This window comes from Vipera berus, assembly GCF_964194415.1.
Source record: "Vipera berus genome assembly, chromosome: 1".
NCBI lineage: Eukaryota > Metazoa > Chordata > Lepidosauria > Squamata > Viperidae > Vipera > Vipera berus.
Window position 1 is genome coordinate 304,669,898 of NC_138202.1, and position 144,179 is coordinate 304,814,076.

The window sequence follows — 144,179 nt, forward strand, 5'->3', positions numbered from 1 at the left end:
TTAAGACAAATGTGTACTTCATAAAACACAATTTAGGTGTTACATGGTCTGGTAGACAAGTCTTCTAGAAGACCATTACACTGTTACTGAACACGTGTTCAATGCTCTTCAAAAGATTGGATGGTTTGTGTAGTGTATGCAACTAAAGCATACACAGGCTGTCAGCACAGCAGGAGGCACGGGGCTGGACAGCTCCAGGCTATAACCGCATTTGGCGGGAAAGCCTGGTTTAAACGAGTTTGACAGCCCCGGGTTATAGCCAGCTCTGACGGGAAGCCAGGGTTTAAATCTATTGGCCACCTGCACTGGCGGGAAGCCCAGGTTTGAATTTATTGGTTGGTATTCACCTGGGCAGGTATAAAAGTACGCCAGGTAACCCCCTTTCTCTAGCTCTGTTCCTGACCTCAATAAAGAAGTCTTCTCACCCAGCTGAGTGTCCGTCTCTGTGTGAGACCGCACTACGTTACAGCTTGGTTCTACTGTTTTTATTACTTTGGGAAGGAAGTGGTGCTAATGTCTGTTCTAACATTATTAGGTATGCTCTTGGGTTTGTTACAGGTGCCTCCATTTGCTGCCAGCATTGCCATTCCCTTAACATACTTGAAAGGTAAGGAAATACTGATAAGAGCTCCGCCAGTTTCTCCTCCTAGTCCATGTTGCAAGAAGACTCACAATTTTATCTACCAGTTTTCTGAAAATCTGGCAGATCTCTATCTTTAAAAAAGGGTTTAGGATGGACTGCTTTTGACTGTTTTCCTCTTTTGTCCCAGGAATTGTTAGCTGGGTTAGTTTTAGACTCAAGTCTACTTTTCTTCCAGAAGACCAATAGACATGTGTTCAGAAATAGTCCAAGTAACAGGTTACCAGCTGACAATGTGTCATCTGGGCAACCTGAATGGGGACTAAATTTCTTGCCCAAGGCTCTTGACATAGTTTATCAGGAGAGTGATTAGTGACTTTCCTTCACAGGCTGATGACACAGGGTAGGCAGGGAAACCAAGCCTGGGGATTTACCAATTAATAAAGCCTCGAGGACATGACCTTGTTACTGAGACACATTAGAGCTGAGTCATCTGGACAATGCAAATTATGTCAGCATATTTTTCCTTGGACTCAAGACTACAGAAATGAATATTAATGAGGATAAGTCCTACAGGCTGGAAATATATTTTCTGCCTGTGTTATTTTTCACTTGCTCACCTTGTTCACACTTGAAATGCAAGTGAAAATCACAATCATTGCACCACATTGCAGAAATTCATATTTGCTTGGACCAGTGTTTTTTTTTCCAGCAGTTGTTTGCCTTTCAGCAGTTGTCCAGTAATAGTGTGGGAAGATTAGGTGGAATGACTCCCATTCCTAGCAAGGGAAAAAGTCTACAAGTAGAGAAGCAAATAAAAATGAATCCTGACCATTCCACTAGATCCAACACAAGAGGTCCTATCAGTAAAGCATCTAGTGAGACTTAGGAGGGATGCCTTCCCTGTCATGGCACTTGCCTTGTGGAACAGGCTCCTCCTGAAATTTGCATGGCTCCAACCCTGTGGTATTCTATAGGTGTTTGAAGAGTTGAATTTCTCCTCTGTCATTGATGTTGGGATGCTAATAGTAGGTCCATGTGTTGGTAAAGTGTTTCTAGAGTGGCTTTGACTTGTTTCTTTTAAGTTATAGTAATTTATATGTGTTTTTTTTTTGTTTGCAGCCCATTAGTAAATAAACAGTTACATAAATTTATCAAATAGGTAAATAAAGAAACAATTCTGTTTCTCCCAGTATTGTCAATAATATTTGTGCAAATACATGTTTTTCTCAGAAAAAAAATGGATTCAATGATTTCAGAGGACTGGATCCAAACCATTCTGTTCAACTTCCATTTCCAGCTAGGGCTCAAATTATATTACCAATAAAACATATGAAAATATATTTAGAACATACCTCCAAAAGTTTAAATGAGTCATGCATTTAAATGATAGTGTTGACATTTCAACAGTCATAAAATTGGATAGAGTGCAAAGTGAAATCCAAACCTGAAACTACATTTCAAAGAGTTGTTTCTTGAAAAGCAAATGGCAGAGGGGTATCTCCATTATTCTGGTCTAGCAAAAACAATAGAACAAAATACATGAAATTCCTCCCCCCACCCCATTGTGTCTCCTTAAAACTATTACAGTACACACTTTCATGTACTATTATAGTTCATGAAACACATACCACAGTAAACTTCTCAGCTTTAAGATGCTACAATACACTTCTTTACATTCAAAGGCTTAGAAAAAGTGAACAGTTGTTTATACCATGTGTATGTTGGAAACATTTTTCATACTTCATAAAACTGTTCATTTCTTTAAGCTAAATTTGTTTTTTTACCATCTTAAAGTCAACGCCATTCAATATTCATACCTTTGATTTGCTTATCTAATATTTATTATATATTTATCATTGCATATTTACCATTACATACCTATTTATGCTTTCAAGAGGTTTGTATGGTTCTATTTCTTTCTTTTCCTCTTTTTATATTTAGGGCCTAAATCATTTCATGAATTACATGAATGAATACAGATTTGACACCTCTGTATCCTAATCCAAGAGTAAACAGTTTGAATACAGAGGTGTCAAATCTGTATTCATTCATGTATGAATTCTAATTGTTGAGTTACACCTGGAAAATGGATAAGGGGGTTATAAGACATCAAGTTACTTATATCTGTAATCTGTATTTATTCATGTACTTCTGAGGTTTGCCACTTGATCTGCATCTTAGAGAAGGCGCAGTGATTTTAGAAAAAGTAAATAAAAATTCACACTGGAAATTCCTCATCCTAGGAAAAGTGGCATCAGCTCAACTTACTTTAAAGCAAATTATAGACAAGATTTTACTATGCCATTTTTTAATATATCCGAGTATTTCAAATATCCAAATTATGGTTAACAATCTAGCTGCCAACAGTAAGAAAAGTATAATAGGCTTCATAACATTTCATTTCATAGTCTTTCAATCAAATATATCCAATAGCCCTAATTTTAGTGAACATATTATTTCTTTAGTCAAAATATTCAATTGATCGAAACCTTTTTTTAAAACAAGAACTGCTACATTTTCACAATTCAACCAAAGGTGGAAGAATGTTTCCTCCTATTAACCAGTTCCATGGAGAAAGGTTTTTCCATGGACCAGAGAGTGCATGGTTTTGTGTGCTGCTTGCATCCCACTGATAGGGCTTTGCTTGTTTGTGCAGACTGGTTGCTGGCATGCCATGGCCTGGTACTGGTCCACGGACTGGGAGATGAGGGACCGCTGGTCTAAGATATATAGAGAATTTTTCTATTGATTTTTGAACATCCTTGTTTATCATTTTAAAAAATGGACACTAGGGGGAACTAAAGGGAATTAAAGATTACAAACTTGACTTTCAAATACAAAATAAAGCAAAATATTTTATCAATAGACATATTGAAGGACATTTTAAAAATAGAGTCAACATTTATTTTAATAGTGTTGACAGAGACATATCAATGTATGGAGAGAGTATGTCCAAAAATGTTATGGAAGAGGAACAACTTCTACCTGACAAGATCAAGATTGAGCTAAAAGTGGAGTTATAAAAGACTGATTATAACAATGACATAGAAAAAGATGTTACACTGGAACTGCAAAAGAAACTAATTAATGTCTTAATAATTAAAAAGGATGTACAAACAATAGAAAGACCTGGATGATTTTTTTCTGTTGGATTTACAGAAGAGATTTCTTGAAGTTTTGAAGAATTTTGTGAGGAGAAACAAATGAAAAAAGATGAAAATGAATCAAGTTCCAGTGCAGTATTTGAATAAACTAAGATTGTTAGAAGTAAAAGGAAGAAATATAAGGCTGGTATATTTGATCAGATTTAAAATAGACATATTGTATCTTTGGTAAGCTTTAATGGACCTTTGCTGACACAGGACTTAAATGATGATACTTTATAGATTGTTTATAGATAAGAGGTGGAATATGGGAAGAAGAGAGCATTTGTTTCATTTTAAGAGGAGGTAATAAGTTACTAAATAGTTCATAGTTGTAATGAAGGTGGGAAGTTACTTCTTTACATATTTCTTTTCATTTTCTTTACTATATTTTTATTTTTTCTTTGTTTTCTGTTTCTTGTTTTCTCATTTTTACCTTTTACCTTTTTTCTGTTTCCTGTAATTTCTGTTCTTAATTTTTTTATTTTTCTTCAGTTTATACTATTTTTTTACTGTTGTAGTTATAATTTTTAATAAAATTACTACAAAAAACACAAAATGCAGTTATTTATTATTTACTGAATTATTCATTATGACATAATAATAATACTTAATTGATATCAATAAATAAAATAAATGAACAGAATAAATATTAATAAATTAGTAAAAATAAAAATGTTATTGTGTGAAAAGAAGAATGTGTGAATAATTGTTGTGCAATGCTAGAGAATAATAGAATAGAAGACAAAGAATTGGAGAAAGTCACAAAGAATCAAGAGATAGTTTTGAAGTTTTGATAGTTTTGAAAATCAGAACTGAAAGATTATGGCATAATCTGGCCAAGATGGTCCCAACGGTTATCAGCATACTGGGTCCCTTACTAAAAAATCTGGGATGGCAAGATTTGCACATTGACAACATTTCCATCTATCAATTACAAAAGATCACATTGCTTGGATCTGCACATATACTATGACAATACATTACGACATCCTCAATCTTGTGAAGAACTCAAGGCATATGAATGCCAACACCAGCTAAAGAACTGGCAGCTGTGATTTCACATTTTTGTATATATAATAATAATGTGAAAAACTTTTTACTGGTTCCAGAGACCACAGGGGAATCCATTGCTTGAATAAAAAAAAATACTGGGTGAACACAGCATATTTGAAGGTATTTCTCTCTGCTAGATTTTTTTTAAAGTTCTGTGAAACAAAATATTATTTATTATTTATTTATTCAATTTGTATACCGCCCTTCTCCCGATATGATGGTTATGATGATAAATTAAAATGTCAAAAGTGATTGAATTTAAAAACTGCACTTTTGTCATGGGAAATTTCAAGGGCATTTTGTTTTAGAAAAAGCAGATATTATAGAAGGTGGCTAGGAAAATCAAATAAAAATACAGTCAAGTAGAATGAATAAAAATGATTTTAAATTTGAGAAACTATTGGATATACTGGATTATATAACATAAAAATAATAACTTATTTTTATAACATTATAATCATGAGGCTCTTGACATTTTTTGGTTCTATTATATATCAGTCCATCACCAAATTACTTGTATTCTAGATAGCAAATCAGGAGATAGCATGAGAAACTGTTATGAAACTGATTGAAAAATTAAATAAAACAATAAAAAGTGAAAGTATATGCTGTCATTCATATACCTTCTATTTTATTTTATATATAACATAAAAACTATCAAACATTCAGAGAGATATTAATAATTTCAGCAGAAAACAAAAGTTGAGTAAACGTGTGAAAATCATGGTAAATAAAATAAGAATTCCCAGTCTAAGAAATACTGTATATTTTTGCTAAGATGTAAACACCACAATACCAAAGCAGAAATCATTTATAGCACATAAGAGAATTCCACTTAGAACAAGAAACAGTTACACCTTTATTAAAATTATTTGAACGTGTGTAGCATGAACCTATAAAAACTGTCTTGGAAAGTCATATTGTGATTAATAGTGTACAGTTCTTAAGGATTGCAACCTGAATCTAAGGCTAATTTTAAATTAGTTTTGTATTTGTATTGATTTCTCAAACATATGCTTTGCATTTTGGTTTATGATAAGATCACTTAAGATTATGCAGTTTTGATAAACAATTAAGTGTCAGGAAACAAAGTGCTAAAACACAATAGAACCAGTATAAGATTAGGTATGTAAATGTATTGGTTACACTGTGGTTGATGGGAGCTTAGTTGAACAAACCTGAATGACTACATCATGGAAGATTATTCTATATAACAGAATAACAGAATAAGAGAGTTGGAAAGGATCTTGGAGGTCTTCTAGTCCAACCTGGGACACAATTCCACCAGATTTTAATTTTAAACTAAGTTTCTACTGCATTGAACATTTTTATTAACCTTGGTGTGGATTATTTTTGAAAGTCGTCCCAAGACATTCATATGGTAGTAAACATTTTTCTCTGCACATTTCTACCATTATCTTCTGTGGGTACCATTCTTTGCATGGTTTTTTATTCTTTCGATTATGTCTAGATTGCTTGAAGCTTTTGACTGGTTCTATTTCATCTCCAATTAAACAGGCCTTCACACTCAACAAGTTTCTTTTGAAAGTCTAAGAAGTCAGCAGCCTAAAAAGGGAAATAAGAATTAAACCCAAACTTTTTTTTAACTTTCAGTATTTTATTAAATGCATCAATGATCAAAAGCAGTACTTTTTTTGTAAAAGAAAAAGGTGCCGGAACTCACATATGTCATACAACCCACCTTGCCTACCCTACAAGGTTCCATCCCAAAAAGGTGCTGGAACTCCGTTCTGAGTGTTCTATGACAAAAAAGCCCTGATCAAAAGTATACATAGTATTTAAGGATAAAACTCCAGTTTTATCCTACATGCATCAGTCTTTCCTTGCTATGTTTTTAAACAAAGAATTAACAAAGGTTACAATTTCCATACAAGAACCATGCATGTTTTTAGGAATATTTGGGCCAAGTCTTACCTGTATTTAGAAATACATGATCAGCAATACATGATCATGGTCATCCACTAAAACAAAAAAAGGATAAGAAGAAAAAAAAAAGCAGCACTAGTTAACATTTTAAATAAAAACTTGTAAAGTTGGCAATAAAACAGCCAGAACATGCAGTCCTATTTTCTTTTTTGCAGCTGAGATTTATTTCATGGAATGTTGGTTGAAATGACTTCCTTCAGATCTGTTAACTGTGAAAAGTCTCACATTTTTTTTTCTGTGTTGGTGCTTTTATATTCCCCTAAAGCACGAAGGTCAAACTCCATTGCGTCACGTGATGGTATCGTGACATATCGTGACTTTTTTGCATTTGTGGAGCTGGGGTGGGCGTGGCCTGCGCTTGGCACATCCGGCCTGCAGGCTGCCAGTTTGAAACCCCTGCCCTAATGGCTATCCTCTTTCTTCACATACTGTATATGTACCTTCTGTTGTATATGACTGCAATCCCAAATGCTTGAGTCATGTTTTTCAAATACGTCATAGAAATATTAAATGTAAAACAATCATCAAGGATTATCACGGGAATTTGGGGGGGCTGGTTGAGACATGGCCACAAGGAAAGGACGCTACATAAAAGGCTGATTCATTGCACACAGCCAGCTCCTATTTGTACTGAAGGCCGAATTGCTCTCTTAAAGGTATACAGCCTGTTTTAATTGGAAGGCAAAAGTGATGTTTGAGCCACCAGCCTTAAACTTAAATGTCAGGAACTGAATCTAGGACTTTCTATGTCAAGAACAAGGGAACAATGCTGTGGAAAAACATTGCTGAATCAACATTTAAAAACGATAACAAAACAGAGACTGAAAAGGAAGCCATGTGCTGAAATCTCTTTCTAGAACACCTTGAGTAGTCTGCAAAATGCTGACAAAAAAATAGGTTATTTATCCCATATGTTGAATTGGCTGGATCTGGGCATTTTTCTGGTTTTCTTTGGTGATTATTATTATTATTATTATTATTATTATTATTATTATTATTATTATTATTATTATTATTATTATTATTTCATTTCATTATGAATTATCTGTTTCTGTTAGTAACATAATCAATATTTTTTGCTAGAGCATCAAGGACTTGAAATAATTTAGGATATTCCAGTCTAGGTTCTAAATATTAATTATATCAAGGAAACTTCCACAACCTAGGATCTCTGTTTTGCGGACTTCAATTTCCAGAATTTTCAGCAAAAGCCAACTCACTAGAGTGATTGGGAATCAGACAGCATACAGTAGTGGCCAAAATTGTGGAAACCTTTCGGGAAAAGTGTATTTTTGAGGTTTGATGGCTAATAACACCATTTTCTTTGGAGTAGTACCATAAAATTATATATAAATGGAAAGATAATTTAATCAAGAATGTAATGCAACAAAGTTTATTCAATTATCTGTACTGTATTCTATGAAAAGTTATAGCCAAATAACCAGAAAAAGGAAGCATAACTTGGTTAGGTTGATATCAGGTAGCTTTCCTTCATCTGATTGTAGCCAATGAGCATGTTTAGAGAGCCAATCAGGTGTCCTCTTGTTTTGGCAATGTGCCAGTCAGATCACAGTAGGGTTCAGTTATTCATGTCATGTACTGAAGCTGAGAGGAGGACATTTGTCAGTGTGTTATGTGACCGTTATCAAGTTGGTTGGGGTTTTTGTGTTCTTTCATTTAGTGAGCTTGTAAAATGTAATAAAATTAAAGTAATGGTGCAAAGAGTTGACTGGTTGCCCAGAAAGCAATGTAAAATAGTATTATTAAGTGAACAAGGCTACAAAGAAATTAGAAGAAAAATTGGTGGAAACTTAACTAAAGGTGGCATTTCTAATGTATACTTTTCCCAAAAGGTTTCCACAATTTTGGTTACTACTGTATAAATTTCATAAATTTTGTAAATAAATAAGTAAGAGTCCTGTGGGTTGATGTTATTATATCTAGTGGAAGTTTGGATATCTAGTTCACATCTAGAATTACTTTATTGATCACATAAGCCTTAATACTAAAATAATAAGAACTGAAGAATGGAAATATTTTCTGACTCCCTCATAAGCCCAGCAATTTCATGGTGGCAATAGTGGAACTTTTCTTCTAAATTCCACCGGTTTATTACAAACATGGTGAGAGACGGATGGATTAACTGCCTCACCAGTTTTGAATCTTCTCTGCAGTTCTTTCAAAGTAAGTTAAAAGTTTAGAAGATGGTGTAAACTTGTCTGCATCCAGGACACCCATGGAAATATTAGAAACAAGGACATTTTAACATTAGAACTTTTTCCCTGTCAACACAAAAATATACTATTTCCTACAGCTGTTCTCAACAGGTAAAATGTCTGTTATAGGATTAGACTCTTATAGATATGAATATTTCATTTTCCAAATTTACAAAATACCAAAATCCTATATCACACACACATTTTACTCTGAATATTAAATTCTGTTGAGCTTTTCCAATTTTTGCTCTTTAGAAAATAGTTTCATTTGAGGAAATAAAGCCATTTATTCTCAAAGATAGAATCGAGACACAAAGGGGGGGGGAGTTCTACTCACCTCATCTTCAGTAAAGCAGATACTTCCCTTATTTTCTGATAAATTGAGGAATGTCTCTGTTGAATAGAAAACAAAATTATTTTGAGGATGGTAAAGAAGACAATACACTTTTTATTTACTGTAAATTCAGGCAACATTTGGGAAAAAATACAAGAAGTAAAGATTAAACAATAAGTATGCAAGTATAAAACTTCAAAACTATTTTTAATAAAAATAATTTGGAAACTGCATAGAGTAATCCCATACAGGTGTGATCCAGCCCTGGAACATGTTTATTCCAAGCCATGACATGGTCTTCCACTAAAGCCTGTGCTATCTTTGATTTTTAAAAAAACTCCAAACTTCCTCTGAAATTGCATTGGGTCTATTAGTTGCCTAGAATGGGCTGATCAAATAGTCCCCATCTCTCTGCAGTAAGGGGTGGCTAAGGAGAACTCTAGGGCCAAGGAGAACAATCTGTCCATCACTGAGAAATAATAATAATAATAATTTAATTTCTATACCGCCCTTCTCCCGAAGGACTCAGGGCGGTGTACAGGGCAATACAATAAAATACAACATACAAAAATTAAAAAAATATATTAAATATTACAGCCCAATTCAATACATTAATACAATAACATTAAAATACCCCTAAACCCATCAGACCAGGCCGGCTTGTTCAAATAAATATGTTTTTAGGTCACGTCGGAAGGAGCGAAGGTCGGGAGCCATCCGGAGCTCCACCAGTAAAAGGTTCCACAGGTCTGGCGCGCCCACAGAGAACCCCCTCCCCCTGGGGGCCGCCAGTCGACACTCTTTGACCGATGGCACCCTAAAGAGGCCCTCTCTGTGGTAGCGAAATGGACGAAGGGAAGTTGATGCCGGCTGCAGGTGCTCCCGTAAGTAACCCAGACCCATGCCATTTAGGGCTTTATAGGTCGTAACCAGCACCTTGAATCTTACCCGGAGGACAACCGGAAGCCAATGCAGCTCACGGAGTAGAGGTGTTACATGGGAGTATCGGGACACCCCCACCACAACTCGCGCGGCCGCATTCTGCACCAGTTGGAGCCTCCGAGTAGTCTTCAAGGGCAGCCCCATGTAGAGAGCGTTGCGGTAGTCCAAACGGGAGGTCACAAGTGCATAAGTGACTGTGCACAAGGCATCCCAGTCCAGATAGGGCCGCAACTGGCGCACCAGGCGAACCTGGGCGAAGGCCCCCCTAGTCACAGCTCCTATATGATCTTCCAAAGAGAGCTGTGAGTCTAGGAGGACACCCAAGTTGCGAGCCCTATCTACGGGGGGGGGGTAATATCTTCAACTCTAAACAAAAGAAAAATTAACTATAATTTTAAAGAACTTTAAAAAGTTGAAATAAACTGCAAAAGCTAAATAATTTTTTGATCTAAGAAAGTTATAAATGGATTAATGGTCCAATAAATTTGGAATATTGACTTTTATTATAAGATTTTGGAATTAATTGTAAACAAAATAAACAGCTTCTCTTGGAAAACAGGTTTAATTTAGCTATCCTGGCTATCATAAGTCATAACAAAGATAAGTGATGTCTTGAGAAACAGGACACTAGAGGTAACCAAAAATTCTGTTAAATTTTAAAAAAAGTCTGTTCTTAATGTCAGTTAATACTGGGACTTACAAAATGGCACAAAATATTGTAATACCTGAAATGTTAAAGCAGATTTTTGAAGAATGGAATCAGGAATTAGTAACTATGATATTATTAACACTGTCAGTAATGGTGTTTGCTTTTATGGATAAACTATGTCTAAAAGATGTTAATGAAAATGTGGTACAAGTATTACCTGACAAAACAGAGAAAGTACGAAAAATAGAATTACAAATGACAGGCCAAGAGAATGATTTGGAAAAGGACACTTTACTGGATATACAAAAGAAACTGGCTGCAATTTTATAAGTTCAAAGAGAGATTAACCAAGAGAATAACCTGGAAAATTGCTAAAACCTTGAAGAAATCTGTGCCTTAGAATAAAACAGAATTGAAGAGAAATAAAATTTTATGATAAAGGACTGACCAAATTAAAGATTAAGACTCTTAAAAGGAAAAGGAAGGAATGTAAACTTGGTCTACTTGATGAAGGCTAAAACGAGCCTTTTTTCAAAGTTGGAAGGCTGGAAGTCAATACTTTATATATATTTTCTTCATTATATTATTTTCCTTTTCTTCTTTCCTGCACTTTTTATTTTTTCATTCTTTTTTCTTTAAGTATAGTTTGTGTTCATTTTTACTATTGTAATTAAAATTACAATAATTAAAATTCTTAATAAAAATTTTCTTAAACAAAAATCAAATGATGGCAATAAATAATGAGTTTAGTTAAGTTACAATCTGGTATGGAGAACAAGATACTTATACTAAGTATGTTTCGGATGTTGTCCTTTTCTCTGATGTGGGTAACATCAGAACCAATATACTGTATATATATATGCAAAACCAACACATAACTCACATCAAAGTAAATTGCTGAAGTAATGCCATATTCAAGGGAAGAGGGAAATTACATGCATAAATGGCTGGCTTGGTTGTTTACAGCTTTCAGCATTAATCTGAACACACACTGAACTTTGAAAGGTACATTATATCTTTCAATCATATTATAAATATATTTTTTTTTGTTCTAATTAAACTGCTCTAAACTGACTTCAGTTAAGCTGCAGGCTTAGAAAGCTTAGCCCAGAATTCTCAGAACAAAATAGCTAGTGTTAATGGTGCTTGAATGTGCTTTTTCTCTTCCACCATTTACTACAAATGATAAAAGAGGAAATTATTTTGATTTAGGTATCATTAGCATGATTATCCAAGGAAGAAAAGCCTATTTATTTATTTAACTATTTGTTCTCAATTTAGGTTACCGGTATACTGCCTTTCCCCCCCCAATTAGCTCAATGATCTTTTCCTGAGAAAGCCTCACAGGCAATGCACTTTAAACTTTCAGTAAAATAAAAACTGAAAAGAATTAGTAAATGTTAGGTGCTTAGCTTGGAAGTGTGAATATTTTTTCAGTAGCTTTTGAAAGATTTCCCCCTACACACACAGAGAGAGAGAGAGAGACAGGCAATCAAAGGCACTTTCATTTAAATACATACCCTTTCAAGGGAAAGTGTTTTAGCATCTGTGAGATAGAGAAATTAAGGAGATGTCCTATAATGTACTTTGTAGTCTATGGTTTAAAAAAAGGAGGCTTTTTTCCGAAATGTTTACTTTAGCAGTTGTACCTGTCTAAGGAAAAGATCAAAGAGGATAATGAAATAGCACAGATGCAACATCAGCTCTCCTTTTGCCCTGATTTTCCAGTTCATCAGAACATAAGCAAAACTTTTGATAATCAGGACAAAAGCTTATCCGGCTCATCATTCTGTGACACAGTGGCCAACCAGATGGAAGCTTACAAATGAGATATGTGAGTGATCTCTTGTGCTTCAACTGCTGATATTTAAGGCTTGCTGCTCATGATTATATAGGCATCAAAACTTAATTCAAGAGTTACAACCAGACAATAGGAAATACATATGAAAATCACTTAATGTGTGTATGAGAGCTAATGTGGTATAGTTGATGAGGACTGGGGAGACTCAAGGTGAAGTCCACCTTCAACATAGATGCTCACAAGTTGATCTTGGGCTGGTCATTTTCACTCAGCCCAGCCCACCTCCTGAAACTGGAGGAGAGAGCCTTATGTTTACCACCTTGATCTCTTGGAAGACAAATCTAGCAAACAAACACTGCTAGCCAGTTTCATTTCACATGGCTAAATACGGATCAAGAATCTACACATTATTGTAGAGTACAGATCAAAACTCCAAGAGAATACTTTAATATCTGTTGGGACCATATAAGTACAAATTTGAAAGCAAGCAAACAATTAGGAGGTAGTTTTAGACAAAACTAAAGGCTTGTTACTTTTACTACACAATCTGCTCTAAAGGAAATCAAAACGTTTCAAGGATTTATTTCATTACTCTTTATTTGAAAAGAACAATATAATTACTGTTCCAAAAATATTATGCATTTTATTACTGTTAATCATTTAAACTGAAAGGGGAAAAAGTTACTTTCTTCTTTCCCTCCCATAAGGAAAAAGATAACTTTGGTAAAATTCGTATGAGAGGAGTGAGGTGTTCTTGCATTTATTTCGTGGCAAGGTAAACTGTGTGTGTGTGTGTGTGTCCATCTGCATGCACCTGTGCGTGCTCGGTTTACATTTGTCTCATATATATATTAATCATACTTCAGCAGTAAACCATTCAGTCAGTGTATTGCTTAAAATGGACTGACTGCATGCTTTTATTTCACAAACAGTGACTATCTGTGGAGTAGTTGTCTCAAAGGTGTTTTTTTAAAGGCAGCTGGACTTTCTTCTTCTTCCTCAAGGGGAAAAAAAACCCAGTCCAGTTGCCTATTTTGAACTCAAAGGTGCTTTTTTGAACAGTAGCAACACATTTTTTATTTATTATATTTAGAAAACACCCATCTCCCTCACATGGAGAGCCTGGATGATGTACAAATAAAATGTTAAAAACAAAAAAACTGGATATAAAAATTTAAAATAAGGCAAGAATGATTAAAAATGACATTAACCATTTATATTGATCTTTCACCTAAATAAACATCATGATAATAATGTTCAAGTTCAGTTTGGTAAAGTAAAGGTAAAGGTAAAGTTTCCCCCACACATGCGTGCTAGTTGTTTCCAAATCTAGGGGCTGGTGCTCATCTCCGTTTCAAAGCCGAAGAGCCAGTGCTTGTCCGAGGACGTCTCCATGGTCATGTGGCCGGCATGACTAGACGCCAAAGGCACACGGAACGCTGTTACCTTCCCACCGTAGTGGTCCCTATTTTTCTACTTGCATTTTTACATGCTAGGTTGGCAGAAGCTGGGACAAGTAACAGGCACTCACTCTGTTACGCGGCACTCAGGATCCAACCTGCCAAACTGCCAACCATCTGATCGACAAGCTCAGCATCCTAACCCACTGAGCCACCACGTCTCTTTTTCAGTTTTGTAAGGTAGGCCAATTTACAAAGATATATTTTCTCACAATTGTAACTTTCCACCAACTGCTGTGGAAAACACATATATTAGGTTCTAGCACATAAGCATTGCCATCTTTTGGCAACTTATATAATTGGAGATATTGCATTTCATTCTTCCCTCTTATTTGCATTCTGTTTTCAGGTTTCTTCAAGTGAATCCAGGAAAAAGGCACTTTCTGACCCTGAAGATCTTTGGTGAATTTGATATTACAAGTAGTCCTCACTTAACAGCACTAATTGGGACTAGATTTTTCATATTGAAGCAAAGTGGGCATTGGGAAAAACATCATGTGACCGCACCCCTTAGCGACAACTCTTCCAGTAGTCCTGTTTGTGGTTGTTAGGCAAGGATTCACACATCTCCTGATGGGATAGAATGTGTAGATGACCTTGGGGAACAAAGGGAAGAGATGCTGTCTAGAAAACAATAGGGTAAAAGAGTTCCCAGTGGCTTAATAGTCAGAAAAAGAAGCTCAGGAATGACCTGCTCTAATGGATCAAACAATTAAAAGTGGAGACGGAAAATCTGTACTTTCCTACCTGATTCTTTTAATGTAGCCTTAGAATAAAATAAATTTATTCATTTAATCATTTCTCCTGTCTGGTTTATCTGGGATGACTGATGCCTGCCCTGCATGAACTGCTGGCTCCATCTTGCTGCCTCCCCCTAAGCTGGGTCTAGAAGCTCCCTTTGGCAGATGAAGTTCCACCACTCTTCTGTACTCACTTTCACTTCAACACCCCACCCCCGCCAATCTAAAGACTCATCTCTGCCTTTCATACAGGGCATCTCTGCCCTTTGAATTGCAACTGCCATTATTTCTAGGTAGAGAGTGAATAGTCAGAAGATAAATTCCCTCTCAAGATGAAATCTTTTACACATGCACTGTTGCAAGGACCACTTTATTTTGCTGCTACTGAGTGCATGAGATACCACTTACTTGCCATTGTCTCAAGACGAAACATACAGCATACAAAATCAGGAAAGTTTATTTTCTGGGCTGAGTCTCCATATCGTAAAACCAGGAGCTGGAGGAGTTTGTCACTGACATACAGGCCTACAAGCAACCATAGAAGAAAAACATATGTTCTCAAATTGACACAGCATAACAATGCTCAGCAGCTGTAAGGATCTGCTACTATCATTTCATGCAGAGCAACTTATTACCTCAACATTGTTTGAAACAGCTCACAAATTGGAAATAAATCTGTATGTGTGATTGGGAATTACACCAAATTACAACATAAACTACTGATGCTGGATGATTTTAATGAAGTTACTCCTACAGCTATGGGTATTTAAAATCCCAAGTTAAAATTCATTAATGAAAGCAATTTTGATTTTTCTACAAACTAGGAATCTCGAAATCTTTGTGTGTGCTTGCTCACATGCATGCACATATCAGGCTATGTCAGCTTAGATCACGATAGCACTTTAAAAAAAAAACATGCTACTTCCAAGAAGCTCCAGAAAAACAAAGAATGAAATAAAGCTATCAGCACTCTAGATCCTTAAAGCAAGCAAGGGTTTTAAAAAATTAAAGGAAACTGAAAAAGAATCTTCTTTAAAAATACATTTTTAAATATATTTTTAAAAAGTAAATACACACAATTCCACTTTTTGTGAATTGTGGTATGCTGTTGTTCACGCAGTCTAAATTCCTCTGAGGAGAAAAACCAAAATCTGACCCAAGAGGACAGTATGGTGGATTTATTTACATCCCAAGGATAATTGTTATGTTTGAATTGTCAGAATAATACAGAGATGGGTTGATTTTTACCTTACCCTGTGGATAACTAAACATATTACTAATTCCAAAAAATAAAACCCTAGGATCACTGTACAGTTTTTAGAAGTTGAGAAGCAGGGATGGGAGATGCTTCAGTGAATAGATTTCACTTGCAGCTACTCAGGCTTCATGACAAAAACCTTTGGCTTTGTAGATAACACTCCATGTATATTTTTCCAATCTTTATTTGTTTCTTTACAAGACCCATCTTATATATCATAACGCTAAGCAACAACAATAAACTATCAAACAATAAAAATCACTAATAAAACTGCCAATGTCCAAAACCAAAAACTTCTTCAAATATCTCAACTTCTATTTTTTTCTGGGCTCCAGCATCACCCTTCCCAATGTCAGAGTTTCCATAACAGGAAGACCTGACCTCAGAATCCAGTAGGGAAATCAGATATTGGCTTCCCTTTGTAGCAAATCTGATGGAATTTGGAACTATAATTCTGCTTATTTCTAAAAGAAAGCAGTAGGGGTGGGAGGGTGTTTGACATGTAATCCATAATCAGTGCCAAACAAGTACTTTTTTTAAAAAAATCATTTTACTCAGATAGCCTTGAGGTACAGTATTAACCAGATTGATGGTTTCTCTTCTAAGAAGCCTAGAATATTTGCTAAATGAAGAACAGGAAAAGAATCTTATTTGGGGTTATACTTTCCACTGTTTCAGCAAAAGAAGCAGACTTTGCTATATTTGCCTTAGTACCGTATTATTTTATGCAAATAGAAACTTTTCTTCAGTTCACTGACTATAGTGTTTGCCGCTTGCCTTTAAGGACTGCACAGCATGAAGTTTAACATTCAGGACTATACTGTATTGCTTTGATTATCACAATACCCTTCTTTCATCTCTATTGATGCAGTACATTAATGATAAAAATCATAGTACTCTTTGAGGACTAACAATTTCCTCTTGCCTTCTTCCTTGTCATCATTCTCCTCCTCCTTCTCTCTGGCATTTGATTACTTTTCCTTTTTACTTCCTCACACAGGAAATCAATACTGTAACTTGCACTGCCATCTAGACTTGTAAATGTTCCTCTTAAAAGTACATTAGTGGATAGTAGCATCTTCTGTACAGTATGACAGATTGCATATATAAATGTATCCACCAAACAATTCAGTTGCAACTCAGAAACTTAGGAAGTGAACATGAAACTGCAAAGAAAAGATTTTCTTTGAAATTACTTTATTGTTCAGTAGATGGCAGTGTTAAGACAAAGAATTTCTAAGTTGTATTCCATGGAAATGAGTGAAAATTAGAGGAAAATTGAAATCAATGACTTTCCATTTTAAAAAACTGAAACAGAGGAAAAAGCTACCCTGTTGATTTCTATTTATTTTTTCCTTAAAATGTATCAGACTTCAAAAATAAACCTACATTCTTCAAAATATATTCAAAGTTATTAAACTACCTGTTTTTTGCACAACTCTTTGCAAATTTGAAACAGTTAGGAATCCAGAATTATTTTCATCCTCTCTTCCAAATATATCCTGAAAAATATTTATATTTAAGATAATATATTAAAACAGGAAAAATAATCTATTTGTAATTACTATGGAACATCACACTTTTCTAATGACACAAAGACTGGGGACTGAAATATACTTAGTTTAATAATATAATATTATTAACAGTTTAACAAATAATAGGATAAAAAGATAGTCATGGCAACAATTAAGAAACTAAGTGAATAAATTGCATACATACCTCATATTTCTTGAAAGCTCTCCACAGTCTTTTAAATTCTTGGAGTGAAAGTTTTCCATTAGCATTTATCTGAATTTGTGGTCAAGTTTTAAATCAGGTTTGATATAAATGAAGCCATAGATATAACTGAGGAATAGATATAAACTGAAGAAACACTGATGATCACCTTGGAGAAGTATCAGAATCTGTATTTTTGCCTTATTAACTACCTATGATGTGACACAATTCTTTCTAAACTGAGAATAACTGAGAATAACTATGGGTTTTAATGCCTCTCTAACCAAAACAAAGTACTAACTAAAGCCTCTCCATGTACAGGGCAAAAACTTGAGGAGAATCTACCAGAGATATTTGCTTTCCATCCAACAGGTAACACCTCTCTCTGTGTGTTTTTAAATAGGAGATGGATCAGACTACTTAAGACACAAATATTATATGCCTCAAACAGCAGACCTGGATATGTGATAGCTCATATATCTGATCTGCTGAGCTCCTTACCAGAATGTCTCTGGCTTTCCTCACTGGCCAGAGACTACTGCCCATCTATCTGTCTGTTGTTTAATTCAGCAGGATTTGTAACAGCAGGAAGAAACCTACACAACTCCCTAATCCACAGTACAGAGTAAGGGATTCAGTGCAGTGTCTTCCAAGGCTCCTATTTTTCCCCCTGTTCTAGCAGCAAATATTCTTTGAAGTATTTTCAAATTTGATTTTGCAGTAAAGAGAGGGAGAGACAGAGACAGAGACAGACAGAGTCAGAGGCAATTCAGAAAGAAATTTAAAAAAAGAGAAGCAAGTAGAAAAGACCATTACTCAACCATGAGGACAACACATTAGGTAATAATGAAGCATGCCATCAAATTCTGGAGCTAATGTTTGAGCATCTCTTTACTTTCCAGTAAGTGACTGAGGCAATTAATGGTGGTCTGGTCACAGAAGCCCTTTAAATTTGCCTTCCGCTCTAGACTTCTACATAATTGTTTAAAGGTTTAGACTAAAGGTTACTACTCATTGTCAGAGCTCTAGATAAACATTTCAAGGCTAGGACTGCCTGACTGTCAGGATGAGGCAGTTTTGACTGCATCCATTCTATCCTTTTTAACCTTGAGTTTGAAGGTACTGGTTTTTTTTTATTCCAAGTTTAGAAAATGCAGCAGAATATTAAACATTATCAGATCAGTCTGATTAAAGAAATACAGTAAAAGGAAGGTGCAATAAATTGTTAAAATAGCTACCCAGAGTCACTGGGAGTTGGGTGCCAGACACATTTAATAAATTATTAATATTATGGTTGTTTTCATAGTCAGCCAGATATTTGGACTTAGACTGAACCAGTCCCAAGGATCTGGGATAGGCAGATGTTGTTAAAGATATCATTTCATCACTGTTCCAAGTAAAGGTTCTTTTGCTATTGAGTGATAGTGATTTCATCAAAGCTAATGATATTCAAGTCGTGCTCCAGAAGATTTGGGATTGCACTTAAGGTGCCTGGTATTATTAATACTATCTTTGCTTTCTTTTGTCACAGCTTTTCTACTTATATTTGCAGATATTTTGTTATTTTCTCCAACTCTTTCCCCTATGTTCTGCTGTGTCCAGGTATTACAACTTCACTATCCAAACATTTTTTTACTTTTCTTACTGACAATTGTTAAGTCTGCAATGTTATACGGCAGGTACTTGTCTGTTTGAATTTTAAAATCCCAGAGGACTTTAGGTCTCCCTTTTCTATTATTTAACTTTGTGGTCCCAGCATTTCTTTCTTGCAGGCAAATGGTACTTCTTGCAGGTATCCCAATACACTATTGTTGCTATTTTATCATGCCATTGTGTGTAGTTATCCCCTGTGTGTCTCTTTCTTCAACTTTCCTGCTCTTAGCCATTTTCAGGTCTTGTGTTATCTCCTTTGCTTGCTAATTTTTTATGTACTGATCGTATAATGCTTTGCTTTGCCATGTCTCTTTTCTATTTTTATTTGGTCTTTCTTGTCAGCTAGTTTGGTCTCTTCAGTATTCAGTAAGGATGTATTAGCTTCAGGCATCTTCTTCATTATCCTTCGTATGCTTTTCCAATGCCCTTTTTCTTCTTCAACTATCTGATGTGCTTGCAACTTTCCACACCCTACTTGGTAAGTAGAGTCTGTCAATATCACTGCATGGATGAAAGGAATGATTACCATTATTATTTTCCTGGAAATCATGGCATTGATAAAATTCCAGATCAACAAAAGAAGGGAACTGATGCTCAGAAAAGAGAGAAAGACGGACTCAGGGAACTAGTAATAATACTAATAAAATTCTTTTTAAGATTCTTAATAATGAGATTTCTTTATAAGTATCTTGAAAACAGTCTAGTTTGGATTTGTGAGAAACAATCTTGCCACACTAAGCTTATCTATTTAAAAAAAACATCTGGCACTTTCATTGTAGGAGTACTATAAATCTATCATCTCTTTACTTCAGAGTACTGAAGTACTCTGACAAAGTACTTCAAGTCATTCTGATTAGCAAGCCAGTTATGTCTGGCTTGATGGTAATTGGGTAGATGCAAAATTAGTTTAAATAGGAAGCGCTCATCAATGGTTCCTTATCAAACTAGAATGAAGTATCACGTGAAATACCACAAGGGTCAATATAGGTTTCTGTATTCCCCAACATTATTTTGATTAAGAACTGAAGGGAACGCTTCTCACTTTTGTAGACATTTTTGGATGAGATAGCTAATACATTAGAAAATGGATACCTATTTCAAACCTGACTTTCTAAATTAGCAGAACAGGCTGAAAATAATAGAATGAAAGTTAATAGAAATGTGTTCTTCACTTGGGAAAAATAAATTAAACATACAGGTATAGAATGGAGGATATCTGGTTTACTGATAGTACTTGTGAAAAAAGTGACAGAAAATGTAGTTGGCTACAAACCATATATCAGGCACTGGAATAGGGTAGCTCCAAAAGCGATTAAATGGAGGTTTAAGATACAGCCACAGAAATATAGGTTTTTTTCTGTGATTTTCTGCATTCTTCTATTGGTATTCTCTTTTGTACATTGAATCCTAACTAGCTCACTAGTTTAGTGAGCTAGATGTATCCAACTAGCTCACTAAACATTAAGAAGCATTCAGATAAATTGGAACAATTATCACAAAATTACAGCGTCCTATGAAGAGAAGAATGAAGACATTTGATTGAGGCAGGATTGAAATTTGCTGAACAGACAGACAGACCTGGAAACTGGATAACGCAGAAGACTCCCAAAGCCTATTTTATACCATCCCAGGACAAAACAAAAATATGTGGCAGAGGAAATCAGTTTCAAGTTGAAAATTAGGAATATCTCAAATAAAAATATATTTTTTTAATGGTGAGAGAACCTTCCCTTGACCGCATGTTCAAGCAGAGACCATCTGTTACAGAAACTTTAAGTTGGATTCTTTTGTGGAGCAGGAAGTTGGACTGGGTGGCCTATATGGCCTTTCTAAGATACAGAATCACAGAAATGTTGTAAGGACAATTGGATTGATTAAATGTCAAAGTATTATTAATTGGGATCCCCATTTAGTCTGATGTTTTTATTAATATGCAACCAATTCCATCTGTGGTTAGTCCTTAATGAAAGCTTTTTTATAGGATGGAAGATTAAATACTAAGATTTTCCCCCAATAATGTACAGTATTAGTACAAATGCAACCATTTTTTGTTAGTTTGTTTTGGTTTGGGAGGATTGGAGCTTTCTGAAGCTGAAAAATCTGACGTTCAGGGAGGATTATTATGATTATTGTGAACTTCTTCTGCTTCCACGTAAAAATCTGTGGCAGAGAGAAAAGCCCAAAGATGAAGATTATGGCAATTCATAACATTTCTTCATAAATACTTGGCAGTAAGTAGTTATTCTCAAGGCTTGTGCAATGGGAAACTCAGCACAGCTATAACTCAAAGCAAGGAAAGGGGAGCATGAGGAAAGTTTATTGTATTTGTTGAAAAGATACATCCATCAGAGCCAAAAGGCTTTTGCATGAATCAAAGCTGAATCCACCTCCAGATCCCAGGCTAGCCATTAGATCTATAAGCAGAAAAATAAAAAAAGCAACACACATCAAGAATGAGGGGTTAGAAGTCACACCACACTGAAATGGCTTACCTTGAAATCAGGAAAATTGGAATCTAGCGTGATTATTGCTCACAATATTTTGTGGAATACATGAGCATCTGGGAAAAAGCTGGATCATGCTTTGTGTATCACAGAAAGATTGACAAAGAGTATGATTGAAAAATATAACAAATACATGTCAGTTCGCATGACCCTGGAAATGCTGTAATGGTCATAATGTCCTCCTGGATTCATGGCTTAATTTGGAAGAACATTTAACTGCTATGACCAGGGGGGGCCTTTGCACAGGTTTGCCTGGTGCGCCAGTTGCACCCCTTTTTGGACTGAGATGCCCTATGCACGGTCACCCATGCCCTCATCACTTCTCGCCTGGATTACTGTAACACTCTCTACATGGGGCTGCCCTTGAAGTACACCCGGAGGCTTCAGATGGTGCAAAATGCAGCCGCGCGGTTACTTATCTCCTGTGTGAGCTTCATTGGCTTCCGGTTGTCCTCCGGGTGCGATTCAAGGTGCTAGTAATTACCTTTAAAGCCCTACATGGCTTACGCCTGGGGTATTTGCGAGACCACCTGCTGCCATTGTCAACCTCCTATTGCCCGGTTCACTCCCACAGGGTCAGCCTACTCAGAGTTCCGTCAGTTAAGCAATGCCAGCTGGCGACCCCTAGGGGGAGATCCTTCTCTGTGGGCATGCCGACCCTCTGGAATGAGCTGCCTCCGGAGCTGCGGATGGCCCCCGACCTTCGGTCCTTTCGCCGTGACCTGAAGACATGGATGTTTCAACAATCGGGCCTGGACTGACTATGGTTTTAAATTTGGTTTTATGGGGTTAACTTACTATGTATTGAACATATCTACTGTTTAATTCTTTTTTAAATTTTGTATTTTCATGTTCTTTTTTAGTTTTTATTGTTGTGAGCCACCCTGAGTCCTTAGGGAGAAGGGCGGCATATAAATATAATAAATCAAATCAATCAATCAATATTGAATACATTTCTAGCCCATTTTTCAAGGTTAAAAGATTATGACTCAATAATATAAAATTCACAAGCAAATCTAAAGTCAATATTTACTGTGTAAATCTTAATTAGTGAGCTAGAAGAAATTGGAAAGTAGCATCTGGTAACCCCTTGAGTTAAAATGCAGAATACTAAATTATTCCTATTGTTATTTTCTTATTCTATTCTTTCTACAGGATCTCCAAGCTATGCACAGAAAAAAGAATAATACACATTTCAGTAAAACATAAAACAAGCAAGACAATAAAAAGGATTAAAAGTAAACATATAAATGTATAAGTGTTATAGCAAAATTTCTTTGCAAGGGACTCTGGATCTGGAATAATTGTTAACCAGCAAAATCCAGGATGAACCAGTGCATTATGATTGCTAGACAATATTGGGGCCAATTAAAATTAGATCACAGCAAATAAATCTTTCAGATCATCCAGAAGTCCAGGGACTTCCAAAGTTTAAGTCATTGCAGAAATATCTTCATATCCAATTAGGGCAGTACAGATCTTTCAAGAGGCATTGTCTTGCGGTGAAGGTTCAAGTGGAGGACTTCTTCAAAGGGCCCCAGTTCGTACTTGCAGAACAGTTGCTGAAACTTGATTCACTTTTTAAAAGTGCTTTCTGAACATGAACAGAAGCCACTTTCACAGTGGTGGGATTCAAATATGTGAACAACCAGTTCTCTGTGTGGATGCCGCTTCTGGAAGTCCATTCTGGGCCTGGGCAACAAAACGTTAGCTACCGGTTCGCCTGAACTGGTGCGAACTGGCTGAATCCCACCACTGCACTTTCATCAAAATCAAGCAACAGATCAGCTCTGCTTTGATGCCTTATTGGTAAAGCAGTTCATTCAGGTGAATCAGTTACAAACGATATATATATATATATATATATATATATATATATATATATATACTGTAATATATATATATAGCCAAACGAAGGGATATTATAGTTAGGCCTCCAAAGGAGGTTTTTTTTCACCTGTATCATATACTGGAAGTACGGGAAGCTAGAAAGGATTGATGGGAGGAATATGGGAAGCTTGAAAGTTTTAGTGCTAATAAATAAAGCCTTAATATGATGACATTTGGAATATTGCATCCAGATTTGATGACCATATTATGTAGAGAGTAGAGATGTAGAGAGTCTGGAAAGATTGAAGAAAAGAGCAACAAGGATGATTAGGGGGCTGGAGGCTAAAGTATAGGAAGAAAGGTTGCAGGAATTGAATTTGTCTAGTCTAGTGAAAAGAAGGAGGAGTAGTGACACTATAGCAGTTTTTCAAGAAAAGACTGGACAGCCACTTGTCTGAAATGCTATAGGTTCTTTTGAGGGGTTGGACTAGAAGACCTCCAAGATCCCTTCCAACTCTGTTATTCTGACTTTTGATTATTTTGACTTTTAATGATGAGTAATTCCTTCTGCTAAGTAAACTGGGGCCCCAATCCCACTGAGACACAGGAAGTGTTTAACAGGAGCTCAGCTATTGTCACTTAGCTGACAGCTTGAGGTTTTTGTCCCCACAGTAGTGAGTAAACAGAGTTAATATTGCCCAATGTACCAATTATGCCTCTTATTGAAGAAACAGCAACTGAATAGGATCAAAGGCAGAAGAAAAGTAAGGGGACAGAAGTGGGTGTAAATAACAGCTAAAACTGGACATAAAGTATGAACGATACCTTTTAGGAGAATGTCATTCAGAATCCTTTGTAGCTGCGAGGCATCTAAGTAGGAGTTCTAATGTAGAACAAACATACACAGACAAAAAATGCTTATAAATGCTATGGTTCCTTGGAAACTTGTCTTGTTACTATATCCAGTTAATTGAAGGAATAGGGGGAAAGCCACTGTCCATTCCAGGCAGAACACCCCACATTCAATCTTAGTGCCTGAAGCATAGGAATCCTTTTTTCTTATTTCACACAGTAGTTCTTAATTTTACATCTATGGAAATAATTTTTATTTATTTGGGATAATTTTAAAGCCTTGCCCACTAGCTCATTTTCTTTTGCCCCTCTTTCTATCCCATCCCTTTTCCTAGGCTTCATTTGTAGTTTGGTTGTTTATTTTTGCACTGTTCCAGATAGCACATTTTAAAAATGCAAGCAAGGATTGCACTTGACAGATGTCAAAGGAAGATACACCATTTAGATTTTATCATTTTGTTAATGGGCTAATTTGAAGATATTGTTTCTTCTCCAAATTCCCTTGATTCATTTATTATTGGGAAATGCAAATATACATACAGAGAGACAGAGATGTTTTCTTTATCATATTCTGTAGGAAATAATTTTAGTAACAGATATTCAAAAAGTAGATTGTTCATAATATTCTGTTGCCTTAAAAATTACCAAACAGAGGAAAAGCAGCAACTTATATGCTGACTGCTTGAATGAGCTTCCTATTTCCACATAAAGAACGTAATAAAACAAATAAAACTGAAACAGGCAGAGAAAAACAGATGAGTGTTCCTAATCACTATGGACAGGCACTCCTCAGTGACGTAGATGGTGACCACCATCTTTACAATTAAGCCAAAATCAAGGTAAAACTACCAGTGGCTTGGGGGATTCAAAGAATCGAGAGATGTTTACAAATAATAATTACAAACAACAACAAAAGATTATGTTCAATTTACAAGCTCAGCAGGAATGGAAAGCAAAATAGAAAACTAAAGCAGAGGAAAGGAAACCTCCAGCCAGCCTGAATAGCCTAGCCTAGCCTAGTCTCTTTTTCTTCCTTAAGGAAGAATAGAATGTGAAATTTCAAAAGCCAATTTCAAAAGCCAAGGGAGAGGCTAAGTGGGTGAGGACAAGAGTAGATCTCTCCCTTATCCTGCAGGTTTCCCTGAGGAATGGGGGGGGGGAGAGTTGAAGTGATGGCTACTGTGTTTTTACATTATCTGTACCCAAAGTCATTTCTAGTCTTCTATTTTTTCCACTTAGGTCTTAACTATAGCTCCTGAGAGATTATTAGAAAAAAGAAAAGGAGGACTGAATTATCTTGAGAGACGACAGCGAGACAGCAGGCGGGTTCAAACCAACAGCGTTTATTATTGGGCAGAGGTCCCGGGCGAAACAATGCCGGGAATCTCTCTTATTTATAGTAAACTGGGATAGCAACAATAACTCTCAAAACCAATAAACAGGCAGGAATCTCCCGCCAGAATAGGACGCCCAATAAGCAGGGGGCCGGCTGCGGCTGAGGCGGCTTGTTGCCGGGGCCAGCTGGCAGTTTTGACAGCTCCGGTCGTACTGCGCATGCGCGGCTCTGTAGAGTTTGACAGCTGTCAGTGTACTGCGCATGCGCGGTAGTTTGACAGCTGTCAGAGTCGGCCGGTTTGACAGCTGTCATTGTACTGCGCATGCGCGGCAGTTTGACAGCTGTCAGAATCGGCCGCTCGCCGCGTGTGTGGGGGGGAATGCCGCGGCAGCCATTTGACGGCTGTCAAACGGCTGCCGGGGATTCCTTATGACTGTGAGGGGATGTTTGTGTCTGAATATATAACACCCCTTCCCCCCTTGCCCCTGGAAGTTTATGTGGGGTCAGTTCCTTTAGTCCTGTTGCCGGCCCATTCATAGTCCGCCAAGTACAAGGGAGCCTTCCATGTTCTGGTGGAGCGACGGAGGTTTGGGCTGGGCTGACTTGTGCTGGGCTGGTCTTCCCTTTCCCCGGCGGGGGGAATTTCGGAGTCAGTAGGCTGGGGGTCGTCGGCGGCGTCAGGGACGAGCGGCAATGGGCTGGGTGGCGTTGGTGGTGCTGGTGGAAAAAGTGAAGTGCCCGGTTGGGCTCGGGAACCGTGGTTCTGCGGTGTGCGGTTCCTCAGTTGGTCAGTGTGTCTCCGGATGAGCCTTCCGTCTCCTAGGTCGACGAGGTAGGAGACTGGGCCAGTTTGGTCGGAGATCACGCCTTGCAGCCACTTGTCGCCGGCCCCGAAGTTCTTTGCCCAGATGGGCTGGCCGGGAGGGAAGACCTTTGTGGACGGTGCAATGGTTTGTTCGGCGGCTGCCCTGTCGGGATGCAATCGGTCCAATTTTGTGACTAGGCGGCGGCCCCAACGGAGTTCTGCCGGAGACTTGCCGGTGGTGGTACATGGTGTGGAGTGCTGGGCCAGGAGGTATTTTGCCAGTCTGCAGTGCCAATCGCCGGAGATGATTTTTCTTAAGGCATCTTTGGTCGCCTTTACCATGGCCTCTGCGAGGCCGTTCGAGGAGGGGTGAAAAGGCGCGGAGGTGGCGTGCCTAATCAAGTTGGCCTTGATGAAAACCTGGAAGTCAGTGGAAGTGAATTGGGGGCCGTTGTCAGATACGATGACATCAGGCAACCCGTGGGTGGCAAATACCCTCCTCAAACCCCTAATTGTGGCTGCTGAGGTCGTGCTGGTGACCGGAATGACCTCGAGCCACTTTGAAAAGCTATCTACAATTATTAAGAAATTTTGTCCCTGGAAGGGGCCGGCGTAATCTACATGTATTCGGGACCAGGGGTTTTTTGTCACCTCCCACTTGTGGACAGGGGCGTGAGGGAGCGGTGGCCTGGTCTGTTGGCACATGTTGCAGGTTGCGACAAAGTGTTCGATGTCTGCATCGAGTCCTGGCCACCACAGGTAGCTGCGGCCGAGGGATTTCATCTTGACCACCCCTGGGTGACCTTCGTGAAGGGAGGCTAGGACTTGTTGCCTGTGTGGGGCGGGTACAATGACCCTGCTACCCCAAAGGATGCAGCCGAGGTGGGCTGACAGTTCAAGGCGCCTCTGGAAAAAAGGCTGAAATTCTGGCCCCGGGGATGTGGATTGCCAGCCGCTTTGGACCCAGGTCAGAACCCTGCCTAGGATTTTGTCCTTGGAAGTTGCTGTAGCTATCTCTTTGGCTGAAATTGGATGGTCAGGCAATTCTTGGATGGCCATGATTCGGCCGGCGGGTGCAGGGTCTGGGTCGAGGGTGGGCAAGGGCAGCCTGCTGAGGCCGTCTAGGGGATAGAATTTGCGGGGTCAATTTGTCCCAGGTGAAGAGCCCTAGCAGGGGTTTGTGATCTGTGAAGATTGTAAAGTGGCGGCCGTATAAGTAATCGTGAAATTTCTTCACGCTCGCCACCAGTGCTAGGGCTTCCTTGTCAATTTGCGCGTAATTGCGCTCGGCTTTGGACAGGGTCCTGGAATAATATGCGATGGGCGACTGAGTCCCATCGCTGTGGAGATGGCTGAGGACAGCGCCTATGCCATAGGGGGAAGCGTCGCAGGCGACACAGAGAGGCATTTTGTCTTTGTAATGAGTGATGGTGGACTTGCTAGAAAGAAGTTGTTTTAATTTATTGAAACTATCTTCGTGGGCTTGAGTCCAGAGCCACTGGGCTCCTTTGTCTAAGAGCCTGTGGAGCGGCTCTGCTATGGAGGCTTTGTGGGGGAGGAATGCATGATAGAAATTTATTAATCCCAAAAAAGCTTGTAATTCAGCCTTATTTTTGGGGGGTGGTGCTGCCCTGATAGCCTTGACCTTGGAATCCATGGGGTGGATTCCATTAGCATCAATTTTGTACCCCAGGAATTCCGTAGAAGGAACTCCGATGGAGCACTTTTCCTTTTTTAGTTTGAGGCCGGCGGTGCGAAATCTTTGAAGCACCTCTCGCAGCCTGTCAGCTAGTATGTCTTCCGATTCCCCTGCGATGAGCACGTCATCGAAATAGGGGCAAACCCCCGGGATTCCCTTAAGAGTCCGCTCCATGGTTTCCTGGAATATTCCAGGTGCTACAGCTATTCCGAACTGCAGGCGGTTCACCTTGAACGCTCCGCGGTGGGTGACTATGGTTTGGGCAATGGCGGTTTGATCTGAGACTGGCAGCTGCAGGAAAGCATGGGCCAGGTCCAGTTTGGCAAATATAGTTCCTGCCTGAATGGAGGAAAGCACGTCCCTGACAGCTGGGACTGGGTATGCGTGGGGATTTAAAGCCCTATTCAGGGTGGCTTTATAGTCCGTGCAGAGGCAGACCTCCCCATTTGGCTTGACGGGGGTGACTATGGGGGTTTCCCAAGTGCCCCCGTATGTTGGTTCTATGACCCCTAGCCCGATTAGTCTGTCTAATTCTGTGTCAATTTTGGGTTTGAGGGCGAAGGGAACTTTCCTAGCCTTAATCCTAATGGGCAGGACGTCAGGATTTAATTTTAAATCAATGGGGGGGCCGTTGAATTTTTCCCAACGACCCGTCGAACACGTCTGCGAATTGTTGGCAGACGGCCTGTAAATGGCGAGGTTGGAAGTGGTTTATGCCCGAAATTTTTATCCCTAGGGGCTCGAACCAGTCGAGCCCAATGAGACTGGCTCGTTTCCCTGTTGCAATTTGGGCTGTTAATTCCCCCTGGAAATGCTGATAACTAATAGAGAGCCTCGTTTCCCCTTTTAGTTTGATAGGGGCGCCCTGGAAATCGGCTAAGAGAATTTTTGAGGGGGTAATAGGGAAACAGCACTTGCATTGGCGTGCGATCCCTTGTAGGGTGTCCCAGGACAAAATGGAGACTGAGGAGCCAGAGTCCACCTCCATTTCGCAGGGGATCCCTTGGATCCGGACCTGGATTTTGATTTTAGGGCGGATAAAGCTGGTAGTCAGGGTCCCCTGGGTCGTATTGGTGGTCATGATGGATGACCGGAGGGCATTCTCTGGCAATTTGGGGGAGGTCATATTACCTTCCTGGGCCGCCTCCAGGTCGTGAAGGGTCTCGTGTCCGGAGCTGCGGCAGGCGGAGCGAATGTGGCCAGTTTTGCCACAGCCATGGCACTTGGCGTTACGAAACTTGCAAGATGCCCTGGCATGATTGCCGCCGCAGCTGGCACACTTGGAGCGGTTGGTGGTCTGCCTTTGGCCTCCGGCCGGACGATCTGGCCCCTTTTCTCCCTCCCGACGAGTTTGGAGGTTGGAGGGTCTCGGGCGGATGGCGTCCACATCAGTCTTCTGCTCGGATGTTTCTGGGTCTGTGCTTCTAGGGCAGTCGTGGTGGACTGACCCCGTGAAGGGATTACCAGGTGGCAGTGCGTCTTCCCGATGGCTGTCTTCGTAAGCCATAATTTCTATGGTTAGTTCAGCCAGGTCCATCGTCGGCTTTGTGACGAGCTTTTTCTGAAGCTTCAGGTTCCTCAGACCGACGATGACCTGGTCCCTTATGCGGTCCTCGAGGTCTGGGAACCGACAACGTCGAGCCGCTTGTCGGACCGTAGCTATGAACGCCTTGGCCGACTCGCCTGGTCGCTGATACTGACGGGCGAAGTACAAACGCCAGTACAGCTCGGACCGTCTCGGAGTGAAATGGCGGTTGAGGCGGTCGACCAGTTCGGCATAGGGCACAGAAGCCACCGGAGCAGGGTCGCAAAGCCCTACGGCGACATCGTAGACCGCCGGGCCGCCTGGAGTCCGAATGGCATTACACGAAACTGGTAGCTGCCCAATGGGCAGTTAAACGCTGTTTTCCACTCGTCTCCTCTCTTGATACGTACCCGATAATAGGCTTCGCGTAAGTCCAAACGGGTAAACACCCTCCCCTTAGCCAGGTGGGACAGCATGTCTTTCATTAAGGGCAGTGGATACAAATGTTCAACACACACTGCGTTGACCCCCCGGTAGTCCACACAAAGACGCATGCCCCCGTCTTTCTTCTCCCTAAAAAGAACTGGTGCTGCCATCCGCGAGCGAGCTGGTTGTATGAACCCCCGTGCAAGATTCTTGTCAATGTAATTCCGGAGTTCTGTCATCTCCCGTGGGGTCATGGCATACATCCGGGGCTTAGGAAGTTTGACCCCCGGCTCCAGCTCGATCGCGCAGTCCGTCGGTCGGTGGGGAGGCAGGAGATCGCATTCTTGCTCACTGAACACCTCTGTTCTGAACCAGCCTGCTACCGGCCTTGCAATAAGGCAAACCCCTGTTCAAACAGTAGAGACTGGAGAGCGTCTGAGGCTGCGAAGCGTCTGCCAAGATTTATTACACAGAACAAGAAACAAAAACACTGGAACTTGAATCCTCAAACGGAAGGGTTGCTTTCAGCAACCAGCCCTTCCCCAAACACTCCTTTTATTTAGAGTTCAGGGCGTGGCCTCCCTGTGCCTCCTCCCGAGGAGTCCCACAGCCTTTCTCTGTTTGTTCCTGCTCGACTGCCTCCTGCGTCGGGCGTCCTTGAACAGGGCCAGCTGTGGGTCATCATCCTCCGCACTATCGGGCTCACGCAGCTGAGAAGAGGGCCCCGGCTGGGGGCTCTGCGAAGCCTCCAAGCCATCATCAGCCAGTTCGTCTTCCACACCCTCCTCCTCCCCCTCATCTGAGTCATCCGAGACATCTGAGCCGGCTGCCGGACCCACAGGCTGGCCCTGAGTCACAACAACCTCGAGGTATTCGGCGTACTCTGGCGGTACGTGTACTTCTGTCCCAGCCCTGCAACTCTCCTCCGGCTTCCCTAGTGGGCCAGACAGCCCTAGCTGCTCATGTTCAGGGGGCTGTGACCCAATCCCTAGGCGGAGGTGTCGACAACCCCCCTCCCACCAGATGGTCGGGCCCCAACTGTCCAGCCACGTTAGCCCCAGAATCACCTCCTCTGTCATAGAGGGCACCACGATAAATCGTAATCGTTCCCAGTGCTCCCCCATATCCAGCCGCACGAGTTCTGTGACATGGGTGATAGGCACCCCCCCAGAAGAGACCCATCTACCTGCTGGAAGCGTATTGGATTCCTTAGCCGTACTACCCTAATACCCAGTGTAGCCACCACCTTCCGGCTAATGAGACACCTCGTGCTGCCCGAATCAATTAAAGCCTTAACCTCCACCACCTCTCCCGTGGCGGGGTTTGTTAACGTAACCGGGACTGCAAATGGGCTAACCGAGGCACTTACCATGGGGTCCTCCTCTGGTCTATCCCCATGCCCGTACAACTCCACGTCCACATCAATGGCACTGTCTCCTCCCGTCTGGCCACCTCCTCCTGGCGTTGACTCCACAGCCTGCCGGGAAGCCCGGGAACGCTCTGCAAAGTGCCCGGGGGTTGTGCTCCTTGCTGGGGTTGCTGCCGCGACCACCCGGGATGCAGGTATTGGGCAGGCGGCCACACGGTGCCCCGGCTGATCGCACCTGAAACAACGCAGAACGGACCACGGGGGCTGGACGGTAGGACCCAGCGACGAAGGTGACGGCTTCTGCACCTGACCCTGCGACCTTGGCGGGACCTGACGGGGGTCTCCTACGGGCCGCACACGGCGTTGACAACCCCGTAGGGCCACATCCAGTTCGACCGCGACCCGCAGCCACTCCTGGAGCCTGGAAGGGATTCCCCGGACGATACAAGCCCGTAGGAGGTAATCATCCAGACCGGCCCGGAACTGGTGAACCAGCATCCTCTCTGGCCAGGAACTGAGCCTGCCGGCCACTTCACAAAAGTCCTGCACATAGACTGTAGCTGGACGGCCATTCTGCCGCAGGCCAACGATCTCAGCCTCCGCTCGATGAGTGCGCGTCACATCCTCGAATCGTGTACGCAGAGCTTCGAGGAGAAGGCCGACGTCCCCCAATTCACGGGCACGGTCACCGTAGAGGTTCGCCACCCAAGCCGCTGCTTCCCCTTGTAATGCCGTAGTGACAGCCATCACCATCCCCCACTGGGATGTATATAAAGGACCATACTGGTCCAAATGGTGGATGGCTTGTCCGAGCAACAGGGCCAAACGATCAGGGTTACTGTCAAAGGTTACGGGCAACGGTGGTGGGCGCCAAACTGCAGGCCCTCCCCAAGGACCTGCCGGGCCTCCCAGTCTCTGTGCAACCCCTGGCTGTTGCCACCCCAGCACTCCTGCGGGCACAGCACCCCCCGACCTTGTTCCACCAGGTCCTGGGGGCCTCAAGTCAGGAGCAGCCGCCGGTCCCGGCGGTGGAAGGCCTGGGACCTGCGGGGTGCCAGGGGCCTGCGGGGCCCGGAAGCGGGGACTCGCCAAACGGAACCGGGTTTGGCTTCTGCGCTCCGGATCAGTCCTAGTTTGTGTCCATCTACCGGTCTCCAGGTCGGTGTCACTAGGGGTCCACGGCCGAGGTTCTCCAAAATGGTCCCTCAGGACATCCATCGTGTAACTGCCAGGAGCCGTGGTGTAGCTCCACTCCTCTCCGCCTTCATCGGTGGCACGACGCTCTCTCCACTCCCAGAGGGACCCCTTCCCTCTAGACGGTTGGTTTTGTTCAGCCACTGGCTGACTCAAAACAGGGCTGAGCCACCATTCCCCAGGCTTCTCCTGGACAGCTGGTTCGGAGGCCTCAGCTCCCTTTGGCGCTGGTCCAAGGTCCCGGATCTTAGGGCGAACCACAGGTGGGGCCTCTGCCAATTCCCCCACCTCAAGGGGCACAGCAACCCCAGCTGGCTCCTCCCCTCCTGCCACAGGCACACCACCCTGGGTCCCCTCAGCCATGGTAGCAGGCAAAATTCAGAGCCCAACAGAAGGAGTGCTGTGCTAAATGAACGCTGACTTACTGTCAAACTCTCGTCTTCGCCGGATCAACAAGCACACGGGAAAAACCACGACGAAGTACGGATGACTGGAAAGAGTACCTTTAATAGCAGGATCTCTAAACATGAATAAAGTCAGCGTTGGGAACCACTCGTCCCAACGCTTCTTTTAAATGTTTTTACTAATTGGGTAATAGCCCCACCCGTCAGCCCCACCCGTCAACCCCACCCTCCTCTACGCAGACCAGCATCTGGGTAAAACTCCACCCCTCTATCCTGTCGCCCCACGCCCCGCTTCTGCCTCTGGCGCCGAAGTCCATACTGCGCGTAGGAAGGTGTAAGTGCAAAGTCTCCCCCTCTCACCCCCTGGAATCCCTAGCGTGCTCCCCTCCACCAACCCGGTGTTTCGGCTCACGCCCGTGTCAGGCCGCCGCACAGCTGTTACGGCTGGCGCGGCTTCCCCATGCGCGACGAGGCCCGCTGCCGGCCGCTGATCAGCCGTGGGAGCAGGCGCGGCCACGGTGGTGACGCCCGGGATCGTCGGTAGCCGCCAAGCAGCTGACCGAAATGTTGCGGCCGGAGCTTTCCGCGGCCGCGGATCAGCTGGTAGGAGCCGAGCAGCTGTTGGGCGCGGCGTCGGCTGTGGCTGCGGGCTGCGGGCGGCGGCCGGAACTCCTTCCCGTCGAGCCGGAGTTTTCCCCAGCCGCGGATCAGCTGCTAGGAGCCGAGCAGCTGTCAGGCGCGGCTTCGGCTGTGGCTGCGGGCTGCAGGCGGCGACCGGAACTCCCTCCCGGCGAGCCGGAGCTTTCCCCAGCCGCGGATCAGCTGCTAGGAGCCGAGCAGCTGTCAGGCGCGGCTTCGGCTGTGGCTGCGGGCTGCGGGCGGCGACCAGAACTCCCTCCCGGCGAGCATGTCGAGCCCGAGGGGCTCGACACATAGAAGCTGCAAATATCTGGCTTGCAGCAAGGACTTGATTGGCTCAGGAGACTCCTATCATTTTCCTTCCTTGCCCTGACTGCTCCTGAAGACAAACAGTGTACACCTTTCACAGTCAGCACTGCTGTTTTCACCTTTTATGTGCTGATACAACTATTAGCTGTGAGAGGTCTTTTGTACAGAGGCTTTTGAAAGCAATTTTTCTCTCGACTGAGTCAAGGAGTCCTTTATAACAGTTTATTAAGCCATTAAGAGCATCTCCTGTGAACCCATGCAGCTTGGCTCAGAAAGAATGCAAATCAATTACCCAAACATTGACTGATGCCTGCTTTCCAAATGTGGAAAGTACAAACTGGAAGTAAGTCTGATAGACTAAAATATGATCCAGGAAGCCACATCTATTTGTAGCCAAGGGTTACAGTTAATTGCTTGTTTGAGGAACATTTTTCTCCCCACAAACAATCAACTCCAAACCATCTATTGTGTTCTAGCCAGGTCCCTTGTCTGATTTGTCATAACAACTAGCAAATCAATAGCATTTTGAGAGACACCCTTGAGATCTGCATGGTTTAAAAGCAAGATGGAAAAGTTCCCTTTCTCAATTCTACAAACCTTATTAATTCTCAACAAACCTGATAAGCATATCTTAAGAAGACACTTTCATAGTCGTCTGGATTCCAGATGATCTTATCCTGCATCGAAAAAAAATGCATGTATAAAAATCTGCTGCAAAATATCAGTCCACATGAGACACCTCATTATTATTCACTCATTATGTTTCTAGCCATTTACAACAGGCAACATTGCGCAGCCAACCTCAAGAGCCTGACAGTGACAAAAACAGCCCTATTATCTGATCCTTCATGCCTTTCTTATTTATCTAATTAAATTCCATCCAGTGGCACCCTGTATCCAAACTTCAAATTGCCCCAGGCCATTTGTGAGTGCATCATCTAGAAAAAAACCTACATGATACATTATTCATAAAACAACACAATGTTATTTTATGAAACCTTTGTGAAATAACAAGTTTTCAACAAAGTCTCAGGGATGAGGGCAGCTGGCAGTGATTTGTGGGGGAAAGGTGTCAGACTTAGGGAGCAAGAAAGAAGAGGAATGAGACAAAAGAGTATCCATAAAGCTAGGATCCTCTTGAGCATAACCCTGTCTTTGAGATATGCAACTTACGAGCTCTTGAATGCTGGTTAAACACCAAAGAGATCACTATCATCTGGGGGGGGGGGAGGAAGGAAACTGGCACACTCTCACTGGTATTGTATGGATTTGAATCAGCTGAAGACAGGCTTCTGCAATTTGCTGCCTTCTAGTTCAGTTTAAACTCCCTTTGCTCATGCTGGTTAGTGATGAGAGAGATGCAGACAACACACATGGAGAGTGCTATATGGCAATTATTGTACTTTAAGCATTTCTGAAATACCAATGTGTAGGACTCCTAGCCATCACTGTGGCTATATCTAACTTCTCTGAACTACTGATTTATTGCCACAGCAATAGTGCACATTGCTAGTGCATAATTATTTCAGGGCAAATTACTGAATTTACAAGACCCCCTAGATTAAAAGAAGGCTTGTGTCATCCACATCAAAGGTTGCTGACTTATACAGCTGTGGATTCTTCAGCAAACTATGGTTAAACCAAACCATGTTTAAACCCACTTTTGAATGAGATGTGTTCATTCTGTAAACTGGAGTATCCAACTTTGAGCACTTTAAGACTTGTGGACTTCAGCTCCCAGAATTCACCAGCCAGCCATGCTTAAAGTGACCAAGATTGGATGCCCTTATAGAAACCCTTGAAGATTTGGTTGTTTTTCTAAATTGGGGAGTGATGGATGAGCCCCTTGTCTGTGTTTTTATTTTTGTTTTCTGTTTGCATTTTGGGTCCAGATGCTATTTTTTCTGGGTTACTATTTTTTTATGTTACTATTTGTGACCCACTCAGCCAGGGGGAGTATCCAGACTGAATAAAAACAAAGAAACAAATAAATGTTAAAGTGATGCAGATAGCTGTCATTATTCATGGGACACCCATTTCAATCTCATTATCCATGACTGCAGATAATAAGATTTTTAAAAAATATGCACTTTAAGAATGTTTCAAGCCTGTCCACCACTGTGTTCATGCATAAAATACAACCCCCCCAAAAAAGGCTATACTTTTTGCTGCAAATACTGGTCTGATATCACTTTAGTAGCTTGATATATATAAATAAAATGAGGGCCACCCAAAATGGAGGGGGAATGGCTTCCCCCTCCCCTTGGCATCAATGAGATTTTCAGAAGAATCTACCTTAGGGAAGAGCATTTGCTTCCTTTCCAGCAGGAACACTAAAAGGTAAAGGTAAAGGTTCCCCCACACATGCGTGCTAGTCGTTTCCAACTCTAGGGGCCGGTGCTCATCTCCGTTTCAAAGCCGAAGAGCCAGCGCTTGTCCAAGGACATCTCCATGGTCATGTGGCCGGCATGACTAGATGCCAAAGGCGCACGGAACGCTGTTACCTTCCCACCGTAGTGGTCCCTATTTTTCTACTTGCATTTTTACGTGCTTTCGAACTGCTAGGTTGGCAGAAGCTGGGACGAGTAACAGGCGCTCACTCTGTTATGTGGCACTCGGGATTCGACCCACCAAACTGCCGACCATCTGATTGACAAGCTCAGCATCCTAACCCACTGAGCCACCGCGTCCCTTTAGCTGTAAGTAATTTTAAAAGCTATAAAACCATGGTTCGGATGTCCTCTAGTTGGTCTTAAGTTATTTAACCTATCTCTCTCAGGGGGTTGCAATATTTCCACTGTTGATAAAATGGTTGCACTTTACTTGGTATAAATTTGGAGGAGCTTTTTGACTTTAGTGTTAAATAGCATGGTGTCACAAGGACAATTAGGCAATCTATTTTTCAGAGTAAGCTAAGATTTAAAAGAATAAAATAGTGAAGTACTCCCTCTCCTTTTTCATTGATCTTGAGTGTTACAGTGGTGGCATTAAATTCAAAAGAAATAGTCTGGCCTATTCATCTCAAGAGAATAAGAAGATGAGATTTCAAACAGAAGAAAGGATAGTCTCGTTTTTCAATACTGCCAAAGAGGCAAACATTGTATTTCATTTTACTGATGATGGGAAAATATACTGCCTCATCTTTGCTTATTTCCCTCTGAATAATAATAATAATAATAATAATAATAATAATAATAATAATAATAATAATAATAATAATAATAATAATAATAATAATAATAATAATATGATATAATTACAATATGTAATTATAATACATATGCTTATTGCTAAAGCCTTATTCACCTTGAAATAAGGCTTTAGCATTCCAGAAAAGATTATGTAAAGGTCTTCAGGTGGCCTGGAGATAACATCAAAATAGGCATTAGATGAGCCTGGATGCCACCAGTTCAAAGAGTCACTAGTGACAACCAAGTTTACTTCAGGTAGCAGTGGCACTTAGATGAAAACAGAGATACCTATGGAGGCCTAAGGAAGGCAGAATCCCAAAGGCTTCAGCATGAAAATCTGTCGCTTCAATGGTTAATAAATAAAATCATGACTTTAGCACTTCCCCAGTATAAAATCTAATGCTAACTTTGTTTCTACATCTCTAAATATAGGGTGACTGCTGTGGCTTCCAGGAGGGTTCAGAGCCATAGCTGCTTTTTATTTCTCTCTGAATCATAGAACATCAATAATAGATGTCTTTCATCTAAAATAAAAATTCTTCACCTCTAGGACAGGGCTTTTCATCCAGTGGTACGGGTACCACCTGTGGTATGCGACCATCCTAGAAAAGTGGCAGTGGGGGAGGGGAATGAGCTGAACTGGTGGCAGCACCACACAAGCCTGAGCAAGAGACGGCTGGGGCTGCAGGGCTGTCAGGGCTCAGCGGAAGCACCAGGATCAGCGCCAGGCTCCAGCTGGAGCTCAGTGCTAATCCTGGCACTTCTGAGCCCAGAAGAAGCGCTGATCAGCTGGAATGTTGCAGCATCCCCAGGGTCTTGTGATTTACATTCAGATGCTTGGCAACTGTTTCATATTTATGATGGTCACAGTGTCCCAGGGTCATGTGAAGTGACCAAAACCTGCTGCAACCACCCAGCAGAGGGGGGGGGGAAATAAAAACCAAACACCCCCCACCTCACCCCCTGCCAATCCTCAACAGAAATGCTCACACAATGAAAACCTCGGACAGGAAGAAGAGTGCTGCCAGGCAGGCAGGCAAGTTTCTTGCTCAGCTGTGGCTTGGGGGGCACTTTTTTCAGTGCCATTGTAACTTTGAACAGTCACTAAGCGAACTGTTGTATGTCGAGGACTACCTGTACTTCATCACTTTTTTCCTTTTTTTTGGTCATCAGGTTTTTGACACCTTGCTAGGCGACTGGCGGTACTCGGATGTTGCCATATCCTAAAGGTGGTACAATGGATGAAAAGGTTGAAAAGCCCTGCTCTAGGAAATGGCCCAAAAGGAAGATGATTATCTCCAGACCTTAAAGTTCAATTAGTCTACAAAGGCTGTAGAAGTATTTCTATTGGGGTGGGGCAACATTTTGATGTCCAAGGGCCAATGATTTTCTAGTTTCTTTTCCTCTGCAATTTTGGCTAGAGTTTACGATTTGTTATTTCTTTATGATCTAACTTAAATTTATCTAAGAGCTTAAATTGTCCCTCAGATATGGGTTTTATGTATTTGCTGCCTCAAAAAAGCACTCCAATATTGAGAAGTGTGGAGATTGCACATGTTGTACATCCTCAGGTCACCCATTCGTTCGTGATATCCACATACCTTTATCCCCTGTGAACTGATTTCATGGTTTGACTCCCTAAAAGGGGAAAAAAAATCACACACATAAAAATGAGAACTGCATCAGAATAGACTATATTTATTTATTGCTTACAAGATCCAGAGAGGACAGTGCATTATCATATTCAGCCTTGATGTGTGTTTATCAAGCAATAGTGCACAAATCATTATCTGTGCCCAAGAACTAAATTATATCTGTTTCCACAAATTCTTTTTGACAAGAGTATTGTTTTGTCCCAAGGGGGACCAAGAGCCACATAAGTGGTATGACTTTCTGAAAAGAAAATCCAGAATATAAATTATGCTTTATTGTCTGATAAATCAAGCCAATGGAATTTTATTTATTACACTCTAGCAACAGCTCTGTGCACAGTTAAGTGAATGTGAAGGGATCTAGGATAATATAGCTTTGCCTTAGGTCAAATTATCTTGATAATCAATAACACAATTATATTAGACTGAAATATCACATAATGTGGAGATTTATATTTGGTTTTCCTAATGGAGCTTCTCAAATGATTTAATTTCATCAACAATAAAAAAATATCTTCTTCAGCTAAATGCTACATATTATTACATACAAACTTCCAAACATAGTCAATTTCTCTGTGTTGCTCCATATTGATCATCAGATATTATCAAATGTAAAACACCACTCCGTGACAAGGATTAAGTATTGTTAAATGTCAACCATCAAACCTAAGAACAAAATATCATGTCAAGTAATGATTAGTTCAAATAATCTCATCAAATGCTCAGCAACCTCTTTTTAGACAGATTTAATGTGTTATAAAACAGCTAGACAAATGCATGTTTGCCCTTAAGAGTACCCAGGTTCTTTAAATATAATAGAATAGAGTTCGAAGCGACCTTGGAGTTCTTCTAGTCTAGTCCCTCGCTCAAGCAGGAGAACCATCTCAGACAAGTAACTAGCTTCTTTTTAAAAACGGAGCACCCACAATTTCTGGAGGCAAGCTGTTCCACTGGTTAATTGTCCTCACTGTCAGGAAGTTTCTCATTAATTCTAAGTTGCTTCTTTCTTTGTTCAGTTTCCAACCATTGTTTCTTGTCCGGCCTCTTGTGCTTTGGAAAATAATTTGACCCCCTCTTCTTTGTGGCAGTCTCTCAAATACTGGAATACTGCTCTCATGTCTCCCCTATTTCTTCTTTTCTTTAGACTAGCCAGACCCAAGTCCTGCAACCGTTCTTTATATGTTTTAGTCTCTAAGCTTTTGATCATCTTAGTTGTTCTTCTCTGAATTTTTTCCAAACTCTCAACATCTTATTTTGAGATATGGTGACCAAAATTGGCTGCAGTATTCCAGGTGTGGTCTTACTAGGGTTTTATTAAGCAGTACTAATACTTTGCGTGATCTTGATTCTATGCCTCTGTTTATACAACCCAGGATTGTATTAGCTTTTTTGGCTGCTGTTGCACACTGCTGGCTCATAATCAAGTGATCATCCACTAGGATTCCAAGGTCCCTCTCACAGTTACTGTTTTTAAGCCAGGTCTCACCCAGTCTGTATTTGTACCTTTGGTTTTTCCTACCTAAATATAAAGCTTTGCTTTTCTCCACATTGAAACTCATTTTGTTTGATAGGGCCCATTGTTCAAGTTTGTCAAGATCTTTTTGGATCCTGAGTTTGTCTTTTGGCATGTTGGCTACTCCTGCCAGTTTGGTGTCATCTGCAAATTTGATGAGTTCCCCTTCAATTCCCTCATCTAAGTCATTTATGAAGATATTGAAGAGTACTGGGTCTAAGATGGAACCTTGTGGTACCCCACTGCTTACTTCTCTCCATGTGGAGTGGAGTGCCATTGAGGACTACTCGTTGAGTACGGTTTGCCAGCCAGCTACAGATCCATCTGGTGGTGATGTTATCTATTCCGCCATTTTCTAGCTTACCAAGGAGTGGTCTACGTTATCAAATGCCTTACTGAAATCTAAGTATACTATGTCCACAGCATTTCGCTGGTCTACTAATTTAGTCACTTTATTGAAGAATGAAATAAGATTGGTTTGGCATGATTTGTTTTTAACAAACCCATGCTGGCTACTGATTATGACTTTGTTTGTTTCTAGTTGTTCGAAGATCTGTTTTTTGATTATCTTTTCTAGGATCTTCCCAGGTATTGATTTTAAACTGATTCATCTGTAGTTTCCTGGGTCTGTTTTTTTCCCTTTCTTGAAGATGGGAAAAACATCAACCCTTTTCTATTCATCAGATATTTCCCTGGTGCTCCAGGATTTTTGAAATATATGGTGCAATGGTTCTGAGATAACATCTGCCAGCTCCTTCAGAACTCTGGGATGCAATCTGTCGGGACCCGGTGATTTATATTCGTCGAGGTTGGATAGGTGTTCTCTTATCATTTTCTCGCTTATTTTAAATTTTGTTTCTAGTTTGTCTTTTGCAGTGGGGTGGGGTTTTTTTGGTATTAAGTATAATGCCAGAAAAGATTGATAAACAAAACATACATTTGATTTTACATGTGATAACAGCAGCAAGAATCATATTCGCACAACATTGGAAAAATGAGAAATACCACCAGAAGAAGAAATAATTAAAAAAATACTAGAATGTGTGGAAATGGACAGACTTACTTTGAGGTTGAAAAAAAAGAGAAGAAACACGATACTATCAAACTTGGGACTTATTTTATCAATGGATGGAGAAAAGAATAAAGGATTAGGAATTAAATTTGTATTAGTGAATGATAAGCTCAGACAACACATTTGTTGAACAATTACTACTGCATTGTATGAAAAAATTAATAAAAACTTTTTTAAAAAATAAAAATAAAATAAAGTCAGTTCTTTTGAAGTTTAAGGCCCTGGTTGGATTGTTTTCTGTTGCTAGTGTTTGCATTATATTAAATTCCAGTATGACGTGGTCACTTTCGCCCAAGGTTATGGTAACTTCAACTCCCTCTATCACTTCTTCTCTATTAGTAAGAATTAAGTCCACTATGGCTTTATGTCTAGTTCCCTCCTCCACCTTTTGGATGACAAAGTTGTTGGCTAGGTTGGTTAGGTATCTGTTTGATCTCCCGCTCACTGCAGAGTTTGTCTCCCAGTTGATTTCTGGATAGTTGAAGTCGCCCTTTACTATTGTGGTATGCTTCTTACATACATTTGTTAACTGGTTGGCAAAGAGTTCATCTATTTCTTCTGATTGGTTGGGTGGTCTGTAATATACACCTATAGTAATGTCACTTTTTTCTCTTTTATATTAACCCATATGCATTCTGGGGAGATTTTATCTTTGATCATGTGCTTTTCTGTAGATATGTAGTGTTCTCTTACATATAGTGCTAGTCCCCATCCTCTTTTTGTAGACCTATTTCTTTTGAACAATTTGTATCCATCCATCAGTCCATTCCATGGGTTTCGCCCCACCAGGTTTCTGTAATACCAGCTATGTCATGCTCTCTTGTGTACTATTGCTTCTAGTTCACCCTGTTTGTTCCCCAGGCTTTAAGCATTTAAGACTTTTATGCTTGTCCTTGGGTATGTTTCCTGCATCTCATGAATGTTGTTTCAGTTTTTCTTTTTTTTTCTCATCTCTGCCCACCTCATTGTTTGATTTGTTTTTTTGGGGATTTATGTTTGGTTTTGGATTCTAGAGATTTTGGAGATTGGTCACCCTTCCCCCTCAATCTTAGTTTGATAAAAAAAAGAATTTTAAAAGGTGGGTTTTCTTTGTCTTATACAATACACGTTCTAATTGTAATTACTTTACCTTATATTGCCTTGACTTTTTAGAAAGATTCGTAGAAGAAACTTTGATTCTTGGCTTTGTGGTGATGTAGTTGGGATAATTGTGTAATTGCCAGGCTTCAGTAGATAGGGAATGGTGATATCTCGTGTTACTCTAAGCTGCGTGTCATGAACTATGGTTCTACCCTTAGACAAAATATTATGAAAATAAATTATTAGTTACTTTGAAGTTATATTAACTTGCAGCCTTTTTTGCTACACACACAGACACTCACATTCACACACACACACATACACTCACATACTTATTCACCAACTGATGGTAAGCATGCTAGATTAGAGTTGGTTGAATGACCAAGGTTTCGTGGATATCCATAGCAAAATCACAGGCTCGTGCATGCACTTTATTTGAAAGTGAGATTCATTTGTTATAAATGGGCTAATCTCCAACTATCTATGTCTGAGACTGTACTATCTGTAATATATGGAAGATATAGCAGAACCAACAAAAGGAGTGGGAAATATTTAGAGGGAGGAGATTTTATCTGCATCTTTACGCTTGTCATGAGCATTCTGAACCTTGTATCAAATCCATTTCTATAAGAAAATAATAGACCCTGCTATATTTCTTGTGGCTCCAATATTTTCAACAAAATGGCTCAATAAATAAAATGCAACCATTATTACTGTGATGACATATAAAGACAACATAATAAAAACCCCAACTAAAAAAAAATTCTTGTGAAAACACTGGAGTGTACACTGTAAATCCCATTTAGAATGGTTAGTCAAAGTAGGCACAATAATTTATGAGCAATGCCTTTTTTTTGGGGGGGGGGAAGGACACACACACACACACACTGCTATCTTGCAAAAAAGAAAGGAAAAAACGTTTTCAAAGTGGGGAGGGGGGCAAAGGAAGTGTTGAACTTAGAACGTGATGTATTAAAACTTCAATAAACCTAAATAGGGACAACTCTTTTCAAGCAAATGGAATTTTTTTTATGTATATTCATTTCTTTTGTTCAAGATACAGAGAAGCTTTTATGGTATTTGGATATTTTTTTTAACCAAGCATCTTATCCTTAAAACTGTCTTGATCCAAGCAAGCTATTCTAACAATGGAAAAAGAAACTCCAGGTTTTCTGTATATAAATATTGGATAAATGGTTTTTCTTTCGTTTACGTTTTCCTCCTCCCCCCACCCCCTGCTGCCTTTATAATGTATACATTTTGTGCTGTCTTTAATTTATTTGTTGTGTATGAAGTATTTTGTAAACAGCTGTAACAGTATAGAGTATAGAAAGCAACATAAAAAGATATAATCATGGTTTAGTTCATCACAGCGCAGCCATCACTCAGTCTAAGAAACCCTCCTTTCTCTGGGGAATAGTTACTAAACCGATGAACAATTTGTACCTAATTACTGATAATTCAGAGACCCACTTTGGTGTAGTAGTTAAGTCCAAGAAAGGAGGCAATGGCAAACCACCTTGCCAAGAAAACTGCAGGGACCTGTCCAAGCACCAGTCAACATTCACTCAAAGACATGCATGTGCAACAAACACATACATCCACACACAGACACACACACACACAGACACACAGACACAGAAACACACACACACACACAGACACACACACAGACACACACACACAAACACAGAGAGAGAGAGAGAAAGAGAGAGAGAGAGAGAGAGAGAGAGAGAGAGAGAGAGAGAGAGAGAGAGAGAGAGAGAGAGAGAGAGAGAGAGAGAGAGAGAGAGAATTCAGAGAAAAGTAAAGAGGACCTGCTTGTAGCTCATCATAAAATAGAAGAAAAGAAGAAAAGCACATCAAGCATAGAATTTGAGAATAAATATCAATAATATTATAATTACCACAATCACTTCCTTTCATTCTCCTTCCCTTGTTGTAGTATACTGCCTCTCCCACCCCACTTAGTACTAATCGTCATAATTTTCTGATCCAAAAAAATTTCTACTAGTTAGGAAGATGCACACACAATGAATGCCAACAATCTAATTTGTATTCTTATATGAATGTTGTTTCCTGCCTGTGGAAATTATTGATGTCGTCAAGGCAGAGGCATGCTATTAAAAGTTCTGAGCAGATATTGATTTTAATTGTATAATTTATTATTTGTATAATGTTGCAAAAAAGACATTTGTTAGCTCAAAAGAATGGTGACAATATTGTACAGAATAAGAAGAAAGAATGGAGTTCATAGATAATGTGTATTAATGCTGGTTTCATTACTTATGATCCCATCTGCACTGACATGGCTTGTCATTATATGGCAATCTATTCAGACTTCATGCATGTAGTATGAACATGGATGAGGTAACAAGACTGTTAGTAGCAATGAACCATGCAGCTCACTGCATGAAACATTGTAGTTCAATCAGACAAACATGAAGTGCAGCAGATATTGGAAGTGACCAATATTATTCCTCTGGGAAGTGAATCTTTTCCAGTGACTGGAAGATCATTGTGGTGATTTTTGGCTTTTGCTAAAAAAATACAATTGCCCGGGGCACTTGGATGTTAAGTAGCTCTTTAAATGCAAAATAAGTCCTGCAGAATTTCAATGTGTCATAAAAGTGATTTTCTATTATATTTTCTGTCTGAAATCTTGAAGAAGTTGAGGATTACAAATGGGTTGATGAAAGAGCATAAGAAGTATGTGAAGCTCAAAGAACAACACATTATGAGATTATTCATAGAATCCTAGGGCTTGAAGGGACCTTGGAGATCTTCTAGTCCACCCCACTGCTCAAGGCAGGAGCTTTATGCCATCCTGGTCAAATGTTATTCTGTTCCTGCAAACATTGATATTGACTATGTTCATTTTTACTTCCTTGGAGGTACCTGCTCCTGGAAGATTTCTTAATATGAAATTGTAATGCTCTTCCTCTAATGCAGATGATAATCTAAAATAGTTCCAGGTATGCAGTATATCTCAAATATGCCTACGTATGTGAAAACTCTTTATATATGATGAGGGATTCAATTTTTGTGAGATTTTTTTCCGCATTGACAAACCTTGTTTGTATACAGTATGTACTGGATCTATACACATAAGCTATTGTTTATAATAATTCTCCGCTGTCACAGGGATTTCAAATAGCTTTCCTGATATTTTATTGTAGTAATTTTCCAACTAATAAAAACTGTAATTTAGTATAGGCTGGTTACAATAGTTTGGGCAAAAAAACCCTGAATTGGTCTGTAAACCTCAGATGTGGTGTATTATAAGAACGCTATCAGTAGTGAAGATGCTTTTAAAAGATAGTCCAGTAAAAATCTAATTAAAATCACACATTTTAAAATTGTGCTTAATGGCTAAATTAACTATATTTATCGTCCAATTAATAACTTAACGCTATTTACAGCTTCTTGGATCAGAACACATTTCTTATTCTCTGCAGGTTTTTTCTCTTTCTTGCAAACTTTTCTTTGTATCTAGAATCACATTGTTATATTTTAATATACTGTATAAGCACACAGAACAACATGAAATGTTAATATTTCCCTTACTTCATTTCATATGCAAATTTCATTTCTACTAGTACTTTTGTTGTTTAATTTCTTTATTAAGGGTGTCCTTCATTTCCTCAATATCTAACTGGTTTTAAATGAATTCTCTCTCTATTAGATTTATAGCTGTTATTTAAAAATATTTTTATGATTTAAGTAGCCTATTTTTAAAAACACTTTCATATCAATTTATGACTGAAATGTGAAGAAAAATAATAGTGTTTGCTAAATTAAAATAAATCATCAAATATATAAAGAAATAAATCATTTAGGTAAGCAGTAATGAAACACTTTATTTGAAACACTATGAAACTTTATCCAAATGAATGGATATCAATAATCCATTGCTATCTGCTGATTAAAATGTTTTGTTACTTGACTTCCAGTTTGCCGACACGGCCACCATGGACATTTGGAAGGCAAGCTCCATCTTCATATTGCTGGGGGACCCTGGAAAGGGTCAAAAGTTGCCCTGTAGGGGCGACCAGCAAGGAAGGGGTCCCCGCTTGATTGCGGAAGGATGGTAGCCCTTCTGTTTGATCAGGGCAGCCCTCCAAACTGGTGGATGAAAGACTGGCCATAGAAATATGGTTCGTCACTAGGCTGCAGACAGCCAAAGTCACACTTACCATCAGGCAACATCCATGGTGGCTGCGTCGGCAAACCAGAAGTCAAACAACAAAACATTTTAATCAGCAGTTAGCAATGGATTATTGATCCTAATTGGGATTTTACTTTTTAAAATTCTGGACTAAAAGACTTTCTACCTTTACTGAAGATCTGGGGTTTTTTATTTATAAAAAAGAAGTAAAACTGAAAAGATTATAAAAACCTCAGACCTAAAGGAAAAATTTAAATATAGAGGTGACATCTTGTGGCTAAACCTGATATTACAACCTGTTATTGCTCAAAAGAGACTTGGCTGGCAGCCTAGACAATAGATAAGACTTATAATCTTGAGGTATCAGCTGTGAAGCCCAGCTGTGTTACATACTTACTGAAAAAAAAATTATATTCTCTGAGTGCAAAGCTTTTAACTTAATACATCACTAAGAGAATATGGAGGAAGATCAGGAACAGATTCTCTTTATGCTGAAAGCAATTTACCAAACTATTCTTAAAGCTACTGATGAAATAAGAGGTTGCAGAAAAGAATGGGATGTCAGTCCAGATACACGAACTCAAATTTTGATTACAACTGAAAAACCAACTACACAGAATATAATGGAAAAGGTGGACCAATTAAATACTATGACAGAGGATTTAACTGATCAACAAATACAATCAATGGAAAACCCAGAAAAGGACTGACAATATTGAAAAGGGAAAAAATTTTCTACATAAACCAGAAGAAACCTGAGGTTCAAGAAGACCAACAAACTGAAGAGAAGATAAACATTTTAGACAATTATATCAAGATGGAAAAATAGAGAGACATTTTGCTAATCCTCTCAAAAAATGGCGATTGGATGGTTTTTTCTATGTCAAACAACATTCACAACAACACAGGGAGATCTATTTAATGACTCAAAAGCACAGTCATGGAAGATGATTTGGCAAAGAAAGAAAGCTAGAATAAAACTGAAGAAAATTGGGGTTTTGACCTACTAGTGAGAATTAAAGTAGAATATTCTCAAATAGGTAAGGTGTGTACTATGAATATTAGAAATTGTTATGAGTTGAGTTAAAGGATATTCTGGTCATTTAAGACTTGGAAATATAAACATTAATAATTAAATTTTAATACTGAATATATATAAATTAAAAAATTATTGATGAATGTAACAAATATGTTTTTATTTACTGGTAATAAAAATTACTAGCTTAAATATGAGATAGTAGATATTGAGAGAAAAAAGAGGAAGTATTAAATGTTGAAATAAGAGAAATTTTGGTTAGTAAATTTAAGATATTTGGAAATTACTAGAAAATAAGAATATTATAATGTATTATTAACCAGCTGATGTAAGATCCCGGGATGAATTGTGATAAAGGAGATTGGGGTTATTTAAAACTTGGAAATTATAAATATTAAACGTTAAAATTAAATATCAATGGGAAACTAAAAATTGGGAAAAACTTATTAGGACATCGTCTAAAAAGATTGAATGTTGGCTTCTGGTTTGCGCTCACAGTGCTGTTGGATGTTTGAGGAGAGCACTCTCTCTGCCGTCCCATTTTTCTTCATTGAGAGACCCTGAAAAGGGTCAAAAAGTTGCCCTGAAGGGGTGACGACCATGAGGAGGCCCTCTGATCAATTGTGGAAGAGCGGCATCCCTCCGTTTGATCCAGAGGAGCTCCTTTGGACCGACAAAGAAAAGATCCGCCATTAACATGGCTGATCACTAAGCCATTTCCTACCAAAAGCCAAAATTACAACAAAAGCAACGTGGAGGATTTGGGTGAGATCTTACCTTTCTTATTTCCCCAACTACTTTCCTGTGGGAGCATTCTGAAAATTCCCCCCCTCCACTTTTGTAATAGTGGCCTACTTGGGGAATTAAAGCCTCAAAAGAAATGAAAAACATAACTAAACTAAATAACTAAACAACTGGACTTGCACCTTTGGAATATTTGGGGTACCAAAAAGTTCTTATCTCTACGGGGACCTATTACCTTATTTACCTTTTAAGACTGGAAAAAGAAAAAAAATGGAAAAAATCTAAACTGGATAAAAGCTTTATTTGAGTCTGGAAAAAGATTTTACCTATTGAGGACATCTTGTGGCAAAGCCTGGTATAGCAAGGAAACTTTCCTTTTACTGTGAGATCTGGCTGCAGCCCAGATTTGTCCTTGGCACTATTTTTAAAGATAAGAACTTGCAACACCTGACAGCGAAAATAACTTTTAGGAATTGTGGAGGTGGACATTTACTGACCCTTATCAAAAATAGCCTCGACCAAAGACCTATCTGTAAACACCATACAAATGGAGGAATACTACCTTCAAATACAGTATATTGAGAATCCAGCCAGCCAAACAACAACTACAACACGGGACATGATCTCTTATCCAAGCCAGATGGGACTGAAAGAAGAAGAAGACCAGACTGTACCAACAACAACTATACTAAATCAAGCATGGGAATTTGAATTATTAGAGCAACAATTTAATTATTATAAAGGGGCCAGTTCCTTTGAAAAATTGACAACTGGATGGTCTCCTTGATTCAAACAACGTGTGTAGGAATGAAAGGAGACTCACTTGAGAACTTAAAGGCACTGGTATGGAAGCCTGCTTGGCACAAAAAGAAAGCCAGAGTTAGATTTAAAAAATGGGTTCTTTTCTTTTGTGATTTATAATGATAGAGCCTAAAATCTCTTTTAATGGGCTAAGGGGAGTTTTTAAAAGATATAAATTGTTCTTATATTTAGGTTATAGATTTGCAAGGGAAATGAAAATCAGCTATTAGAACATAGTTTTGAATTATAGAACTTGGAATGATATAATAAAAGATACTTTATTAATAATTGATGAACCATTAAGACGAGAAATAGAATATATTTGTGAAATAAAATAAGAATGTATCTAAGCAAACAACATTAGATATGACAACTACTATATAATGAAATAGGGGAAAATTAGGTTACCCGAAAACTAAGTATTATGGATACTAAAGGCTAATTTAGAGCACTGTAATTGAAATTATGTAAAATTTAAAAACAGGACATGGATAAGTATAAGTTAAAATATATTGATAACTGTCTCAGCTGACCATGCTATAACTAGAAATGTATTAATTTGATTGTGATATTGTAATTAAAGGAATTGGAGAGGGAATTTTTCTCTGAGATATGTACAAAAAGATTTTGTTATTGGATTTTTGATTACCCAATCACCACGTTGCTTCATAAATATCTGGATGTAAAATTGGAAAATTAATAAAACTAGTTTTAAAAAAATATTCAATGTTAAAATGACTAAATTAAAAATTATTGATAAATGTAAGAAAGTTCTTTGTATTAAATTGATATAATAAGAATTGTACTAATTTAAATGTGAGACAGTAAATACCAAGGGGAAAAAAGAGGAAATATTTAATGTAATAGTTTGTGATCTGTACTAAAGAAATTTGTATGTTATTGAATTATGAACCAATCCAGCCACCCCATTGTTTTTCAAATATTTAAATGTAAAACTGGAAAATCAATAAAAAAACTTAAATAAAATAAAATAAAATGTTTTGTTGTTTGATCTATTTAGAAGAAAAACCAAAACAACTTAGTTACCATTATATAAGCTCTCCCTTCAGTAAAGATTTAGACTTTTTCTTTTTTATGAGTGACAGGTTTTAGAGTCTTATATTTAGGACTTGAGTTTTGTATGTATGGAGAAATCATGGAGGTGCAAATTATGTACCCTGACTTTCAGGACTACAAGGGGGTTATGTACAATGTACAGTAGATAGGGTTTTTTAAAATTTATGTTTATTTATTTATTAAATTTATATGCCACCAATCTTATTGTTGAAGCAACTCTGGGCGTCTTACAAAACGATAAAATAAACCAATTAGAATTTCTATGAATTCAATAGAGATTAAGAATGAAGAGGACCAATACTATAGAAGAGGGATCTCCAAGTTTTAAAGCTCTTCTGGAAGATCAGAAGGGTGGGGGCAGATCGCACATCCTGGCCATAGGATGTTCAAAAGGGTGGGGACCACAGCAGAAAAGACTCTTCTCCTAACCCCCCCCCCCAGTCAAAATTCCTTGACAGACAGGGTCTGTAGCAAGTCCCTTCTAGAAAGAATGAGATGGGCCAATCCTATTGGGCCCAGATCAGTGGTGGGATTCAGCCAGTTCTCACCACTTCGGCAGAACCAGTAGCTAATTTTTTGTTGCCCAGGCCCAGAATGGACTTCCAGAAGCGGCATCCACACAGAGAACTGGTTGTTCACATATTTGAATCCCATCACTGGCCAAGATGGCTCCTCAGATACGTTAAGGATTAAGCAGTTAAGGATTTATTCTGTGCTGCACCCTTCTGCAGGCATTTTATCCAAGAGATTGTTAATTTGAAGTCATTTATTTCTGTATGCACAGAGCATCATGTTCTTAGCCTCTCCCGAGTAAGCTGTAGCTAGCTAAGTGCTTTGCCTATCTCTCTAATGTATTTCTTGTAAATAAATGCCCTTTCTGTAATAGTCGTACTACCTGCTCCACTAATCCTTGGTAAAGTCAGATTCCTATTCCTAGAAATATTCACATACACATGTAGAATAGTGCAAACTCCAAGAAAAGGGCAATTTATCTCTCTGAGAATCATATGAAGCTGAAATAACTACAAATTTGCAGCCAGCCTCACAGGCTAGGCTATAAAGATTTAATTCAGATCTGATTCTCTACAGGAGTTGCTATAAATGAGTTTAAACAACTGATGCTCTCAAAATGAACTGTAGCTGAGTTTTTACTGGGTTTGCAAAATCAGACATTCAGAAATAAGAGGAAGTATAAAGCACACAGAGGAGCATCTTAAAGTCTGTGGAAGTAGATTAAAAGACTAAGGCGGAGAATATTTTTAGAGAATAGAGCATTGCCTCCTTCATTATAAATCTTTTCAGAGGCTACTTTATTGTGTAGGACTGCTGATGGGGTTGGGAAGAAAACTGTTAAAACTTGCTTTAGGATGGTGAATAGCTAAAAGTTTCTCTCTCCTTCTCAACAATCCTTGCCACCCACTTTGGGAAGTTTTCCTCTTAACAGAGGAAAAAAAACACAATGAAAACTAAACAGTTGGAAAGTGAAGAAAAACAGGAAACTGGTCTGGCTGGGCAAAGTTTCAGAACAGTATTTCTTTTCAATGATGTTTGAAGTTGACATATTTATTGGAAAGTTACTGCAATTAAATTTAAACATTCTTTGCCTGGCACATCATGAGAAAAGTGGTGTCTTGATTTAGGTCAAACTGACAGAAGACCAGGATCTATAGAGGTAGTCCTCGTTAAGTGACTGCCTTGGATAAAATCCATTCCCAGTCACAATGGTGATGAAAAAATACCTTTGTGTTCAATCCTTCCGTTTATGACCTTTGAAGGTCTATAAGTCAAAATAAAGCTAAAGGTAAGTTCATAAGCACAATCACAGTTTGACTTAGTAACTACTTTGCTGATTGATTGAGTTGCTGATCTCAATTGTGGTTGCTAAACAAGGAGTAACTACCGTAGTAATCACAGCACCAATCCATATTTGACACCTTTATTTACCTTACCTCCTAATCCTGCCGGGATCTGACTGCTCAAAAAAAGCTGAATCCAAAACTCTGTGTTACCTAATTTTCCCTTAGACAAAACATCTAAACAGTTTTACCATGTTGTCTCTGCAACAGCAAGATGGGGTAGCTTCTCATTGATGGGAATTCTTGCTTCATCACCCTTCTCACCTCTACAGTTTCTCTCCCCCTCTTTCTCCATTAAAAGAAATAGTAGGGCTTTTTTTTCTCTTTCTCCATAATGTTGCACTGTTTTGAGTCTTTACCAGGCAAGAATCCAGAAGAGGGTTTTCTGTAAGTGTGTATGTACAGAGGCCTTTTCTGTCATAGTCAGTAACCAGTGAGGCCTCAAAAATGGCAAAACATCTCCTAATTCAGACAGGTGAATCATGTTACTTTCACAGCCCAAATGTGCCATGGGGCAGTATTTCATGCTTCTAATTGCTCTTACTCACCTTTTTTATCTGGAAACCTATATGCACCAGCATCCATGAGGTATTTGCAGGTCTTTGCGTCAATGCTATTACAACGTTGTCTTCAGTCATAAGCTCTGGAACTTTGATAAAATATTGATGGTTTCTTGAAAGACCACCTATTTTGGATTAACAGATATGATAACACACCTCAGACTTGATTAAGACCTTCTTTCATTCTCATTTTCTATTTCTATTTTACAATTACCTGGTGTACCACATTCTTATATAAGTATATGTTTGTGTGTGTGTGTGTGTGTGTGTATTAAAAACAGTTCCTTGTTAGAAGGAGCTTTGATTTATTTATTTAGCGTATGGCTGGTCACACACAGAATTAAAAGCACTTCATATTTACAAGTTAGAACAGTTAAAACATTTTTTTTTAAAAGAAGCAATTATAAAACCTAAGAGGAAAACAGAAATAACATTTCAGAGTTTAATGTCGAGTTTGGAGATCCAGTCTGTAGCTGCCATTGTTACGCAGAGGAAGTCCTTAAAATCTCCTGGGTATCTTCTATTAGTGCATTCCCTCACTATATGTTGGATAGTCTGTCGGGGAGCCCCGCAATCACATTGTGCTGAAGGTGTCTTTCCCCATTTATACAGAGAATCGGCATACACCCCATGAGTCGTTCTAATTCTATTGTATGTCACCCATATGTGTTGGGGTAGATTAAATCCTGGAGGTATACTATTAGGATTAATATGCTCAGAAATATCTTGGGAGGTATAGCTACTCTATGCTTCCATCCATTTTTGTATAGTGCTCTGATGTTCGGCCAGCAGCTTAAGCGCTGAGAGGAGTGGTGGATTTCTTGACTTTAATCGACATCTTAAGAGATCAGAGGTATAGGCATGAATGGGTAGAGCTTTGATTATTGAGCATCATGGAAATATATTCTGATATACTGCAATGACAATATCCCTTTGAACATTAAAATTTCCTGAAATGAAGCATGCAACTCTCAGTAAACTTGCCAAGGAATAGTGACACAGAAAACTGCCAGGTATTGATACCGATCACTAATCCATTAAGTTCAGTATTTTCTTCATCAACTGTAAACAGTTTCCCGATCCCAGTTTGCTGGAAATTTCAGAAATTGATGGAGCTCTAGCTCCATTAAATTCCATGAAACTTAAGTCAAGATGGATACAGACAGATTATACATTCATGTGTTGTAAGCTTCATTAAATGGAAGACTGTTCATTAGCCTTGTGTAAGGTGATGTTTGTTAAAGAATAGAAATACTGTAGATACTGTTTCATGTTGTATACATTTATAAACATTTTTAACAAACTAAACTATGTGAAATGTTATTACTATATTTCCAAGTTAAATAACAAATCTAAATATAAATGACAAACACTTGGAGTTAATGTAAAGATAACTAAGACTGCAATTCTCATTTGCCTAAAGAGTAAGCCCTAGTGCCCTTAATGGGTCTTATGTCTATGTAAACGTGTGCATGATTACATTGCAAAAGGCTGAAGTATGATTTAAGAAGTCCCTGCTTTACAGTTTGTTTCTCTGACAGTGATGTGGTTGCAAAGAATCAATAGCAATTTGAAGACACATAATCAGTCAAAATGATTATTATTGTCACTATCATTTTTTCCCCAAATAAGTGTGTCTAGAAATGCAGGCCAATTCTAATTTGCCCTATTGTTGTCTGTTTAAAATATTGTTCTAAATCCAGGTAGTCTTCATTTAACATTCATTCATTCAGTGATTGTTTAAAATTATGACAGCATTGAACAAGGGATAATTTACTATGGGTCTTCATAGTTGTAGCAGTCGCAGTGTCCCCATGGTCACATGATCATGATTTTGGCATTCGGCAACGATTTTGCAACTACAGCATCCTATAGTCACATTATCCCTATTTGTAATTTTCATGTAGCCTCCAAGAAGCAAAGTCAATGGGGAAGCTGGCAGGAGATTACAAATAGCAATCACATGGCTGTTGGATACCATGACCATATGGGAGTCATTAATATTGCAGCTGGAACTGTCGCAACTACCATCATAAATTGGCATGGTCATGGATGCCATATTTTACAATCACATTGCTTAGTATTAGACTTTCCAGTCCCAGTTACTGTCATCAAAATTGGATTATCTGAATAAAAACTCAAAAGATACTACACAGACTATCAATTCTATTACATACAGGGCACAAAGTTACCCATCTCCAGATTTACCATGTAACTAGAATATTGCTAAAATGATACTCCTACGAAAATGGTTTAAGATATCAACTTATTATCTGAGGCTACTTACTTTGATAGTTGCTCCCTTCTGGAAATAATTGGTTGAAATATGAAGCCACAGACCAAGACATATTGCTCTCCTTATCAAAATCCAAAAATGTGGGCAAGTTATTGCAAACAGACAGGGTTGAAAAATTGTCTTTCAAATCTTCAAATGATATCCTGAAAAAAGAGAATGAGATTTGGGCTGCAGACCAATTTTAGTTTCCGTCTGCAATTTTTAGAAGCCTAAAAAAATTGTAGGGTACAAGTATTTATGTAGGTATGTGTGTGGATATAGTTATAGATGATAGATAGATAGACAGACAGACAGACAGATATTATGTAGAGATGAGATAGATAGATAGATAGATAGATAGATAGATAGATAGATAGATAGATAGATAGATAGATAGATAGATAGATGATAGATAGATAGATAGATAGATGATAGATAGATAGATAGATAGATAGATAGATAGATAGATAGATAGATAGAGACACAAACACACACACACACACACACAGAGAGAGAGAGAGAGAGAGAGAGAGAGAGAGAGAGAGAGAGAGAGAGAGAATTTAACACAGATAAATCCCCCAAAGCCTATCCATTAATGTGAGAATACCAGAATTCGCCATCAGCTCTGTTCATATAGAATTTTTCCTTGAATGATTGAGGGACTTGATTCCACTCCATAGAACTGTAAGAGATCAAAATCACATATGACTTGAAAGATACCAATAGTCTTGTCATTGTAACATTAGCTTATAGACCTTTTCATGCAAAGACTCTAAAAGTTGAAATCAAAATGGTAGAGAATTGCACCAAAGAAAATGCCCTCCCCCAAATATGCATTTCATTTTGGATTTATTTGATGCAGAAAGATTAACTTGTTAAATATATTTTGTAGTAACCTTTTCATCTGCCCATGAGCTTGGCCTTTTTTACTACAGAGTTTGTGGAATTCTTCTCATTACTGGATTTAGTTTGCTTCATTCGACTGCTTCTAATGCTAGTGTAACCTTTACAACAAAATTGCAAGGATAATTACAGGGGAAGAGACTTCTTCTCTAATGAGATAGTCAGCTTTCCACAACAAAACCCAGGAAGTGAATCTAGTGAGTAAAGTAGATCCTGGAAACCAGAACAGATGCAAATACACATCCCAGCCAATTGTTCCAAGCAATAGAGTTGAAAACAGTGTCCCTGCTCAGTTCCCCGTTGTGATGATTTCTGCAAATCATGTAGTGAAGTTGCAAAGTATCATGTTATCATGACAACAAATATTAGACAGATTACTGGGTAGGTAGTGGTCTTTAGGGCAGTTTCCTCCCATTACTTGAAAGAATGCATGGATCTCTCCTGTCCTTTAGTGTTACAGATAGTCCTCAAGTTACAATGGCAATTGGGACCAGAATTTCAATTGCTAGGACATATGGAAATAAAGCACACCGTCACATGAATGCATCACTTAGCGATGGAAATCTTGGAAATCACAGTTGCCATTGTAACCCCAGGATTATGTACATTTTTAAGCAGAAAGAGTGATGTGACTGTACTGTATGTTCATACCAAGATTCTGATTTAGGCACTGAGGACTGTTGTGCAACTGAGCTGGGAAAATACCACTGAAAAAGAAGCTTGATGCAAATCACTATGCTTTTATAATAAGAATGTTGAATCTATGATTATCTGTGGTTCACAATAGGTGGAGAGGACTGACGAAACCTACATACACACACACACACACTCACAGACACACACGTGTGTGTGTCTGTGTGTTTGTATAAATGTGCTTTGAAACTCTTGCTATTTAATTAAGAAACTCAAAATCCAGACAGAAACTCAGAAGGAATGATTTTTAAAAATCTAACATTTATTTATGCAGGTCAGTCATGGCTTGGTCACTAAAGAATTTGAACTGGAATTGCTGGGAATAAAAAGTCTACCATCATCATGAACTGGTTCAATTAAGGTCAACCTTAATGTTCTCATTGGTTAAAGTATAGTCTTGAATGGCCTCTTTATTAAGAAAATAATTCTTTCCATCTCTGACTTCTGATATTACCTCTCAGCAAACTCATTACAGGGAATTAGCTATCTAACTGTGTTAATTCCCAAGCTGCAATTTTATAATTAAGTGATAATTGTATTGTCTGCTTAGCATAAGCTAGGCAGGAATCAATAACTGTATTGATTCACACAACTTAAGGCTGCTTCACCAAAATTTCAATTGAATCCAAATTAGACTTTAATTTTTTGTTCATAGAAAAGCTGTAGAAGTTAGTTGAGCTCCAACAACATTTTCAAGGGAATTTTATTTCTTGATGTTTTTCACTAAGAGTTCTGTTAATAGCACCAATAGAAAAGAAGCTACAGTATAAACTATAGCATTGCTTCCCATCTTAAAACCAGAAAATGGTCCAGATTATCCAACATGATCATTCTGTTTTCTGCATGTACTAGGGAAAAATCACAAACTGTTATGGGTTTTTTTCACTCATGTCAATAAAAATATGCAAAATTATTCCCATGAAAAGCAATGAGACTTAATAGTATTTCTTTGTGTTTTTTTTTGGGGGGGGGGGGCTTGAATCCAGGGTAATTGTAGCAAATTGTTTCTAAATGTGATGAAGGAAAATACTATACAATGTCTGAAATTAGGAACCAGATGACAACCTGCCAAAATTGAATAGCTGGCAAGGCTAAAGGGAGCTATTTCAGTTTCTCCAAGCTATAATTTTGCAAGTGATTTTAGCAGCCGAGATGGACTATTTACTACCATGGCAGGTTGCAATGTTGGTTTCCTTTCTTCCCACATTTTTAACTTATATTTATAAATAATAGATCTCATACTGTCTGTGGTCTTGCTAGCAGCAATAAACAGCTGTCACAATGCTTTTCTTGGCACCTCCTACTGTTCCCTTGCCAGAGATGGTGATGGTGGTAGTGGCAACAACAGAGGATCTCTGCTTCTGCAACTACTTTCCAAGCATTGTAGGGCAGCTAAAGATCAGTTTCCAGCTTAGGATCTTCTAGATCACGGGTGTCCAACCTTGGCAACTTTAAGATTTGTGATCTTCAGTTCCCTGAATTCCCTAGGGAATATGGAGAGCTAAAATCCACAGGTGTTACCAAGGTTGAACATCCCTGTTCTGGCTAATTTGGCTTCATGATTTTGGTATACATACCCACAGACAATATTGGCTGAGGTTTTGTATACATATATTAAATAAAAGTTATCATTTATCCCATTTAAATTTGCCTGTTAAGTGCAAATTGGAGTAACAATTCAATTTGGGGTGTGGGAGGAGACAATTAATCAAAAATGGTAAGATCTGGCATTATCTGAATGAAGATAAATGGAATGGAAATGTCTAGGGATGCCTTGAATTTTAATATAGAACATGAAATGCTGACCCTTGGGTTGCAAGATTAGTTCTTGCAGCAGTATTATTATGCCAAGTCCCTACATGCTAACTCTTAAAGAGTGTTCTCATTCCAAGACCTCAAGGGAGTCATCCTTCTTAAGAAATTAAAAGATTGCAACATCATACCGATCACTCCAAGCTCCATTCCATTCCACAGTGCCCCACGGATTCCAGAGTTTGATTAGAGCTTCTTTCCTGTACATGGAAGGAACCTGTTAAAAATGAAAGGAAGGGAAAACATCCTAACTTTATATATTTGGCATGAGGGAAGAGGCACACAGATACATTTCCTTTTATATTTTGGTGGATATCTCTTGAAGTATCTTTAGATGAAGACAGATGCCATCCTGTTAGGGAAATCCTTTTCTGAATAGGAACAGTTTAGAGGTCAGACCATCACATTGCCTTATTCAGAATATAAAATCCTCATATTCTTCATATCCTAATCCTGATCTCAGGGATACTGCTAGACCAAATTTATAGAGATGAGTCCTTTTTCTTCATATTAACATTTATTATTGAAAAGAAAGTGAAGATGGGCTCAGTTACAGTGATAATGGGGGCAATATTGGAAGACCTGAAGTACCAGGTTAAGAACAGATCATCCTGGAGAAAATCTTTCTCTATGGCCTGTAGGAGTCAACATTGACTTGATGGCACATAATCAATCAGTCAACATTTATTACAAAAATAAAAGTAACCTGTTGATTTATGAAAATTTCATTTGGGCTTTGGGTGATATGCAGATCTCTAGGGAAAAATGTTTCTTTTAGCAGGCATTGCTTTATGCACTTCCACTTACATAAATAAGAAACATAAAAAGCTTCCAGGGAGATGCATAATACATCTAAAAAGTCTGTCATCTTGGAATATATTCACTGAATTCTGAATTTCACTCTCATTTGGATATAAACCTCTCTGAATCAGTATCTAAGTGCTATCTGCTCACACTTGAAATGTATTTTTTTTCCCTAATTCTATACTGATTGCCAAAAATGTCTCCTTCAAGGTCATTCTAGGATCTCTTTCCATATGAGTCACTGAAATGTTTTGCATAAGAAATATATGATAGAATCTAGTAATAAATTCTGGAGTTGGTGGGAGTACAAGCTCAGATTTCAGGCAATTCATTCCCCTTGTTCTTACAACTAATTCAGCCATGTGACCCAGCTGCTTTGCCCTCCACTCCTAACTGTGATGACACTGTATGGAGCATGAGCCAGCAACTTATATAACTGCGATGCCACCATTTTATAACTCAGAAATTGCTACACATCATATCCATGCACAGGCTAGTTCACATTAGTTTCTTCAGTATAATCCTTACCATACAGTGGGGGGGAAATGAACTTCTTCATATAAACCAAATCCTTCAATCTTTTTGTTTAGGGGCTGATTAGAATGACCTGAGAATATCATGAGAATTTCACCTTTCTATAGAGAAATCATTGGTAGATAAGTATTATCTAGTGTAGTTCCTGGTATGGAGCCAGTGATTAATGCATCACCTTAATCATAAAAGTTTATGGCTTAAGCAAAGTCATTATAATAATTAAAGTCTTTATGCTTAAAGAGAATATATTAAATCATAATACTGTTTGAATATCATTATCTGTTTAATCACATATTCTGTACAACAGTGGTATCATTCTTGGCTTCCAAAGTGCTGTATCCAAATACAAAGGAACTTTAAAATGCATTGATTACTATTTTTTTTCTCATAGGGGATTGGATTGTCTCTACATTTCATATATATATATATGTATGTGATGGTATGCAGTGTGGGTGGGAAGGGTATATGAAAGATGTGTCCATGTTGTAGGAACATCTGAACACTGATAATTAAGCTAGACAAATGGATTTGCTATTTCAATCTCCCATAAGACTCACAAAATACATCTCACAGACCCAGTCATCTAGTGCAGAACTCTTTTTCCATGACCCATTTTCCGCAGATCTAGGAGGAAACCCACTAGAAGTTACTTTGTGAAAGGCTCCTTCAGAATTGGAGCTGGTCTTCAAAGAGAAATGTCTTCATAATGTATTTGGCTGCTTAACTCTAGATTAAGATGTTTGCAAGACAATAAATGTCAAGAGCTATTGTCACCACTGAGCACTTCTCTCCCTTTGCAGAAAGCCAGATCAATTCTGTATCTCATATTAATGGGTAGGTTTGCTGCTACTGATGTAAGGAAAACCAGATTAGATAAATTTGCTGTCTTTCAAGACCTCTTCTCTTGTCATTGTGGATATTAGCATCAGAAATTATGTCTCTGGTGGGATGAGCACTAACCTCATCCTGATCCTCTTAAGTGCAATAACTCCTTTGCTTTCTTTCACAATTGTTGGATTATTTCTTCTGGCTAAATTGATCTAGTCTGGAGAAGATGATATTAATATTTGGGGAAGGCAAAGGCTTGTGTTTTGGAAGAATAAGCCTGAGTAAATGACTTCTTCTTCCTATTCCAAATTTCCAACCCTCCATTTCAATACAAACTGCAAAGCTGTTCTTGAGCTTGAGCTATGTAGCTATGTAGCATAATTCACATTTTTGGGTAGTTGTCACTGGATGTGGTTTTATTATCCTTTAAGGGATGTATAATTCTATTACATTTTCTATCAAATAGAAAAGAACTTTCAAGGCTTCAGCAGTAGACTTTCTGGAAAACTTAAAGGATGGTCCTTGTTCCCAGAAAATGAAAGAGAGAGATTTTCAATGCAGATGAATTTTTTTATTGACTGTGTGTGTGTGTGTGTGTGTGTGTGTGTGTGTGTGTGGGTGTGTGTGGGTGTGTGTACATGCATGTGGGTGTGCACATGTGTGTGTGTATGTATTTACTGTGAGACTACACATCTATAGAACCAAGCATAGGCAGTTTGCATGAAAGCTGAAAGTGAGAAAATAGCATGCCATTCAGAGCAGCAGCCTTGCTGATTTTTAACATGAAATTCACATATTTACTTATTACATCTAGAACTCATTTTTTTATTCTGGAATGGAAAGGAAATCAATGCCATGGGATATCCAAGTGGTTTCTTGCATAGGCATTAACTAGATTTATCCATGCTTAACTTCAGCTTCATGCATGAACTACGGTACCATGTGCTAACAGACAATAGCTGAAAACCAGTCCACAGAAATACTCAATGTTCTTATTTATAGAGGGCAATTGTTTCATTTAACACAAGAAACAGCCTGTTATTCAGAGATTTTGTAGGAATAATGTCATTCCAAGGCTCAGAGCAAACAGGTTTTTTTTGTCTTTTGCTGCATCTCAACAAACTTGCACACTACACATATGGACATTACGAATATGTTCAGCAGGGAAGATTTCAGAAATGGTGCAGTGGTGCTACTCTACTACACCTCCTGCAGAAAATAATGAAGAATCCCATTTTCTGACCCTCCTAAGTATCTCTGCATTTTACAACTTGACTCCCCCACCTTTTGTGTTGTAATTGAAATAAACTTCAGAGCAGTTGAATTGCAGGATTCATTTTACATTGGCATCAACTATAGAATTGTTTTTCTTGGTACCCAGAAAGCCAACAGAAATTGCTCTGACTTATACCACAGGGTTAGATGATGATGATGGTGACGACAAATAATGATAATTGTAATAAGAATACATCCCACCATTTCTTCACATAAAAAAAGGGATATGGTGGGAGAGTTTTGGTTATTGTCTGATGCAACTGCTCAATTCCTGGCAGCTGAATTTCATGAATATTGATGCCTTCTCAACAAACAGAATGAAGAATCTTTCTTGGGCTTCTATGCAGGTATTTAAATGAAAGTTCAGAAGCTGGCAGTTGGCCAATGACTCATTAAATTAATACCTTAAAGGGGCATCTGTCATGCTCTTTTCAGGAAATCTTGTGAGTCCTCATCAAAATCACCTGCAGCTATAGATTTGAGTGTTGCTGTGGCAACTCCATTCTTTTGGCAGCTTGTCCTTGAGCAAGGTCGTTCTGCTTTGTATCAGATCGATCACCAGCCCTGTGAGGTCACACTAGCATCCTTAAAATATCTACTTAGGTTAGAGGATGTCATTTCTACCATGTGGTTTCCAACCCTTGAAAACTTCTGACATTAAGAATGAACTCTAAGCAGCTTACTAATTCTCACTGCATTGAACACAATCAATTTGCTTATGATAGTCTCAAATTAAATTATCTCCATGGAATGAGCCTACTTATGTCTTCATTCATTTACATTCTGATAGCCTCTTAAAATTTGCTCGGGTTTCTTTTTCAGTAGCAAGCTATCTTTTAGTAGCATTGACGTAGCCAATAAATATTAACTACCGGCTTAGAGTTCTTAATCCTTTACTTGAAAATAGTGAACTGGCTGACTATGGATTTGACTAAATTAATAATTTATTTTTTACTCTAACAAAAAGTTGTTTGGAGTATTTTTGGAAACCAGGAGTGAAATGGTGAAATCACTGAGGAAAGGAATTACACAATACTGCCTTCTGCTTCATAAAGCAATGTATCAACAAAAATAAAGGAGAAAAACCAGTAGAACAGTTGCTAGTTAGAAGAGAAGACAATAGCGATAGGAGAGATTTATTTATTTTACCTCTCTGGCATCTATAACAGCATAGACATGTTGCTGCACAATTCCATTCTCTGATACTTGGTTACCTGGCTTTTTCTGAAAGGGTACAAAACAGTTTTACTTTCTCTAAAACATTTACATTTGGTCCAACAAATAATTGGGTAGCTTTATTTTGATGTCACAGTGGCTCAGCAGCTAAGACACTGGGCTTGTCAGCTGGAAAGCAGACCACCCAGGTTCAAGTCCTGGTGCCATGCAACAGGATGAGTTCCTGTCCTCACCCCAGCTTCATGCAAATGTAAGTAGATAAATAGGTCCCACTTCAGTGGGAAGTTAACAGCCACATGACCACAGAAATGTCTTCAGACAACACTGTCTGAGGACAACACTGGCTCAATCTCCTTGAAATAGAGATGAGCACTGGCCTCTAAAGTGGCAATGACTAGTGGAGTAAAATCTGCAAGGATTCCTTTATCCCAAAGGTGGTTTTTTCATGAGGCAACTGGATTGTCTTGTTTTTTCTTTGAAGATGTTTCACTTCTCATTCATGAAGCTTCTTCAGCTCTGACTGGATGGTGGGGAATGGAAGGATTTATACTCTTTGCAGAGAACTGGTCATTTGCATTCTTTTAACAAGTAATTGAGGCCACTGGAGGTTTATCTGTTTGTCAGGGTCACCTGTATCTGATGATACAGATAAGCCTCCAGGGGCTTCAACAACTCGCTAAAAGAATGCAAATGACCAGCTGTCTGTGAGGAGTATAAATCCTGCCATTCCCCACATCCAGTCAGAGCTGAAGAAGCTTCTTGGATGAGAAGTGAAACATCTTCAAATAAAGAACAAGAAAGTCTAGTTGCCTTGTGAAAAAAGCACCTTTGGGACAACCATGACCTGGATGACCGAGAACCTCCATAGACAAGGATTCTTTTACCTTTTTTTTAGTTTGATGGGAATAAAAATCTGGATCTTTTTTTCATGGGAGAGGCACAGCCCCCACTAAAATTATGGGTGCTTACCCTTAGGACATGTACTACTTATGGCATAAGCATAATTGAGCTAAATCAGCTGAATAGCTTTGACTTGCCACCTGCTGCGTTTGATAAGCTCCCTATTTTTAAAGCAACACAAGCAGTCAAAAGCAGGGGTTTATTTAAGAGCACTACAAGGCATATGCATTTTAAATTGCCTCTTCTGCTTTGGAGAAGGGATGATCTGCTCCCCCTTTAGTAGAATAAATTTCTGGATCTCATTTTCATTTCCTGAGAAAGTCTGCTTAAGCCCAAATAGTACACTATTACTGAGAGTTAGCAGGGGCAGGTGGGAATTGTATTTTTAAAAATATATAAGCTGCTCAAAGACCCTCCAGCTTTGTTTAACCTTTAATAAGTGTGGTGAGTTTAGCAGCACTGGGCTCTGTATACATAGGCACTGGATTTTCTCTGGTGCTCCATGACCAGGAAATAGAGGATAAGATGTAGAAATCTTTCTGCAGAAAGCATGTTATGACTGTTTGCCAATCTTTTTTCAAGTTTTAAAGAAAGCTAGAAAAGCATTCCTTAACAACCTTATGCATCAGGGTTTATTCCACTTTTGGGGGGAATGGAATGATAAATGCTAGCTAGGCTGTGCTTGTTTGTTTGTTTCCTGCCTTTATTATGTTTACAAATAACTCAAGGTGGTAAACACCCACAATATTTCCTCCTCCTCTTATTTTCCCCACAACAGCAATCCTGTGAGATGGGTGGGACTAAGAAAGAATGACTGGCCCAAAGCCACCCAGATGTCTTTCATGGTTAAGGTTTCAGAATCTCCCAATTTCTAGCCTGGTCCCTTAACCACTTGACCAGGGCTTTTCAATCAGTGGTATGGGTACCACCTGTGGTACATTGGCACCTGGAAGGTGGTACACAACCATCCTAGAAAAGTGGTAGCGGGGGAGGGGAATGAGCTGAACCGGTGGCAGCACCGCACAAGCCTGAGCGAGAGATGGCTGGAGCGGCAGGGTTGTCAAGGTTCAGCAGAAGCGCCAGGATCAGTGCTTTTTCAGGGATGTCAGGGCTCAGTCGAAACACCAGGATCAGCACCAGGCTCCAGCTGGAGCTCAGTGCTGATCCTGGTGCTTCTGAGCCCAGAAGAAGCACCGATCAGCTGGAATGTTGCAGCATCCCCAGGGTCTTGTGATTTACATTCAGATGCTTGGCAACTGATTCATATTTATGACGGTCATAGTGTCCCAGGGTCATGTGAAGTAACCAAAACCTGCTGCAACCACCCAGCAGAGGGGGAAAATAAAAACCAAACACCCACCCCACCCCACCCCCGCTGCCAATCCTCAACAGAAATGCTCACAACAATGAAAACCTCGGACAGGAGAAAGAGCGCCGCCGGGCGGGCAGGCAGGTGTCTTGCTCAGTTGTGGCTTGGGGGGCACTTTTTTCAGTGCCATTGTAACTTCGAACAGTCATTAAGCGAACTGTTGTAAGTTGAGGACTACCTGTACTTCATCACTTTTTTCCTTCTTTTTTTTTTGGTCATATGTTGCCATATCCTAAAAGTGGTACAATGGTTGAAAAGGTTGAAAAGCCCTGCACTAGACTAACTGGCTCTCAGTATTGCCAATTCCATAATAGATTCTGTTGAAACATTCCAAACCCTTTCCTATGAAATTTGGGGTTAACTTAATTTATATCTCTATTATGGGTGGTTAATCTACATTTAGAAAATGCAAAAAAAGGAGAAGAACATTCTGGATTCAGTTGTGGATAGGGAATCCAATTCCACCAATTCCTATTTAAGAAAAACACCAGCAAAGGAAAATCATCCATCCCAAACTTGCTAATAAGTGCCATCTTATAAATGTCAACCTAAATAATTAAATTTCCTCTAATTCCTTTTCCCTCTATTCCTCATCCTTTTATAGCAGGGGTGTCAAACTCAATTTCCTTGAGGGCCGCATCAGCACTGTGGTTGCCCTCAGGGGGCCGGGTGGGTATGGCCAGGGTGGGCGTGGCCTACTGGGTAGGCGTGGCTAGAGTGCTTATGGCCTACTGGGTGGGCGTGGCCAGCTCTACATCGTTCGCATCAAGGGTGCCTATGGGGGCCTGGGCAGGAGTGGGACAGATCTGAGGGTCTCTGGCAGAAGGAGGGTCTCTGGGCCAGGGCCAAGGCAGTGGGGGCTGTTCCCTCACTGTTTCCAGGATGGCTTTGCGGGCCACATGAAACCACTTTGCGGGCCGAGTCCGGCCCCCGGGCCTTGTGTTTGACATGTCTGTTTTATATCTTTTTACTGGTGGTTGTGAACTGGCTTTAGAGTTTATTCTTCTTTTTAAATTGAAATGAGTTGCTTCTGGAAACAATAGTTAATTGAAGAACAGAATGGGGAGTAAGTAAATAGGTATGTAAAGGATCTGGCTGCAACGATATTACTGAGATCAAATTGAGTCCTAAAGGCAAAACATGTTTGAATGTTCTTATCCAAGCTACTCTGCTTGTATCTGTCCATCTGTATTAGTGCATCCAACTTACAAGCCCACTGGAAGTACTGAAGCAAAAAAAAAAAAAAGAAAAAATAGCATTCTGACCAACTCTTTAGGATTTCAGCATGGAAGGGAGAATCCCAGTTGACATTCTAGTGGGAAAATAGTCAAAATGTGACAACTTCCATAAGCAGCAGATTGCTGGATTTATTCAGGGTGGGGGGGACTTTAACTTTTTTTTTTTTTGCTACATCCTAAAGAATATTTGGGATGGGAATGGCTAATAATGAAAAGGTGTTATAATGTCACGTAGTTCAAAGATTATGTTCTATTTATTTCCAGAGGAAAAACGTAAACTGGCAAACAATAAGAAATCGGCAATATTTAAAACAAGGGCCTATGTAAAAGTCTTAAAAGCCCAAATGACTAAATCAGGGATGGAAAATTGTAAGAAGAGCAACAAATTCAAGAGATATTAACACTTTTAGCTAAATAGTTATAGTATAGAGCTGGAAGGGACCTTGGAGGTCTTCTAGTCCAGCCCCCCCGTTTAAGCAGGAGAACCTACACCATCTCAGACAAGTGATTGTCTAGTCTCTTCTTAAAGATCTCCAGTGATGGGGCACCCACGATTTCTGGGGGTCAGCTGTTCCACTGGTTGATTGTCCATAGCTCCTGAATACTTTCTGTTGGCTGAAGATTTTATAATTGGATGGAACCACAGAAATAGTTCTAGAACTTATAGCTAACTTAACTGATCAAGAGGTATAAACTAGTGTCAAATGACAAGCGTGACGCAAGAATATATGGAAGAAGATGCTCCAGAAACCAACTGGAAGCAAACAAGGAGAAGAGACATTTCTAGCTCTTGCCACATCTTGCATCAATCAGTTTGCTAATACATTTCATGGTTAGCCCAAGAAAGAGTTTTGCCATACTTTAATCTGGAATTGATTAAGACATAAGTCGCTGACATGTTCTGGTTTTCTCAGAAGGTCAACAGAACCCAGTAAAAGGCACATGTCAGAATTAATATGATGTGCACATGTAACAAGGAGCAGTGCCAAACAAGTTTGATTTTCCACAGATAGTTGTTGACTGTGAAGTCCTAACTCCACTTGGTTTCTTGGGTCAAATTCAGAATTTTCTATGGCTTGGGTCTCTCAACTTTCTAGTATTATCTTATGATCATATATGTTTGGTGGGTCAACAGAGGTACTGCTTTATTTTCTTGCTTTCTGGCATTCTTCTTAGCATTATCCAAACTATGAACTGTTCTTCACCGTGAAAGGATCGTTTGTGTCCTAAATGCATCATTTCACCACAAATAAAGATCTTTTAATTTTCTAAGAATCTTCCAACTGTACATAGCCATGGTTATTGTTGTTTTGATATCTAAATGATTTTTTTCTGGTAATTTTAGAGAAACTATTCTGAGAATCTCTTCTGAACAACAGGATACCAGTCTCTGTAAAGCTAACTTCTAACTTACCATTTTAGGAGTGGTGCATGCCATTAGACAGCCTGACAAAGCAGCAGTTTTCATTATTTCAAACAAATGATCAGTAAGACCAAATCCCAACTGGACCCCACCTGTGAGATCCACAAAAGCTTCTGAGATAAAGCCGTAGTGCAACTTCTCATAAGAACCACGCAATCTAGAAGAAAAGGGAAGACATTCATGGTAGGCAGCAAAAGGGAAACAATACAGAATGTTTATATGTATAAAAATATAAAAGAAAATTGATGGTTAGAGAAGTTCAGGTAAGTTAATGGTAAATTTTCTTTCTAGCACCACTAGTGTGTTCTGTTAAGTCAGACTAGAAATAGAAATATGGCTTTAAATTAAAAGTATATTTCTCTTATACTGCCATTTTTGATTTACCTAATAGGCTAGATATTTTTTTTCTTAGTTTGTCAATTAAAAGTCAGTAAATGGATTATACTATATATTTGTTAATAGTTCTTTGTTTTAGATTTATTTAATTTCTTAATTCAACACAAACAGTAAGTCTTTTCTTGGTTCTAGTTCATCCCCTTTCTTTTTCTTTTTTCTTTTCTTTTCTTTCTTTCTTTCTTTCTTTCTTTCTTTCTTTCTTTCTTTCTTTCTTTCTTTCTTTCTTTCTTTCTTTCTTTCTTTCTTTCTTTCTTTCTTTCTTCAAATAAATCAGGGCTTTTCAACCTTTTCAACCACTGTACCACTTTTAGGATGTGGCAACATCCAACTACCACCAGTCACCTAGCAAGGTGTCAAAAACTTGATGACCGAAAAAAAAGGGAAAAAGTGATGAAGTACAGGTAGTCCTCGACTTACAACAGTTCGCTTAATGACTGTTCGAAGTTACAATGGCACTGAAAAAAGTGCCCCCCAAGCCACAACCGAGCAAGACACCTGTCTGCCCGCCCGGCGGTGCTCTTTCTCCTGTCCGAGGTTTTCATTGTTGTGAGCATTTCTGTTGAGGATTGGCAGCAGGGGTGGGGTGGGAAGGTGTTTGATTTTTATTTCCACCCCCCATCTGCTGGGTGGTTGCAGCAGGTTTTGGTTACTTCACATGACCCTGGGACACTATGACCATCATAAATATGAATCAGTTGCCAAGCATCTGAATGTAAATCACAAGACCCTGGGGATGCTGCAACATTCCAGCTGATCGGCGCTTCTTCTGGGCTCAGAAGCACCAGGATCAGCACCGATCTCCAGCTGGAGCCTGGCGCTGATCCTGGTGTTTCGACTGAGCCCTGACAGCTCTGAAGAAGCAGTGATCCTGGCACTTCCGCTGAACCCTGACAGCCCTGCAGCTCCAGCCATCTCTCGCACAGGCTTGTGCGGTGCTGCCACCAGTTCAACTCATTCCCCTCTCCCACTACCACTTTTCTAGGATGGTCATGTACCACCTTCCAGGTACCAATGTACCACAGGTGGTACCCATACCACTGGTTGAAAAGCCCTGACATAAATAAATCAATACACATCCATCCATCTAGCCCTATGCATGTCCTGGAATAGGTTCAATATCTCCTATGCAATTAAAAGAACTGAAGAATGTTTGTGGTCATCATACAATACAGTAACCCAGAGAAAAAGGACAGTTCAAGTCCATCTTGTGTTGGATTTATTTTCTAGAGCCATTGAAGAACACAATATGGCAAACTCTCCAAGGTAGCAGGTGTTGCCTCCCACTTTCTATTAATCTGAATGAAACGTGACCTCAAAGTTTCAGACAGTACAATCCAAGAATATTATGGTTCTATTTTTTGAATGGGTTAAGTACAAAGAGTCTTATTTAATCATCCCTCTAGCACAGAAGATAGTGGGCTCCAATAGGTTGGAAACTTTTCAATCTTCCAGGAAGAAGGGCGAAGCCAGAAACGAAGCTGGGTTGAGATGTTACATAAAGATGAGCTTCAGAAAAAGTCTTCTACAAGACAAAGTTATAGAAAGTTCTGTATTTGTCAGACTCACAAAATAATTGAAAATACTTCTAAAAACATCCCTGCAGTTTTCTTTTCTGACAAATCTTTGTCCCCAGATAAGCCTTTACGTATACATTGTTTAATGCTGCATGCAACAACTATATCACGCATCATATCCTGAAAGATAAAATAACACCCTTGGTTACAACCTGAAGTTAAAAACATTTTCTCTGTTGGAAGGAGATCTGCCACAAATATGTAAAAAAGAAAGTAAGAATAAAATTAAACACAGCCTAGGTTTTTATTCTTTGTTCCATTTTTATTTAGTTCACATCATTGAATGTTCATCAGATAGTGCCACACCAAAGACTAAAAAGAATGTTTCAAGTCTTTTTTTATTTTATTTTGAGCTTATAATTATTAATATAAAAGAAAAAAAGAGGAATCAGAATTCACTACAATAGTAACATATGTCATTTAATAAAAGTAACAACACAATCTGAGCTTCAGCCTGAATTAAAAAAATAGAAATCCATGGTTTATTTTATTTAAAGCTAATGTTTCCAACCTAGCATTTTCCTTTCTATTTCTTCTTTAACTTTTTTTCTTTTCTTGTAATTTTTGCTTTCCGTTTGTTTTCTTTCCATATCTTTTCTTCTTTACTTTGCATTAGTTTATATTACTTTTATCTTTTTTTAAAAAAGCTTTAATAAAAATTATATATACTGCTCAAAAAAATAAAGGGAACACAAGATAAGACATCCTACTATTAAATACAGTACATTGTGTTGTTTAAGTCTTCCCTTTATTTTTTTGAGCGGTATATTTTAAATATATATATTGAACATAAAAATAGAGTAAAAATATAACATATTAAAGTGTAATATTAAAATATTAGAAACTAGCAACTAAACAAAAATAAATGGAAATGTAAATGGAAAATGTATGATTCCATTTGTAAATTTGAGGGGGGAAAATAAACATTCATTTATAATATTTTAGATTTTGAAGAAGTAGGATAGTAGACTATTAACATATCTGAACTCTGTAGAAGACTCTTAAAAATACCATGTATAGCCATCAAATGGATCATAAAACAGATCAATCTGGAGGTCTCACTCAAAGCAGAAATGATCAGGCTCAAATTAATAAATTTTGGGCATATTATGTGAAGATGTAGTTCCCTGGAGAAGTCTCTAATCCTGGGATAATTTGAGGAAAAGAGCAGAGGTTGACTAGGAACAAGACAAATGGACCCATTAGATCTGAAGGACCAGCGTTTGTACTCTAGAGAAAAATTTAAGTGTCACTAAAAGTTGACACTAGGACATAATCAATTAATTTAGAGGGTCTCTCTCTGTGTGTGTGTCTGTGTGTGTCTCTATGTCTATGTCTCTGTGCATGTGTATGTGTGTATGCAGATAATACATTTGGAGTGACTTTTTAAAGTAACTAAGTTGTTTTTTATTGCTTTTCCTGTCTTGTTTTTCTGACATTGTCCTTTGGGGATTGGCAACTCGACTCACATTTGATGAAGGCTGTGTTCACTAAAAATGATCTGAACTGATTCTAGTTGAAACTGCACACTTGTTAGCAACAGAAAACACACACTAGTACTGATTTATAGAAAAGTGTGGTTAGAAAAGTGTCATATGGAGTTTAAAATATGTATACATTTCCAGAGAGAAGATAATAGAAGTTTAGTAACTGGACCTTGACTTCTCATGATCATGCAGATATATATCCATGTCATTTCTTGCCTTCCTCCAAATTGTTCTTTTCCCACCGTGGCCTGCTGTAAATCCTGACAATTTCCATTCATTTACTAAAAAGGTCCAACCCTGCTTAGCATTGGCTCAATACTTTCACACCATGAAAGATATATCTTTGGTATTGATCCCAACAATGACCCCACTAACTTCTATTTACTTTGTGACTGATTTGCATTGTATTCTATATAAATCTAGGGACGCGGTGGCTCAGTGGGTTAGGACGCTGAGCTTGTCGATCAGATGGTCAGCAGTTTGGCGGGTCGAATCCCAAGTGCCACGTAACAGAGTGAGCGCCTGTTACTCGTCCCAGCTTCTGCCAACCTAGCAGTTCGAAAGCACGTAAAAATGCAAGTAGAAAAATAGGGACCACTACGGTGGGAAGGTAACAGCGTTCCGTGCGCCTTTGGCATCTAGTCATGCCGGCCACATGACCACGGAGACGTCCTCGGACAAGCGCTGGCTCTTCGGCTTTGAAACGGAGATGAGCACCAGCCCCTAGAGTTGGAAACGACTAGCACACATGTGCGGGGAAACCTTTACCTTTTACTATATAAATCTACACAGTGCTGCAGTTGTAATGTAAGCAAGTTTAAAGTCCACTTAAACAAAATTGCTTCCCAGCCTGTGGAATTAAAAATGCATGAAAAGAAACAATAAGAAAAGTCTATCACCATTGCTTTGTCTAACCCTAACCTTAATTAGCTATTTAGATGGGGGCTGCCCATCTCACAATGACTCTAAATGGCATACAAAAAATAGAACAAATGCTACAAGCTTTCTTGATAAGGTTTCTTTTTTTCAGCGTTGTGCCAGATTGCTTCTTGCTGTTGTTAGTATGTACAATATCTTAATAAATTGTGGTAGTTTCTATTTATGTTTTTTGGAAACATACCTTATAAAAATATCCCTGGTCTAAATTCTAATTTTATTTTCAGAATTTTTTGAAAATTTGGTGTATTTTTTTCCAGTAATTTCAAGACTTTTTGCATAACCATCAGATATGATAAATTATTCCCTTCTTATTGCATATTTCCAATATTTATTGTTAAATCATTTTTCTATCTTGGTAATCATTCAGTTATATGCCGTCTGTATAAGATTTTGTTTCAATTTGCCTTCAAACTGTAGCTTGGAGTAAATTTCATGATTTTTTCCCCACATAGTTTTTCCTATGGTTCCACTGTTATTACTTCTTTAAAGGTTTTGCATATATTTGATCATACAATTTTTATTTTGTTCTATCTCTGTGCCATATTTTGAATAACTGTTTTAAATATGTCCTAACTGTTTTAAATATGTCCTAACATCAAATCCCGAGTGCCGCGTAACAGAGTGAGCGCCTGTTACTCGTCCCAGCTTCTGCCCACCTAGCAGTTCGAAAGCACGTAAAAATGTAAGTAGAAAAATAGGGACCACTATGGTGGGAAGGTAACAGCGTTCTGTGCTAGTCATGCCGGCCACATGACCACGGAGACGTCCTCGGACAAGCGCTGGCTCTTCAGCTTTGAAACGGAGATGAGCACCGGCCCCTAGAGTCGGAAACGACTAGCACGCATGTGCGGGGGAACCTTTACCTTTACCTTTTAACATTGTCTTAATTCTGTGTAAGTATTTCCAATTCTGACATCTTTGGGCTGTGTTCAGCTTCAGGGCTTATTAACCATTGTTTATGCAACAGATTTCCTGACATTTCAATTGCAACTAACGGCTGGCATCTTCAGAGGCAACCTGGCAGGGACTGATTGGGCTCCTACCTTTATAGCTAAGTGACCTGACTTTGGATTGGTCTTAAAGATTGGTCAATCACATCAACAATAGCAGAACTCACTAACCTTGTGGGAGCTTAACAGGGCTGCGGCCATTTCCAGGGGAGTGCTGCTCCACAGGGTAGGCACTGCAACCAAAAAGGCATGGCTCCAGGAACCAACCAATAACACTATTTGATAGAGAGGATTCAAAGCATGCCATCTCTGCTAGATTTGTTGGGATGAATTCTGCAACCTTCTGACAATCAAAGTCAATGAGGGGGCCAAATTCGCTTAACACCTGTGTTACTAGCTTAATGATTAAGTGATTCATTTAATAACAACTGTGGCAAGAAAGGTCATAAAATGGGGCAAAACTCACTTAACTATATCTCTTAGCAAAAGAGATTTTGGGCTCAATCATGGTTGTAAGTGAGACCTTAATCTTAAAAGAGTTATTAATATTGTACTATTGCTTTTTCAAAGACTAGTAGGGTAGTCCTCGACTTACAACAGTTCATTTAGTGACTGCTTAAAGTTAAAATTGCACTGAAAAAAGTGATTTACAACTGTTTTTCACACTTACAACTGTGGCAGCATTTCCATGGTCACATAATCAAAATTCAGACGTTTAACAACTGAGTCATATTTATGAGAGTTGCATAATGGAGCAAAATTCACTTAACAACTGTTTCACTTAGCAGCATACATTTTGGGCTTGACTGTGTCATAAGACGAGGACTACCTGTAACCTTATGAGTTTTAAACAGGAAAGTAACTTTTTTTCCCCATTGATGGCCTCATGATTTTTTCCATGGAGAATCTGTTAAAGATATCTATACATTGAAACCTGGGTAGGTGATTGTACTAGTAAATGACTATAAACAAAGACACACACACACACACACACACACACTCACACACAGTGGTGAGACATATAAGCAAAACTTGTAAATAGAAATAGGTTTTGGAAATATTTACTTGGCATAAGCTTTCTCAAGCAGAGGTGGCCAGAATTCATTCTTGCTCCTGGGATGAACTGATAAGTAATCTCCATCCATGAAAGGCAGTTGGTCATCTATCACCACATCAACCCAGCTTCCAAAATACCAGAACTACAGAACAAAAAAAAAGAAGGATAATTTTAACAGTTTTTCATTATAGCACATCACAAAATGAATTTTTAAAATAATTATTGCTATAATTCTTTCCTATCCTTTGGAAATCAAGGGGGTGCTCATGGAAGTATTGTTTCAATATAAATTCACAAGAACCTTTTGAATTAGACCTGACTGAGAGAAAATGCACGTTTTGAAATTAACAGGAGGTTTCATGATTGAGTGGAGGCTATTTCTTTCTTTCTTTGTTTTAAATCTATATGCAAAAATGAAAGAAAGACCATAAAAAGACAGAGAGAAAAAGAAGTATCCTCCTCTAAATTTGTACCTGTCTCTTAACAAAAAAAAGTTAATTTTACATAATTTTACAGTCTGTCTAATTTAGAAAGAAATGGGGAATTAAAGATATAAACTATGTATATACTTTTCTTACTTTATTTGGAAAGAAGTTGCTGGAACATAGGGAATTAAATTCTTCAGACCATTACATAGCTTTTTGAGAATAATTACCATTCAAATAATTACCATTCAAACAGTATCAGTGTTATGATACTGTACAAGAACACTGTATGCATTGCAATTGTCTTCCTGTTAATTTCCAAATTAATGGAAAATAATAATGATCATCTACAACCAATGAATTCTCCAAAACAAAATTAATGTTTTCAGTTAATCCCCAATCTTACATCTTAACCAGTAGTCTTGCTTTAGTGAATGTCTAGAGCAATTTCGCACAGGCAGGTGGCCTTGGTCAAATTCGTAGATTAACAAGGCATTATAATAAAAGACTTGCAGTACTAGGATACAAATTAATATCCTATTTTTAACAACAAACATCCAGGTGTTTTAAGGACACTAAAATGACAACATGAAATCCTTCTATGTTGACTCTGTTTTTACACGTTCCAGCAGGAAATATTTAAAGATATATTGCATCTGAATCTATAATCACCATCACAAGTAAATCTGTCTAATGCCATTTTAAAGTTTCTAAGCTTAACTCTACATTTATAAAGATCAATTATGTAAGGTAATTAATGAACTGGGGTGTTTCAATCTATCTTGCATCAAATAGAAATGGTTTCACTGGATGACCCAGATTCTAGAACCAGAGAACAGGCAAAGTAGTGTCTTCCCCTTCTTTTCTTTACAACAAAGGGGGGAAAAATCCAACTTTGTAGTTGCTTTGTCTTTTCTCTAAAACACCGTTAACAACAAAAGAACTTTTTCTTCTTTGCACAGAGAATGAATTTTTGTATTTTTCTGCTCTACCTGTATAATTTTTAAATAACCATATTAAAAAATTATATATATATATATAATTATATAAGATTACACCATAATCTCATAAAGTAGGCATTACAATACAAAATAGGAAAGATTAAATATTGGAGAATAGTTATCTAAAACTCCTGCATCTAAGGACAGTCCTGTCAGAAGGGCTTACACTCCTTCTCAAACAACTTCCTTTCAGAAAGCAGTAAATCACTTATTTAAATATAAAAAATAGATGGATATCGCTTGGTAGAATGATGCATGTGTGTATTTATTGTAGATTTATTGTGTGATTCATTGATTAAAACAGTCTAAGAGATAAACTGCTTTTCAAACAGCCTAGCTGACAAAGATAGTACGTGAAATTAATTGCTTTTTTTAAAAAAAAACCTTCATTTTCCTCAAGCATTATATTTTCAATAACTATTGATTAAGCATGAGCTGCTTGGTTTGTTTTGCCAAATCATACAATGTATTGTGTCTACAATGAAATACAATAGTTCAAAGTTATTATTTTACCTACAGTATGAAAGAAAAGGATTCTACTGGCCACTTAAGCAGCTGGAGAGTACAGATGTTCATCTATGAAGTACATAGCAATTGTTTCAAGAAAGGAGTAAAGAAAGATTTCACTACGGACAAACCAAAGAATCCATTTCTGCCATCATTAGCAGGCTAATGGAGTGTGTCGTAACTTTGCTAGCTCTATGAGACAAATCTCCATAGCTATAAAACAAAGACATGAACTGAAGTATCAGGGATCAATTTTAGCATTGAGTGGTTGCTTAGATGGGGGACTTTGAAAGATCCAGGGAGAATAGAATGAAGCCCTTGAAAGGTCAAATCTTTGGAAGGTCACAAAGAAACATAAAGGGGATGATTTTGCCATACTGTCATTCAATAAGTAATAATCAAGTAAAAATAGGCCTGAAAGTTTTATGTGAATATGGAATTTAAAGCACTAGGCATGAAAGCAAACAATGTTTAGTGAATGGTACAATATTGAATAAAGTTTAAGTCAAGGAAGTGGGATGTATTTATGAATCAATGTTATGGAGAAGGCTTGTGATGATACTAGAGGAGTTTAAGTTGGGGGTGTGACTGCATGTGTACTTTTGTGTGCAGATGATGCTCTGTTGTTGACTGAGAATACAAATTATTTGTAACAAACTTTAGCTTGAAAAATGGTCTGAAAAATAGTTAATCAAAAAACAAAGTAGTTGCCTTTGATAGGGGAAATGGAGCAAACTGCCATACCATACACAAATGGTAAAGACTAGCAAAAGTAGATTTTATATACCTTAATACAAAGTTTAATAAAGATGAGGAAATGATGGGAAACTTTTTAAGAATACAAATGCTGGTAGAAAAGTAGTATAGTTATGTGCTGAGATAGCAAAGGACCCTTTTTGTTGTTGCTGTTGAAAGAAGAGAAAACAATTGTGCATAGTGGTGCGCTTCTGCCCAATTTGTTTTATGAGAGTGCAAGTTTAAGTAGATAGGGGGAAAAACATAATTTGTTTTGAATTATGAAGTTGAATGCAGTAGGAATGGAGTACTTAAGAAGTGTGTGTGATAAAAAGAGAAGAGATGGGCTCAAGAGCGGATGGAAGCTGAATGAATGTGGACACTATATGCAAGTGAATTATCACTATGTAATAAATGTGTTAAGATGCCTTGGAGAGGCACATAGAGAGAATGAATGAGGAGTGAGTTGTAAAATAAATATTTGAAAAGTGAATGAGTTGGGAGAAGAAGACCTAGAATATTATGGGATGGAAGGAACTGATGAGATCCTGAAAAAGAGAATTGTGAGAAGCTTAGGAAATAAAAAGGCAAAATATAAATGATGTATGGAGACAATAAAGGGAACACAAGATAAGACATCCTACTATTAAATACAGTACATTGTGTTGTTTAAGTCTTCCCTTTATTTTTTTGAGCGGTATATTTTAAATATATATATTGAACATAAAAATAGAGTAAAAATATAACATATTAAAGTGTAATATTAAAATATTAGAAACTAGCAACTAGACAAAAATAAATGGAAATGTAAATGGAAAATGTATGATTCCATTTGTAAATTTGAGGGGGGAAAATAAACATTCATTTATAATATTTTAGATTTTGAAGAAGTAGGATAGTAGACTATTAACATATCTGAACTCTGTAGAAGACTCTTAAAAATACCATGTATAGCCATCAAATGGATCATAAAACAGATCAATCTGGAGGTCTCACTCAAAGCAGAAATGATCAGGCTCAAATTAATAAATTTTGGGCATATTATGTGAAGATGTAGTTCCCTGGAGAAGTCTCTAATCCTGGGATAATTTGAGGAAAAGAGCAGAGGTTGACTAGGAACAAGACAAATGGACCCATTAGATCTGAAGGACCAGCGTTTGTACTCTAGAGAAAAATTTAAGTGTCACTAAAAGTTGACACTAGGACATAATCAATTAATTTAGAGGGTCTCTCTCTCTGTGTGTGTCTGTGTGTGTCTCTATGTCTATGTCTCTGTGCATGTGTATGTGTGTATGCAGATAATACATTTGGAGTGACTTTTTAAAGTAAGTAAGTTGTTTTTTATTGCTTTTCCTGTCTTGTTTTTCTGACATTGTCCTTTGGGAGAAGAAGACCTAGAATATTATGGGATGGAAGGAACTGATGAGATCCTGAAAAAGAGAATTGTGAGAAGCTTAGGAAATAAAAAGGCAAAATATAAATGATGTATGGAGACAGGGGAAGCAAAGATGGTTTAAAAGGATTAAAAAATATCAAGGGTATAATAAACAGGGCTGGCATAAAGCAGTCTGAGCTGCTGAATTTTTCTTCTTTTATCTTATCTTATGCTTTTTAATTCCTTTGTTTTATTGTTTCTTATATCTTCTGTGCACTCAGCAGAACATTACTTATCCTGAAAGAAAATAGCGTCGTGGGTATGCAGGTAACAAAGGTAGATAGGTAAGTAGATCTCTTTATTTATTTATTTATTTTAAAAAGAACATTCTTCACAAAGTTGGACAGAAACTAATTAGCAAGTTAGGTTGTGTTAACAACTTTGAAGAGATAGTATAAAAATATTATAGACCGGACCTTTTGATTTAGAGAAACAAGGTTGGGGGTTGCTTTTCTTGGCTTCAATTTGATCTTGCAGGAAGAACTATAGATCCAGGTGTATTGAGCTGCTGATAAGGGGGCAGTGAAAAATAGTTTCAAATAGCATTTATAGATTCTGCTTCTTAATAATAGATTGCTTCCAAAGAAGTGCCAGTCATGAAGCAATTCCTAGCAGAGAATTTTATATCTATACTGGAATCAGCATTAAAAAGCAAGCCAATATATAATATTCATAACTAAATATAATATGTGGAATTGATTATTGTGGAGAATCTGACATGACTTATTCTATTGTTCACTGAATATATTTGTACACTACAGGGGCTACAAATGGTTGTAGCGAATACTTTAGCTATTCTGAAAAAAAAACAACCTCGTTTGATATAAGTATGCAACTTCCATTTATCTCAGAGGTACCTCTGTATGCCTCTTTTACATACGCTAATAAATATATTTATAATTGTGCTTATCTTGTTATTATATTTGCATTTAAAGATCTTTTGAACTTTAATAATGCTAACAAGAAATACCTATTGTCATCCAAGCTCTAGATTTTAAAATAGTTGAAAAAGACACTGCTACATTTTGCATCACATACCCGAAAATGAAAGATCCCTGCATAAGTGTGATTAAATTCTTGGTCTTTAGGAATCACATTTTTCAGGAACCGCTGTTGTTGGGTCAAGGCACCCAGAGCTGCTAAAACCCAACAGTCACCTTTAAAACAAAATGACAAATTAGAAAAATTAGAATGACAAATTAGAAAAGTTCACATAACTTCATATTCACAAGAGCCTGGCTGTTAACCCAACTGATGGGCCCTGGCTCTTTAGAACTTTGATTTTTTCCAATATGTCTGAACATGCTTGGAAATCAGCATGAGACTCATTCATTGTCTCCTGGCATGTGCTCTCCAGTATGGTTCTTTTCCATAGCTCATAAAGAATTACATGATATTTGCCCAATTCTAAAGATTAGGTATTATTTACTGAATGGGATTTCCCCAAAAGTTTAATCTCTGGCTTGGAATCTAAAGTATTGGTATGGTGAAACCATAAACCCAACCCCAGCTGTTATGGAGGTCCTTGAATAAATATTTCTTGAAATAATTCATTTTATTCTTGGTGAAACAGTTCTCAGTTACTCTGCAATTATTTTGTAAATGGATGCATGTTACTTTTTTATTGTTATCCCTTTATTCTTGATTGGACAACTATAAATTGTTGTAGGATATTTCACTGGTTACCATTTAGTGTAAATGTAGTGTCTTGTCTGATGAATATCATATCTGAGTCAATCTTCTTCCCAATTATTTTTTACAAATATTTTATCACATGACCCAGTTGTGTTTCATGTATTTTTCCCAGATATGTATTTTTAGGGGACAGGAAAAGTATAATTTTCAAAGTTACAAATTGGAGTTTACACAAATATACCCTTCCACTTTTGAAAATAATTCTGAAAATGAATGAAACCACCTCTATTATTCCTGATTTATGCTTAAAGATTTAGCTTCTAATGATGTTGGCATTTATTAAAAAAACAAAGAAAAAAAGTTTTCTGGTATCATTTCATATTCTGCTTATTTTATAGTTTGGCCCTTTAAAAAGAGCCTGAGCTTATCCATCAGTCTAAGTCAGGGGTGTCAAACTGGCGGCCTGCGGGCCGGATGCGTCACATGCAGGCCACACCCACCCCAGCTCCAAAAAGGCAAAAAACATCACAATATGTCATGATATGTCACTGACACAATCGAGTTTGACACCTATCTAAACCAGAAGAACAAGTATAACTTGGGTGCAATTTTTTTTTAATTGAAAAGTTTTAAAATACATTTTGAAAACATAAACATAAACTCCCCCCCTCCCCTCCCTCCCCCTCCCTCCCCCTCCCCCCCCCGACTTCCCAGAGATGAATACAGGGTATTAACTTTTACCAACCTAAGCTAAAATATGCTAACTAACTAAAAAAAACACTTTAAATTCTATTGCACTTTAACTCCTCTTAAACATAACTAAATAACTAAATAATAATAACTAACTAATAATACATCATATAATACTAATACTTGTTCATATACTAAATGAAACTTTCTAGTCCCATATTTATTCTGAATATAATCGATCCATCTTCTGCATTCCAAAATATATCTCTGTTGCGATTGTTCTTTCAAATATGCTGAAATCTTTGCCATTTCCGCCAGGTTTGAAACTTTTTAAGTCCACTCTTCTATTTTTTTTTTTAAATGCTAGCTGCCCTGATGACATTTCTGCCTAGAACACTTAAGGAAATTCTCAAAATCTTTGAGGGGAGCTGTCAGTATCTGGAGTTCAATTAGTTTCCTAATTTTCTAGAAGTAGAGTTGTGGAGTGGAGAGAGAGGGAGGCACTTTGAATTCTGATTTCATTTTCTTCCAGGATCCAAGCTGTGGTTAATTCCTTCCCCCCCTTTTTTTTGTTTGCCACACATACTTTTTCTTTTCCACTTCAGCTGCTAACATGCCTTGCATATCCAGGTCATCTTTCATGAAGACAATTTTCTTGTTTTCCTTGCTATTGTTTGCTGTTCATTTACTCTGTCCTTGGTACACTGGAAGAAGGGTGTCGTTTATCACTCTGAGTACATGATCTCTTCATTTTTTTCAAAGGCATTATTGCTTTAGCATGCCATTTGCCCCTTGAAATGCTTTTAGTTTGAAACAGGCATGCTGTATATTTAGCTTTATCAAATATGTTTAGATAGATAATACATCATGTGCGCACTATATATTATTACATATGACATAATAGGTTTAAGATACCAGTTACTTTTCTAATGTGAGGATCTATTTATTTATTTATTTATTTATTTATTTATTTATTTATTTATTTATTTATTTGGACTTATATGCCGCCCTATCTCCCGAAGGACTCAGGGCGGCTAACAACAATAAAATACAAATAGAATACAAATATTAAGAAGAAATTAAACTATACGTAGCCCCAACTAAAACCAATAAAACGTTAAAACCATATTAAACCCCTTATCATCAGTCCAGGTAGGCCTGTTGGAAAAGAAGTGTCTTAAGGTCATGACGGAAGGACCGGAGGTCAAGGGCCATCCGGAGCTGCACAGGGAGCTGATTCCACAGGGCAGGTGCCCCCACAGAGAAGGCCCTCCCCCTGGGGGTCGCCAGCCGACATTGTCTGGCCGACGGCACCCTGAGGAGGCCCTCTCTGTATGAGCGCACCGGGCGATGGGAAGTCATTCCTGGCAGCAGATGGTCCTGCAAGTATCCCAGGCCTAAGCCATGAAGGGCTTTATAGGTGAGAACCAGCACCTTAAATCTCACCTGGAGAGCAACCAGTAATTGTACAATTGTACAGTTCGAGATTACTGAGGGTTACAGTGCCTCCTTCCTTGATTGGAGAGAAAGGCTCGTGTCTTAGGAGACCAGACACCTCAAGAACAACTGAATGGCCTGGATAACCTTATCATGTATACATTCCAATGAACTATTAATAATGCATACCAAATCATATTTTGAGGGGTCTTCATACTCTTGATTTAGGGAATCCTCAGGAAATCGTTATCTCATCTTCTTTACCAAAGAACAACCTTAGCAGCTTTAAGGTTTCTCAACCTTAGCAACTTTAAGATATGAAGACTTCAATTCCCAGAATCCTCCAGCCCGCCAGCTTTCTTGGACTGAAAATTGAGGTAAAGGGGGAGGAGATGCACTTTTAGACTTGAAAGATTTGGTTACCATAATCTTGCAATAAAGATAGTCTTAATAGTCATGATTTATTTTTTATTTATTTATTTTATTAGATTTATATACCGCCCTTTCCCGAGGGACTCAGGGCGGTTTACAGGGTATTTAAAACCAAACCAATAAAAAAGTTAAAAACAATTAAAAAAGATTAAATCATCCCTAAAAAATAAAAACCCCAGTTAAAAATTCTCAGCCTGGGCTGGAGAGCTCAAAAAGCTAGGTCTTCAGGTCCCGGTGAAAAGAACGAAGGTCGGGGGCAGTCCTAAGCTCCACGGGCAGCTGGTTCCAGAGGGCAGGCGCACCCACAGAGAAGGCCCTCCCCCTGGGTGTTATCCACCGGCAGTCTTTTACCGGCAGCACCCTGAGAAGACCCTCCCTGTGTGAGCGCACTGGACGAAGGGAACTTGATGCCGGCAGCAGGTGTTCCCTCAGATAGCCCGGACCCAAGCCATTTAGGGCTTTATAGGTCATCACCAGCACCTTGAATCTCACCCGGAGGGCAACCAGAAGCCAATGCAGCTCGCGGAGTAGAGGTGTTACATGGGAGTATCGGGAAACCCCCATCACAACTCGCGGCCGCATTCTGCACCAGCTGAAGCCTCCGAGTGGTCCTCAAGGGCAGCCCCATGTAGAGAGCGTTGTAGTAGTCTAAATAGGAGGTCATGAGCGCATGAGTGACTGTGTGTAGGGCATCTCGGTCCAGATAGGGTCACAACTGGCGCACCAGGCGAACCTGGGCAAAAGCCCCCCTGGTCACGGCTCCTATATGGTCTTCAAAATTGAGCCGTGAATCCAGGAGGAGGCCCAAGTTGCAAGCCCTATCAACGGGGGGGTAACACCTCACCCCCCATCATTAAAGGTGGAATAGTCTGGTTAACCCGAGATGCCGATATGCCAATGCTTCTTGTCTGGACCACCTCTGAGAGCTAGTTTCTGGGAGCTGAGGTCCACATATTTTACAGTTGCCAAGGTTGAGAAACCATGTCATTGATCTATGTCATTGTCTGTCGCATTATTGCATACATTATCTATAGTATATGTGTGTAACTATACTGCATGTGTATAAACATACAGTAACTTTACATCAGTTCTCTTTGCCTCCTCCCTCCCATCAAAGCATTGGGCCCAGTGAATAAAACAATAATTTGGATCCTCTCCAGTTATTTAAGAAGTTCTTTGGGTGTCTTTTCCACCTGATTTCCCATTTCTGCACAGATTCACTACTGGTTTCCATGTGTTCTCTCTATCCCTCAGCTTCATCAGTACATTGTGGTAACTTTATTCCCTTATCCCAACTCACTCCCATCATCTCTCCACAAGCTTCTTCTTACCACTTTTTCTTTAACCCATATCCTATTCATTTTTTTCTTCACTTGTCATTTGCCTTGCTTCTTTGCACTGTCTCTCTTTATCAGCCAAACCATCTTTCTTCTCTTTAAACCTCTCCTAATCAAACTTTAATTTTCTTTTTTTCCAAAACACATCCGTCACACATCATCAGTTTCCTATTTGGAACTATACTTTCTCTGCTACCAGTTAATACTCCATCAGCTTTTCTTTTCACTTATCAAGCTCTAGCACCTGTTTTCTGCTGTTTTGTATTTATTACAAAGCTGATGGAGGAAATTCAGAGCATAAAATTAAACGTATGCTTAGATCTCCCTCTGAAAACAGTAGGCTTCAGACAGCCTAACTTTGGTGAGATTGTTTCCTAGAGCAAACTCTTTTCTCTTCCACTTAACACCATGCCAGGCAATGGTCAATACAATCCTGTGTATCAAAACACAAGTAAGGTAGTCTAGAAGGGGACCATAAAATAATTCAAAGTGGGGAAAGTGAATTCCCCCCTCCCAATCTCAACATGGTAGAAGGTTTTGCCATGGACCTGAAGAGTTAAAAATTGGAGATAGGGGAAAGAGCACTTTCTACAATGCAAAGTGAAATTATAGAATATGCTGTGATAATATATGGTATACGACTCTCAATGTGGATTATACAAATTAATGGAGAAAATTATCAATGCCTTCTGTTCATAATGGTTACATCCTATGTCCATTATCAAGATATTATACCTCTTAATACAAATGGTGGGAAGCCACAAATTGCCAGTTGTAAGCAATCAGATCAATATATGAAAGGTTCAAGTAGGCTACTTTATTATATTCTACCTACAGTACAAGAATCTCCCCAGACAGCTTGCCCTCCCTTGGGAACAAACAGATAAAGTTCCATGGGACTGGGAGGGGGAAGGATCACTCCTAGGTCTCTTGCAGCTGTGCAATAACTCAAGTCTACCTCCCTGTTTGATCCCTTCTCCTTGCCTGGCTGGTAATTTCCCAACCCTAATTCTTCTATGGCGCTATTGTTTTATGTCCTATTTCTCCTAGGAATAGCTTTGACCATTATGAGAACATTTTATGCATGCAGAAGATCCACTGAGAACCTTTAATGAGGCAAGACTAGAACCAAGCAAACAAGGATATTTCCAAAACCATACTTTTACTACTGAAATATTCAATACCTTACCTATTTTTTGTCCTTGAAGAATATCGTATCGGTTTATTCCATCCACAAATAAACATGGATTTCTGACCAGTGCCTTTGATGGAAAGTGAAAAACAATGTTCATTCATTCTTGTTTAAACAATTATTTAATTAATTATTATTACCAGTAGCAGTAATTTAAATAATTGTTTATTTTTTATTTTATTTTATTTTTATTTTTATTCCATTTATATCCCGCCCTTCTCCGAAGACTCAGGGCGGCTTACAAGTTTATCCTAGCTACTACCAGCATTTCTATATAAATCAAAAAAGAAAGGAAGTCCTTTGGGTCCTGGTTAAGAGACTCAGGGAAGTAGAAGACATATATTCAATTGGAAGTAATTTTCATACTACACCTACATGTTGATATTGAAAACCCTTAGACCTAAGATCTAGAACTGTACATGCATACTTTCATCATCTGTGCAGACTGCTTTGAAACTGGACATGCATTTGGAAACTATAGCTATCAGTGAGATATACAGTATACACCAAAGAAATTCTTTAGAACAGTTATGTTTCTTGCTACAAAAACTTCCAACTTCTTCTACCAATGTGTAATCCAGTTTAATGAATTATGCTAGAAGAGAGATTTAGAATGTACTTCATTCCATTTGAAGATATTGCACTACATCAAAAATGGAGCACTCAGCGTGCTTTTACATCTTTGTTTAGGGGACTTGAAAGAAACTGCTGGAGTTATCCAGCTAAGCCTTGTTACCTATGGCAAGAAATTATTTATCTAGACATCCGTTGTTAGTCTCACTCCTTTTTATTTCTTCAATAAAGTAAAATAAAATAAAATCAGATATCTGCAAAAACCTCAGTATTAGTCTTTCATATCTTTCCTAGTCAATTTAATTAACTGTCAGGGACTCCTCAAGGGTAGAATTCCCACTCCTACGCTCCTTGGAAAGCCACACAGGTTTATATTGCTCTAACTTAAAGGAAAGATTATGAATTGGACTTCACCCAGTCAGGTCCTGCTTAATTGCCTGAGGCGAGATCCTTTTCTGCCATCTGTAAAGTATTTGAGCCTCTTGTGAATCACAAGAGAATAACAGTATAGGCAGCCAGTGTGCAAATTAGTTTCATGCCCTTTTTTGAATGTTTGGGAGAAGGCAGCATGTGGTTGGGTCCAAGCAATGGCAAATTCATTCTTTAATGAGGCTCCATCTGTTCTGGAAAAAAAAAATGGTAGTGTGACTCCTTATCAAGAAACATGACTGCATCCAATAATGTTAGATAATTTACAGTCTCCAACCTTCCATTTGGAATAAGTTTGTGGAGCTGATGGTGGTGCCTGATGGGATTAGCTTATCTGGATCTTTTCAGTCAGGTTTCAACCCTGAATATAGTAATGAGGGTGCCATTGATTATGCTAGTGGGTGTCTGGCTTGTGATATGATTCTCTTAATCCTTCTTGATCCCTTAATAACTATCAATGCCATCTATCATTGTAACTTTCTGTATTGTGTTTGAATGTTGAGTATGGTTCTCCTCCTTTCTCTGTGGTTAACTTCAGTTAGCATTAAGAAAGAGAAGAAATTAGGATCTTGCTTTATGGGATTCTTCTGTTTAGCCTCTAAATGAGGCAATTGAATAAGAGAATCTGACAGCACGGGATCAGGTATCATCAATATGCACAATATACATAATTGCATATGTCAACCCCAGGCCAACTAAGTGATACTACTGAGCTTCTGTCTCATTGACTGGGGTTAGTTAAAGTTTGTATGGGGAGGAACAGGCTTAGATTCAACCCTAGCAAGACTGAGTAACTATCAATTCAATAATCCTCTGTTTCAGGTGATTTTTTTTTTGCTTTAATTTTTGATATGGGAACACATAGAAAATACTCATAGTAACTATGTTTAATTAATGAAATAGAAATATAAATACAGGTTTTTAAAAACATTTCCCCTTGCTCCATCCAATGTTCATCCTGTTCTACTTTTTTTCTGGAGTGCAATCCAGAAAAGAATAGCTCTCAGAACATAAAGCTGTTTACCTGCAAGCATTAATTCATGATTTCAATCACCATCAATCAATAGAATTAGGAAGCTGGACTCCTAACTGTTCAATTATATTTCTGTTTTGTTGTATGTAATAAAATTTTATGTGTTTTTATGAGCACTACTGGGCTTTTTTGTATTCCCTCAGCCAGTGCTTTTTTTTGTAAAAGAAAAAGGTGCCGGAACTCACACATGTCATACAACCCATCTTGCCTACCCTACAAGTTTCCATCCAAAAAAGGTGCCGGAACTCAGTTCTGAGCGTTCGATGACAAAAAAGCCCTGCCCTCAGCTAAAGAAGAAGTGGAGTAACATTTCCTGACTGTGACTCCTTCATTAAAGCCATGTCACTACTTATTTATCTGAATAAATTCAGTCCAGAGTTTGAATTGTAACTGAGAAGAAGAAGAAACAACAACCTGTGATGGTAGTATTTGCACCAATTCAGTTTCTCCAGCAGAAGACCTTTTCAAAAAGGGGCATGACTCATTAGCCTGAGATCAGTTTTATTTTCTTAGGGCAGAATTCAGTCTTCTTTAGAAAACTTGTCAGAAAATTCCTTGTGATTTTATTCACCTTTTCTAAGCTTTATTTTCCTATATTGTGCTACTGTAATGGGCTGTAAAAAGAGGAGAAAGAGAGAGGGAGAGAGATTTAGACCTTTGAGAAATCTGAAGTAAGTTGCCATGTATAGTACTTATGAAGATATTTTGTATAAGATATTATGAAAGAGACATAAAAGGCATATCTCTTCTTCCCTGTCTCTGACAATCCATCATCCATAAGCTATTGCAAAAGAAGAAAAATCCCACCCACTTTATTATTTATTCATTTATTCATTCTTTCTGTTTTTATGGCCATTCCTTTCAATAATGCAGCTCAGGGCAGCTTACAACATGTTTAAACATTTTTTAAAAACCAATATTAATAGTCACTTTTTAAAAACAACATTGGTCATGAAAGATCAATCCAAATCAAACAGCTAACAGAAACCTATCAAAAGGGCATCTAAACTTCTGGTACTCAGACTGTGAATCACAGTCATGACAGTTCAGAACAGACAAATGAAACATATGAATAGTTGAGGTTCAAACAGGGAAGCTAGTTGATGGAAGATTTTGATAGCAGGTTCAGTACACCATAGGGAGGTTAGCATGATTAAGGGGCAGGGCCACTTAACATGTTTCTAAAAATAGATGAAATAAAAAATAATTAACACCATTTAGCTTAACTTAGCTAGAAGACTATTATATTTTAATACACATTTATAGTAATCTCCATCCAGCATTTTATGTGATCTCCAGGTTTAAAATAAATTAAGAGTTAATTTAGCTGGCATAAAATCCACTAGTTTACTGCTAATGTCTGCCAATCAAGCTGCCACAGTTGGCAAAAAGTTTAGCGACCCCTGTCTCTCACTCCTATGTTTCCAAATTCTTCAAATGGCCAGAGGCCCAGAAGAAACTGACATGAAAGGAAAGAGTTCTTAAGCATCCACTGATACTAAAAAGGAAGCAGTCTAATTCTGTCTAGCCTTTGGCCACTCTCCTTGGGGATTCTAGGAGTTATAATCCAACACCCCTGGAGGGCACTAAGACTGGTCTTAAACCAGTAGCGATCACTGCATGGATTGGAATTTACTGAGCCATGCCATGAGGATGTTTAAAAAGTGAAATGAATTGTGGATGCATATCAAAGTTGTCTTAGCAAGTTGGAACAGCTGGGTGATTTTGTAAGGAAGCTGAGCAAGGTTGGGCCAGGTAAATTCTTGAATGATAAATGATCAGAGAATATCAGAACTATAAGCTAGATGAGAAAATTGAAAAACCATCCTGGAAGAAGCCCTGCTAAACCACTTCCATACTGTGGCTAACAAAGCTGTACAGTTATCAAGAAATCAGTTTGATTCAAGGGCATCTTCATTTATTCTCATCAGTAAATTCGCTATCTGACAGAGTTATTATTATTATTATTATTATTATTATTATTATTATTATTATTATTATTATTATTATTATTATTATTATTATTATTATTATTATTATTATTATTATTATTATTATTGTGCAATATAACAAGCCACCAGAGTTTTGCCTATTAGATGGAAGTGTAAACTAGTATCAAATTTCTACATCAAGGTAGTCTAGATTTTTAAAAGATAGTATTCTTAATTTTGGGACGCGGTGGCTCAGTGGGTTAGGACGCTGAGCTTGTCGATCAGAAGGTCGGCAGTTTGGCGGGTCAAATCCCGAGTGCCACGTAACAGAGTGAGCGCCTGTTACTCGTCCCAGCTTCTGCCAACCTAGCAGTTCGAAAGCATGTAAAAATGCAAGTAGAAAAATAGGGACCACTATGGTGGGAAGGTAACAGCGTTCTGTGCGCCTTTGGCATCTAGTCATGCTGGCCACATGACCATGGAGACGTCCTCGGACAAGCGCTGGCTCTTCGGCTTTGAAACGGAGATGAGCACTGCCCCCTAGAGTTGGAAATGACTAGCACACATGTGCGAGGGAACCTTTACCTTTACTTTTTATTCTTAATTTTAAGCATAACATACAGAATTGTGTGGTTTTGATTAAGGGCAAATCAATGACACAATACGTGCCTGCCAAAGTGGAGAATTTATGTAGGTCAAGGCTAGGTTGTTCAGTTTGCTGTTCTTTGAGCTTGTGTCTCTTCCCAGAGACATTTCATTAGCAGGCTACTTAACATCATCAGTGCGTGGGGAAATGGAGTTTGCTAGCTGTTTATAGGTAGTAGCTTGTATTACCTACTGTAACCAGGGTATTGTTCCTTTCTTGAATGCTTTTGAGGTGGGATATTGTCTATTTATTTTTTGTTTGTTTGTTTCTCTGGTGCAATGAGGAAGGATCTGTTTAAATCTATTTGCTTTTTTTCACCTTAGATTGTTTCCTTTCTTGAAAAGTTTATACATGATTGTTATCTCATTGTGACTGTTAATCCCTGATTCATGGCCATGCCTCTAGGAGTTTTTAGTGGTTTCATTTTCTAATTGAAAGAAATGTAATATCCCAACACCTCCTTTCTCATCACCCACCTATTAACTAATATACCGATAAGCAGAAATTGCAATCAAGGCTGGTAAAACAAGCTATCGCAGGCACCAAAAAAACCTCTGCTCTACTTTCCCATGCTTCTTGTCTGTAGGAAGAGAAGTCAACTCAGAGAACTCCAAGAACCTCACAATATATGACTGCTATGAGTACATCCCAGTGAATTCCTGATTGTGTTGACTTTTGGAAGATCTGGAACAAATGATTATGGTTTTTGTAAAAAAAATAATTTTAATCCAATTTACTACGGCAAGTGGCAGCCCCTGCAAACTATGGCTGAGCTGAACGGTGTTTTCTTTGTCTTTCCTTGAACACGTTTTGCTTCCTATCCAAGATGCTTCTTGGATGAGAAGTGAAACATCTCCAAGGAAAAATGAAGAAAGTCCAGGTGCCTTTTGAAAAAGCACCTTTGGGACAACCACAGCCTGGATGACTGAGAATCTCCATAGACCAGGGGTCTTCAAACTTGGCAACTTTAAGACTTGTGGACTTCAATTCCCAGAATTCCTCAGCCAGCCAGTCGACAAGTCTTAAAGTTGCCAAGTTTGAAGACCCCTGGTCTATGGAGATATGGTTGAGCTCATAAGTAAAGTAGATTTGTCCTTGTTCAGTATTTGGATGGGAACCATTAAGGACTTCCAAGGCAGTTGGTTAGATAGTGAGGGAAGTCAGCTCCCCAGGGAAGGAAATATTTAAAAAGGCAGAAAAATATATTTCCTAAAAAGATATTAAAGAACCAGGAAAGCATGCCCAGTTTTCTTAATAGTCCCAGGTCTCCTTCCCCCAAGCAGAAAACCAGTTCTATAGACATGCAAATGTAAACCATCAGGAAAGTTGGAGCTGGAAGCTTAGGAAGACAAAGACCTAAAATCTACATATCCCAGCCCCAGGAAAGCAGGATATGACCTTTGGATTGACCCACAACCATCAAGAATACCAGAAAGGCACACCCAGACTCAGGTCAGAATATGTGACACAGGAAATACAAATCCTGAAACAGGAAATAACTCCAAACAAAAGACTCCAGGGAGTATAAACCCCACTCCCTACATGTGCTCAGTCCTTTTTCTGCTGGAACCATCTTTCTGTCTGGCTTTCCTCTGCAATAAACTGTAACCATTTTCCTAAAGCAGTCGCCATGTTGTTTATCCCTGACTTGGATGGAACCATGATGAAGACTTTTCTTCCTACAATAGCAACACTGAAAAACATCCTGGGAGAAAGCTGTGCAATACCTATTTCAAGAGAACTGTGTGGAATGCAGTCACTAGCTCTGTTTGAAGTTAACATTATCTTTACATCTATGAATAAAGGATGGGGAACTCAGGCTGTGTCAGTTCTGTGTTCAAATCCTGCTCCCTTTAGGGATTCCTGTTGTCAAATTGGCTCACTTTACAAATCAAAACAAGCTGCTCCAAGCTGTCAGCACTGCCTGGCATCTGCAAATCAAGCTGTGTTCTTTCTGTTTTGTGCTCCAAAGATTCCAGGCTCTGAACGTAATTGGCAATTCTCTTGTCAATGCATGAGATAAAACTTAAACCTGCCTTACTTCTCAGCTGCTACCTTGGATCTGGAAGGGTGACTATATTTAAAAAAAAAGTTATCTGTCACTTAAATAACCAGATATGGCATGACTCAGAAAATGCAAAACAAGCAAAGACATCTGATACTAAGGTGTTCTTCTTTCTTTACCATCACTTTTCAAAAACTAAATCTTGGGGTGGAAAAACAAAGAAAAAAACATCTGAGAAACAACATGACTGTTGTGCAAAATGGATATTTCAATGAATGTGGATTGAGGTAATTGCTCATTGGAGCTTTCAACTAAAATTAACACTGAGCTTCTACCATTTTGTATAGAATCACAATGTAGCCTTTTAAATGCAAAACACCTTCTGCTCTGCCACTGAGCTTCACCATTTGTCTTCACTTTATAAAACAGCCAAGGAAATGACTCTTATAAAGTTTACATTAATTAATTTTAAGAAAGAAGAAAAGGGAAATGCTGTGATGGGAGATGAATGAGATATTTCATACTGATAAGGAAGTGTAACAGGATAGTTGTATCTTGTTACACTTTCTTATCCACACCATGTATACTCAGACAAATTTTGACCACATGTGGGCAAAAATCAAGAATTGCCTGGAGATGTCTAGCAAAAAGTAAATCTAGTTACAGTATAGTCAAAATCCTTTGAATTTTCCTAATTAAGGTTGTTGGGTTTTTAGCTAACTTTCTTCCAGGATTTTTTTTTAATGTTACCATCTAATACCTGCTGCTACTCCAACCAAAAAGTTTGTGGTCCAGAGACTATTACAAAGCTTTACTTATGCTAATATCTTTCAAATATATTGGCTGGTTTTATGATGAAGAAGGTGATATTAACTTTTAATAACCAAAAAGATTCTTCAAGAAGATCTGTCCTCAACATGGTCCTTCAGGTCTGCTGACTTTATAGTGATAGTTATTTTAAATTCCAATATGCTTAGGAATAGATGCATGCATGGGTGGTTGGATGGATGCATGGCTGGCTGGAGAACTGAAGACAATTAGCAGTTGAGATACATGTAGATGACCAATAGGCTATTCAGAACAGGTATGTTCAATCAAACAATCTGAATAGAGCTGGAAGGGACCTTGGAGGTCTTCTTGTCCAGCCCCCTGCTCAAGCTGGAGTCCCTATATCATTTCAGAAAAGTGGCTATCCAGTCTCTTTTTAAAAACTTTGAGTGTTGGAGCACTCACAGCTTTTGAAGGCAAGCTGTTCCACTGGTTAATTGACCTCACTGTTAGGAAGTTTCTCCTTAACTCCAGATTGCTTCTCTCCTTAATTAGTTTCCAGTTCAGACTTGGATATTTAACTGGGCAAATTATTACTGAGGTGAAGGTTGATTTAAATGAAACTAGTTTGGCTATTGAAAAAAGGTTAGGATGAATTAGACTGATCAGAAAGTAAGGAATGCAGTTCCTAACAGTCCCAGGCAACGTAGCCTATGATAAATTAATCCAAAATATTTGGAAGGTATCAAGATGCTACCGTATTTTCCGGCGTATAAGATGACTTTTTAACCCATGAAAATCGTCTCAAAAGTTGGGGGGTCGTCTTATACGCCGGGTCGTCTTATACGCCGGAAAATATTATTCACCTCTCTGATCTGCAGTCCCCGGCAATGCGCTCCAAAGCTGCCTCCCAGCCAGCATGTCGCCACCAAACTTCCCAGCCCACACCACGTCTAGGCACTGCAGCCCGGATGGGTCCGGTCCCGGTCAAGGACGCTGCGGAGCCCGCTGGCACCAGGCAAGACCCGGCAGAGTTGTCCTGCGTGCGCGCGCGCTGGCCAGCTGCCGGACATCGGTGTGTCAATCACTCATTGGATCGGGGGAGGGGACGGAATGGCTTGGAGCTGAGCCGCCGCTGTCGCCATCGCCACCGGGGTTCAGACGGGAGGGAGAAGCCTCCTCTTCGTGAGCCTCCCCTGCCTCCGAGCCAGGCCGGCGATCGCTGGAGAGACGGACGCGGCGTCGGACGGTCAGAAGAAGCAGCCGACGCGCGGAAGGCATTGATTTGCCCATGATCAAAACCACACAATTCTGTATGTTATGCTTAAAATTAAGAATAAAAAGTAAAGGTAAAGGTTCCCTCGCACATGCGTGCTAGTCGTTTCCGACTCTAGGGGCCGGTGCTCATCTCTGTTTCAAAGCTGAAGAGCCAGCGCTTGTTCGAGGACATTTCCATGGTCATGTGGCCAGCATGACTAGACGCCAAAGGCACACGGAACGCTGTTACCTTCCCACTGTAGTGCTCCCTATTTTTCTACTTGCATTTTTACGTGCTTTTGAACTGCTAGGTTGGCAGAAGCTGGGAGAAAGTACAAATTGACCACAGAGACGTCCTCGGACAAGCGCTGGCTCTTTTGCTTTGAAATGGAGATGAGCCCCTAGAGTTGGAAATGACTAGCATGCATGTGTAGGGCAACCTTTACCTTTTTACTATACACATATACAAGTATCCGAAGGACACAGTAAATTTTATCACTACTCACGTGTGGTCTCAACCACTGTACTTTTCTCAGTTTCTCTTGTGGAAACAAATTAAGTCCAATGGAATGACTATTTGCTGGGAATGTATCATCTTCAAAAAGTAGGCCCTTATGCAAGCAGTAGTCTTGCAGTTTAACAAAGTCCTGGTTGTTAAACGGCAAAGGGAAAGCTGGACTTCCTTCAGTTGCTTGATTTTGCTTGAGAAGCAGGTTCTTGTCTTTCTCCTATAATGAGAAAAAGGGGAATGGAGAAGAATTTCATTAGCTGACAAATTTAAGAACTGGGGTTCACTGAAAAAGAGATCACTTCTATGTCACCAAATCAAGAGGATTTAGATTTGGCTGAAATGTGCACTAATCTTATGCAGAGAAATGTAGAAACAATTAATGTTCAAATGGGGAAAAATCAATAGGGGGCAGTTTTTCTAGCTTGATTAGGGACTTAACTCAGGTATGGTGACATTGTGGACATTCAGGACATTTCTGCAGGGTAGTGTCAAGTCCAAGAGGCGAAATTGTCCAGATTCAATAAAGCGAGTTAATATTCACATTAGATTAAAGTACACACTCTTAGAAATGGTAAGCACTTCCATTTCTAATTTATTAGTGAGTTAATTCAAGCAGAGTTTGTTGGAACATTTCAAATCTAGAATATAGAATAATAGAATTGGAAGGTCTTGTAAGTCTTCTAGTCCAACCCTCTGCTCGAGCAGGAAACCCTATAATATTCCAGATAAATGGCTGTCCAGTCTCTTTCTGAAAACCTCCAGTGATGGAGCACCCACAACTTCTGAAGGCAAGTTCCATTGGTCTCTTCTTCCTGTTTTGTTTTTCGTCAGGAGCTACCATTTATAAGATGGAGCTATGATTAAATCTCCCTGTTATCTGTGATTGTTTCTGTCTAAATTCTTATTTTCCCAGTCTCCTGCCAACTTTCACAGTTAGAACATGTGTACAATTCAAAGAAGTCCTTATTCCTATTCTCTGTTAGAATGTGGTATTGCAGGCTAATTCTGCCAACTGCCAGCAGTTTGATTCTCACAAGATCAAGATTGACTAGCCTTCCATCCTTCTGAGGATGGTAAAATGAGAACCCACATTGTTGGGGGGGCAATATGCTTGACTCTGTAAACCGCTTAGAGAGGGCTGTAATGCACTGTGAAGCGGCATATAAGTCTAAGTGCTATTGATATTAAATGCCCTGCTAAAGATCATGATCTGATAGGAGCAGCTGGACTACAAAAGTGTGCAGTCCATGATTGAGTGATGTTTATGCCAAATTGGATCTGTTACAAGCAGGACTATCTGCACATGGAAAGCAGATCTGGACTTTCAATCCACTAGCTTTTGCCCAATAAAAGTGAAACCACTGAGATAATTAACAAGCACGGGCACCATTTGATTTGATGAAAATGAATTATGAACCTAACTAAATAATGAATCTATAGAAGATTGCTTTATGTAGCTGAGCTTTCACACCAACTTCAAAGCTTTCCCCAGAGCTTCTTTAAGCCCTTATTAAAGACTTCATCCCATGAACCAGATGGTTGCAGACCTCAAACAACACATTTAGACATAGATTCTTTGCAGATTGATTTTGCATCTTGCAGTAGCTCTCTGCCACAAAGATACATTTTCCATTAAATGATTAATTACTTTCTACATTGACTTAAATAAGGAAAGCAGCTCCTTTTTTAAAGATGAAACTGGATGACATTCCAAAATAAGCTTCCACTGACACCAAGAATTAATATTCTTTTCCTGGTTCCATTTCTCCTACAATGGAAATAAATCTTATGTAATGTAGCATAACACGAAAAGAGAATGGTTTCCTCTTAACAAATACTCATTTGCAACAGTGCTCAAGTCCCTGCATGCAAAGATCTATTTCTCCTAATGCAGTCCCAGCAAAACTGATGACTAATTCCACAGCCCAAATTAAAACTAACAGAGCTTGAAGACTGGGGTTGACACATGCCCAATTTTTCTTTTCACTCCTCTTGATGAAGAACAGAAAGAACTTTTAGCACGTGAGCATGTATGCTTAATTACATTGTTTAACACACTGGGAATAATTTAGCAAGTGAAGTGAAAGTGAAGAAGGCATTTCACTCTCCTTTGTGCTGCAAAAGAACCTTGTCAACTACATAAGAAAGGGTGTTGGGGAGACATATGAGCAAATGTCAGAAGCAGCATTCTCTGCCATTTAAAATTTCCTGTTAGAGAAAAAGAGGCTGATCACTGGCCAAAGATAGACTTGCAATTGTGGGAAGCTGCTTTTTGTTAGTCTACCTCATGGGTGTCAAACCTGATCGTGTCACATGCTGGATCGTGATGTATCGTGATGTTTTCTGCCTTTGTGAAGCTGGGGTGGGTGTGGCCTGCACATGACGCATCTAGCCTGTGGGCCACCAGTTTGATACCCATGGTCTAGCTGGATTAGTACTGTCCACTTTAAGAACATAAGAAGAGCCACAGTGGCTCACATTATAAATCCATCAAGTTAAGCCTTCGATTCTCACAGCAACCAACAAGCTTGGATATCTTTTTTTTTACTATATTTTGCAGTGATGACTTTAGAGTGATTATTAGAAGTCACTTAAGACTGCCAACACTTAATTGCAGTCTGAATATTTTCTAAGATTCCCCTCAGATTTCATCAATGAGTTCAGAAAATTAATGGCTCTTGGTTGTCTGAAAAGATCTGATGCGTGTTGAATTTTGCAAGACAGTTTCAACAAATTAGAAACAGTGCTAGTTATAGCATTGGTAGGTTAACACACATGATTCACATCATAATACTGAAGTGGAGAACTAAAGCAAAGAGAAGAGGTATCTGTGTTCAATTTGTCCATGACAGTAGTTACTAAGCCTGGGCGGATCTTTGAGGATGCCTTGCTTAGCTGGAGATCTGAATGACGTGGCTTTATTGAAAAGATGGACATCAGATTTTCTTTGCTGAAGGTGTAACAAACTTTTGAGTCATGTGAACATCTGGTATCTTTTTGGAGTGGAATTTTCATGTTTATTAGAAGATTTATACAAAGCTATTTGTCTCACCAATCCCATGAGCCCATCTCTAAAACTTGGCCACCTCATCTATTCCCTTGTCCATTTTTAAAAAAATCATCAGACAAGAATGTGACTAATTAGAATAATAGGAGAAAATCTCCAGTGTGATAACTGGCAAGTTTCTCAAAAGGTGAAAGTATGATTATGAAGCATTGCATTCCAATTATGCTTGTATACTTCTATTCATATCATCTCTAAATGCCATAATTACTCATATCTCATCTCTTTGCTCACATATAGGTGTATCCTGCTGGAATGCCATCTGTTCTATAGTGGGGATTTTTAGATAGTAGTATCTCAGAAAATGACTGAAAACTTGCTTCAGTAATTAAGTTATACAACTTAATCTCTCCCTCTTTTAATTCCTGGACAAGATTGTTTTGAAGACTTCCCACCCACCCACCCACCCACATACTTCCATTCTCTATGTAGATACTCTTTTCTGTATTATATGAACAAAACAAATTAAATGCAAAAGATGCCTTGTAAATTGTTCATTTGGAGATTACCAATCACAATACCAATGAGCAAGCCTGTATCATTGGGAAACGCTATACAGAATAGTAAATAAATTACAAGTGATGTATCTGGAAATTTCAACTGAAGTGGGAAAATTCAAATATAAAATCAGTGCCTGCCAAGAAGAAATAAGGCATCACTAAGGGGCAAACATGAAATAAACACTTTAAATCTGAAGCAACCATTAGAGCTAAGTGGGACAAAAGAAAATTTTGGGATAATTGATAGTAGTTGTGAAAATTATGAATTAAAAGCAAATCTGAGAAACAATTTGATAGCCATACATGAATGAACTAAAGGAACATATGGTTCAATTGTGCAACCAGGTCCGTAGCCATTTAATGATAGTATAGTCCACATTTTCCCATTTTTAATAGGATCTCATTCAACACTGCATTCCTCTGATTAACTAAACTGGTTACTCTATTAATAAAGATTTGTTTTCTTAATGGGTGATTGCTTTGGCCACTAAAACCTGCATGGAACATGATGATGAAGCATACAAGAGATGTGATTTTCATTTGTTTGGAGTTTGAATGGGGTTACTAACTTGAGAAGGGGACGACAGAGAATGAGGTGGCTGGATGGAGTCACTGAAGCAGTAGGCGTGAGCCTAAATGGATTCCAGAAGATGGTAGAGGACAGGAAGGCCTGGAGGAATGTTGTCTATGGGGTCACGATGGGTCGGACATGACTTCGCAACTAACAACAACAACAACTAACTTGAGTACATTAAGCCTAGCACAGGCTTATTACAATTATTTTTCTGATAATTTTCTGCCTGCTTCTGAATCTAAACATGGGCAGAAAACTGAGGCAGCAAGTTTGACACCCCTGCAGTACAGTGTGAAGCTTGTTTTGTAGCTTCAGTTTCCTCCTTGAGGATGACACAGACTTCTGCCAATTGCTGAACTGCACCAGACCTTGCTTTCATCTGGGTCCTTCTGTGCAGCCCCATAAACAGAGGCCTTTTTAATCACTGTATTTTGTAACTGGAAAAGTGATACCTAGTGATTTGTGCCAGTATTGCTCAGATCCCACCCTCTTAGCCCAGAGGTTTTCTTTTTTATTATTATGGAAAAGAAATGGCTTTCTTTGATCATTCTTTTTATTAAAAAGGAAGGTTTGCACAGTTTCAATCTGAATTTATTCAACGGCTATCCTGAGAATACTTATTACTGTTTCTGCTGCTTCTATAATGAATAAATAGCTAAGCCACAAACTGCCTCCTCTTTTTTGAAAGCTGATTTTTAAGAGAAAGCAAACAGTAATGTTTGTCATCATCATCATTTTCATTTTGAAACTTAATATTTGCTGCTACATTTTTTGCTATCAATAACAGATACTTTACCTACCTTACTATGCTTGTTCAGATACCATATATATTATATAAATGGGATTGCAAAAAGAAAGGCAATCATGAAACAGGATTGATCCTTACTTAAGACACTTATCAAATATCCTTTCCCTAACTCTGTGGAATTTCCCACAAAATGCCCTATACAAAGTTTCTTAGTGGAGATAGATTCTTTTTTTTACTGGAAAAGTAGTGTGAACATTACAAACATTACTTTTTGCTTTCTCTTATCTAGATTCAACCTTGGCTTGAAAACCTCAATAATGGAACACCCAAGATTCCAGAAGACAGGCTATTCCACTATTTAATAATTCTTACTATCAGAATTATTATTATTTTTCTTTGAGTTTGAATCTCTCTATAAAATTTCCAACCATGGGTTCTTGTTGTACCCGCAGGGAATAGAATACTTAGAATATTCTAGTCCAGCCCCCTGCTCAAGCAGGAGAACCTATACCATCTTAGACAAGTGACTGTCTAGTCTCTTAAAAATCTCCAGTGATGGAGTGCCCATAATTCTGTTGATGCAACTCAGGCGCCATTTACCTTATCTTTATGCATCAGGCTTTTCCTACCTGAGTGCAGAACTCTATATTTTTCACCACTGATTGCATTTTATTAGATAGGTCCTTATGTTCAAATCTATCAAGATAAGAATAGAATAGAATAGAATAGAATAGAATAGAATAGAATAGAATAGAATAGAATAGAATAGAATAGAATAGAATAGAATAGAATAGAATAGAATAGAATAGAATAGAATAGAATAGAATAGAATAGAATAGAATAGAATGAGATCTTGGAGATCTTCTAGTCCAGCCCTCTGCTCAAGCAGGAGAACCTATACCATCTCAGACAAGTGACTGTCCAGTCTCTTCTTAAAAACCTCCAGTGATGGAGCACCCATGAAGGCAAGCTGTTCCACTGGTTAATTGTCCTCACTGTCAGGATGTTTCTCCCTAATTCCAGGTTGCTTCTCTCTTTGGTCAGTTTCCAACTATTGTTTCTTGTCCTGCACTCTGGTGATTTGGAGAATAATTTCATCCCCTCTTCTTTCTGCCAGCCCCTCAAATACTGGAATACTGCTATCACATCTCCCCTATTTCTTCTTGTCTTTAGACTAGCCATACTCAAGTCCTGCAGCCATTCTTCATAAGTTTTAGTCTCCAGGCCTTTTGATCTATGTTTCTTTTCTACCCACAACAGAGTGGCTTCTGACAAGTTGGACCACTTTTTCCTTTTGTGAAAAGATAGATGATAAATGAAAATTAAAGAGCTCAGCCTTCACCCTATTGACTATCATTATTTTCTCCAACTAATGAACCAACCACTTTCTTGGCTTTCTTCTTGTTCCATGAATACCAAAAGAACATTTTTGATTTTGGTTACAAGCTGAACTTGAGTTTTCCTAATCCCATTGTTATAATTTCAGGCTGTTCTCTGATATATTCTGTTTTTCATACATGCTTCCCTTTCCTTTTCAAAAATTTATTTTTATTGGGGTTTTTTTCAGATTATCCAAGAGCCATTTAAAGCAATCTTGATGATTTTATTTGGTGCTTCCTTTTGTTTTGTTTTTTTGCCCTTTCTATTGTGTTTGGCCCTTAATTATCTCACTTTTTTCAGAATTTTACAACCCTTCTGAAGATTTTTTTTTCCTTTCACAATTTTTATTAATATCATTACAAGTTTTCCCCTTAGCCTATTCAAGTAAATTTTCTTGAAATCTAGAACAGCAATCTGTTTTCTGTTCTTTTTTCCGATAGTATACTGCATTCTAGAATCACATAGTCACTCTCACAATGATTCTACAATTTGTACTTTCTCAATGTTTTCTTTCCTATTAATAAATACTAACTCTGGTATATCTGACCTCCTAGGTCCCTCTTACAATTTTTTGGACCGTGACATTTTCTGCAAGGCACATCAAGAACTTTCCACCTGCTGCAGAGCTTTATTCCCAGCTGATGTGGGGGTAGTTGAAATTCCCCATTACCAAAGTAATGTGTTTCCTGCACAGCCCAGTCATCAGATTTGTGAAAATATGATTTTATCTATATCTTCAGCATGGTTGGGTCCCTTTGGCACAAACTCATAGACCACACCTGCAAGATTTTCATTTTTCTTTTCTTTTAATTTTTGCCCTGTCAGTTTCAGCAAGGTTTTTACCCTAGTTGTCATAAATTATATAAGTTTAGTCATTCCTTACATATAATGCAATACTCTCACTCTCTTTTTGAGGTGCCTGTTTCTTTGGAATAAATTATATTCCATCACCATATTTCAGTCATGAGTTCCATCAGATTTCAAGAATACTAACAATGTCATATCTTCCCCCTTCCCTTTACCAAAATTTCAAGTTTTCCTTATTTATTTCCATACTCTTGATAGACTTCCTTGGCTAGACTCCACTCTACCTTGATTCTAACTTTTCTGCTGCTCATGGCATTTAGCTCTGATTCTCTTATCTTTCTGACTCTAGATAAAGTTCCTTCTATTTAACCAGCTGTGATGATGTTGATGAAGCTATGTTTTATAATATAATGCTGTGCATGCATATTTACAAAACGATTTCACTGAATGTTACTGTCAGCCTCTCTGGCTCTAATTTGACAGAAGATAACTTGTCTAATGAGAATCTTCACTGCAATCTAAAATAAAGCCATGTTCAGCAGCTAATATCCCAACATCTGTATGGGAATGCAGTCACCTCTTATACTCACTGCTATTTAAATCTGGCCATGTCTTTTTTTCCCACCTTTCTGCTAGCTCAACAGACATCTTGCTTTGTCTTTCCTAAGCTTGGTGCTAAGCAGATGACATAATTGGCATTCCTGTCCTGGGAAGTTCTAACTGTCAGCATAACTCCCACACTTCCTCCAAGAAAAGCATGTGCAAAATGATGGCTTTACTTTGATTTTGATTGTATCTGACAGTTTTATTGCAGTGAAGATCAGTGAAGTATACTTAATTTTCAGCATTCAAATGTCCATCAACATAATAGTTTGCATTGGACTGAGTATCCAGAAATCAGATTTTAAAAACTGTCCATCAAGAAATCAGTAAATGATCAGTTTAATTTCCCCATATTTTAGACTTAACCGAAATTACTCTTCCTTTTTTACATTATAAAGAGCCTTGGTGGAGCAGTGGGCTAATGCCTCCTTAAGTAACACCAGCTGCCTGCAATTTGTGCAGGTTCGCATCCCACCAGGCTCAAGGTTGACTCAGCCTTCCATCCTTCCGAGGTAGGTAAAATGAGGACCCAGATTGTTGGGGGCAATTAAGCTGACTTTGTAATAATGCCGCTTGGGGTGTGTGTGAAAGCCCTAATAAGCAGGCATATACATAGAATGAAGGCTACTGCTAAGCTTGTAAGCCACCCTGAGTCTTCGGAGAAGGGCGGGATATAAATGGAATTAAAATAAAATAAAAAATAAAATAAAGGTATATATTCTTCTACCTATTCTTCTGTACATTAAAGCAGTTCAATTTTTTTTCAACTTTCTACACAGGGCTGCTGCTGCTGTTGCTTTAAGGAGTTCATTCATTATAGATGATGCATTTCTTTATTTCAAAAAAGCAGTAGCAACTTTTTCAGGTTTGCTTTCACAAAGTCTAAACCACTCCTACTGAATCATTTTTGAAGTATGCATAGCCTATCTATTTATATATACACACACTCATTTTATGCATGCGTTATTGCCCCTTCAACCATTTTACAATGTTTTCTTTTGATCAGCCTTCAGCTGACTTTTTTGCTTTACTGTTCCTTTATTCTAAGTTGGCATCTGATAAAGAAGGATGTCATTTAATAATTTCTAAGAAGTATGTCTCAAGGTGCTATCAGACATATTTTCCAAGCCTTTTCAAGTGTTATGTTGTTGAACTTGCTGTCTTCTTCTGATTTATTGTATTACTTTTATTGAAGTTTCATCAGTTTAATACTTCTGTAAACTGATTTAAGATGTTAAGTGCCCGAAAAGCATCATAAATATTTAAAATAAAATAAATTTTGCTTTTGATTGTTTTCTTTTTACTGACACAAAGCATTAGCTGAAGACAGGGACAAGATCAGCCATTGCATTTTCAGCAAACACTTAGATGGTTTAGATGCTAGGGAGCAAAGATATTTTCTTTACAACAGAAGCAGCTTCTGGAGGGAAATGATAACAATTACTGTCCTCTATGGTGCAAAGAAGTGATGATCTGGAGAAGCTCAAAGAAGAATGGTATGAGACCTGACTTGGTTTTAGCTGAAATTATGTAATGACATAATTTTGGCCAGATAAATATGGCCAAAAGAAGGATGCGGTATATGTATGGAAGTTTTCAAAGTTCTCAGGTGATATGTCTATGGAGATTCTCAATCATCCAGGTCATGGTTGTCCCAAAGGTGCTTTTTCACGAGGCAACTAGACTTTCTTGTTTTTTCTATGAAGTCCACATTTTAGACAGAGAGGACCACTGGTTTGAAAGAGGAGTCAAAGAGGCCATCTATGTCAAAATTGAACAGCCCTCTCTCAACAGAGGGGGAGGGATATGACATCATCTATCTCCAGTCTACAACACAGTCCTTTCAACAGTTCCAAGAAGGTTCTACACCCATTTGCACTACTCAGGTGACCCTGATGACACAGATAAGCCTCCAGCTAGCATTAAAGACTAGCTAAAAGAATGCAAATAAGCTTGGTTGAATACTGATTGCTGGACACTGCTATATGAGCCATCAACAGACCCACTGAGATAAACCACACTTTACACACATTCAAAAGAGACAATATAAAACTAGGAAGGAAACAAAAGGAATAGAACACATCCCTTCCAGCAGCCAATATTCAAACAAGGAGGGATCAATACCAGAAAAAACAATCTGGCAGAAAGCAATATTCTAATCAAAGAATCACCAAAGAGGAATCCCCTCCCCCCCCCAAAAAAAAACACCTGGGAAGACAAGCTGCTGACCTGGTCTGATGGGTTAGGGTTGGGGTTTTAATATGTTTTAATTAATTACTGTTTTAAACTTGGGCATAATATTTAATCGTTTTTTAACTTTTGTATTTTGTTTTTATATTTATTGCCCTGTACACCGCCCTGAGTCCTTCGGGAGAAGGGCGGTATAAAAATATAATAAATAATAAATAAATAATAAAAATATAAATGGGGAGCAAATTGCATGCTCACTTGAACTGATGCTATTACCAAGACAGGTAATAAAACATCTGCAAACAAGCAAACAAGCTCAGGGAGCATCTAGAACTCCATAGATTTCATGACAAAGGAGAATAATTATGCTTAAATAAAGTTATCAAAATATCTCAAATAAATAGGGAGAAAAAAAGATCAGATTTAAATAAAGAGCTTGACACCTCTTGGACAAATCTCTAATATACATCGTTATAACTAGACTAATCATGTAGTATAAATTTACTGTCTAATCAAAATTATTCTGGATAAGTTCCTTAAAGTTGGGCAAAAAAAATCCTATACATTTGGATTGTGGCATAATTTGTGTTCACCACAATTTTATTTCTAATTTGCAATTTAGCCTCTATTTGTTAAAGTGCTGCTGTTTTCAGTAATTATCTATTACTTAGAAAAAGCTGTAAATAAGCCACTCCTGCTACAATTACTGCTTGTTAATGCCTTGGGAGATCAACATTAAGCTAAAGATATTGTATGCAAATCCAAGTCATACATAGTATTTTGGCACTTACTTCATGGTTTTTAATCCTATTAAAGAGGATTTTCTTATTTGTATTCATTAGAAGTTGACTATTACACTTTGTATATAAAATGGGCTCAATAAACTTTTCCATGTAATTTAACTGGAAATTGTACAATCACTGCCACATAGCTTTCTTTCACTTGAGGACTTGTGACGAATTCTTTTTTTTAAATCATGCTCAATTGGACTGACCCAAACTCAGGATAGACACAAACCCACTGGATCCTGGACAGGCAGATTCTTTATACTTCCCTATAAGGATTGGGTGGTGGTTTTAATTTGTGAAAACAAACATGTTAAAAGTGATATGAAAATGCTTTTTATATTGCTATCTCTATACTATTACCATTATTACTACCATATACTATTATTCTTCAATTACTATCATGAAAATTTTATACTCTATATCATTATACCAATCAATAAGGTAAAGGTAAAGGTTCCCCCGCACATGCGTGCTAGTCGTTTCCGACTCTAGGGGCCGGTGCTCATCTCCGTTTCAAAGCTGAAGAGCCAGCGCTTGTCCGAGGACGTCTCCGTGGTCATGTGGCCAGCATGACTGGACGCCAAAGGTGCACGGAACGCTGTTACCTTCCCACCGTAGTGGTCCTTATTTTTCTACTTGCATTTTTATATGCTTTTGAACTGCTAGGTTGGCAGAAGCTGGGACGAGTAACAGGCGCTCACTCTGTTACGCGGCACTCGGGATTCGACCCGCCAATATACTATACTCTCTACTATTACTATTCAATTACCATTACTTACTACTTTATTACCTAATCACCTTTTACTTGTTGTATACTAGTATGTTAAGATTTTAGGAAAGAACATTTCTGTCTTAAATCTGTTCTGTCCATCCCCTCTATTTCATCTTTTTCTGTCAATAGCCAACATGTCCAGCTCTTGCACCGTTTTTACACTGTGCTTTGTCTTCCTGTGCTGCTATACTTCTTTTTCCTCAAATAGGAAAGGAAAAAGTCAGCATGGGTACCTGCAATTTTGCTAAGCTCCCTGCTCTTCCTCAGGCCTCCCCTCTAATTCATTTTATTTAAAAACCTCAAAGAGTATATTTCTGACTGATCTATCGGCCTAAGATATATTTTCCTTTTAAATATATTTTAGAGAACACACCACAGTAGTAGTCTAGTTTGTATATAACACAAATTCAGAAAGCAAGGTTTATAAACTATAGCAGTTGGGCTTATCTCAGTAAGCAAATCCGACAATTTTGGTTTTACGTATCAGCACCTGGGGGCCCGTTTTCACATAAATTAAAGATTTTATTCAAAAAGGCATAATTTACATAATAATTATGCTTGTTTTCATTTCTATATCTAATTTTAGTAGGATTATGAACACAAACTAACTTGGGAAGGGGGCATGGATTAATGCTTAGCCTGAAGAATATAGTTTAATAGCACAGTAGAGAATTTCAGTTATTTTTTTTCCTCACCAGTAACCTGGCTTTCTGTTTCTAATGGTGAGCAGAATCCTGCAATTCTGCTCACGATTGATGAGATTTCTCCCTGTTTCCCAGACACTTTGGTTAAAATTGGTGATTCCTCCCCACAGGGAATCAGTAACCTTCAAGCAGGCAGGCCCTAGTTCTGAAAAGGTTAAGGAAAATACCCTTTAAAGGAAGTACTCCTCTAATTTTCCTTTACACCCTTATTTTTTTCCCATTTTCCAATGCCATTTAACCAGGCCAATTAAAAATGTGCCCCTGCCTCCTCCAGTCAAATCCTGGGGTTGGCTACAGTGGTGAACGTGTCAGGCCAGAAATCAGGAGACAGTACGTTCTAGTCCCACCACCTTAGGCTCAAAGGCAATTGGGCACCTTGGGTCATTTTTTTTCCCTGGGAGAAGGAAACGCCAAACAACGTCTGAGAAACCTTGCCAAGAAAATTTCAGAGATGTGTCCATCAGTCGCCAGGAGTCAAGAGAAAAGAAATCCTCTGACTCAAGACACAGACTCAAGTTTGAAAGCAGGGCTGTTGCAAGTGGGCAGATAAGTTTTGTTTCCTCTGCTTCTAGTGAAGGAAATTGCTGGGACAAATAGACAACAATCAAGTCTCTCTGTGTGTCCATGTAAACATTTTCTTATAATACTTAATCCCAGACTGAACAACCAATGAGGTCTACCTCAAAACTGTGCCTGAGATAATCCAAATGAAAATTATTTCCATTTTAATCACCACTTTTCCACAAAGTAGGAACCTAGAAATGATAAACTTATTTTGGGAAAGGCAAAAAATCAGGAGGACTCTGGCAGCACCTTTTCCAACTAACAAATTGTTATTGGAAGACATAACCTTTTGGGAGCTGCAGCTCACTTCATCAGATGCTTCATAATAAAAATTGGTTAGTTGAAAAAATTAACACCCCCTGATTTTTGCCCCCACTGACTAACACAGCTCTCTTTCTATCATACTTGGGAAGGATAACATTTAGCAAGTTTTTCCTTTGCTTCAAGGAAGAACAAATCCTTTTGTTTTCCCAATAAAAAGGTTAGCCTCAATAGCCAGTACCCTACCTATGGGGAAATATTATCCTCAAAGTCTAGATTCCATGAAGGATACAGGAAAAAAAGAAGCAGCTTTGGGGAAAAAAAACCCCACAAAATATTCTCTTCTCTTTGACTAACTTTTTTTTAGTAGTTCTATTCATTTATAACATAAAATGTGAAAATAAAGAAGCAAATGGTAAGGGACAACAGTAGAAAAAGGGATTAACTAATTGAAAAGAGCAAACTTATTTGATAGGCTCTCTCAGATAATCACTAGAAGAAAGTTTCATCAGAACAACATTCATTCTTTTTATTTTGTGATTTTCCCCCATCTCGGAGTGTCTAATTCCCTCACTGAGCTTATCCTATACACTCAACGGTATAGCCAGCCTGCATCTGCAATTTATTTTTCTGACACCCTATCAAGGTGACACAAGGAGCTACAGATTTGCAAGAGGGTGTCACTTTTTCCCCCTGATAATTGGCAGACTGATTCAAAGTCCTTTTTTGAGATGTTTGCACATGGCAATTAAAAAAACACAGCATTATTTAGTCTCCCTGATAAAACAGAGTCTATAAAGCCTGTGGATTCTACAGATGTGTAAGTAATGCATCTTTCATGAGCAGAAGGATCAAGAAAGCTGGCCCTAAATCATGAAAAGACTGCTAAAATTAGTCCCATGCCTAAATATGCATCTATAGGTTTTCTAGAAGTTTCTTCTAATTAAAGAGAAAGATGAGATGATGGTTATTAGGCAGAAATCTTAGCAATTCATCTATCCCTCACACATGCATACCAAGATTATTCCCTTTGGGCATTTTCCAGAAAGAATTTGAAAGAGGTATTTTTGAGAACATACCATTTTGTTCTAAGCTTCTGTACAAGAGAATGATCCTAGACCTTCTGGCTCCTCAGACGAACACTGTCTCCAAGGAATGAATAACAATTGCAACAGAGTGCCTCAGTAGGTGATACCGTCTTTTAATTCTTCTAGTGTTTGTGCAAAAGGCACGTTTCTAATCTCAGAGTTTTCTGTTTCCGTTTTCTCTCTTGAAAAGCAGGAAAATAAAGTTATGCTTTCCCTATGAAAAAATTTCTCTGATTAGAGTACCTACTAGCCCCAGCAATATAATACTGTAAATAAACAGAGTTCAACTTTGCAGAAAATGTTATCACCACCTTGAGTAAATACTGCTGGAGTGAATATGAGCTCTGGATTAAAAGTCAAGAAAAATAAAACGCCCAAGACCAATATAATACTGTTCAATTTACAATCTCTTCTTTCAGGGTGTTGTTCAATTCTTGTCCTGGATTTGCAACCAGGTTTAATTTGTTTGGTTTTTTCTAAACTCTTCCAGGAAATGAAGAGAAATTCATGACAGGAAATGAAAAAGCAATCTAAAAATGGTATGTGAATATAGGTTATGATTTAATTAGGCTAGGCAAGAAATAAATAAATCACTTACTTTGAAATTACATTTTAATCAATGTATGATTGGGGTTCTCAGACTTTCTAGTACCTTAGCTGTCAACTAAGTTTTGAAGAAGCTGGAACACACAATAACTCTTCTTACTCTATTTAAGGCTGATCAGGTGCACCCCATGATACTAGTGAACTCCAAGAGGTCCCTGATACACTGTTTGATAATTCCCATTCAACATAAGAGTTCTGATCTTTTTGCTTTGCATTTCTTTACTTTTCACTTCACACTTCAGTTGTAATAATTCTGTTGCCTAGCATCCTCCCTTTAATTAACAAAACCATAATGAATTAGAAGAGGGCTAAACTGACTGCTTTGATGAAAGAAAAAAACACACAATTATTTTTGTTTCGACTTGAAAACCACTTCTGGACTTTGTGCTTGAGGTGGAAAAAATGAAACTTTTACCAGTTAGATAAGTTTGTTGTTACAGAAATGACTAGTATATATTAATATAAAAATAAAAACTTGAGGTTTGATGCTGCTATTCTACTGCACCAAAGGGAGTTGGAAGTCAATGCCTTTCCTTCCCTACATTTTTCCCTTCCCTTCTCCCTCTCTTACTTTCCCACTATTTTCTTTTGTATTTTTGTATTTTATATTATTAACTAATAAAAAATAAAAATAAAACAAAAACACAATGAAGCAGCATTATGGGATCACTTTCTACTTTTTTCAAATATAAAGGTGGTCAGTGGTTCCCTCCCAACTTTTTTAAGCATTAACAATCTCACTCTGTTACAACTGTTTGCAAAACCTATTTTCTCAGTGCTTGCCAAATTGACCCAGCATGTCAGACTTTGTGAAGCTTAAAGAAAACTGAAAGACATTCCTATCTCTGTTAGTCAAAAAATATTGTTTATTTTTTAAAAAAAAATCCATTCAAAATGGTTTGGGATCTGAAAACGCTCTACCAAAGCAGTACTAGAGAACTGCACATCTCAACTATATGTCTATATGATGGGAACTGTGTTGGAAAATCTTGGGAGATTACTTTTAAGGTACTTCTCAAAATGTAGTAGCCAGTTAAAATTAGTGTTCACAGAAAGCTAAAGTTTAATAGTGAAGCAAAGGAAAGGATGTTGATACATTCCTTGTTTGATTTAAAGGGAGGAACCATGACTTATTATAAACCAGAGAACCTTCCCTCATCCCTTCCCTTAGGCTCCAATTATTACACGGACAACTACCTTGGTGCTCTGGATTCACTCTCAAGATCATATTCTCTGGATAGTGTTTTGCTTGTTTCTAGTGAAACCTCTACCTAGAAGCAAGTTAAACTAGATAAATCTCTTCCCACTTCTTTGATGCAACATAAATAAAAAGCCAATTACATAGAAGGCCTCCTGTTTTTCTTAGCAGGAAGCTCAGAGGTGATAAACATACCTTATTTTGGCTTATCTTGATAGCAGATACACTCCATTAATCATTGGCTATCTTGGGAAATAGCAGGTAAATTCCCCTCCAGGTGCTATAATTCATTGTCTGGAACAGGTATCTTGGTTTAATGTGATTTAAGAAAATATTCATTGCCAACTTGATTAGAAAGTCCTATCAGCAGCCTGGCAGGGGAGGCACTTAATGTGGCATGGCACCATTTTGTGATTGTTAGCCTTTGTCTTTAGGAAGTGCAAATACAGATGTGTATAACGGAAACACTGTTATAGTTCAGTAGTGTCCTTCCATTAATAAAAAAGTTGGGAAGCTGTAGCCCCAAGACTGCATGTATCCTTGTGTTGAAAATTAAGCCACGCAGGGTTAGGCCTTTGGAGCACTGTTTTTCAGTGAAGCTGAATCACTGGTTCCATGGTACATTTGGGGATATGTCCAAAAGGTGATACTGGGAGATTATTGTTTCACTCCTAGTCATTAAACTATATTGTCCCACTGGTCCAATATTTCCTCTATTCTTTAACATGTACACAAAACGTCTGGAGGAGATCATCCAGAGCTTTAGAATAGGGTGCCATTGAATGTCGATGACATCCAGATCTTCTTCTCCCTACCATCTAGCTTCCAGATTGACTTGAAGGTTGATTAATCTCAATAATGATCCAGGCAAGGGTGAACAAGCAAATTAAATGCAGATGAGATAGCAATATTATTGCTAGGGGAGGAAACTTGGACTGAAAGATGTAGGTAAAGCCTGTTTTGATTCAGAGTACATTCCCCCCAGAAAGAACAGTTTGCTGTTTTGGAGGGCTCCTTGTCTCAGTTCTTATCGGATGTCAGATGCTATTGTAGCAGAGAGCGGCGTGTGTGTTTGCACAACTGCAAACATTCCTCAGCTAGTTGCATCTGGTAAAATTAGTGACCTTCAATAGAAGATGTACATTTTGTACAACATCTTTGACAACATCTTACTTGCTAAATTGCTGAATCTGCTTCCCCACCCATGTAAAATGCTGCCTTTGCTCACCCACTTTCTTTACCATCCTGCCTGCTGTTGCTTCAATGTTATTTTGTTTTATTTTTTTCTCTATATGAATATTGAATATCTGAGTTTGAGTCCTGATGACATGCTGCTGTCATGATAATAGTCTGAACTTGGCAAGACAATCAACATTCATCATATATTGACTGACTAAAGATCAGGCAAAGCCTTCACCTTTGATGGACAAATAATTTACCCTCTTTGAGATAAAGGATTCTGATTCAGTTTAGAAGGACCTGCTCTGAAAAACATGAATAGGAATGCCAATAAATAAAATGCTTTTTAAAACCAAATTGATGCTCTCCAGATTTCCTGTGCCCTAACTTCCATACCGTTCCAGTCTCCTGGTTCTTTTTCCTTCCCATGTCTTCCCATCATCTGACATAGCTGTATAATTTGCGTTCAGAAGATTTTATTTCCATTTGTAATTAGCTTGTTTTGTTATTTGACCTAGGCAAGACATTTAAAAAGATTCATCCCAAAAACACTGAGGAATCTCTGGCCTCCAAAACCTTCAGCATAGGTGCTTCAAGGATCTTCCCAGGTTAACTTCACTGGCATTTGCATTGGACAGTTGCCTGGGCAGCCATATTGGGAAAACTCTTGAGGAATATGTCTACCTCAGAGCTTCACAGAGAGAAGCTTCATATTTCTCCTTGAATATTTGCAAGAATTATTGGTTATGTTGCTCAAACCTAATCTAGCTTTGAGATTATTGTGCATGGAACAAGTCAGCTTCATTCAGAATTTTATCAAGTTGGTTTCTTTCCACTGAGTTTTGTCTAGTTTTTTGACAGCATGCTCATTTCTGATTGTTTTAAATCATTTTATGGCTACAGAAAGGAGCAGGAGATGAACAATATGAGAACACTCAAGTCTGAGATTTCCTGGGAACTTGATTTCATAAGGCTAAGACCACTTGGGTGGACTAATGCTTGTTAGTCAAGAGTTCACTTAATATGTTTTGCTAGTGAGAAGACCGCAGTGCTGTAAGTGAGATGGTGAGATTAGAAGGTCAAGTCTACATAAAGCAGGTTTTCAAAGTTTGGAGCTATAGTTTCAGAGGTTATTTTGGTGTGTTTCCTGCCTCAGTGTGGCAAGAAAAAGAACGGTTAATTTTTGGAAACTGTGATTATTATGGAGTGCAAAAAAGAGATTTTGCTAGTAGAGAATTAGAGCTTCAGTTCTTCTCTCTTCTGAATCATAAGTTAGCTTTGGGCATTTTGCCTACATTTTTTCCCTGTACACATATACAAACTGGAAGGCTGCATTGCATGTCATGAATAGCTGCCCTTTTGAAGGACAACAGAATTTCAGTTTGCATATTGCACCATTATATAAGTTTGTGTTAAAAGATGAAACACACCCATTTCTTCCCATTGGGATGTAGGATGTACAGTTCTTCAGTCTTCAACTTTTTCAATGCTTACAGATTCAGTTATTTTCTGTAAAATTTAAATTAATAAATGTTTCCACTTTTACGCCAAACCTCTGTTCTTCTTCAGAGGATCCTTTTTAGGCCTGAAGTTAGCAATCTGAGGTATGGCTTTCTTGGTTAAAGGAATTAATCCCAAAGGAATTAACCTGATTATTTCCCCCACCCTTCTTTTTCTCTCTCTCTCCCCCCCTCCCCCCCGCATAATGTCATTTGATAACTTCTATTGTTATTATGAACTCAAGTAATTTATAACTCCACTTATAGCATTGTTTTATTTTTTGTATAATGTGACTTTCTGGTGCTCTTCCTGTGTACTTAATGTCTTATGAAAGTTTGATTGCATAAGCTAAGGTTACTACTAATGCTATCAAAAGTAAGTTTGTATTGAAGGATTGCATTGTAAAAGACTAAATAAATAATAAGCAAGCTACAGCATAGACATTGGCTCCCTAATGAGGTCAGAAGGCTTATTAGGATTTGTTTTACACCCGTTTGAATAGCCTGGACAGGGAAGACCATGCTGTAATTTTCTGTTCTTGGCTGCAACATTAGGTAGATGTTGTGTGCTACTTCGTTTCCTTCTCATTTTTTCCTGTATCATACAGGGGTATCCTCAGGAGATGTATGTCAAAAAAGTCAAGATGGCAGCTGCAATTGCAATCAAAGCTCCATTTATTTTTTTATGTGTGTAGATTCCACCACTTTTCACATGGTGTCCATATCTTTGTACACTGCAGGTTCCTACTGTGCAGTGCAGATGCCAGCTTGACTTTTTTTAACATACTCAGATGCCACTTCTCCTTATCTTAAACAATGGGTCTCAATGAATTGGAAGAAACTGGCATGGTGGTAGAAGATTCAAAATGTACTAAAAAAAGAGAAAAAAGTTAGAGCAGGTACTTGCCGCATGAACCTGATCTACATCATGCATGATTTACACACACAATTAACTTCAGCAAGCTCTGGGTTAGAGTGTGACAGCTGTTTAATAGTGTCTCACAAAGACACACATCATATTTGAGCAGCCAGTAATGGATGTTTTTGAATCTGTTTAAGCAATCTGGTGTGTGAAATAGAGTCCTTTGAGGATTTGTCATATCATCTGCATTTAAGCCTTTATTGAATCTCAACCTCATCAAACTATTCTTAGCAACTGAATGGTGTGTGTATATATATATGTGACCACACATGTGTCTTTCAGAGCCAGAAATACATTTTGCTAAATATGAAAGATGTGTGAGTGGGGGGGGGGAGAGGAACTTACAGAAAAAAGATGGGGTTACTTTTGAAAATTCATTAAATATTACTGTACATCTTTCACTAAAACTTCACACTGACACAAAGGCCTGCACCTTAAGTCACAGCAGCCAATTTAAAACAGACGGCATTGATGCTGCTATTGCTGGATTAACTGTTGATAGATAATTCATGCTATACACAATTCTGCTTTGGGAGGTTATTTTAAATACAAATTCCAACCTTAACCACTTTTTTCCCCTTTTCTGCAAACATATTAAACATTTGGTTATGAATATTGAAATATGCATATCTGAATGTGTCCTCACTTTTGGTCAGTTTATAACATAATATTTGTTCTTTTTCAATTTATAAATAGATGATCTTTCAAACTTTATTATCCAGACAGTCCAGGGCATGGGTAGATTCTACTGATGAACAAACATTAAGTAACAATGCATAGTTTCAACAGTCTCAAAAGTGACATGCAGAATTATGCAGAAAACATCTCATAAATTAAAAGAACTTGGTGTTTTTCATAGCACTGAGACAGTAACTTTCCATGCCATATAATAGTATATGGCCCCCTTGGCCGCCAGTCTCAGAAAAGGAGATACAGTCCATCATTAAAAGCTTAAACAGCGCCTTCCGGTTTGCGCACGTGGCACTTCTGGACGCGCAGGAACAGTCCGCTTCCGGCCATCTGTTTCTTTCTTTTTTGGAGAACCCTGAAAAGGGTCAAAAATTGCCCTGCAGGGGCGATTACCGAGAGGAGGACTTCCCTGCGATTGCGGAAGGGTGGCAGCCCTCTGCTTGAATCCCGGACAATCTCCTTTGGCCTGAAGAAGAAGAGACCGGCCATAAAGATGGCCGATCACTAAGCTGCTCCCTGCCGAAAGCCAAAAGCACTACCAAGCACTAAGAAGCAATCTGGAGGGCCTGGGTGAGCCTTTACCTTTCCTATTCCCTTAACCATCTTCCTTTGGGACTTTCCTGAAAATCTCCTTCCCCATTTTTTGAGAAAATGGCGAATATCTACTCTGGGAATAAATCTTAAATCCTTAAAGCTTTAAACAAAATTTAATTAATTCAGCAAAGAAATTAAGCAATTTCATCTGTATTTACTAAAAAGCTCCTATTTTTTGCTGGGGATCCACTATCCTATCTTCTCTCTAAGCTGTGAATTAAGGAAAAAAATTGGACTAATGTTACAAAAGTTCTATATTAATTTGGAAAAAAAGAGAAAGTTTTTACATTGCATTTTATATGTTATTGATGACACCTTGTGGCGAAACATGGTACAGCAAGTAAATTTCTTTTTTCTGTTGTGAGAGCTGACTGAATAACAGAGCTGTTCTTGACATTATTCTTAAAGATAAGTGTGGGAACACCTGGCACTGAAAACAACTCTTTTGGAGGTGGATAATCCTTTATTCTTATTAAAATAGCCTCTATGGAAGACTTAGCTTCAAACAATAACGAAATGGATGAATATATCCCACCACTTGACTATAAATTGATACTGTACACGATTTTGGCAATGACAGAGCAAATTAAAGCCAAACTGCAAGAAAAATCTGACATCTCAAAGCCACCAAATCAAATTCTGACTTTAAATGAGGAAAAGATAACCCAAAACCAAATAGAAGAAGTGGAAACTAACATTAAAATAGGAGATTTCAAAGAACAACAAAAGCAACCTATAGAAAACCTTAAAGTCCAAACTTTAATGGCAACTACAAAACTTACAACTCAAAAAGCAACAGCACCTGAAGAAAGCAATAGAGTGAAGACACTAAAGGCCTTCAAATACACTATATTGAGAATTCAACTAATCAAATGACAATCATAATACCAGCTACTACTTTCTTCTTAACCCAATAGAATTGGAAGAACAAAAAGACTTGACTGATCTAATGACAACTATATTACATCAATCATCAAAAAGTGAACTATCAAAGCAAAACTACAATGGCTACAAAGGGGACATTTTCCTTGGAAAATTGACATTTTGATACGTTCCCTGGATTCATATAAGGGCTATAGGAAGAAAGGAAGATATATTTGAGAATTTAAAGATGCCAAGTGGGAAGCCTGGTTGGCACAAAAGGAAGGCAAGAGTTAGATTTAAAAAACTGAACTTGATTCTTTTTTGGGATTCCTAAAGATAGAGTATAAAAATACCTTTCAATGGATTAAGGGGAATCTCTAAAAAAATAACTGATTCTATATTTAGCTTTTGATCTGTAAGGGAAAACAAAAGTAAACTCTTAGAATATAATTTTGAACTATATTATAGAAATTGGAATGATATATCAAAAGATAGTATTTTAACAATTGATGTACTTAACTGTACTGAATGTACTTAATTGATGACATAGAAGATAGTTGTTACTTTTGAACTATATTATAGAATCTAGAATTTTATATATAAAAGACAGCATTTTAATAATTGTTGAATGGTTAAGATAAAAAATATACTTCTAATAATTGGTGATTTGTTAAGATGAAAATTAGACTTTAATGGTAAAACGTAAGAATGTTTTGTAATGAACAATGTAAGTTTTGTAGACAAGAGAATTATTTTTATTGAAATAGGGAATTGCGGGTTACCCAAAAATTAAGCTTTCTTTTTTATACTATAGGCTATTCTAGAATATTTTATTGCAATTAGATAAAATTTAAAAATAGGATATTGATATGTATTAGTGAAAATATATTGAAAATTTTGTTAATTGACTAGGTACAACTAGAACTTTATTAACTTGACTATTTTGATTATGTGATAACTAAAGGAATCAGAGAGGGAATCCCTGTTGATGTAACCTGAACTATTTACAACTTGTTATTTGTTATTTTGACTACCCAGCCACTGTATTGCTTCACAAATACATGTATTTGTAAATATTAAAAAATCAATAAAACTTGTATTAAAAAAAAGCTTAAAGAGCAATAAAGCCCCAGGTGAGGATTTTTTTACCAGCAGAATTATTTAAGAAATTTCCCAATTGGTGGGGCCCTGTATTAGCAGGTCTTTTTACACACATAAATAACACATGCCATATTCCAGATGGGTGGAAGATGGCAATAGTTGTCCCCATATATAAAAAAGGGAATAAAAAGGATCCTAGTAATTACAGGCCCATCGGCCTGATTGACATTGTAGCAAAAATATATGCTAGGTACCTTTTGAATAGAATTGAAATCTGGGTAGAGGAAAACAACATCCTCACAGAAGAACAAGCAGGTTTTAGACAAAACAGATCTACTATTGATAACTGCTTTGTCTTGAACCAGTTAATTGCCAAATATGCCTATAAGAGGAGACCCCTGTTTGCTGCTTTCATAGACCTTACAGCAGCATTTGATATGGTAAATAGAGAAGTACTATGGAGTAAATTGACATCTCTTAAAATAGAACCCAGACTCCTGGCTTTGATTAAAGCCCTTTACACAAGTACCTGTTTGACGGTGCGGTATGGGGTTAATCAGGCCCTATCTAACAGGATTCACACAAATAAAGGGATAAGGCAAGGGTGTATCCTGGCCCCATTATTATTTAATTTATACATCAATGACTTACCAGGGTTAATGAAGGGTACCATGGTACACATGCCGATGATCCTAAATACTTACTGTAACAGCTTGCTTTAAGCTGATGATATGATTCTATTATCATACTCACAAGTAGGATTACATAGGCTATTAAGAAGATTCAGCTCTTATTGCCAGGATAACTCCCTAATCATTAGCAAATCTAAATAAAAAATAATGGTGTTTGGAGGAAACCATCAGAGACATAAGTGGCAATTAGATGGTGAACCAATTGAACAGGTTAACACCTTTGTATATTTGGGCGTAACTTTTTCCAAGACTGGATCTTGGGCCTGCCATCATCAACAGAGTACATTTAGAGCAAAAGCCCGTTTGAATTTACTGCTCAAACTAAAGAACCATAGTTACCCAGGGTCCCTAGCCCCATTAATCAAGGTTTATAAGGCTAAGGTTACTGCAATGATCTTGTATGGAGCAGAAATTTGGAGTCTTTACTCAACCACAGTCCTAGAACAAACACAGTCCCAGCATTTGAGATGTATTTTGGGTGTAGATCCAAGAACATCTGCTGCAGCAGTTAGAGCTGAATTGGGAATTCATACAATTCATGCATTATCTAAAATTAGAGCTTATAACTACTCCATTAATGAAATGGAGACTGGTAGACTCCCCAAGTTATGCCTACTAGAGCAAATAAAACTACAATCACAAATCTCTTGGATCACCAAACTAACAAATTTTGTAAGAAGCTGTGGCCTTCCTGTCTCTTGCGTAATAGGAGAACAATCCAAAAAAAGAGTTGCCCAAAGAATTAAGGATATAGAAGCACAAACTGATATAACTATCCTTGGTAAGGTGGGTAACTTGAAATGGCTGAGTAAATACAAATGTACTTTTCAAGTAGACAGTTATTTGAAGTTACAACTCCCAAAACATCTTAGGGAGATATTTACGCGAGCGAGATTCGAACAGCTTGACACAATGGTCAGATATGGGAGATTTCATGCTATACCCTATAATGAGCATCTCTGCATTTGCGGAGCGGCAGAAGTAGGAGACCTGGCTCATATCCTATTTGACTGTTGCCTGTATAAGAGGGTGAGAGACAAGTATCTTGGTCTATGTACCAAACGAATGACCCATTGGGATCCCCATATCAAAACAACTTACCTTATGTCTGGCCAGAACTTGAAAATAACATTTAATGTAGCACAGTACCTAAACAAAATGGTTGGGTTGAGATCTGCATATGTGGGACTGATTGGGGTAGATTGCAAGGGCGACTCCGAAATATAATTTTATCATATTTTAACTATATCTTAAATTATTGTACACTATTACAATTTCATTTTAGATTGTCTTTTATTACCATTTCATTTTAAATCATATTTTATTCTAATTCCATTTTAAATTGTATTTTATCAAATTCCATTTTAAATTGCTTTTATTAAATTTTAGTAACAATTTGTTGCTGGAACTTTGCACTTTGATATGGCCCAAGGGCTAAACAATAAAGACTTTTGGTAGAACAATTTTTGGTATATGGACAACAACATATGCTTTAACCCATTAATTGCCCACCTTCCTATAAAAATCCAGCATTTCTCAAACAGGATGCAACAGAATGCTCTAACCACTGCTAGGACACTGTGAAAAAGAATGAAGGCTCTTAAAATGCCTTTAATATCTGGCAGCTGAGGCCCAGATGCTCCATCAGTGTCTACCAGCGCTGAAGGCAATAGGTTGTGATCTACCCACCATATCTAAGAGGACCTAGAACAAGGGTCTTCAAACTTGGCAACTTTAAGATTTGTGGGCTGGCTGAGGAATTCTGGGAGTTGAAGTCCACAAATCTTAAAGTTGCCAAGTTTGAAGACTCCTGACCTAGAATGTCATCTCTCTTTGATCATAATGGGAAATTTAAAGGAGGGGCACTTAGTGCTAGACAGCAAAGTGTCATTATTGTAACATGAATCTCTCATGCAGAGAAGGGGTTCACAATAAGCTTTATATGAAAACATCTCATAAACTTCAGAGAATGCTGTCCACTGCACCTTGGTTTGATCTAGTATTCTGTCCTTTCCCCATCCTGTAAGAAATGGTTCTCCTGCAATTCTGTTGTTGTTGTTAGCTGTTAAATCCTGTCCAACCCATCGCGACCCTATGGACAATGTTCCTCCAGGCCTTCCTGTCCTCTACCATCTTCTGGAGTCCATTTAAGCTCATGCCTACTGTTTCTGTGACTCCATCCAGCCACCATATTCTCTGTCGTCCCTTTCTTCTATTGCCCTCAATCTTTCCCAGCATTAGGCTCTTCTCCAGTGAGTCCTTCCTTCTCATTAGGTGGCCAAAGTATTTGAGTTTTAGCTTCAGGATCTGGCCTTCTAAAGAGCAGTCAGGGTTGATCTCCTCTAGGACTGACTGGTTTGATCGCCTTGCAGTCCAAGGGACTCGCAGGAGTCTTCTCCAGCACCATAGTTCAAAGGCCTCAATTCTTTGGCGCTCAGCCTTTTTTATGGTCCAGCTTTCACTGCCATACATTGCAACTGGGAAGACCATAGCCTTGACTATACGCACTTTTGTTGACAGGGTGATGTCTCTGCTTTTTAGTGTGCTGTCTAGATTTGCCATGGCTTTCCTCCCGAGGAGCAAGTGTCTTTTAATTTCTTGGCTGCAGTCCTCATCTGCGGTGATCTTGAAGCCCAGGAAAATAAAATCTGTCACTACCTCCATTTCTTCCCCCATCTGTTTGCCAGGAATTGAGAGGGCCGGATGCCATGATCTTGGTTTTCTTAATGTTAAGTTTCAACCCAACTTTTGCACTCTCCTTCTTCACCCGCAACAAGAGGCTCTTTAGTTCTTCTTCACTTTCTGCCATTAGAGTGGTATCATCTGCAATTCTGTAGTGGGATATAATTCTTCACTGACTTTTACAGTCAATTTATTTTTAAAAAAGGATAGTTGACAGCCACAAAGTCCTCCACTGAACTTTAATAGTCAAATAAGATATCTAAAGGTTTCTGGTCCCCTTTCAAACAGAATTCTGCATTTCAACCAGTTTTTTTTAAGAATTAGGTTCTTCTATATCTTATTTTTAGTTAGTTAGTTAAAACAAATGCTGGACAGCTTCCAATCAAAAAGTTATTTTTTTAAAGTTCATTCATTTGCCACATTTAGCCATAAAATTTCTAAATATTAATGCTTTTCAGAAAAACATTGTACACAAAAAATGATCAAAGATTGCTTTTGGTGGCTATATTGAAATCCCACTTGTTCTGTGCTGTTGTCAATAAAAATATTGCACCAACCTTTTTCACAATGGAGGCTAATCCTATCCGAATGACTTACCTGGAGCAGGGATCTGATATGCTTCTCATTCATCCCAATTTTTCTATGACAGTTTGAAGAGGCTGAAAGAGTGTTGAGCTATAGTTTGTATCCAGATACAGAGGAAATCTGTTGGGAGGAACAGCACCCAGAGTACAAATAAGAATGTGTGCAAGAAAAAAACCTGCAAAACAAAACAAATAAACCTTATCCTTTTCATTGACTGTATTCTTAGATATTATCTTTTATGGCTTAAAAATGTAGAAAATTCCACAAGCCTTTACATTCATAACATCTTGTAACTTTCTTTGTATCTTCCTTTAATTTATGTAACTGTTAAATTGCCCAATAATTCTTTTTTTAAGTATATATCAATCTGCTTTCATTTTTTTCATATGTAAGTCTTCATGGTGCAGGCTTTTTAAATCAGGGATCCCTAACCCCCTGGTCCATGGACCAGCACTAGGCTGTGGCAAGCCAGCAACCCAGCCGCGCAAACAAGCAAAGCCCCATCTGAGGGATGCAGGCAGCACACAAAACCACACCCCCTCCAGTCCGTGGAAAAACCTCTCTCCATAGAACCAGTCCCTGGTGCCCAAAAGGTTGGGGGCCTCTGTTTTAAATCCAAAGTTACCTGGTGTAAACTCCTTTTTAAAACAACTATAACTACCAGTGTTTACACCCAGTTTTTAGTTAATGCAGAATTTTTATTCTGCTGCAAAGTTCTGGGGGTTACTGAACACCCAAATTCATGAAGTAATATTCATGGTAGAAGTTTTCACAAGAAGCCAAAGGATTGAAGAATACAGGAGATATGAAGAAGAGAGATTCTCTTAGTGGTCCTAGGTAGCCATTAGGCACTGTCCAAAAGTTATTTGAATCCTTATTTGCTTTTCTCCCAGGATGCAATGTCTAATGCTTCTCATTCTGTACTGAATCGTAGCCATTAACTAAACTCTTTTAGTCATTAATCAGACAATCAGGCTGAAGAATGTTTCCACCACACTTGAAGAGATTTAATAAAAGTGGCAGGAAATAGTACTGATAAGGAAATATAGCAACCTAGAATGTATCAGATTTTTCCCCAACACAGAATTGCTAGCTTTAATTTTGGAGAGCTTTCTTCTCCCCCACCCCCTTAAGAGTCCATTGCACATTTCCTTGAGACAGGCAGCCCAGATTGCTTTCATACCAATGGTTTATTTCTTTGCCCTTTGAAGAAACAGAAGGGCTTAAGTTCGAATCTACTGCCTGATTAACAGTCTGCTCCATGCTGTGCCCTGTGTTTCAGCAGAGACCAAAGAATGCCCTTGCTCAGCAAAATACCAGACTAATCAATTCCCCATCAGTTTTCCTTACCCTCTCTCTGTTTGAACGACCTAAATATTTGCAAGCATCCTAGGCACTGAGACAAGCACGAAGTTCCATGTGATTAGCTAGATCCCTTCGCTTGTCTGTGCTGTCATTTTCTCAATCCACTTTCAGCTCACTTGCACTACTATTGTTATTTCATAGAGGTCCACAGAGGTTTTACTTTTAACTTTCTCTGTGCCTGCATTAACCTGCATTGACAGTACCCACTTAACTCATCCAATTGTTAAGCCAGTTGTAGTTCCATAACAGGGACGCGGTGGCTCAGTGGGTTAGGACGCTGAGCTTGTTGATCAGAAGGTCGGCAGTTTGGCGGCTTGAATCCCGAGTGCCGCGTAACAGAGTGAGCGCCTGTTACTCGTCCCAGCTTCTGCCAACCTAGCAGTTCGAAAGCACGTAAAAATGCAAGTAGAAAAATAGGGACCACTACAGTGGGAAGGTATCAGCGTTCCGTGCACCTTTGGTGTCTAGTCATGCTGGCCACATGTCCACGGAGATGTCCTCGGACAAGCGCTGGCTCTTCGGCTTTGAAACGGAGATGAGCACCGGCCCCTAGAGTCGGAAACGACTAGCACGCATGTGTGGGGGAACCTTTACCTTTACCTTAGTTCCATAACAGTGACCTTAGAAACCTGCAGTCTTGGTACCTGGGACAAGGTCTCCTTTTTTAGGAATCATATTTCTTTCCTTCTTTTTTGAGCCCTGCTGTCATTTGCTGGCATGATTTCAATAGGCCAAGGGCCCCATCCCCATTGGCCAGGTGGCCACCCTAATTTGGCAAAAGTGTCTCCCAGATCTAGAGGGCCTGGCAGCTATTTTTCTCATTTCCTTGTTCTCTATTTTGTATTGTCACCTCTTGGAGGGTGGATGGAGGACTGGCATGCTTTGACTGGTTTGGGGGAGGGTTATATGCCATATTTGTCTAGGGAAAAGTTCACTTGTTTTTTAATCACTCCTGTACATTTTGAGGTTAAAACTGCCCCTCCTCTTCCCAAGTACAGTCAGGATTATCAGGTTCATCAGGTTATTGAATTATCTTAACCATTTATAACTTTTTCAGTGCTAATGAACCACCTTATTAGGACTTCATAACTCTTTGATGAATACGGATACTGTTACTGTACATTAATTTTCCCATGGGCCCATCCCTCTTTCTTGGCTTCAGTATTTAAAACAGGAGGGGAGGATATTCTGATGTGGAAGAGACCTGTCCCATTAAACCACTTTTTTCTATTAGTCTAGCACAGTGTTTCTCAATCTTAGCATCTTTAAGACAAGTGGACTTCAACTCCCAGAATTCCCCAGCCAGAAATGTTGGCTAAGGAATTCTGGGAATTGAAGTCCGCTTGTCTTAAAGTGGCTAAGGTTGAGAAACACTGGTCTAGCATCATATTCCTGAAATAGAAATACAAGATCAGGTACAGAATCGATTCCTTTTTCAGATAATTGATCCTTTTATTTTGAATGGATAAGCAACAATGGATAAGCGATTTGAATTCTTGGGGTATATTAATTGTTTAATCATTTTTAATTGTTTTCATTCTTTTATAGTTTTAGAACTGTAAGCTGTCCAGAGCTACTTGGATGAGGTAGGCGGCTATAGAAATTGAATAAATGCAGCAAACTGGAAGCTTAAGCTGCTTTCCCAGGAGGTTATTCACGGCACTGTTGAATCCTGTTGATACAGTTTTCTGTTGTTTTGCTATTCTTGACTAACTATGTAAGTCTGCAGAGAAAGTAAAAAAAAGTGGTCAAGATGACACCTGTAACCATAGTTATAAAGGCCTGGCCCTTTCTATGTGTGCCACAACACAGATAAAAAAGGGCAGGGCTTTGATTGCATGGATGCTGGCTTGGCTTCCCTGCAACCCCCTGTAAGTTATGAGTAGTTGATTTCACATAACATGTTAAATTCTATACCTTGGCTGCCAGCACAGAATTATTCACATAGCATGTTATGTGGAAATAAAAAACTATCATGGCCTCATGGGATGGCCCATCAACCCTATCATGATAAATCAAGGTTGGGTTTCCACAACAGATTGAACCACCCACACCACAGTACCCAGTTCCATTTTAGCCTTCTCTAGTCTTTAATACTCCTTCAATGTTTATTGTTTTCCTTAGTTTAACTGGAAGCAATCCACTACAATACCAACTGGTCTCAGTGTGATAGAAGATTGAGTTCAGAATAAAATTCTGCAGAAGACCAAACCTTGATGTTGTTTAATAAGAAAAAAAACTGAAGCAGAAGCACTTTTCTGATTTGCTCCTGCTGATTGCCCTTAGTTATGGTCTTTAAGCTCAATTTGTCAGTTGTTTGTGAATTAGGTAAGCAGCTGATATAGTGTGTTTTTGTGAAGATTATGGACCCTCTTATCCTCAGCTGAGCTATCAGCTATCGCTCAGCATCTGCTCCATTCCATCATTATTATCCTAATACAGGAGATACCATGTGCTCAAGTCCCTCCTAATGAAATAATCCCACATAAAGTAATCTTTTCAGGAACAAGATGCCCCTGCTTGGCTTCAAGTTTCTTTTACTTTTTAATGTGGCTCTGATGTTATTCCTAATACCAAGGTATAGTTTGCAGACCTCTATCATGTTAGCCTAACTAAAGATAAAGGTGGAATGTCAGTTCAGAGAGATCCACATAAACTTCAGCATTAATTAGAGTGCTTCTCAAATGCAGTGGCAGCACCTTAAAAAAAAAGATACTGCAGGAGACCCAGAAGAAGCAAACATGAATTGCTGAGAAACGAGTGATGAGGAACACCAAATACAGTCCCACAAATAAGATATCTTTGCATGGAAGTGACAAATCATATTCATTTACAGCCTAGTAGTAGTCATGTGTGTTGCTAATAATTAAGGTACATATGGCTAGCTACGTTTGAGCTAATGCTGCTTGCACAAAGAAGCAAGTGATATATTTACAGTATTCTAAAGCATCTGTGTCCTTTGATAATTTACAATTTGCATGGTAGAAGGAGTTGTTTCGATTGGAATATGTATGTATTTGCATTTTACTCTTGGCTCAAAATACTAAGGGCTCATCTTGTTGTATCAGAAGTTCTATTTCACTGAGTGGGGTTTCAGATTTTGGCTCAAAGTCCTGTTTTGATGAAACTACTACTCTCAAGCCCATCTCAGTACCATATTTAAATCCCCTTGTCTTGTTTGTTAGCCTTTCATTTCAGAGACTGAGCATATATTTGCAATATGTTTTGAATGATGTTGAACTTCAGACCTTATTTGACAGATAGTCCTCTCAAACACACTTAGAAGCATTTTTCTATTCAGGGAGGGTTAATTAAAAAGAAAAGGCCCCGATACTTTGCACTAGTGGAATGATGAGTCCAGAAAAATAACTATGTTGGACTGTAGCAGTGAAATGTAAAGCCATCAACTATCTCATCAATGGAGCATCTGTTTCATTTGTGAATTTTCGTCCCTGCATTGCCAGTGATCTGCAGGGCTCCTGGACATATAATTCATGTTGTAGTCAGTGCTTGTCACAGACCGAGTGTTTCACTGGGGTTCAGTGTAATTGCTTGCATTTATCACTTTAATAGCCTAACGAAGGTGATATGTAATTAGAAAGGGTGTCAACTGGAATATGGAGTTTGTTCCTCAATTATCAGTACAGTGGGTAACTACTGTCACAGCACAATGGCAGTTATATAACTGATAATGTGGAGCAAAAATGAACAACATGGGTGATGCAACGTGACAACTTTTCAATAAATGCCACTTTTCTTTGTAGCCAGCTCTCAACAAAATTTGGGGGAGCAAAAACTTACTTACATCATACTACTAATAAAACAGAGTCTTTCCATTGCCAGGTACAATGTCCTGATCACCCAAAAGGAGATTTATTTTATTTTTTATTTTAATTCCATTTATATCCCACCCTTCTCCGAAGACTCAGGGCGGCTTACAAGCTTAGCAGTAGCCTTCATTCTATGTATATGCCTGCTTATTAGGGCTTTCACACAGACACCCCAAGCGGCATTATTACAAAGTCAGCTTAATTGCCCCCAACAATCTGGGTCCTCATTTTACCTACCTCGGAAGGATGGAAGGCTGAGTCAACCTTGAGCCTGGTGGGATGCGAACCTGCACTAATTGCAGGCAGCTGGTGTTACTTAAGGAGGCATTAGCCCACTGCTCCACCAAGGCATTAGCCCACTGCTCCACCAAGGCAAGATGATGCCACTGTGATAAGAAACTTGTGTGATAAGTCTCAACTGAGTCTCCAAATGGGTGCTTGTGTAAGAAAGCTTCTAACGCATCTGACAATATTCATAAGAATTTTTTTTAATATTTTTTTTGCTTCCGTTCAATCATGTCCAGTTCTCAGAAACTGCCTGGAAAAGTCATGCTGTTTTCTTGGCAAGGTTTTTTAGAAGTGGTTTTGTTCCTTCCTAGGGCTGAGAGAAAGTGACTGGCCCCAAATCACCAAGCTGACTTTGTGGCTAAGGTAATACTAGACCTCATAGTCTTCCAACCTGGTGCCTTAATCCCTACACCAGACTGACTCTCAGAAGAGTTTACAGTAGAACAATTCTTGGCATAAAGTGACTTCCAGTTTCAATGTGTTTGTAGCTCCTTCATTTCTAAACTGCAGTTAAAATGTTTGCAAATGAAAGAAATATTTGTTGTTCTTTATTTTAAAATGGCACTTCTGGAACATTTTGAAGTCCCATTCCAGAAAGCTAGGTAATTGATTCTTATTTAAGAGGGAAAGGTAATTGGTTTAAAGATTACCACCTGATAATAGTCTCCCACAGTTAGATACACACCATGTTTTTTGCCTGATGGGAGCAACAGAGGGAGAGTTCTGACTGAGCTGTAGCAAAGTGGTCATAACAAGTTTGCACATGACAATTCCAGGCAGAGTTATATTTGAAAACCTTCAATGGTATGTCAGATGGCCAGTTGGGGGCAGCTCTACCCTTGGGAATGAACTCTCCCAATATATACCTTGGCGTTGATCTTCTAGGCTTTTCAAAAGGAGGTTAAAACCTGGCCCTTTCCCCTGCCATTTGGGTCAGGATGGGCAAAGCAGCTGTTAGTGTCATGATGGTACAGGATTGCTCCCTTTGTTTTTCCTGCTTCCACTTTCTCCTCATAGGCCAGGGGTGTCAAGATGGTGAAAGATATTTAGAAAAGGCATGTGGTTGGGTTCCCATCTTGCCTTTTTTCACCCTCTTCCCAAGTTGTTCTAGCTGGGAACCCAGAGGCTATTATGGAACATCCCTACAGTTTCCCTTAAACCTTTTTCCTTTTGAGGAACTTTTTCAAACATTCTCTCCTCTCTCATTTTTGTTCTTGCCTTCACTTCTTCTGAACTCACTCTGCATATTATTTATTACATTTAAATACTACCTGATGCCATTAAATATATTTCCGACAGTGCAATTTGGGATTTTAAAACACTATTTTTTGACATTAGATCCTTTCAGCTTCTGTATTACTAGGACCCATTTATTCCTGATCTATTCCTCTTCTAGATTTACCACTGGCACATTTCTTGAGTACTCCATTTCCATTACTTCAGTTCACTTTTATATTTCTCCTGACATATCAGCCCCTCATTTTTATGTAATGGGCAGAATCATGCTTTTATAGCAGACATGGGCATTTCAGCTAAAACACTCATCCCTAGCAACCAGTCCAAACACCACCCACTTCCTTTCTACCAACCAAACATACAACAAACTTACTTTCTCACTCTCCTAATTTCCCAATGACCTGCTAAAGAACAGATATCTAAGTTGCACATTCTCTGTCTGGCATAACACCAGACTGCATTTCCCAGACTTTGCTCATTTTCCCTTCTGGTAACCTTTCAAAGGGGATTCTGCCAAACGCCATCTCAGGCACACATCACCAAATCATCCGCGGGTGGGGTTGGCATTCAAACTTGTTCTTTTTTCCTTGCAGGGAGATAAAGTTACAGCAGGCCTTGAATCATCTGTCACAAACACGTTAAACAAGATGCACAGCTAACCCACCAACACTTGCAGCCATCCCATTTTTCAACCTTCCAATATTGAAATAATTATGACTTACCTTTCAGCCATTTTTCACTTGGACAATAGCATTTACAGCTCCTTCCTCATTTCATTTTCATTCCTGATAATTTCATCACTTTTATTTTTAACTCCATTCACACTGCTGGATGTGCCTTAATTGGCCTTTTCGATCCATTTCAAAATAATGTTTAACTTCTTCCAAAATTACTCTGTATTTTCTCTACCTCTTTTAACCATTCTTTACTATCTTTGATTATATTGTTTGCAAGTATTTTTTCTTACCGTATCATGCAAGCTACAAATATTTCCTATTATTTCATACAATATCTTTCTCTCATCCTCATTGTTTTGCAGCAATTATTCTCTGCCAATGCATTTTTTTTCACAGTTCTTTTCATTTAATAATTTGATCAACCATCCTTTTTTCATTCATCTTATTAGAATAGCATCATTTCCTTTTTTCCATACCATTTTCCCCAAGATTCACCAAGAATACTACCAAATAATGGCCCATCTGGTCATGTCTGAGTCTAGTGGACGGTACTCATCTCCATTATCTAACCAAGGGAGCAGCATTGTCTGAATATGCTTCTGTGGTCATGTGGATGGCATGATTATATGCTGAGATGCACAGAATGCTGTTACCTTCCCACTGAAGGGGTACCTATTTATCTACTTGCATTTGCATGCTTTCAAATTGCTAGATTGGCAGTAGCTGGGGCAGAAATGGGAGCTTATCCTGCCATGAGGTACATGAATCTTGAACTGCCAACTTTCTGGTCAACATCTTAACTGCTAGGCTACTGTGCCTCCTGTATGTATGCATGTACATCCTTTCTCTTATATTTGCAAACAAGCAGTGTATCAATTTTTCTTTCTTTCCCTTCATTCATTTTTACTCTTTACCACTTGCTTCTCTCACATTTCAAGTCACAGTTTTTCACATGGTATGTTCATCACCAAAAGGGGAAGTTGGTCATTGTGAGAGAACAACAGGTAGCAGCAACCTTTAGTTGTTTATTTATTTAACATCCCACCTATATTATTTTTTATAGCAACAACCTTGTTTGAGATGGGCTAAGAGAGACTCAAAATCACCCAGCCAGTATTTCATGGCTAAGGCAGAACCAGAACTCACATTCTCCTGGTTTCTAGGCCAGAACTTTAACCACTATAGTAAACTGGCTTTTTTACCTCTTCATTATGTTTATTTACCCCAAGAAGCATTGATGGGATGGCTTATGCCATTGCTTAAAAGAGATAAATGAGAGGACAACCAAAGAGCTCGACAAAGTTGGACTTCCTGCCTTGTTGCTGTTTCTGAACATTCCTTATAAGTAACAGCCAAGCCAGAAATTAATTGACTTAGCTCCCTAAGGGAGGTGGGATCACAATGGAGGGCTGGAGTGTTGAGTGGTGTCAAACTTCTAGGTAAAAGTGCTGTTTATGTTTTCCTTGTATACCTTACTTCTAGGGAAGAGATAGTCCTCAATATATTCTCAAACTGAAGGAAAATTCCTTATGCAAATTCATTTCTTGTTCCAACACTCATAATTACCAACCCATGTTTAACTGCTTCCTATTTCTTGGATTTATCCCCCTGGATAAAACACAATGAATGAACATTCTGCAACAGGAATGGTTTCTTTCTTATCTCAAAGGACATGGCTTTTTGGCCTTATGACTACTGACCACTGCCTTCCTAATACATTTTATATACTTTCAAAATTACATAGAGAAAACACAAAAGTTCCCAAGGGGTAAACCACAATATTAGGACAAGAAATTGTTTCCAAATTGCAAATTTTCCTCCCATGGTGCTACGGTTTACTGTTCTCCAAATCAATATGCTCAGTGACAGAATACATGCTTTGCATAGAAATGATCCCAGATCCAATTATAACTCAGTATGGTAAGGTTTCTGGGTTCAAGGTGAATAGTAATAAGACTAAGATATTATCTAAGAACTTATCTATGAGTGAAAGGGATATGTTATCTAAATTAACAGGTTTTGAAATAGTGAAAAAGGTTAAATATTTAGGAGTATATATTGCAGCTTCAAATGTAAAATTGTATAAGAATAATTATGAAACACTATGGTTGAAGGTACAAAGGGACTTAAATAATTGGAAAAAATTACAATTATCATTACTGGGAAGAATTGCAGTTGTTAAAATGAATGTTCTACCAAAGTTTCTCTTTTTGTTTCAAATGATACCTATATTGAAAAAGGATGCCAACCTTGATCAATGGCAGAAGAGTATTAATAAATTTATTTGGGCGGGGAAAAAACCAAGAGTTAAATTTAAGATTTTACAAGATGCCAGGGAAAGAGGGGGACTCAAGGCGCCGAATTTGAAATTGTATTATGATGCGGTTGCCTTGAAGTGGGTTAGTGATTGGCTTAATTTAACTAATAAGAGAATACTTCATCTTGAGGGATGGGATTTGGTATATGGATGGCATGCATATTTGCTTTACGATAAGAAGGTGGACAGGGCTTTTAAATCCCATATTCTTAGAAGTGCTTTATTGCGTGTCTGGAAAAAGTATTATTATAAGTTAAATTATAAAATACCGATTTGGGGAATTCCTGGACACGCGATAGAGGGCGTATCTATGGGAGTGAGTATGGATATGGTTTCTTATAAGGAACTACTTAGATTGCAAGGGAATGATTGGCAACTTAAATCATTAGAGGAGTTAAGACAAGAAAACATAAGTTACTCTTGGTTTCAATATACCCAATTGAAAGCTAGGTGGAAGTCAGATCAAAAGGTTGGCATCACAATTACAGATCAAAATTTAGTAAAACAAATTAGAGATTTAAATTGTGCACATATAAAGAGGATATATAATGCTTTAATTGAATTGGATTCGGAAACGGAATTGTTTAAAGACTGTATGATAAAGTGGGCACAAAATATTCAGGAACCAATTTCGTTGGACACCTGGGAGATAATTTGGGTCAGAAATGTTAAATTTACTCAGGCTCAAAACTTAAGAGAATTTTTTTATAAAATGTTTTATAGATGGCATCTGGATCCCAAGAAGTTGTCCAACATGTATCCTAATTTACAGTCTAAATGTTGGAGATGTGGTAGTTTAGAAGCTACCTATTTTCACATGTGGTGGACTTGTAGAAATATAAAAGCTTTTTGGATCAAAATTTGGTGGAACATTCAAAAGATTTTTAAGAGAAAGATAAAGTTTTCTCCGCAATTGTTTTTATTGGGTATTGTTGTAGATTGTGATGTTAAAGAAACTAATTTGATGTTGAATATGATAACAGCAGCACGGTTACTGGTGGGACAATATTGGAAGAAGGATAGTTTGCCTACTATAGAAGAATGGGTGTTTAAAGTTTCGAATCTTGCAGAAATGTCTAAGATTTCTGCTTATTTGAAAGATCATTCACAGGAAAGATATATTTCAGTTTGGAGGAGATGGATAAATTATATTCAGAACAAATATGGGACTAAAAAGTTCCATTTAGCTTATGAGTAGATTTTAGTGGGATATTGTTATTGGTACTTTGTTTGTAGTTATGTTAAAGGGGAGTTAAAGCACATTATGAATTTGGTTAATTGTATATTATGCGTAATTTTTATTTAGAATATGATTATTGTAACTATAATCCTGTATTTAGCTCTGGGAAGTGGGGGGGGGGAAGTGGGCGGGTTTGGGGTGGGGGGGATTTGGGGATATATTGTAAAACTTTGTTTTTGTAAAACTCTTTAATAAAAAAAAGAAATGATCCCAGATCCCTCTGGTAGGGCTGGATAAATTTGTGACAGAATGCTGGGGGGAAAAGTGAGCCACCTGAGTCAACAATACTGGGGAATGTGGATTAATGGGGGGACTCAGTCTATGGCCACTTTCTAGCTCCTTGTGTGAAGAGAGAGTGACTGTAAGGCAGTGGGTAATGTGGCATCAAGTTGCTTGAAGGATCAGTGTTTGCACTGAGTTTTGTCTCAGCTGACTGGGAATACACTGGCATTATTTGTAAAGAACTGGCACCATGAATGATAGTGTTTAGTTAAACTGGAAGGTTATGTAATGACAGTGATGGTTGCTGAGAAAGAAAAGTGAATAGCAACAGCCACAATTTATCTGGAATGTTATAATGAATGTAAAGATTATGCCTAGCTCAATTCCAAATTCTCAAAGTACAAGAGGTGTTGATCATGCTCAGACTATATATTTTTTCTTTGCTCTACCAGTATCAGATCAGCCTTTTTTTTTTAACCAGCTGCAATGGAAACTTCAAGAAAAGAAAAGAGTCTGAGGGCATCAAAGAAACAAATGCTCCCAAGTGATAAAAATACAAGGGAGGATTACAAGAAGCTTCCAAAGACAGCCCTTTGACCTAGGGCAAATCCAAGCTGATCCATATGGGACTGAAGCTACAAAACAATAACCAGTCATATTTATACAGAAGCAGATTATCAGATGAGATTTCCATTGGGCTGTTTAGTTTGTCCAGAGTTCTCTGTGTTGGGCAGAAATAAATACATGTTGAACTGCTTGCATGCAGGGAGCTTAAAGCAAGATTAGGAGTATCAGACATAATGAAAGGGGAAAATTAGATTATATCCTGGAATTGGATCCTGCTTATTGTCACTATTGTCTCCACATGAAAGCTCTACCCCATTAATGTTCAGTGTTAATGACATGACCAATCAGAATGATATCTCTTTTCCGCATTACTCCAGGTCCTTCTGTAGAAAAAAAGACAAAGCCATTCTCAGAGAATTTACTCCGTTCTCTAGGCAGGGGTAATAATCTCAAACTGGGTCTCAATAGACTGGATGAAAAGTCCTTGTGAACAGCATCTGACTCAGAGGCCATAAGTTCCCCATTTTTGACCTATAAACAAATGTAGATCATTCCATTTACATAATATTTGGAAAAGAATAACATTTTTCCTCTTGGTGCTTTAAAGACGAGGTAGATAATTTTCTTTTATAGTTCAAAAAAAGTTCCATGCACTATAACATATTTCATTGAAACTTAAATGTTGAATTTCTTTGGCAAATAGTCCTGCATGATGTTGTGGATGACATTAGACAGATTGTAACAAGGTGAAAAAGAAGGGAGAATGGGGAGAAAGAGGAGGAGGGGGGAGGAGGAGGAGGAGGAGGAGGAGGAGGAGGAGGAAGAAGAAAAAGAAGGAGGAGGAGGAGGAGGAAGATCTTTGCTGTTGCTATGTTGTCTGTCCTTAGTTTTCCAGACCCACTTTCAAATGTTTGCAAACCATATTTCAGAGAATCACCAAGCATCTTGCTAGTGTACTCAGGTGGAAGTGATGGTTGATCATAAAATCTTCCAACAATAAATTTCATAGGATACTTAAGTGTTGCGCAATGAGCTATTTACTTTTATATGCTAAAAATGCTGCCAATCATTTTATAGGATGAGCTTAGGCTACTGATGTTTTGACTTGAAACCTGAGCAAAATTTTCCTTGAGTAACTAGTCACATCAATGCATCTTGCTGCACTCATATAAGCACTGGGAATAATCTCTTCTAGTGGTAGAGATTATCACTAATGCTGTCAGTATCATGACAAGTGTATGTTATTGAGCGTGTCACATTGTCTTCTCCACGCTAAGTAAAGTGCCATTAGTTGTAACAATTCGATGACTATGACTACTTCCCACACACTGGCTATGTTCCCCACCACATTCTATATCCTAAAGATTGGGATCCAATGGTAAGCCATGTCCCTAAAATCTATTATTTGGTGTCACACTAGCCTTCCAATGTGATTTAGTGCAGAAGGATGTTGTTGACTTCATAGAATAACTATCACTTCTTAACAGAAGATCTTCCCCTATTCAAAGCAGCCATTATTTTTAAAAGACACTCTAATTCAATCTGCATAGCAAACGTAGCTCAGGTAATTTAAATTCTGATTTTAGAAATTTGCCTCAATAAATAAAAGTGCACAGTTAGTTGACTGGCTGAAACTGTGGATCTTTGTAAATCTTGTTTTCTAGCAAACCTTTGAGCCATGGATTGCCTGCCTTGCATCTAGCAGCTGATACTTTCTGTTTTGCTGTTTCATGGTTTTTCTCCAGAAGATAATGAACAACTTATTTTGCAACATCAGATACATAAATTTTTCCTTGTAGATAGAAAATCTGCTTTATGGATTAGATGCTGTAATTACTAGTGTATTTAAAATGAAATAATTTGAAATGAACCAAGGTTTTGCTCACTGTTGGGCATAATGGTAGGGTTTAAAACAATATAATGAGGAATTTTTATTTGCCTAGGATAGAATTTGCAATAAAAGCTCACAAAGTCCAACAAAAAAAGAGAGTCAGGATTTGTGTTCCTCCGGCACCATCTTGGCTGCTTGGCTGCATAAACACATACGTTGTTCAATGACTGTGGAGAAATAATGACTTTCCATTTAAACAGTGGAGCATTCTGCTTAATAATAAATACTCTGCTGACATTGTTAAATGATAGCTTGGTTCTAATAAACCCCATGTTGATCTCTGTGTTGGTTAAAGTGGGTGATCCGTCTTCCAGGGCTGCTAAAACTATAGCAAGGATTATAAAGATGACATGAATTAGGCATCCAAAAAGCAGCTACCCGCCTGCTAGGCTGCTTATTTTTAAAACCATCAGAAAATATTGGCCATTTATTTAGTCACTGCTTCCCATTATTAGCTAACTCCACTGCTCATCGGGGAAGGAATTTTGCGATGTGCAGTTTATTGAAGCCACACAGTGAAGGCTCTGCCTTACTATCCTTTTCTCTCTTGTATTTAAATTGAACCAACTAGAGTACTATCTTCTTCCAAGTGGCTTGTGTAACAACTGTTCTACTTCATTACATCTGGATGGTCTCTTACCTCTTCAAGCAGCAAATGAAGGTTGTTAAAAAAGATGGACAGTATCCAATAGTTTTGTAATTGTTGGATTCATACTACTAATTCTTGGTGTGGCCAAAAGGCATAAAAAATAAATCCCACAATAGCCACTGCCACCTCTCAGGTTGATCTGACTCTGAAAATATTCACTCACAACATTCTAAATGAAATCTTTGCTTTTCTCAGACATATCAAATCTTATCTTTAAAAAAAATCAAATAATGAATCTCCTCTTTTTTTAAACCTGCAAAGTTTTACATCTAAACTAATAATCATAAACTGTCCTGCTTTCATTTCTAATTAGTTGACCGCCATAGTTATGGATGTTTGCAAAAATTACCTTCCCAAAGTAGAATACATTTTGCTAGTTAAACAGAAGCCCCCAAAAGCTTTCATTTTATTCACACACTTCTAGGGTTGCTAAAGCTGAAGAAAACTCAATTTCGTTCTTTCTTTGTAAATGACTGTTGAAAGAAGAAATCTAATTATCTTAAAATCTAATTATAGTTCCAGCTACCTGCAAGAAGGAAGTGGGAGATGGCTCCATCAAATTGATTACAGAAGCCGTGTTCAGCATCCTGCTCATTAAAATTCACTGTCCAAGGAATTCACCACATTAGTAACTTTCTTTTAAGGAATGCTCCATTTTATCTGAGGCAAGGGACAATTTGATGCCCCCAAATATTTGAAGCATCAATCATTAGCTCAAAGGAGCATGTCAACAGCCTGTGTAATTCAAAAACTAAATTGTTTCCAGTCCTGATATGAGTGCAGCAAGATGCATTGAGATGATGTTACTCAAGGAAATTGCTGCTCAGGTTTCAAGTCAAGACACTAGTACCCTGAGTTCATCCTATAAAATGATTGGCAGTATCTTTAGGATATAAAAATAAATAGCTCATTGCACAACATTTAAGTGCCTCATGAAATTCATTGTTGGACAATTTTATGTGGCTATTAATATGAAATCATTAAAAAGATTACATTAATTTGTAAGTGATAGCTGTACAAATGCATATTGCCACAAAAACTAGAAGTAATGCTTTTGTGCAATATACTGTATCTCTATTATGTATTCCTAAGTACCAATTTATTAGTGCATGGTGACCTGGCATGGTTATCTAAATCATAATATAATTCTGAGCTTTCTTGCAGAATTTGTGTTGATTGAATTCACACATTGTGCTAAGTCATAATGAGATTTCTAAGGTGAAGGCTATGATGTAGTGTGAATTCTTCTCCGGCAATTAGACCAGGATATTGGGTGAGCCTATATTGGCAGTGTGGTTGTATATTTTGAATTAGCTTGAGAGCCATGTTTTATTTTTGTTTTTAATTTTCTTTTTTTTAATTCATTGTTAAGCCAGTCACATGTCAGATGGATGGGCAAACAAGGAAACAGGCATTGTATCACATACAGGTGAAACTCGAAAAATTAGAATATCGTGCAAAAGTTCATTAATTTCAGTAATGCAACTTAAAAGGGGAAACTAATATATGAGATAGACTCATTAGGTGCAAAGCAAGATAGTTCAAGCCGTGATTTGTCATAATTGTGATGATCATGGTTTACAGCTCATGAAAACCCCAAATCCACAATCTCAGAAAATTAGAATATTGTGAAAAGGTGCAATATTCTAGGCTCAAAGTGTCCAACTCTAATCAGCTAATTAAAGCCATAACACCTGCAAAGGGTTCCTGAGGCTTTAAATGGTCTCTCAGTCTGGTTCAGTAGGAATCACAATCATGGGGAAGACTGCTGACCTGACAGTTGGGCAGAAAACCATCATTGACACCCTCCACAAGGAGGGAAAGCCTCAAAAGGTAATTGCAAAAGAAGTTGGATGTTCCCAAAGTGCTGTATCAAAGCACATTAATAGAAAGTTATGTGGAAGGGAAAAGTGTGGAAGAAAAAGGTGCACAAGCAGCAGGGATGACCGCAGCCTGGAAAGGATTGTCAGGAAAAGGCCATTCAAAAGTGTTGGGGACTTTCACAAGGAGTGGACTGAGGCTGGAGTCAGTGCATCAAGAGCCACCACACACAGACGGATCCTGGACATGGACTTCAAATGTCGTATTCCTTTTGTCAAGCCGCTCCTGAACAACAAACAACATCAGAAGCGTCTTATCTGGGCTAAAGAAAAACAGACCTGGTCTGTTGCTCAGTGGTCCAAAGTCCTCTTTTCTGATGAGAGCAACTTTTGCATCTCATTTGGAAACCAAGGACCCAGAGTCTGGAGGAAGAATGGAGAGGCACACACTGCAAGATGCTTGAAGTCCAGTGTGAAGTTTCCACAGTCTGTGTTGATTTGGGGAGCCATGTCATCTGCTGGTGTTGATCCACTGTGCTTCATTAAGTCCAGGGTCAACGCAGCCGTCTACCAGGAGATTTTGGAACACTTCATGCTTCCTTCCACAGATGAGCTTTATGGGGATGCTGACTTCATTTTCCAGCAGGACTTGGCACCTGCCCACACTGCCAAAAGCACCAAAGCCTGGTTCAATGACCGTGGGATTACTGTGCTTGATTGGCCAGCAAACTCGCCTGACCTGAACCCCATAGAGAAGCTATGGGGCATTGCCAAGAGAAAGATGAGAGACATGAGACCGAACAATGCAGAAGAGCTGAAGGCCACTATTGAAGCATCCTGGTCTTCCATAACACCTCAGCAGTGCCACAGGCTGATAGCTTCCATGCCACGCTGCATTGAGGCAATAATTGCTGCAAAAGGGGCCCAAACCAAGTACTGAGTACATATGCATGCTTATACTTTTCAGAGGTCCGATATTGTTCTATGTACACTCCTTGTTTTATTGATTGCATGTAATATTCTAATTTTCTGAGATTGTGGATTTGGGGTTTTCATGAGCTGTACGCCATAATCATCACAATTATGACAAATCACAGCTTGAACTATCTTGCTTTGCATGTAATGAGTCTATCTCATATATTAGTTTCCCCTTTTAAGTTGCATTACTGAAATAAATGAACTTTTGCATGATATTCTAATTTTTTGAGTTTCACCTGTAGACTAGCCATTGTGAGCAATATCAAAAACAAACCATGGATAAATACAGTCATGCCTCAGTATTCAACTGCTTTAAAACTCATAAATTTGGAGTCAATGCATTTTCATGTGAACATTTTGTCCCAGTATTCATCATTTGTTTGGTACGCAATGCAGAAGCTAGAATTTTTTGATGTCAGCTGCCTTGTGACTCATGACCTTTCCAGCTGAAACAAAGGGTCACCTGTTAAGTCATGTGGTTTCTTTGGTACTCATCATTTTTAGTACTCATATCACTTGGAACCAATTAATGACAAGTACCAAGTATATGTACTGTATATGCATCAGCTCAGATGTGCCTTTTCCATGCCTATGGGAATGCTCTTTTCCTTGGGATCTGGCAGGGTCCTCCTGGTTTAACATTTTGGAAAGCTGTGAAGATCTGGCTTTTCCTCTGGAATAGTATAGGATGAAGCTGGAGTTGGAAGGTAGTGTTATGGGTTGTATCAAGGGAGTTTGGTTTTGGTGCCCAGTTTTTCTGTTTTCATTATTTTATTATTATTGTATGATATTGTCTTTATATTATGGTCATGAGCTGCCCAAAATTCTGGCTTTAAGATTGGTGGCCATACAAGTATATTAAATAAATAAATGGTCAACAAAAGAGTGCTGTGTCAAAGAACCTCTTGTTTGATTTGTCATACCTTGATTCTGCATTTGGCACTCGAATTTAGTTGTATTAGATAAAGCAATGTCTTTTTACAGCTACAATAAGCTTAGCATAAATCTGCCCTTGATGACAATGGTTGTGTTCATATACAGTATACACTGAACTATATAGTGCCAAACCCTTAACATGTTGGTAGTTAATAATGTACCATATCTTGCAAAGCTCAATTTTGAGAAACTAATTAGTACAACTAGTTAGTAATTAGCTGTACTTGGCTAATCTTGAAAAGCTAAGCAGAATTGAACTTAGTACTAGGCTGAGAAACCATGAGGATAGGGTTCATTCATTCATTCATATTCTGGAAACAAAGCATCAAGAAACCATTTCTATCTTGTTGCCAAAATATCTGCATATCTATCCACTCAGGTCAACTGAAACCTCACTTGAAAGAGATTTTGTCATAAACCACATTTAAGTTTAGCAAGGATAAGTATGATGTGAAAATATCTTTATAATAACAATTCTGCAAGATTACTGGAAGACTATATATCACCACCTCTGTACCAAGATCAGTTCTGTTTGGATGGGCAGCTCCAAATGAACATCTCTCCAAGTAAACCATGGCTAGAATCTAGCTACAATTAGAACACATGCAGGCAAGTTTGTGAAATTCCTGTAAGGGTCCATATCCTTTCTTGATTGACTCAGCCCACATATTGGTTACATTTAGGAACAATATTATAAAATATTAGAGTATATTGTATCTAAATACTGAACTGGAACAAATAAACTTGCAAGTTTCACTCCTATCTCATGGATGGATAGAGATCAGATCGCCTGTAAGAATTTCATCTATTGTGTCACTTGTTATTCATGGTTGGGTAGAAATAGTTTCAAAAGTGATACCAGGTGTATCTTCTTGCATTGAATGTACTTTATACAAACAAAATCGGATTTTCCTTTGAACAACTCTTGTACAGAAAAATCAATTTCAAGTTACAATGGCTTTGATTTTTCAAGCTAAAGATCCATTGCAAATGTGTTAAGTGGTGAGGATATAAGGCCATAGCATAACTGGAAAGTGTAAAGATGCATTCAAATCAAAGTTTAGTTTTGAATCTATGTAATGAACACCCACAAATCCTGCCAGCTTTTAAGTTTCTCAAATGCAAGGTTTATTTAACCTTATGGCAGTAAATATGCTGGGAAACATACATACACACAAACACATGTACGTATTACACAAGCTATTTTTGTTTCAGCCAAGTTTAATTTCTGGTGATATCTTGGACCAAGCTTAATCCTGCTTAGCTTCTGAGCCCAGAGAAGATTGTCACAGTGCTGTCATTTTTTGATTACTATTTGTCCCAGTGTAGCTGTTTCTGGGACAGTTTTTCATTTTCATCTTGGATTCTTCAGGGTAAAACAAAGTACTTGAACTGACTTCTGAAAACAGACCAGTCAATCAATCAATCAATCAATCCCCTTTCCCTAACTCTGAATTTATACCTGCTACTTTTGATGATGAGTCATAAAATCCATTTATCTCATTTTCACTTTTTCTACAATCTTAACTCCAGTAACTGAGTTTTCCTGCAAAGATTTGAATAAATCCTTGATTAGATTCATATCCTACTTTTATTTAGGACCTTGGAGTACCATATATAGCACCCTCTCCTCCAACTTCATCTCTACCTTCTCACCCTATAAAGTTATTTGCTCTTAGATACTGGCTCAGAGTCACTGAATGATCTTCTATGGCTGAATATAGATTTAAATCCCAATCTTTCTAGTTCTAACTCAACGCATTAACCATAGGGCATGGTAGTAACTGCCCCTATTTGCCTCAGTTGTTGTAAAGAAAGTTTTTCAGGAATTTTCCATACTTTTTGGTGACTGCATCCTTTGTGAAATAGCGTATAGGCTGGCACTTCCATAAAGTGCCTAGAGTCATTTTTAGCATCTCTCTGTCTCTCTTTCTTTCTTTCTCTTTCATTCCCTTATTATACAAGTATTGTCCTAAAGCAAAAAAAAAAAAAAATGTAGCACCCACCCAGTTAGCTAGTCTTGAGCACCTTAGACACAAAGATACATAAAATGCTATTTTTAAAAAAAGCAACCCGTGGAAATTGTCTTGTGCTTTCAGTATGGAGAAGAATATAAATTGAAATAATTAAATAAAAATCTATTTCTGTTCTGAAAGAAATATTGACTTAAATTGCAGATGAGACTGATGGAAAGGGAATAAATTTTTTTCCCTTTTTTGTGGAGACAAATTGCATTATGATGTATGATGCTATGTATAGTTTTGCCAATAATGCATTCATTTTTTTTGCCTCATGTAATCTTTTGCTCCTTAATTCCATGCACATTTACCTTCAGCTAAACTACATTATGTTTCAGGCCTATATCATTAAAATAATTTATCTATCAATCTCATTATAAAGGCAGCATTAGTTTCTATCTTTGTTTTAAAGTTTTGAGATGGCTTGAACAATACTGAAATTCATTTCAAAAGTACATTCCAGATACAAATGCCATAACTAATACGACTATTTATCAATCACATTGTTTTCATGAACCGTGAAAAAAGGAACTTAACATAGCATGGTTATTTTTGTGAGCTAAAATTGTTACTTTCAAATAATCAGTCTTAAAATATTCTATGCACAGATACAGTATTTTTACTACTGTTGATTGAAAAATTTTGTGTTAATAGAAAAGCTCACTTAATACATTGAACTAAGCTAAGCTAAACTTGGTTTTGAGTCAGTGTTTGATGTTAACCCAGCTGTTGTTCTTTGTAAACGATGATTTATAGTTTAGTGCATGCAGTGTGAACCTAGACAATGGTGGTTTATTCAGTAAGTCATGGGTAAGAAATGTCTGGGCTATATAAAATGTGTAAACTCAATCTATAACAGGTTGTTCTTAAGGCACCAGGAAATTCTGGAAGCTGTATACCTGGCTCAATAGCAGTAACTGTGATAGAGATCTCTGGAGTCCCAGTGGACAGCCATTTAAGTATGAGCCAGCAAAGTGCTAGAACTGCCAAAAAAAAAAAGCCAATGCAGTTTTAGACTGCATCAACAGAGGGATAGTATCAATATCATGTTAAGTGTTAGTACTGTTTTATACTGGTCGCTACAATACAAAACAGATGTTGAGACTGTAGAAAGAGTGCAGAGAAGAGTAACAAAGATGATTAGGTGACTTGAGGCTAAAGCATACGATGAACAGTTGTGGGAACGGGGTATGTCTGGTCTAATGAAGAGAAGGACTAGGGGTAATATGAAAGCAGTGTTCCAGTATTTGAGGGGTTGCCACAGGAAAAAGGGGATTGTTGACTTATTCTTCAATGCACCAGATAAGAAATAAAAGATACAAGTTTATCAAAGAGAAATCCAACCTAGACTTAAGGAGAAATTGCCTGTCAGGGAGAACAGTTTATTGGTGGAACGACTTGCCTCCAGAAATTATGGATGCTCCATCACTGGAGGCTTTTAAGAAGAGATTGGACATTGCCTGAAATAGTATAGAGTGTGAGCAGGACATTGGACTAGAAGATCTTCAAGATCCTTTCCAATTCTGTTATTCTGTTAATATTATCAACACTTCTGAAATGCACAATATTGAACTGAATTAAAGCTGCTCTAAGTTGAGATTAAGTCTCATTTTAGAACTTCCTCATAAACATATATTGGATTTTGAGTATGCACCAAAATTCTTTTTTTTTACTTCTAGCAATTACCTGAGATAGATTTTCTCCATGATGCTCAAACCCCAACTTGGTCTTTCAGGTCTTCCAACAGTACACTTATCACTACTGTAACAGTCTGGCCTTGCTGCTGGTCACCTTCTTTTTCTCTTTCATTTTTTCTGGTATTACAGTCTTTTCCAAAGAGTTGGGTGTTTGCCTAATCTGCCTAAAGTAGAATAATTTGAATCTGGTAATTGAATCTGGTTCTTGAGTAAGAACCCTGTGTTGATTTGTTCAATGATCTAATTTTTGTTTGTTTTCTTGGTTGTAAATGGTATTCTCAGGAGACCACCAAAATCAAATTTCAAAAGCATCAATACTTTAGTAATTCTTCGAAGTCCAACTTCCACTAACTTCTAAATAGGGTATAATAATAATATAACAGAGAATGCCATGGATTGCACAACTCTGATCTTTGTAGGTATTACACATAATGGCAGTTGAATATCTTTTCAAAGACCTTTATGACTGCTCTATCAAATGCTAGTTTGTGGCACTTTTTTATTGCTTGTTCTTTTACTGTTGATGCAACCATCAAAGGCATGCAACCTTCTGTCCTAAAAACAGAAGCTATCCACTTTATCAATAGCTTCATTGTCAATTCTAAGCCAGCTTGTACCTGTTATTATTAGTTTGCTCTTTATATTTTAGTCCTTTTTCTCTTTCCTTCTTGACTTTTATTACTAGACCCTGCAAATCCTTTGTATGTTTTGACCATCAGAGTAAGGTTATCAGCATGGTGCAGTGTTATTTCTTCCTCCAGTTTTAAAACCATGCTCACCTTCTTTCAATCCAGCTGTCCTTAATGTATATTTAGCATAAAGGCTGAATAAATGCAGATAATCCTTGGGTTACAATGGCAATTGGGACTGGTGTCACTAAGTGATGTGGTCATAAACCATGTCATGTGAATACATTGCTTATTGATGCCTTGCAGTTCACAAGCTATCCCATAGCCAGAAACTGACTTCATGCTATATTTGAGCTTCTCCACCTCCTTTATGCAATTTGATGTCTATACACTCCTTCTAAGTAAAGGTAAA

At 38.3% G+C, this 144,179-nt stretch overlaps 1 protein-coding gene across 1 annotated transcript; it reads right to left on the reverse strand.

Moving 5' to 3' along the window:
• Nucleotides 1–11,972: 11,972 nt before the first annotated feature.
• Nucleotides 11,973–97,171, reverse strand: LOC308659243 (calpain-13-like; the record flags this gene model as incomplete). Its single annotated transcript, XM_081312725.1, has 19 exons — nucleotides 11,973–12,046; nucleotides 15,280–15,396; nucleotides 17,553–17,631; nucleotides 17,849–17,917; nucleotides 21,839–21,912; nucleotides 24,658–24,715; nucleotides 35,008–35,067; nucleotides 39,183–39,219; nucleotides 42,948–43,111; nucleotides 53,129–53,265; nucleotides 55,428–55,579; nucleotides 58,955–59,040; nucleotides 63,414–63,488; nucleotides 68,362–68,527; nucleotides 74,782–74,915; nucleotides 79,915–80,033; nucleotides 85,597–85,669; nucleotides 94,748–94,969; nucleotides 97,037–97,171. 19 exons carry the CDS (start codon nucleotides 97,169–97,171, stop codon nucleotides 11,973–11,975), a joined length of 2,031 nt encoding a protein of 676 aa, XP_081168851.1.
• Between the last annotated feature and the right edge of the window lie 47,008 nt (nucleotides 97,172–144,179).